The following is a 144,099-nucleotide window of genomic DNA, read 5'->3' on the forward strand; positions in this document are numbered from 1 at the left end:
GGAATATACCATTATTATGAGGTAGTTATATATAAACAGTTTCATATTTTCAGATGGAGAAGGTGAGGCAAGAAGTCAACGTATACAATGTAAGTTAGTGGCAGGTTTGGATGTAGAAATAGAACATAGTTTCTCTTCACACCCAAAACTTTGCTTCAGTAGGTGGCTTATTGGCATTTATAAGTTAAAAGCTTTCTTGTAAAAAACATTCAAATAAGAAAATCTGATTTAAGTTTCCCCCTTTGATATAGCAAAACAAAGTGCTAAACACAAACTTGCCTGATTTAATACGATTTCAGCCCAGAATCCAATTTGGGGTCTAGAATATCTTTTCCAAAGAGCATGGAAACCTAAAATAACTCTTGATTTTTAATGTTTAAGGAACCTTATTATTTTTAAAGTGTTTTATTTTTTCATTTCACATCATGACATCTTTTCTTTCACCAACTTAGAAATTTGAGAAAGGCAAAGGAAAGCCGTGAAGGTGAAGGCAAAGCCAACTTGTGGCTTAACTAGAATGGAACTTCTGTTTTTATTGGTAAACGTCAGTATATGCCCTTCACTCAGACCATAGTCTAGAAGAATACTTTGCCCTGAGTAAATGAACCAATTGTTCCAAACAGATCTAGTTAGTAATAGGAGAGAGAGATTTTGTATCAGATTATTATTAAAAAAAATTTTTTCTTAATGTTTATTTTTGAAAGGGAGAGAGACAGAGTGTGAGCAGGGAAGGGGCAGAGAGAGAGGGAGACACAATCTGAAGCAGGCTTCAGACTCTGAGCTGTCAGCACAGAACCTGATGTGGGGCTCGAACTCACGAACCATATCCTGACCTGCACTGAAGTTGGACACTTACCCAACTGAGTCACCCAGGCACCCCATATCAGATTATTATTTTTTTTATATTAAAAACATTTTAATATTTTTATTTATTTTTGAGACAGAGATAGACAGAGCATAAGCAGAGAAGGGGCAGAGAGAGAGGGAGACACAGAATCGGAAGCAGGCTCCAGGCTCTGAGCCGTCAGCCCAGAGCCCGACGTGTGGCTTGAACTCACAGACTGCAAGATCATGCCCTGAGCCGAAGTTGGATGCTCAACTGACTGAGCCACCCAGGCGCCCCTTGATTAATTTTTAATTGAAGTATAATTGACATACTATATCCTATTAGTTCCAGGTGTGCATCATAATGATTCAATATTATTATACATTATGAATGACCTACACCATAAGTCTTGTTACCATCTGTCACCATGCAGTTATTATAACATTACTATCTTCCCTATGCTATACATTACATCATCATGACTTCTTTGTATTATAATTGGAAGTTTGTACCTCTTAATTCCCTTCACCTATTTCTGCCATTCTCCAACCCCCAACTGCTCCCCACCCTGATAATAACAATTTGTTTCTCCCATCTATGAGTGTGTTTCTGTTTTGTTTTGTTTGTTCACTTATTTTTAGGTTTCACATATATGCGAAATAATATAGTATTTTTATTTCTCTGTATGGCTTATTTCACCTAGCATAATACCCTCTAGGTCCATTTATGTTGTTGCAAATGGTAAGATTCATTTTTTTCATGGCTGAGTAATATTCCATTACATCGATATATTACAACTTTTTTACCCATTCAGCTATTGATGGACATTTAGGTTGCTTCCATATCTTGGTTTTGTAAGTAATGCTTCATCACATAGGGATGCATATATCTTTTTGAATCGATGTTTTTGTTTTCTTTGGATAAATATTTAGAAGTGGAGTTGCTAGATTGTATGGTAGTTCTATTTTTAATTTTTTGAGGAATCTCTATACTGTTTTCCATAGTGGCTGTACAAATTTACGTTCTAACCAACAGTGTATGACGGTTCCCTTTTCTCCACATCGTTGCCAACACTTACTGTCTTTTTGATAATAGGCAGTCTGATAGATGTGAGGTGATATCTCATTGTGGTTTTGATTTGCATTTCCTTGATTAGTGATTAGTGATGTTGACCATCTTTTCATGTGTCTGTTGGCCACCTGTGTATCTTCACTGGAAAAATGTATATTCAAGTCCTCTGCCCATTTTTAAATTAGGTTATGTGTTTTTTTGGTATTAACTTGTACAAATTCTTTATATATTTTGGATATTAACTCCTTAGTGGATGTATGATTTACAAATGTCTTGTCCCACTCAGCAGGTTCCCTTTTCATTTTGTTGATGGTTTACTTCATTGTGCAAAAGGTTTTCAGTTTGATGTAACAATTTTATCTTTCTTTTTCTTTTTCATTTGAGAGAGAGAGAAAGAGTGTGGGAGAGGGGTAGAAGGAGAGAGAGAGAGAGAGAGAGAGAGAGAGAGAGAGAGAGAGAGAGAGAGAATCTTAAGCAGGCTCTATGCTCAGTGCAGAGCCCCACATGGGTTTTGATCCTGTGACTCTGGGATCATGACCTGAGCTGAAATCAAGAGCTGGATGCTCAACTGACTGAGCCACACAGTTGCCCCAGTTTGAGGTAATTCTATTTGTTTATTTTAGCTTTCGTTGCCCTGCCTGAGGAGATGGGTCCAAAATATATTGCTAAACTAATGTCAAAGAACTTATTGCCTACATTTTCTTCTAGGACTTTTATGATTTCAGGTCCTATACTTAGATCTTTAATCCACACTGAACTTATTTTTGTATATGGTGTAAGATAGGGTCCAGTTTTTTTCTTTTGTATGTAACTGTTCAGTTTTCCTAACACCATTTATTGAAGAGACTGTTTTTTCCCTATTGTATATTCTTGCCTCATTTGTCATAGATTAATTGAACTTTATGTGACTTTTCTGGGCTTTCTATTCTATTCTATTAATCTATGTGTCTGTTTTTGTGCCAGTATCCTACTGTTTTGATTACTATAGCTTTGTAGTATAGTTTGAAATGAGAGAGCTTTGTGCTTCTTTCTCATGATTGCTTTGGCTATTCAGCATGTTTTTGGTTCCATACAAATCTTAGGAGTATTTGTTCTAGTTCTATGAAAAATGCCATTGGTATTTTGATGGAGATTGCATTGAATCTGTAGATTGTTTGGGGTAGTATGTACATTTTAACAATATTCTTTCATTCTACGAGCATGGAATATCTTCCCATTTATTTGTGTTGTAGACTTTGTATTGGATTTTGTAAGGGGTGCATTTTGTGAGTTAAGGAAACAGTGAGTGGTGGAAAATAAATTTCTCTTTAAGGAATAGACAACATAATAGTTGAGGACAAGGATGTCTAAGCTCCTAAATTCAAATATTTTCATATTTTAATTTCCTAACCTGATATATTTGTGATTAAATAAAGGTTGTGTTTATAAAAATGTAAACATCCATTTAAATCGCTCGATTCCGAGTCCCTAGACAGAAACAATGATGTCATCAATAGTAATAATAATGGTAGTAACTGCTAACATTTCCTAAGAACTTGCTATGCACCAGTCACCATGCTAAGTGGTCTGTGGGCATTAACTTTTTAATCCCTTAAATCAGAGCTATTCCTAAATCAATCTGCATGAAAAATGTCAAACTTTAATCTGAAAATAAAGTACACTATATAATGCTTAGAAATAATGTTATAAATATGGTATGTGTAACAATTATATATAAAGTAAAACTTAAACTGTATCATATTTAATACATTGCTATGTACTCATGTACGTATTTTTACAAGAATGGGTTCATGATACATAAACTTTTAAAAAACTTTAGGGGTGCCTGGCTGGCTCAGCCGGTATAGCATATGACTCTTTTTTTTTTTCTTAATGTTTATTTATTTTTGAGACAGAGAGAGACAGAGCATGAATAGGGGAGGGTCAGAGAGAGAGGGAGACACAGAATCTGAAGCAGACTCCAGGCTCTGAGCTGTCAGCACAGAGCCCGACATGGGGCTTGAACTCACAGACCGTGAGATCATGACCTGAGCCGAAGTCGGACGCTTAACCAACTGAGCCACCCAGGCGCCCCTTTCTTTCTTTTTCTTTCCTTCTTTCTTTCTTTCTTTCTTTCTTTCTTTCTTTCTTTCTTTCTTTCTTTCTTTCTTTCTTTCTAGCATATGACTCTTGATCTCAGGGTCATGAATTCAAGCTCCACACTGAGCCTAGAGCTTAAAGATTTTTTTTTAAATACATTTTATATTTAGAAGTGTTTTAGATTTATAGAAAAATTGCAAAGATAGTACAGAGTTCCCATCCCTTTTCACCCTCTTCACCCATTTTCTCCTATTATTAACATCGTAATTCACATTCCACACTCATTACAATTAATAAGCCAATATTAATAATTAACTGAAGTCTGTATTTTATTCAGATTTCCTTATTTATTTATTTATTTATTTATTTATTTATTTATTTAGAGGGAGAGAGAACAAGGGCGCCTGAGTGGTGTAGGGGCAGAGGGAGAGGGAGAGAGAGAATCCCAAGCAGACTCTATGTGCAGCATGGAGCCAGATGTGGGGTGCAATCTCATGAATTGTGAGATCGTGACCTGAGGTGAAATCAAGAGTCGGACACTCAACCAACTGAGCCATCCTTCCCCTAGATTTCCTTAGTTTTTTCCTAATGTCCTTTTGCTGTTCCAGGATCCCATCTAGGATGCCACATTACATTTAGTTATTCAGCTGCCTTCAGTTCCTCTTGGATGTGACAGTTTCGCAGACTTTCCTTGTTTTTCATGACCTTAACAGTATTGACAAGTACTTGTCAGTTGTTTTATAGAATGTCCCTCAGTTGGGATTTGTTTAGTATTTAAAAATTTTTTTTTTTAAGTTTATTTATTTACTTTGAGAGAGACAGAGAGAGTGAGTGGGGGAGGGGCAGAGAGAGAAGGTGGGGCAGAGGATCTGAAGTAGGTTTTGCGCTGACAGCAGAGACCCAGGGTCTCAAATCAGGAATCATGACCTGAGCCACAGTCAGAATCTTCACTGACTGAGCCATCTAGGCACCGCTGTCTGTTTTTTTTTTTTTTTTTAATGATTAGACTGGGATTATGGGTCTTGAGAGGAAGACTTAATATACTTAATCATTTGCTTATATCGATATTGACTCATGGATATTTACTTTATATTTTGCATTCTAATCCATGCCTTTTTAAAAATGTACTTTCATGGCTAAGTAAAATGTGGATAGCTTTCGAAGTCAACAGAGGTGAACAACATTTAGAGGTTATGCAGTATGTATTTAATCAACCCGCCACTTTTTCCTTATTTCCAACAATGCTGGAATAATATCGTTGTGCGTTCATTTTTGTGCACTCGTGTGACTATTTTTAGTGTATTATTCTAACCCCATCTCTAAGACACATTCATTATACCTGAGCTATGTTCCCTTTCTTCAACTATACACTGCGTTCTGTAGCTTAGGCAGTTTTCTCTACCGAGAATGCTCTTCTGCTATCTTTGCCCACTCAATTTCCCTATTTGATTCAGGGCTCAGCTCCAAGGCATCTTGCTGTAGAAGCTCTTCTGTAGTGTTTTGAAGAGAATTTTATGGTTCCATCCCACTTCTCTTTGTTGTGTATGTATTATAATACTCACCATCTGAGCCTCCTGTTTTATCCCAGGACTTTTTCCTCGGTAGTTTATTAATGGGCAGAAGAAGAAGTGAGATCAATCACACTCATCTGTGTACTCCATTGCCGTGATGAGCCCATAAAATAACTAGTATATTTTGACTTTGAAGCGAAGAACCTGAGTAACTGACAAATTTAACTGTGCTCAATTTCATGGCTATTCTTCCTTTCTTTCACATATATTGTTGTTGCTACATGCTTCAGGGAGTTGAATATAGGTGCTAGTTTTTGTTTAAAGTGCAAATAACTGTGCTGTAGTTTAAATGTAATGTTTTCCAGCTGTCTGTCAAAAATGTTACTGGAAGGCTTTGGTATTACAGTGTCTTACAAAATGGGCATTTTAATGTGCCAAGTATTTATAGGAAATTGTATATGAAAGGAGAAATGAGACGATTACATAAGGCCCCTTATACTTCTGACTTTCTTTTAAGTAAGCAGGGGGCGTTATGTACCCTAAATATTATGGTTAGTAATAAGAGGTGCATGTCAAAAAGCAAAACAAAAACAAAGCAAAGAGACAATGTTAGTTTGGTTGTGACGCTGTCAGCTGAGGCTAAAGATCTCATACTGCTTTGTGATGACACACCCAGACTGTACTTAGGCAGATTCGCGCCCCTTCCTTTAATACTTGGAGACGAGGTAACCCACACATCCGTGACCCCCCAACTAGGTTGGAGGAGGCCTTGCCGCAGGCGCGCGCGCACAGACCGCCACCCGCGGACACCTGGCTCCGGGCTCAGCCAGGCGGGGGGCCCCGCCTCCGATCTACCGAAGCCCAATCATCTGGAGAGTCTGGGGTACGTCCCGCGCCGGCCACGCCCCCAGCCTGCGAGGCGGGGGGCGTCTTTAAGAGCCGGCCGGCGGGCCCCGACGCAGTAGGGGGTGCGGGGCTGTGGGCAGGAGGCCTGAGTGCTGTGCTCTGGGGTGCCGGCTCGCCTCCGCCTTCCTCCTCGCGGCAGCCTCCGTGCCCTGCGCCGCCGTCCCACCGGGGGCTCCACCGCCCTCTCCTCGGCCTCACCAGCCCGCCGGCCGGGCGCTCGGCGGCTCCTCCGTGAGCCCGCCGGGAACTCGCACCCCTCGAGCTCCCCTGGCTCCCGAGGGGGCCGCCTCGGGCCATGGTGCCCTTCCCCGAGGAGCCCGCCGCCGCGCGGGGGACGAGCGAGGCGCAGCCGCCGGGCCCCGCGCCCACCGGGGCAGCTCCGCTGCCGGGCCCGGGACCCTCGGACGGCCCCGAGGCGGTCGTCGAGAAGGTGGAGGTAGAGCTGGCGGGACCGGCGGGCGCTGAGCCCCCTCAGCCTCCCGAGGGCGGCTGGGGCTGGCTGGTGATGCTGGCGGCCATGTGGTGCAACGGGTCGGTGTTCGGCATCCAGAACGCCTGCGGGGTGCTCTTCGTGTCCATGCTGAAGACCTTTGGGTCCACGGACGATGACAAGATGGTCTTCAAGACAGGTGAGGCGCGGAGCAGGCCAGGGCCAGCCCCGGGTAGGGGGAGAACGGGCATGGGGCCCCTGAGCGCATCCCGCGTGCGGAGTGTGCCCGCGCCGGCTTGTGCGCCTCGGTGGGTCCCTGTGTGTGGGAGAGCGTGAGAGAGGTGGGTCTGTCCCATCGCAAATGCAGCCTATCGCTCCAGGGGCCTCGGTGTGCCTGGCTTTGTAGTGAATACAGATTTGGGTACAGTGTATTTGGAAACAAGCCGCAGAACTTATTTCCCAATAAGCAAGAGTAGGGTTTAAGAGTCTACGTATACTTTCCTCTTAATTGTCGAGAACAAACAGAACCTTCCAAACCCAACGACACCGCACTGTGATTTTTGCAGTCTCTTATGCGACCGTGACCGTTGGGTTTTCTCGTTCATGTGCCTCCGGGGCTGCAGAGGGGCGTGTGTGCTGAGGGGAGGCACGGTTGGCGAGTTTAAAGAGATTTATTCCAAGGTCAAGGGGAGTTCCCCAAGGGAGCTCTGCCAAGAGCCCTGGTTTCGTGGTTTGTTTGTTTGTTTGCTTGTTTTGGGGGGGGGGGTGCACTGTGTGCTAAATATAGAAAGCATAGGAGGCAGCCAGATCAGGGACTGGGAGGAGGAGGAAGGTGAAGGGTTGCCCTTTCCTGCTGTGTTGTCATATTTAACCATATACTAGACTAGATGAAAAAGTGCAGACTCAACATTTTTTTTTCCCCTGTAGAGACTTATAATGTGATCTCTTGACAGGCAAAAAACAAGTCCAAGACCTTTTGTATATAACTCTTTTACATACATTATTGTACTTCAACCTGCAAGGCAGGTGTTAGCAGCCTTATTTAGGAGAGAAAACTGAAGCTTGGTAAAATAGTGTCTTCGTGAGTAGCAGAATGGAGATAGAACACACATCTTATGACTTAAAGGGCTAAGGGATTTCCATGACTAAATAAGGCTCCTCCCTGCCATTTGAGGAACTTTATATGATTAATAGTCTTTTTTTAAACCTTAATTTTCTATTTTTAGAGTGACTGTTCCTTAGGACTTTAGTGTGCATACAAAGAACATGCAAGAGACTGTTCTAACAAATTCTAAGGCAGAGGTAATGTTGGGAGTTTTAAAATCTTTTATAAATACTATTATACTGTATGTATCATTCTGCAGTGTGCTTTTCTTCTACTCTGCAATGTTTGCAATTTATCCACATAATATCTCAACTTGAACTGGTAGCTTAAATTCTTTATATTTTAGCTCCAGGTTTTCCATTGTATGAATATATTATAATTTACTAATGCATTCTCCCTTTAATAAACATTTAGATTACTTCCAAACTTAATATAAACAATGCTGCAATGAATATTCTTGTACACTGTCTCTTTGCATATGTGATAATGTACCATATTTAATCTGGAATTTCTGTTCCTTAAACAGTAGCTCTTGAACTACTGTGTTACGCAGGTCACAGGGCTAGTAATAGGCTAATGTAATATCCTATACTTATTTTTATGGAAGGCAACTGTTGAAAGTCTCGCAGGATTGATATGCATGTGCAATATTGAACAAAAAATTTTTTTTTATATGAGCATGGATATCTGATAGGGAGAAGCTCAAGGAGGCAGATGGAACTGGTAGAGTCAACATTTTAAGACTGGTTCCTTTAGCATTTAGCATATTCTTGACTAGGATTACAGATTTTTAATGCAGTCAAGATAGCAAGACAACAGTCTTTTGTTTACCAGTGTTTCTGCCAACTCAGGTGAGTAGGTCCTTTCTATCTGTGGATTTTTTTCTCCTTCATTTTATGAGAGTGAGAGTGTGTGAGTGAGCAACTATGGGGGAAAAACCATAGGAGGGCCAGAGTTTTACTGTGTCGCAGCCTTGACCTATCTTCCATCCCCAAAGTTCCTGTTGGCTACAATGTTCCAACACAGGCCACCTGAGGGGGGACGGAGGGGACAGGAACCTGCTCTCTTGAGCTTTTTGAAGCTATTTTCAGTTTTGATGAATATCCTTCTCCATTTACTCAGTTGAATCCTTGACGATTTTCAGTCATGTTTGTGTATATGTGGGTGTATATTGTATAAATAGTTATACAAATATGCCAGCTAAATACTGAAAATTTTTTTACTTCTGCACATGACTCCCATGTATGGTTGTGCCCTTGCACAAAGGTGCCCAACTCAGGGTAAGTGGTGCCTGAAAACCAGCCTGTGCTCTGGGTGCCCGCCTATATACTTGTAATGGCCCTGTATGACATAGCAGCTATATTGAATCTTTACTTGGATAGTATGTGATACAGAGCTGATAACTGATAAAATTTAAGGTCTAAGGAAGAACAAAGATTTAACCTCATCTGTGAAAAAATGGTAACAAGATACTCTTTAAGCCAGTTAATACTGAGACCTACCCACCCCCTGCGCCAGCCCAACACACACACACACACACACACACACACACACACACACACACCCACACACACACACACACGCGCGCGCAGGTGTTTCATAGTCCATCCTTCACAGCAGGTATTAAGGTATTTGAGAATACCTGAAGTTTGACTGTTCAGGCTTCTTTATTTTGATATTCTAATGCTGAGTCATCTGTGATCAAACAGATGCAAGCTTCAAGTACAATACAAAAAATACCTGAATTGTTTAAGGCTTTTATTTTTCAAACTTTTGGTCCATTTTTTATTACTGTTATTCATGATTGATAATCTCAGCATTAGAGACCATTTAATTCTGTCTCCATGTTTTCATTGGTTTCTTCATAGTGATGAGCCCTAGGGCACATAGGGAGGTAGTGATGGAATGCAAATTGAGGTTTCTAAATGATAGTTCACTTTTCTTGAGAACTACCTATGTGCCAGGCCCAGTGCCTGCATTCCTATTTAAACATTATAACAAGTCCAGGATATTGGCTTAATTAAATATCTTTCTTTTCAGATGTGGAAACTCAGGCTTACAGAGTTTAAGTAAGCAGTGGAGCCAGGATTCAGCCTCAGGCTTATGTCTCTAGAAATGGGGTTTTTAATGATTGGTCATATTGCATTGAGTAGATAACTTGCTAATTCAGTGTTCTTAAAATTTTTTTAAACATTTATTTATTAAAAAAATTTTTTAAACATTTACTCATTTTTGAGAGTGAGAGAGACAGAGCATGAGGGGGGGGCAGAGAGAGGGGGGGACACAGAATCTGAAGCAGGCTCCAGGCTTTGAGCCATCAGCACAGGGCCCGATGTGGGCTTGAACTCACAGAGTGCGAGATCGTGACCTGAGTCGAAGTTGGATGCTTAACTTACTGAGCCACCCAGGCACCCCAACGTTTATTTATTTTTGAGAGAGAGAGAGAGAGAGAGAGAATGCAAGCAAGGGAGGGGCAGAGAGAGAGAGAGAGAGGGAGACACAAGATCTGAATGAAGCAGGCTCTGAGCTGTCAGCACAGAGCCCGATTCAGGGCTCGAACTTGTGAACCATGAGATTATGATCTGAGCAGAAGTCAGACGCTTAACTGACTGAGCCACCCAGGCGCCCCTGCTAATTCAGTATTCTTTATGTTGTATATCAATTCAAGCATTAATTGACTGAGCACTATTCCAGGCATTCTAGGGTTGTAAAAGAAGTCTGAAAGGTCATGATCTCACAGTTTGTGAGTTGGAGCCCCAAGTCGGGCTCCTTGCTGACAGCACAGGGCCTGCTTGGGATTCTGTCTGTCTCTACCCCTCTCCTGTGTGTGCACTGGAGCAATTTCTCACTCTCTGTCTCTTTCAAAATAAAGAAAAGGCTTAAAAAGTCTGAAAGATTAGGGTGCCTGTTTCTTGATCTTACTTTGCTATCAATAAACGATTGCCAATTGTTAATGTCTCATTGAAATAGATTTTTGTAGAGGGACTTCTATGGAGAAACAAGATAATTTCATATGGCATTTAAGCAAAAATCTGGTGTTTCCTTTGAAGAACCATGTTCCTTTAGATTGATCCACGGTAGGATGATGTTTCCAGACAGAACTGAAAAGGAGCCTTTCTCAGGCTTACTTCTTTTCAGGCTATCTTAACTCTTCCTATGCAAAACAAAAACAAAACAAAAAAAACCCAACAACAACAACAACAACAACAACAAAAAAAACAACCCAAAAACCTCTTCCTATGCAACTGATGATCCACCCAAAATTTCTCAGGAAAGGCCCTGAAGAAATTCATTCACACAAAGATATAGGTTAGTTTATACGTCTTCATGTTACTCCTTATTCATTCTACAACTGCTTACCAAGTTGCTGACACTCTGTGCTGGGCACTAGAGATGGTAATTGAGAGAAACAAGGTCAGCTGTTCCCAAGGATTTTTTGATCTTCTGTGGGATACAAATGAGTAAACAGAATACTTCCCTGAGGCATTTGCAATATATCCGTGCTCAATCTTATTTTAAAAAGCTGAAATTCTAAGGAAATTCCAGTGAATGGTGAGGGCTGAGAAAGGCATTTGATGGCCTCTTTCTCTATGGTAATAAATCTTACTTTATTAATTTGAGACTTTGGAAAGGGCAAGCAAGCTGAACTGCAAGTTAGGCAGTAGAACTAATGGAAAGTGTTGAGTGTATCCCGGCCCCGCTGTGTTATCCTGGCTGCTGATGACATGGTAATCAGAGGTCTGCCTCACACCTCCTGCTGTATCACAGGAAACAAGCTGGGCTCGAGTGGTCTCTTTTCAGTTGAACTTTTACCGGTTCACATGTGCACAGGTAAATCTGATGCTTTTGGGAACACGAAAATAATTACTACCACTAACTGCAACATTATTTTCCCTTAGAAATCACTACTTGGCTGGATATTGGAAAACCCATTTTTGGTTCCTTCATGGAATTGATAAAGAGTCAAGGGTACTTTTCATACGCAGTGCTGTGGACACTCTGGGATCTTACGAGGGTATTAATCTAGTTTATTTCCCTGCTTTCTTCCTGGAGAAAGAAATATTTTAATGGCATATTCACTTTTTAAATATATTTATTTAAAACAAGTATGTTTTCAGAATCAGTATTCAGAGTAGTTAATGATATTCTTTTGGAGATAGGATATCTTTGTGGTCCAGAGGCTTGGTTAAGTAAATTCCGAAGGCTTCTTTGGGAATTCCAGAGGCTTCTTTCAGTAATTCCCAAAATGTGTTCTTTAATAACCTTCTTCAAAGTGGAGGTCTGTGGTTAAACAAGTTTGGGAAACACGGCGCATTATCCTCCTTTCTTGGATATTTAAAGTAGAAATCAAGGTATTAAAAATTCAGTAGTTTTAAAGAGAAGTAGATTATTAAAAAGGTTCCAAAAGGGAGGCTCTTTGTCTACAATCTTTAATGCAACTCTGCCTTCTCTGTGTGGAGGTAGATCGCTTTTTAGACAGTTAAAAATCACAAAGTAGGATTTTCAATAGCACTTAAGGAGCAATACATCTTGTTAGATCTTTCAGTATAATCCTACTAGCACCTCTCAAACTTCAAGTCAGTTCATGTTCCTGAAGGTTTAAAAAAAAAAAAAGTTTTCCAGGCACCCGGGTGGCTCAGTCGGTTAAGCGACTGACTTCAGCTCAGGTCATGATATCTCAGGGTTTGTGAGTTTGAGCCACCCCCGTCCCCGCCACGCTCACCGCCCCCCCCCCCCAACTTGTGCGCACACTCTCTCTTTCTCTTTCAAAATAAGCAAACTTAAAAAAAAATTAACTGCTCAAAGAACAAAATCAATAAAAAATAAATGGATACCAGAATTATGTCAGGAGGGGTTTTGAGATATCTTTTTGAATAAATTATACTCTGTGCTCCTGATGTGATTTGCTATATCTTTTGGATGGGTTCTTGTTGAATCTGTGTTGCAGTTCCTTGAGGCTTCATCCTAGGCCATGTACTTCACTTTTCCTACCTTCCTGTGTGTCTCATACACCCAATGGCTCCAGGCACTGTCTTGGGGTTGTTATTTCCAAATTTCTTTTCTGTGTTCATGACCCGTATTCATTATATTGGGACAGTTCCATGTGGATACACAGGTATATCATACTCAACTAAAATGAACTCATTTTTTAGCCACCCCATAATATATATATATATCTCCACCAAAAAGAATAGCCCACTTGCAAATAGACATATCCTTCCTTCTGAATTCTCCGTGCATGACACCTCTGGTTGCTTGAGTCAGAAACCTGGAATTCATCTTAATTTCTTATTTCTGCCCTTTCCTTTCCTATTTTGTTAAATCAGACACAGTCCTTTTGCATTGACCTCCTTAATGCCTCATAAATCAATCCCCTTCTTTTCCTTTAGTACTGTCTTAATTCATGCCTTCATTAATTTTGGCCTCAATTATTGTCATAATGCTTTAACTGGTCCACCTGTCCTCAGTTATACACTTGAGTGACTTCTCTAAAACTTAGGGCCATGGCATCTTTCTGTTTAAAAGCCTGCAGTGAAACTCATTACTTCTAGGAAAATGTTGAGCTCCATACACCAAAGGACTCCAAGTTCTGGCCCTTGCCTGACCCGTTAGCCTTGTCTCTCACCTCTCTTCCTTCTTGTTCTTTGTGTTTTGGCCAAGCTGAAAGCCTTGTGCTTTTCCAAATTATCCTCCTATCTTTTGCCTCTATGCCTTTATGTGTGCCTCTCCTCTCTTCAATGTAGTTGTTAGTCCTTGTAAGATTCTGATGAAATGGTTAGCTATTTTATTCCTTTTGTCACAACCATGGGAGAAAACAATGATTTTATGCGAGTGTTGTTACATTTTTGATGCAATTGGAATGTTTTGGGAGTAACATGAATTCAAATGAGTTAGGAATTAAATTTAAAGTGGAAGACAGAGCGGGTGCCTGGCTGGCTCAGTCAGTAGAGTATGGGAAGGGAAGGGGAGGGGGAGCAGGAGGGGGAGGAGGATCTCTGGGTGGTGAGTTTGAGCCCCATGTTGAGGATAGAGATTATTCTTAAAAAAGACTTAAAGTGGAAGACAGAGAACGTAATTGCAGTCTATTCTAATCTAGCATTCTGTGAATGGTATTTTAAAGAGAATCCATATTTGAGTGATAATTTGCACAGTCCTTTATCATAAATAAAGAGCTTTCATACACATTAACATTATTTTTTTAGAGTAGCCTTGTAGCGTGCTGTTACCTCCATTCACAGATAAGAAAGTTTTAACTTGCACAGTTTTGGGTTGGGGCACATGATATCAGTGTTTATATTTTTCAAGTTGAATTTAAGAGCATCTTTTCAGCTGTGTAAAAATTTGTGCTTATGTTAAAGTTGTCCTGAAATGTAGAACCTTGCCTGTTTTCTTCCTTGAAACGATTTTCTGCTTATTTCCCTATATATTCTCTAGAACTTTAATAGTGTCTTGTACCCAAGATATCAGAAATCCTGGGAAGTTACTTTTGGAATAGAATTCTATTTAGAGTTATTACAATCCAATTAGAGATCTGATCTCATATTCAGATTAAACAAACAAACCTTGACAAAAACAAACTAAACCCCAAACACTACTTGAAAAGTTGGCTCACCATGGCTCTGAGCATTAGCCTAGCCTGGTGCCACCCATGAACCATGGTGTTTTTATTGGCAGTGATTCAGAATGAGCAACTCCAGCGTTCCTGGGAGCTGTACAAACCCACCACAACATAGCCAGTTCCTCTGAGACTGTAGTGATGGAGGAAAGCAGTGTTTTCAGATGTACATGTACATGTACCAAATGCTAAAGTAATGCTAAGGTATCTTCATTAACAGCAGAAATAATTCCCTACCTTGAATATAGGAACCAGAGCTAAAAGAACTAAGACAATGACATGCCTTATTTCCAAGTTGCAAGTATTTTTTCATTTCAATAATTTTTAATTATGGGGATACATATGAAATACAGATGTGAAATAATGTATATGGACCAAAGCAGTGTTTCTGCTTAAGTTAATTCCGGAAAGATATATGAGTCTGAGAAGGCAGCACAGATCCACACCCGCCCCCCCGCCCCCACCACGAGGAGCATATCAGAAGTTCCAGAGAAGCACATTTAATTTACAAAAGGATAGTCAAGATTATAATTCTGTATGTGAAAAACGAAAGAATCTAATTATTTCCATAATACAACCAAAAGTGACAAAATCTTAGCTGGTGGATAAATACAGAAGCATGGCTTTATCTTTTGAATATTATGGCTACTCATTCAAAAGGTAAACTACCCTTAGAGGTGTGCATCAAGGATTATGAGACTTCTGTGTTTATCAAGAGGGAACAAAGTTGGCCAGAAACACTGCTCCCCCATATGGAAGAGAATCACTGACTAGAGTTTATGCATTGGTATGCTGTTCAGCTATTACTTTTTTTTTCCTTTGCTAAAGTAAATTGCATCAGCAGTGTTCTGTGTGTATTCAGAAAGTCAAAATTTATTCTTGTGACAAACTTAGACTGGATTCAAAACCAATTCTCTGATATGCTTTATAAAAGCAGTAAACCACTATTCATTAAGTGGAGGTATTTCTTGACTCTTCTGGGTAGATCGGTATTAATGCCAAGTCGAGTGGGTTAGTCTGGTGGCCTTTTAATAGTAAAAACCTTTTCATCTTGCTTAATTATCCTTTTTATTAGTTTTGACTTCATGTTCCATTTTTTCAAATGGCAGCATCTCAAAGGATTCACATTTGTCAATAGTTGTTTAAACGACATTCCACAAAGTTAATTGATGTTTTAGTGCAGTCGGGGGCAGAAAGTTGCCATTGTTGCTCTATACTAATGCAACACTCAAACTTTGGCAGCAATATCCTTAACTTCATACTTCTCCCTCAGTGCCAGGATTTTGGATTTCTTACTTTCTATTAGTTTATCTGTGGCCTCTAAGTTTTCCATGTTGAATAAGTATTACTTTTATAATAATAAAAATATTAATATTAAAAATAATTCACCATTAGCATTAGAAATACTAACTTTCGGGGCGCCTGGGTGGCGCAGTCGGTTAAGCGTCCGACTTCAGCCAGGTCACGATCTCGCGGTCCGTGAGTTCGAGCCCCGCGTCGGGCTCTGGGCTAGTGGCTCGGAGCCTGGAGCCTGTTTCCGATTCTGTGTCTCCCTCTCTCTCTGCCCCTCCCCTGTTCATGCTCTGTCTCTCTCTGTTCCAAAAAAAATAAATAAACGTTGAAAAAAAAAAAAAAAAGAAATACTAACTTTCATGACTATAGTAGTAAACTTGCCCTAAGAATAAGATGTTCTATAGGAATAAATGATAGATGTATGAAGGTTTCTTTTTTAATTTTTGATTTTTAAAAATGTTTTTATTTAGTTTTGAGAGAGAGAGAGCATGAGCAGGGGAGGGACAGAGAGAGAGAGAGGGAGACGCAGAATCTGAAGCAGGCTCCAGGATCTGAGCTGTCAGCACAGAGCCTGACGTGGGGCTCAAACTCATGAACCACGAAATCATGGCCTTCACCAAAGCTGGACGCTCAACGACTGAGCTACCCAGGTGTCCCTGTTTTTTTGTTTTTTTTTTTAAGCTTATTTACGCATTTTGAGAGTGAGCGAGAGAGTAAGCAGGGGAGGGGCAGAGAGAGAGGGAGTAGAGGGAATCCTAAGCAGGCTCTGTACTGCCAGTGAGGAGCCCCACAAGAGGCTTGAACTCACAAACTGTGAGATCATGACCTGAGCCGAAACCAAGAGCCTGCTGCTTAACCAGCCGAGCCACCCAGGCGCCCCTATATGTGTGGAGTTTTAGTTTTAGGTGTTATGTTTTGTCTCCTACTCAAGAGAAAAATGTTAATTATGGAATAGTCTGGAAATGGAAAGCCAATGAATACTAAACTTTAACTCTTCAAATTTATAATGGATGCATATATACCAGTGTTCTTACATGTGTATAGATGTCATTAGTATGGAGCCACAATCCCTACAGGGGAGTTTGAGGCAGGGCCCCATAGTCAGATACCTTGATAGTTCTGCAGCAAAATCTATGAGTATTCAGAGCAAATGGGACAAATAAAGGCCATAGTTTCATGTCAGTTCAGTTTTTTTTTTTTTAAGTTTTCTTTTAGTGTTTATTTATTTTTGAGACAGAGAGAGACAGAGCATGAACGGCGGAGGGGCAGAGAGAGAGGGAGACAACAGAATCCAAAGCAGGATCCAGGCTCTGAGCTGTCAGCACAGAACCTGATGTGGGGCTTGAACTCACGAACTGAGAGATCATGACCTAGATGAATCGGACGCTTAACCAACTGAGCCACCCAGGCGCCCCCAGATTATATTTTGCTTCCAAGTGAAGTGTTGATATCATCTTATAAAAAACTTTGGGTTTGGGATTTCAGAATTGCTAATACGGAATTGTAGATTTACATGTAAATATTTACTTTTGTTGGGGCACCTGGGTGGCTCAGTCGGTTGGGTGATCGACTTCTGCTTTGGTCATGACCTCACGGTTCGTGAGTTCAAGTCCCCTGTCCAGCTCTGTGCTGACAGCTCAGAGCCTGGAACCTGCTTTGGATTCTGTGTCTGCCTCTCTCTCTGCCTGTCTCTCTTGCTCATGCTCTGTCTCTCTCTCTCTCAAAATTAAATAAACACTAAAAAATATTTACTTCTGTTTTTGGCTTCTCAGTAAACATTCTTTTTAAGGTACATTTTTCTGTATCACATAGTGTACCTACTTAAGGTTTTCAGTAAGCGTGTTCTTCTGCTGTACTGGTCTATCCTAGATTACTAACCAGCCCCTTTGGCTGGATGTTTGAATTGTAGGCAGTGTTATGCAGTGTAAGTATCATATCTATATACATCTTGGAACAAATTGTTTTTTCTCCTGTGGATTGCTTCCTTAGGGTATATGTAAAAGTAAGATTCCTGGTTCAAAGGGTATGAACAACTTTATAACACTTGTTACACATTGCCAGGTTGTTCTTTAGAGAACTTGAGCCAGTTTACTGTGTACTAGCAATATATTGGTTACCTGAAAATCCTACCAGTGTTTTATTTTTATTAATATTTGCTAATTTGATAAGTGCCAATGCTATTTTTAAAAAGCAGCTTTAGATTATATTTCATTGCTTTTAGGGCTATGTGTTTTCCCAGTTTTTGAGCTCTTTAGAAGCAGCAACATGGTTTGGCAGCTATATGTAATATCTGGAAATACAAGGGGGCATATAGCAATAAATATCTTAGAGTAAAACTTTGTTACCACGGGTGGGAATGCTAGGAAGGCCTGAGATTATTCTCGTTTTTATTCTCACCTGACACACCTTGGTAGGTGGGGCACACCCTTGTTCCCATTCATCTTTTCTCAGCACAGGTGTTGATCAGGACCTTCTTTGGGATTAGAAGTGGGGATGGAAACTAACCATCTGGAGACTCAGCCAGAAGTACTTCCTGACTCTTCCAGGTGACACCTAATCCTTCAGAGGATCAAGTCTCCATGAGCAGCCCTGTCTCCTTCTCTGTGCTATCGTCTTGCCTCACCTTCTCCAGACCCAGCCAGTTTGGTTAAAAATAGCTTTAGTTAATTAATTTGGGTGTATGTGTGTTACAGTTGTTGTCGTCATTGTTTTGCTTTTAGTTTTAAAAAGATCTAGAAATCCTTTATTGAATACAAACCATGTACTAGGGGTCATGCAAGAAACAAACAAATTTGACTTCTTGAAGCAAAATGCCATGTACATAAATAACTCTAATGCAATATGCTACACTTATTTGAGTGCAGTATACATAAGATCTAGGATTTTAAAGGAAGGCAAAATGTTTTCTAACTGAGCTGATCAGGGAAGGCTTCATGGCGATAGCTTTTGAGTTAGGCTTTAAAGTATTGGTAGAGTTTTCCTCAGCAGATCTAGCAGAAAAAGGTATTTCAGATGGAGTGCAAGGCCTAGGCAAGGGCTAGGAGGCAGCCTAATAAGGGATTTTTTTTGTGCTTTACTCTATATTTTATCTTGTTTTATCTATCCAATAATCATATGATATAACTGCTATTATGATTGTCCTGCTTTAGATGGGCAGCTAAGGCTAGTGAGCAGTGGGGCTGCATTTGAACTTAAGTCTCTTGCATTAGGACCCAGGCTCTTTATACCTGAGTACACACTGGACTTATTAAGTGAATGCACAGTGTTTGGTTTGCCTAGGGCCAGGGTATATATGTAAGGAAAGTCACAGAAGATAAGGCTGGAAAAGAATGAGGGAGCTGGGGAACAGGATGTTTGAATGCCAGGTTAAGAAGTTTGGATAGGGGCGCCTGGGTGGCTCAGTCGGTTAAGCGGCCGACTTTGGCTTGGGTCATGATCTCGCGGTCCGTGAGACGCGGCCCCGCGTCGGGCTCTGTGCTGACAGCTCAGAGCCTGGAGCCTGTTTCAGATTCTGTGTCTCCCTCTCTCTGACCCTCCCCCGTTCATGCTCTGTCTCTCTCTGTCTCAAAAATAAATAAACGTTAAAAAAAAAAATTAAAGAAAAAAAAAGAAGTTTGGATAATAGGCAATGGGGAGATATTGAAGGTGTCTGAAGTGTGCCTTAAAAAGATGTGACTGGGTTGCAGAGGGAAATAGTTAGGAGGAACGCCAATTACAAAATTGTTGGCTGAGAGCTGGGTGAGATTTGAGGCCACAGTTGTTGAAATGGGAAGGAAGGGACCGATGTGAAACATTTTAAAGGATAGACTGAGGGAACTTTAGCAAATGATGGGTGTAGACTGTGACATGGAAGCAGAGATGATGCCTATATCTGGAGTCTATGTCTTAATACTTTACATATATATATATATATATATATATATATATATATAATATGAATATGCATATATTTTGACAATATAATTTATTGTCAAATTGGTTTCCATAAAACACCTAGTGCTCATCACAAGTGCCCTCCTCAATGACCATCACACACTTTCCCCTCTCTCCCACCCCCCATCATCAACTTTCAGTTTGTTCTCAGTATTTAAGAGTATCTGATGGTTTGCCTCCCTCCCTCTCTGTAACTTTTTTCCCCCCTTCCCCTCCCCTGTGGTCTTCTGTTAAGTTTCTCAGGATCCACATATGAGTGAAAATATACAGTATCTTTTTCTGCCTAACTTATTTCACTTAGCATAATACCTTTCAATTCCATCCACGTTGCTGCAAATGGCCAGATTTCATTCTTTCTCATTGCCAAGTAGTACTCCATTGTATATATAAACCACATCTTTATCCATTTGTCAGTTGATGGACATTTAGGCTCTTTCCATAATTTGGCTATTGTTGAAAGTGCTGTTATAAACATTGGGGCACATGAACCCCTAGGCATCAGCACTCCTGTATCCCTTGGGTAAATTCCTAGCAGTGCTGTTGCTGGGTAGTTCTATTTTTAATTTTTTGAGGAACCTCCACACTGTTTTCCAGAGCGGCTGCACCAGTTTGCATTCCCACCAACAGTGCAAGAGGGTTCCCGTTTCTCCACATCCTCTCCAGCATCTATAGTCTCCTGATTTGTTCATTTTAGCCACTCTGACCGGCATGAGGTGGTATCTCAGTGTGGTTTTGATTTGTATTTCCCTATGAGGAGTGATGTTGAGCATCTTTTCATGTGCCTGTTGGCCACCTGGATGTCTTCTTTAGAGAAGTGTCTGTTCATGTCTTCTGCCCAATTCTTCACTGGATTGTTTGTTTTTTGGGTGTGGAGTTTGGTGAGTTCTTTATAGATTTTGGATACTATCTGATATGTCATTTGCAAATATCTTTTCCCATTCTGTTGGTTGCCTTTTAGTTTTGTTGATTGTTTCCTTTGCAGTGCAGAAGCTTTTTATCTTGATGAGATCCCAGTAGTTCATTTTTGCTTTTAATTCCCTTGCCCTTGGGGATGTGTCAACTAAGAAACTGCTGCGACTGAGGTCAGAGAGGTTTTTTCCTGTTTTCTCCTCCAGGGTTTTGATGGTTTCCTGTCTCATATTTGGGTCCTTCATCCATTTTGAGTCTATTTTTGTGAATGGTGTAAGAAAGTGGTCTAGTTTCATTCTTTTGCAGGTTGCCGTCCAGTTCTCCCAGCACCATTTGTTAACGAGTGTGTCTTAGTACTTTTTAAACTGGGAGCCCCACATTTTCATTCTGTACCAGTGCTACGTATTACGTAGACAGTTCTGGATGGTGCCATTGTCAGGACTTGAGGAGGAGTTGACAGGGAAAGATTGACTCAGATGTTAGACATTTGAATGTTAAATGCCAGCAGGACATGAGGGGATGGATATCAGATAACTGGAAATGTAAACCTGGAGCCTCAGAATGAAGCTGAAGCTAGAGGTGGAGCTTTGGAAAGACCATGCGTCTCTAAGAGGAACATGATGTTGATAATAGAAACCCAGAAATTCTGTCTCAAGCAGACCTGGGGGCTTCTCCGAGGTAGTTTAGTTAGTGTCCCTTGAAATCGTCTTATTTAAAATTAACAAAACTTCATTCCTTAAAGTCTTTCTAGCATTTAGATTTCTCTAATTCAGATCTGCAACTTCCCAAAGGTCAGAATTGTTTTTTTACTATCATTGTCTTAAGTATTTACAAAACGTAGTCCTGAGAATTATTTTTTCCCTGTAGTTTAGCATAATCTCTAAGGCTATTGATTTTACTCTTTCTTTCAAGCATGATGTAATTAAGCCAGTCTGTAAGCCTTATTTTCAAGATGTTTAGTTTTAATTCATTTATGTATTTCAAATTGAAATGTAAAGTATTGACAGTGGTGGAAAACCCGTTCTACAGGCAAATGTTATCTTGTAGATCAGTTTTCAGGGTGTAGTAACTGAGTCAGCTACTTCATTTACAATTCATAATGAAAATAGCTAACTCTTTAGTGTAGGCTGACTTTTTAAAAAATTATCTAGGAAAACTAGGAAATCAGAATAAATGAATTTAAGTTCTCTGACTAGCACTAGGGTGGAATATTGCACATTTGTTTAAGAAACATGATTGACTTTTCCAAGTTCGTCACACTAGATATCTGAGGTCTGGCAGTGGGAGGAGGAGGTGTCCTCATGTGCTTGCTGACTGGGAATGGAGTTGGTTGTAATTCAGATAATAACTGGACGTCTGGCTATGCTCAGGTATATTTTGCCTTAGTTTCCTGTCACGTAGTGTAACAGTGAGACTCAAGCAAGATAATAGAATGTCAAAGTGCTTTTGGATGCGTAAAACAGCACAGATATGTCAAACAATGTTGTTACTGAGCAGCTTGGCATAGTGCCTATATGCGGGGGGTGTGTGTTGACTCACATGCTGTGCGGTAATCTTTTAGAACTCAGGTCCTGAATTGCTCTCTTGTGATCGAAGCCCGGTTGAAGGTGTTGGAAGTGCAGTGACCCTGGAGGAAGAACCTGTAAAAGCAGGGGGTGGATGAAAGGGAATTGATAGTTGTGTAAGAAGAGGGTATCTGCCCTTTTTTTTTTTTTTTTGTAAGATACTCTTACCTTTGCAGTAACTGTTTTATCTTTTCATATCATTTGGCTTCATTTACAAGTTGTGTATTAAAGCACATGTCAGGATTTAAGGCAGTATTTTTTGACCATGCTTGTCTCCTGTTGTGCTTGCTGGGATGAATTGAAGTCCTGGCTTGCTGACAAGTAAATTTGATATCTAACAGTTATGGAGAGAGGAGGAAAAGGGAAGTCCAACTGAAGCATTTTTTCCTCCGAGTTTGATAAACAGAAGCCATGTAATCTTTTAAATCCCATGCCAACATTACAGGCAGAAAAAGACTTGCTAATAGCAAAGGTCAGGAATCACAAAAGAGCACTGTAAGTTTTTGGTATTGACTTCAAAACACACTGTTTTCTATAATTTAATGTTCATTTGTTATATGTATGCTGTTACAGTTTTGTGTGTATGTGGTAGTTGTTTTTTTAACTTTGATTAGGAAACAAATCATGAGCCACTTAAATCAAAAGGCAGACTATTACTCTTTTTGGGAAAAAATCTAGTAAAAGTAATGCTTAATCCAATTAATCTGTCTTCTTCCTCTGATTCATTGTGATGACTTCAGGTGTCTGGGAGCAACTGAGAATGGGTTATGGAAAAATGTCAAGGCAATGTAATCCTCATTATTTATGGTCACTTAAGAGGATAAATTAATCACTGGTCACTAATCTTTGGATAATTACTCTATTTAACTGGAAATATCCTTAGTTTTTTGGAAAGCAAGTCAGTGAGTTAGTAGAACTGTCAAAATCAATCAGCTTTTCTAAGTCTAATAATAAGTGAATAGAAACTAGTTGCCTGCAACCCTTTCTCCCCTGTATTGTAGCGTGATCCTTCTATAACTCCGGACATTGTATATGGACCAACAGGGAGAATATATTAATATACTACCTTGTGGTTTTCAGGTGGGCCTTCAAAGCCTGTTAGTTCAGGGTTAACAAAGTTGCCATAACAGGTAAAGGCTTGTGACCTGTGTATATGGTTTTGGTTTTTAGAATTAGGCAAGTTAATTATGTTATAAAATTGGCTTGACTATAGGTTGTTAAGAAGTAAGTCTTTTGGGGGCGCCTGGGTGGCGCAGTCGGTTAAGCGTACGACTTCAGCCAGGTCACGATCTCGCGGTCCGTGAGTTCGAGCCCTGTGTCAGGCTCTGGGCTGATGGCTCAGAGCCTGGAGCCTGTTTCTGATTTTGTGTCTCCCTCTCTCTCTGCCCCTCCCCCGTTCATGCTCTGTCTCTCTCTGTCCCCCCCCCCCCCCCAAAAAAAAGAAGTAAGTCTTTTGGGGACAGCAATTCCATTTACTTGTGCATTAAATAAATATTTTGAAGGAGTCAACATTGTTTAGGTACTGTACTTATTAGATGCTAGGGATGCGGATAGGAATAAAGAAAGGTATACATTTCAATTCCAAAAGAATAAAAAAGGAGGAAGTCCTAGCCTTGTGTTTTCAGCATGGGTACAGTGTCTCAAATGCAGACTAGTATTCACTTTTGGAGTTTGAGGTCCTCATTCATGAGGTTCCCAGTGAATCTTTATATTTAAGAGTAAATGAGATTGTTATGTAGGTGGAATCAGAGATATATTGCTTATTTATCACAATCAAAGTAATGCCATTTTGATAATAAAATTCACTTGTGTATGTTACAAATTATTGCTTTTCTAAGGTTTCTGGAAACAAAGCAGAATTATGCTAAGTATTGTTTCCAATCAATAGAGAAAGATTTGTGTCATTATGAGAAACCTAATACTGTATATGGGACTGACTTTAGAACTAAATATAAATTTGGACTTTAGAAAACAGTTGAAGGTTTAGAAATCTTAACTAGGACACATTTTAGAAAGCTCAATTTAATTTTTAAAATCCAACTCTATTGAGAGATAATTTCATATAAAATTCACCAATTTTAAGTCTACAATTTGATGAATTCTGACAAATGCACAGTCTTAAACCACCATCACAATCATGATAGAGCCTTTCCATCACCCCAAGATGTTCTTGTGTCTCTTCGCAGTTAATCTTCGCCTAGACCCTGGCCCCTGGCAACCACTGATCAGCATTGTCCCTATAGTTTGGCTTGCTTTAAAACTTTGTATAAATGGAATCATACAGTATTTTTCTCTTGTTTCTAGCTTTCACTCAGCTTGATCATTTTGAAGATTCACCCATGTTTCATATATTAGTAGTTCATTCCTTTTTATTGCTGAATAGTATTCCATTATTGCCTATACTACAATTTTTTATCCATTTACATGTTGATGGACATTTGAGTTGTTTCTAGTTTTTGCCTGTTACGAATTGTGCTGCTTTGAACATTTGTGTGTAGTTACCTATGTTTTCATGTCTCCTGTGCACCTTATTTTAATGTGAATTTTATTCTGTATGCTTATCTATATTTTTAAATTTCATAAGAAGATGATACTATGCATTTTTTTGTTAAGTAGGTTTCATGCCCAGTGTGGAGCCCAGTACAGGGTTTGAACTCACGACCCTGAGATCAAGACCTAAGGTGAGATTAAGAGTCGGATGCTTCACCGACTGAGCCACCCAGGTGCCCCTGTATTTTTTTTTTTTTTTTTTATTAAAAGAAATTGTGACTGAATGAGGAGGTGAAATAGTAAGTGGAGGACTCTGGAAAGATAGATTTTTCACTTGGGTGATTGAATGAATGGTACTCCCGATCAAGAGAGTCAAATATGGCTGAGTCAAATATTTCCTATTTTTAAAAAAGACTGAAGAGGGTCCATTGGAATGAGTCTGTGAGAAGTCACCTCATTGGTGTGGGTGGAGGTAAGTGGGGCCTGATTAGTTTGTGGAGCAGTGAATGGGGAGTAGAGATGGGGGTGTAGGCTGAGAAGTGAAGAAGTGACAAGAGGAGAAATATGGTGGTAGCTAGAGGAGGATCAGCATCAAGGGAGAGTAATCATTAATTTTCTAAAAGATGGGAGTAGCTTGAGGAGAGGGAGCCTGTAGTGAGGAAGAAGGTGAAGTCAGCAAGTGGCTAATTAATAGATAAGGTTCATGAGCAAGTCAGATAAGGAATCCAGAGCACTGCTGGTGGCAGGGGTGGGGTGAGGGGAGTTTGCCAGGGGTGCCATCTATTCAGGATCTGGAGAGAAGAAAGAACAGGAGCAAGGGGAGGTGGGATTGCTGAGGATCAGGAAGCGGAGGGGGCCTTTGTTTTGTCTGGGAAGGTATTTGTTAAGTGTACGTATTGGGGTGGAGTAGTAGATATGAAGAGAGTGGCAGAGGTTTGGGGGCTGAGTAGTGAGCAGGAGAAGGGTTGATAACAGCTCTGAGAACTCCACCAAAATTGGAAAACGTGAATTTGTGGTGAAATCAGTTTCCAAGATTGTGGCCCCCCCCCCCCCCCCCCACCGCCTCCAACTTACCGTCCTCTGCAGCCTGATAAGTGAACAGGGAAGGAGAACTGAACAATTGCTATAAGGTTGGAAGAGAATTGAAGCAAAATGATTTTACATTTTTTGTCTCTTTTCAGCTCTATGCTGTGTGGCTTCCTCTTCTCTTCACCTTTTATACACCTCATCTTTTTGGTAAAGTTGATTAAACATTTGACAACCAAATGCAGTTTTTTACGTTTTTTTAAATTGTGATAAAATCTGTATAATATAAAATTTACCATTTTAACCACTATTAAGTGTACACTTGAGTGGCATTAAGTACATTTACAATGTTGTGCACCCATCACTACCCTACAATTTTAATTTGAGGCATGACTCTGTCATCTCTTTTCTCCCTTTCTGTTACTCCTGACCTATAAATTCAACATAGTCCTTTACTGGGTACACGATTGGTATTTTTGAAATTGAGATATTAACAACAGTAGGTACTGAGCTTAATTTTGGCAGGTGCTGTGCAAGGCCCAAATTGTGGCATTAACTTTCTTGATATTTAGTTGTAATTATTTGTTAATGTCTATCTGCCTTACTAGGCTTGTAAGGTCTGTGAGTGCAGAGGCTATCTATGTCTGTCTTGTTCACAATGATATCTGTACTGTCTGGCATAGTGCTTGACACATAGTAGGCGTTCAGTGAAGTTTTTTTTGTTTTCACTTTTTCAATGTTTGTTTATTTTTGAGAGACAGAGCATGAGTGGGGGAGGGGCAGAGAGAAAGGAAGACACAGAATCTGAAGCGGGCTCCAGACTCTGAGCTGTCAGCACAGAGCCTGACGTGGGGCTCAAACCCACAAACTGAGAGATCATGACCTGAGCCAAAGTGGGATGCTTAACCGACTGAGCCACCCAGGCGCCCCATCAGTGAAGTTTTTAAACCCTTGGAAGTCCTTTGCTGAAAGAATTTACTTTAGTTTAATAAGTTCTTTCTACATGCTTCCTATAAAGTAAGTAAAACTTGTATTCACATTAATACAGATTATAGGGCATGCCACATTCCAATGTCTAGTTAATTAGTAGAAATCAAAAAGGGTTTATATTTGCAGTTTCACCTTGGAAGTATTAGAGTAGATTGTGCATTAAACAAATGGTTGTACAGAATTGGCAGCAATAATCCCAAAGCTTGAAGGCTGTAGGTTAATTAGGATAACTTGACAGAAAGTGAGTTAATCAAATTTGAGAGTTGAAAGAATGTTCCAATAATTTATGTTCACACACACTTCAAATATATCAGCAGGTTACAGGAACTTTAGTGGCAGAATACTCCAAAACGGCAAAATACCAGTGTGGATTTTATGGCTTATAGTAATGTTTTGGAGAAAGAAAAACCAATAAAATTGTTTGGGGCTATTTGGTACTATTACTTGGTATTAAATAAAATACACTAGGGTTTAAAATAATTCCCTTTGTTAAAGATAAAAATATATAGTTAATGTATTAATAAATTAGGAATTGTATTTTTTTACAGTTCCATTTATTAATAGATTCAGTAAAACTTTAAGAAATATGCGCAAATATAGACATTTCTGTGTTAACTGGTATTAAAGTCTTTTTTTCCAACTGGCTTATGTTTAAGTGTATATAAAGGGGCAAAATACACATATAAGAATTAATTAGCAATATAATGACATCCCTATAAGAATAATCACAGTATGTCCTCTGATTCCAAAAGGTAAGGGCTCTCTGTGTGTGTAGAAAAACCCACTGAGGCCCTTTTAAAAAAACAAAATCTGCCTTCAGCAAGATATTTTTTGGATCATAATGAAGGAGAATAGAAAAGCTATTAGGAGCTATAGTTCTAGAATTTTTTTACCCTTTTTAAACTCTCAGTGAGCTAAACTGGAGTTTGGTTTTAGAGACAATAATGGAAATTTTCTTATATATCATCTGCAAAATCTAGTTCTGAGTGATTACTATGGCTTTTTATTGTGGTATGTGTGCATGCAGATAGACAAGAGACCTAGGTATTTGAAATGGATTTCCTCCACTGAAGTAATAGAAAGGGCAGGAGTGAGGGAGGGGTGGGCGGGGAAGGAGGAGCAGAATCAGAGGAAACAAAGACTGAGGCTCCAGGTTTGGTTGTGTAAATGTCTTCGTCACTGAGGCCTGCCCCATCCTATTCTGGTGTTCTGCCCGCTTTGTGGGAGTGAGAGAAGTTTGCTGTGTGAAGGCGGGATCTGGGGTCTTAGTGCCTGCTAGGCTGACATAAGCAGGTTGCATCTCCAGCTGGGCTCTGGGGGCACAAATTTCCAGGAAACAAACTTTCCTGTCATCATTTTTATTTCTGAATCATCGTGTTTAGTTATTCAGATGTCTAGTATTGCCAGTTACTTAGGAATGAAGCAGGCAGCTTCTTCTGTTGCTCGCCTTTCCTTCCTTTTTTCTTATTTCTATCTTGTCTGCTACTCCTTTAATTTAGTTAAGCACAGGCATTTAAACATAGCGCTTCCCATTTCCACTAGCAAGCATAGGACTTCCTCCTTACCCGATTGACTCCTACTCCTGTGGTGTGCAATGGTGACCTAAGACATTTAAAGATGTTGCATACATGTAGTAACATTGGGAAATCTCCAGAAGATAGTATTGAGTGAAAATATGAAGTTGTAGAGTGTTTAATGTGATACTGTTTACATTTCATTTGAAAACATGTAAAACAATACATTTCCTAGAATCTAAAACGCTATTGATGCTAAGATGCACCATTATTTTACATACACTGAATTTATTGTAAGATGCATCCCAGTCTATAGATTTAAAAAAAATTTTTTTTTACATTTATTTATTTTTTGAGAGAACATAGAGTGTGAGCCGGCGGGGGGGGAGTGCAAAGAGAGAAAGAGACACAGAATCCGAAGCAGACTCCAGGCTCCAAGCCGTCAGCACAGAGCCCGATGCGGGGCTCAAACTCACAAACCACGATATCATGACCTGAGCCAAAGTCGGATGCTTAACTGACTGAGCCACCCAGGTGCCCCCAGTTTATAGATGGTTTCTTTTAAAAAAATTTTTTTTTAATGTTTATTCATTTCTGAATGACAGAAAGAGACAGAGCGCAAGCAGGAGTGGGGCAGAGAGAGAGGGGAGACACAGAATCTGAAGCAGGCTCCAGGCTCCAGGCTGTCAGCACAGAGCCCGACGAGGGGCTCAAACTAATGAACCACAAGATCATGACCTGAGCCGAAATCGGACGCTTAACTGACTGAGCCACCCAGGTGCCCCTTTATAGATGTTTTAATATGAAAAAAAAGCATCTTAGAATTGAAGAAGATAGATACACCTTATTGAAATGTATTTATATAATAAAAATATAAAAACATGCATAGAAATGATATATATAGCCAATTCAGGATCTCTAGTTTATCTCTATGAAGGGAGGGAGGAATGTAGAGGACAGGGCCACATAAGGGGCTTCAATGCTATAATTTCTTAAAAAATTTTTAAAAAATATTTATTTATTTTTGAGAGAGAGAGACACACACACAAAAGACAGAGCGCGAGTGGGGGAGGGGCAGAAAGAGAGGGAGACACAGAATCTGAAGCAGGCTCCAGGCTCTGAGCTGTCAGCACAGAGCCCAACGTGGGGCTCAGACTCACAAACCATGAGTATCATGACCTGAGCTGAAGTTGGATGCAACCAACTGAGCCACCCAGGTGTCCCAATAATTTATTTTTAAAAATCCAAATCGAATATTGCAAAAAGTTAAGATTAGACAAAGCTGGTTGGTGAATTTCTGTAATTTTCTGTATGCTATAGATATTTCATAATGAAAAATATGTACTTAAAAGCTACAAAAAAGCAAGTTGCAAAATTCTACATATAGTGGATCCTATTTTACCTTCTAGCAGTATTTGATTTTGTGTTTTTTCAGACTTTTTCCTACGTCTGTCACACCATAGCAGGTTTTGTTGTTGTTGCTGCTGTTGTGGTAAGGCTGGGCCTTTCTGCATTTTCATTTTTGTGTATGAATTAAAAGACATACCGTGTATTGCCTTAATAATGATAAAAAGGGCAAAATCTTAAAGATGTCACAGAATGAATAGGCTTGGCTGGCATTATTTCTTGGTTTTAATAAGGAGCAAGAAAATGTTTACATTTTTCATTTCTTTGAAACCATTTTTCTGGTTGCTCCCTTGTTCTTTCTTTGCGGTAAGGTGTCTGTCGAGGTCAGGTCCTAAGAATGAGAATTGTACAAGTTGAACAAAAGTTAGTACTCTCAGGGCATTTGGCTGAGTCAGTCTGTGGAGTGTGCCACTCTTGATCTTGGGGTTGTGAGTTCCAGCCCCACGTTGGATGTAGAGCTTACTTAACAAAAAAAATACTATCACGCCTAGAAATCTGATAAAGAGACTTCTAAAACAGGGCCTTGAAGCTCATGAACTCTTTATAATCCTTTTACTGAAACCTAAGAAGTATTTCGGTTTTGCCCTGCTGCCACCAGCTGAAAGGGCTGCAGTAGGGTGTTTGTTTATTTCCCCCAGTGGTGAGGAGAGTAGGGCCGAAAGGGGCATTGTGTTATCACACTACCCTTCGGGGTCCTTAACCTTCTACCTCCGTGAAGGACTGTTTTTCATATCCCATAATATTATTTTACTATCACACTTAGGTATTTAGTAGTCCTTACTGTTTGATTAAAATAAAATTTGGCAAAATCTATAAAAAAGTGCCAGATACCCAGAATCTCATTCCCTAAAATCTTGCCTAATGACTCACAAGATAGAAAAAACTACATGCAGAAGCTTTCCACTATACCATGAGTGTAAAAAAGTGAAACTTCAGAGTCCATTTAAATGTCCCCAATTCTAGAAATGGTAAATAAATGATGACAATCTTGTTTGATGGATTATATTGCAACCGTAAATGATAATGAGTGCTATGTAGCAACATAGAAAATGTTCGATGGTGAAAAGAGCAGATGTACCATGATGTGACTCTAGAAACGTATGTGAATGTGAACAAAGATGAAGGGAATATGGAAAAAGCAACAACGACAAAATAGTTGTATTAAAATGGTAGAATTTTGAGTGGATTTCTTCTCTCACCATTTGTAAAAATATTTGTACTTCTTTTTTGTGTGTGTGTGGGTCAGATCCTTTAAAGAAAAATTTAAATTTCTCTTTAAGAAAACGGCAGATGGTAGGTTTGAGGATACTAGGAAACTAAAAGTAGCAGCCCTTTTGAAGATAAAACTAAAACATTTTAAACCAGGTTTGCTTTCGCAAATATTGATTATTTAATTTTGTCTTTTCGAAGTAAGTTGGCCTAGTACAATTGTGTGGAAATCAGAATATTGCAGAAGATTGGCAAAAAGAAGTGGGAGGATCAAAGCCAATGTGACTGGCTTATTCTTTTGCACTACCAAATAAATTTTTGGACTGTGTCTGCTTTAGTCAATGTTTGGTTATTTGCTTTGAAGCTATTTGTTTGCAATAATGTCGTTAGCATCCTCACAAGAGCCATAGTCTGACCCTGAGATGGTAGAATTTTTTTTTTTTCAACGTTTATTTATTTTTGAGACAGAGAGAGACAGAGCATGAACGGGGGAGGGGCAGAGAGAGAGGGAGACACAGAATCGGAAGCAGGCTCCAGGCTCTGAGCCATCAGCCCAGAGCCCGACGCGGGGCTCGAACTCACGGACCGCGAGATCGTGACCTGAGCTAAAGTCGGACGCTTAACCGACTGAGCCACCCAGGCACCCCTGAGATGGTAGAATCTTAACTAATTTTATCATTTATATAGAAACTGAATCTTTTGAGGACACGATGGATCATTTCTTTTCTTTGTACTTCTTGTTTTTGATTTTTACATAACCACAGATTTAGAGTTACCAAAAAAAGTCCCATGATTAATGCATGGTTAAACCATCTTGCCATCATAGGTTGATTGGGGCTGTGGGACTGATGAGAGGATAGAATAGTACTAATAGACTGAAACAGTTTTAGACCTTTAGTGCCTTTTTAAGCAATTAATCCAGCATCCTCATTTACAGTTAAGTGAGTACCAGGGAATTGTCAATGAACCTATAGGTCTTAGGACTTCATATCTATCTAGTACCCTTTCTATTATCCAAGGAGGGAAAGGGAGAGCAGAGCCAAATTATTGACATTTTAGGGGCTACTTTTTCAGGAAGGAAAGAACATTGGACCTGATGTCATTATCATTTTAGTTATAGTTTTTACGAAAACACCCCAAAACAAAAATGGGTAAAAGACATGACTAGACAATTCATCAAAGAAGGAGTATAATAAAAATGAAAAAACACGCAGCCATAATTAAAAAGTGCAAATGATAAATGCATATTGCTACCTCAAGGTAAAACATTTACATACAAAAGTTATTATTAAGATCATTGGCAGGGTGCCTGGATGGCTCAGCGGGTTAAGCATCTGACTCTTGATTTCAGCTTGGGTCATGTCTCACAGTCTTGAGATTGAGCCCTGCATCACATGGACTCTGCATTGAGCATGGAGCCGGCTTGGGATTCTCTCTCTCTCTCCCTCTCCCTCTGCCCCTGCCCCACTTGCACTCTTGTGCTTTCTCTCTCTCAAATGAGAAAAAAAGACCATTGGCCTTACAGGGCTTTTTGTTGACAGTCTACTCTAATTTGAGGAAATAAATGGAAGAAAATGCAGTGCAAGTGGTAAAAGATGAAGACAACCTGGTCAATGAATTTCATGAAAAGTTGTGGTAGCTTTAAATTTCTTTTTACTCATTCATTCGATCCTATCTGGCATCTGTAGATGAATTACTCAGGTGGTGTTTGCAGACCATGAACCACTAGGAAGAAAGCTGTGAAGGGCTCAAAACAGTTGAGACTAGGTATCCGTACCTAATTTTCCTTTCCTTCCGTGCCCTATACAAATAGAGAAGCTGGCGCATATCTGACTAAATGGATGTCCTCATTCCTCTTCAGAAAATTACTGCAGAGCCCCAGGAAGACAAAGCCAAGGAAAGAGAATCATCAAAATAGGAAAGGGACCAAAGTCTAGTTATTGGAGGATGTCATACTGAAGACAGGGGTTGGACTGTGTTGTAACTGTGAAGCTGAGTGTGGTTTTCTGAAGCCAAGTAAGGGGGCTGAGTGGGTTATCTGTCCTTGGCAACCATGTGCCACATCTCTGAACAGACCTTATCATCTGGGCTAAACCAGCCCAGGAGTTCTGATAAGAGGATTGAACTTAATATTTTAATATTACTGACACAAAAATAGCTCCCCTCAAATCCCATTTGGAAGTGAGCAGGGTAAAAATAACATTCAATGTTGCTTTTTAACTAAATTATATATTTTAGAGGTGGGTCCAATCAGACCATATAGAAATGCCTCATCCTTTTTCATTCTGTAGCAAGAGTGGGCAAATGATCTCTGTAAAGGACCGTATGATACATGTTTTAGTGTAGGCCAAACAGTCTCTTTCACAGCTACTCAGCTGTGCTCCTGTTGTCGCACAAAAGCAGCTATACACAGCATGTAAATGAATGGGTATGACTGTGTTTCGGTAAAGCATTGTTGGATACTGACGTTTGAGTTTTATATAATAATTTGTTATGACATAGTCTTCTTTTCACTTTTTTCAACCATTTGAATATGTAAAAACCATCTTTAGCTTTAGGGCTGTGTAAAAACAGGCAGCCGGCCAAATCTGGCCCGCAGGCAGTAGTTTGTTTACCGCTGCTCTGTAGCAGCCCTGCCAGTGGAAATAGAACACAAGCCATATATGTAAATCAAGATCTTCTAGTAGCCATATTTTAAAAGGTAGAAACAGGGAATATTAATATTATATTTTAACATAGCTCAATGCTATTATTTTAATATGTAATCAATGTTAAAATTAGTGAGATATTTAGCATTCTTTTTTTCCATAATAAGCCTTTGAAATCCTTTGTGTTCTTTACATTTATAGCACGTTCCAATTTGGATGCTTGATACTGATTTTGTATTTAGGTTTCTTAAAATGTACAGTTGGGAGAAACAGATTCGCATACATAATTTGTTCCAAACATACTTAAAAGTTTTCCAGTAACTGAATTGAATATTAGGTTTAAGGGCTCAGTGGCTCCTTCTGTATGCTTCTCTGAAACGTTCCATTGTATGGATGTCCCATAATTAACTGATTCCCACTGATGGACCATAGGTGGTTTTCAGTCTTTTGCTTTTACAAACAATGTTATAATTAATATTTTTATACATACAAAGTATTAACCTATGTTAGTACATTTGTAGATACATTCCTAAAAGTGAAAGCTCTGGGTCAAAGTATGTGTGCAGTTTTTCACTTTTAAAAACTTTTTATTTAGCAATAAAGTTACAAGAATAAGAATAGTATCAAAATCCCTGTAAACCCTTTATCACCTCCTAATATTTTATTCCATTTGCTTTATCATTTGTGTATACCTGTACACTTTCTCTTTCTGGTGTTGTGTTTGTGTATATGTACGCACGTACATCCACATATATTTGAGAAAAAATTTTTTTTCTGAACCATTTAAGAATTAGCTGAAAAAATAAGTCGAATATCTTATGGCCTTTTCCTTCTAAATGCGTAAGTGTATATTTCCTCAAAATAAGGATACTCTCTTATATAACTACAATAAGTTATCAACTGCAGTAAGTTGAACATAGATACAATACATTTCTTCAGAATATATAACCCATATTCCAATTTTGTCATTTGACCCAATAATGTCCTTTTTGGTCTGTACTTCTAATTTTATTTTATTTTTTAATATTTTTTTTTTCAACATTTATTTATTTTTGGGACAGAGAGAGACAGAGCATGAACGGGGGAGGGGCAGAGAGAGAGGGAGACACAGGATCGGAAACAGACTCCAGGCTCCGAGCCATCAGCCCAGAGCCTGACGCGGGGCTCGAACTCCCGGACCGCGAGATCGTGACCTGGCTGAAGTCGGCCGCTTAACCGACTGCGCCACCCAGGCGCCCCTGTACTTCTAATTTTAATAACAATTACCAGATTGTCTCCATATTGCCACTTTTTTCCCTAAAGTAGTACATGAGAATGTGCCATGTACCCTCAACTTCACCAACACAATTATTTTAATGCATTTTGACTGTCTGTTAGGGAAAGAATGGTAGGTACTACGTCACAACTTGCATTTCTCTTATATAATGAGTAAAGTTGAGGATCTTCTCTTGTGTAAAAAGTGTGACTTATTTGTATTTCTTTTTTGTGAACTGTTACATCCTTTGTTTATTTTTCTACTGGGATGTTGGCTTTCTTTTATAGATTAGTAGGAATTCCTGATTTGTTCAGAACCTCAGCCATTTGTCGGTGATATGAGTTGCAAGTACTCTTGCCAGTTTGTCATTTGTTTTTTGTTTTTGTTTATGGTATTCGTTATTGTTCCTGATTGTTTGTATTTGGGGTATTTTGAAAGCGTGATGTACTGGTGGGATGAACTGTGACTATTTTGTATTATATTTAGATTTCATAATCAAATACACAAGTGTGTTTAGGGTATTGGGAAAGCAGTATAAGAAAGGAAGAGGCAGGTTTTCACCTCAGGATAAGGGGTGAGTAAACCAAATAAAATGGGACACATTTATTTCATACTGAAATAATTGTTACTAACCTCACTGTGCCATGGCTGTTAACTCTGGCTCTCACAAAAAACAAAAAACAAAAAAACAAAAAAACAAAAAAAAACCCAAAACACAAAAGTCAGTAATGGTGAATATATTTAATGTTGTCTGGAGCTTCATCATATCCAGGCCCTACCTAGGACTTGGAATTTTGGAAACCAACATTGCAGAGGAACACTATAACCCTACTGGTTTCGAAGCTGTGGTATTGGAAGGATTTCTATTCTTTACTTTTATCATTTTGGATGTTTCTTTCAAATATTTTATGTATCCAAATACATAATTTCTATGATAAAGGAATTTCTTTTAAAGCTGGTCAGGTGCAATCTTTAGATATGGAGTTGTTTTAAACAAACATTAAGTAGTAGTAATGGGGACATCCAACACAGATAATAATTTAGGATATTTAGAAATAGGAAAAATGTGGTCATAACTGTAAGGCCTGAATCTATTTCCATAAAACCTGATTTGCACATGTCTTCACATTGCAGAATCACATTGGTATTCAGACTGACATGCTGACATTGTTCTTCCAGCATCCCTAGTTTGGGTTCCGTGAAGCATTTTTTCCATTTCTCTTTTTTCCTGTGTGTAATACTTTCTCAGATTCTTGGATAAATAATCAAGACATTTTTTTCTGGATCTACTTATAAATCACAGGCATATGCCCAGTGTGAAAAGTGCTCATCCAATACTGTTTAAAAATAAACATAAACACACAAAAATGGGCCCCTAAATCAGAGGTTGAAGTTGATAAATGCCAGTTTTCCTATATGACATTGTTTTAGAGACTTACCTTAGTTTATAGACTAATATAGGGCCAGATAAACCTGGAAGCCTTTGCTTTTTCTAAATATCTTTTTCTTTTTTTTTTAAATTTTTTTTTTTTTTCAACGTTTATTTTATTTTTGGGACAGAGAGAGACAGAGCATGAACGGGGGAGGGGCAGAGAGAGAGGGAGACACAGAATCAGAAACAGGCTCCAGGCTCCGAGCCATCAGCCCAGAGCCCGACGCGGGGCTCGAACTCACGGACCGTGAGATCGTGACCTGGCTGAAGTCGGACGCTTAACCGACTGCGCCACCCAGGCGCCCCATCTAAATATCTTTTTCTATAGTTTGTACACAATATAAATTTCACGCTTTAAATAGAAGTAAAATGCCAGTTGGAATCTGTTATTGTATGCATATCTCCAGTCTAGAATTATTTATAAAGAAAAAGACAATGATTTTGGATTTGTATTTTATATTAGATTTATCAGACATAAAATAACCCTTTCTAATTGCTGTAGACATTTTTTATTTTTTATTAAAAAAACTTTTTAAATGTTTATTTATTTTTGAGAGAGAGAGAGAGACAGAGGGCAAACGGGGGAGGGGCAGAGAGAGGGGGAGACACAGAATCTGAAGCAGGCTCCAGGCTTCAAGCTGTCAGCACAACCCAATGTGGGGCTTGAACCCACAAACTGTGAGATCACGACCTGAGCCAAAGTTAGACGCTTAACCGACTGAGCCACCCAGGTGCCCCAAATTGCTGTAAACATTTTAAAACACTTTGTTACTTTAGTTGTCTTGTTGTGAACTGGTGACTAGTTTATGGACTGGCACCCATCCATGGGCCACTTAAGCATCAGTTTCAGTGACTTATGCTGTGTACTAATAGGTAATATAGATTATTTGACAGCCTTTAACAAAGAGGATGAACATCATGTTATAGTGCTGATTTTTAGTATTTGAACAAGAGATTAGGTTTGTCTCAGTCACTGCAGAGTGGTTAATGTGATTTTTTTAAAGAATTTATTTGATAGATGTCTGACAGGTGTCAGAGTTATTTTTACTCTTTAGAACTTCTGGTGTAAACTGAACTACTCTGAAATAAAGCTTGTTTTGTGGGGAATAATTTTTAAAATGTGGTGTGTGGATATGAGGGAGGTAGGAATTTTACTTCTCTGATGAAAAAATATAAAGTGTTCTGTGAAATATTTCTGTTCATCTGTTTTTTTAACTCATACATTCAAAGTATATTTGGAATGTTTATTGCCAAGCGATTTTGGAATATACAATGCAATCAGCTTCTTACATGGTTTAAATGAGTCATGGGTCAAAAAATGACATGTAAAGGGCGCCTTGGGTGGCTCAGTCAGTTAAGTGTCCGACTTCACCTCAGGTCATGATCTCACAGTTTGTGAGTTCGAGCCCCGCGTCGAGCTCTGTGCGGACAGCTCAGAGACTGCAGCCTGCTTCTGATTCTGTGTCTCCCTCACTCTCTGCCCCTCTCCTGCTCGGGTGCTGTCTCTCTCTCTCTCTCTCTACCTCTACCTCTACCTCTATCTCTCTGTCTCAAAAATGAATAAAAACATTAAAAAAATTTTTTTTTAATAAAAACAAAAAAAATAACATATAATATGGCACACATGCTTCCCACCCCCTGTTGGAGGATTTGAGGCAGCATGGTTACCCCATAGATCTGGATTAGTTTAGTTCTTTGACACCAGCATTATCAAGATTTCGTCGTATTTGGAAGAACATAGTTTTTAGAGAAATTCCATGTTATTCTATTTCCATTTAAAGCATAATTTCAAGAAGCTTTCCATTTGTAGAAAGCTACAGACTAACCTCCTTTACCTTTGATTTTCATGTTATAGTAGAGAACCAGGCAAGCAAGCCTCAGCTTCCTGGGCATGTAGCGTATGCAGTTGTACAGGGCTTTGTGCTCAGAAGGATCCCATGTTTGGTTTAACGCTTTGCTGTCAGCATCTTGTTGTATTTGATCTTGTTTGGTACATGAAGTCCAATGGGACAATGGAGCCTGTGCTGGGGGTTTGGGACCTTGGCTCTACAGTTTTGCCTTTCTACCTCCCCAGACCCTGTTATGCTTCCCCTTCCCAGCCACTGCCCCATGTCTGCCTCCACTCTTCATCTGGGGTGGTAAGTGGGTCGTGTTAGGGAGGAGGAGGCTGATGTTCTGCTGTTACTCTCCGGCTTCTGCTTGGCCTGGGTGCAGGCTTAGGGATGGTTGGGGTTGGTTACCTATATCTCATAGTGTTGTGGGGAGTGGTGGTGGCCAGCCCTGCCCCTGGCTGGCAGCACACTGGCGCGTTTAGCGGGTCAGTGTTTAGCTTACCTCCGGTCTAGGTATCGAGTATGTCCGGGTGCAGAGGTTTAAAAACTCGTGGGCATCACTTGCCATGGATTCTGGTGGCTGGCCAATAGGGGAGATGCCTGGCTCTCCTTCCCCTCAGTCTAGTGGGTGGTCAGAAGAGAAAACCCAACAGCCATCAGGCCTAAGCATATACTTGCAGTCCCCCTCCCCCCTTAAAGGTCTGTACTTTTCCCTTGAATATTTTTATGCTAGAAGGAGTGCTCCTTTGGGTAGCCTGAGGCACCCTTTCTTCCTCCTTCCAACCTTCTTGAGTCTGGCTTGAATTTGTCTCTTCTGCCTGGCTTGAGGTACCCTCTGGGAACAAGCCATGAAATATAAATTTTGGAATTTCAGTGATTCTGCATATGAGCTAAATGCTCTTGTATTTATATTTAAGACTAGCACTGCACGGTATAAAAATGATGAAATTCATGCTAATAATGGCACATTTTTTTTTCTTTACTGTGACTGCACAGCATCAGTGGCCTCTCTTAAAATGTTTCAGATAGAAAGATAAGCCCTCTTCAAGTTGGATTATACAAACATACATGAAATCTGATGTGTGATAAACTGGACCCGTGAGGCTTTTTGGTCAGAAGAGTAATCCTACTCAATTTACTGTATTTTTACTATATATGGTATGTTCTGACAGAACACATCTTTCATTAAGCATGTGGTTTTTATGTGAGCATGTAATGCCAAGGATCATTTCTGCTCTGAACTGAGTTTCTTTCCTGTCCCTGTGTCTGTCAGCTTCCTAGCCCGTGGGTTTTTTGACTATGGCTTGGCCTTATTTTTGCCTGTGAGTCCCCTGGCCTTGAAGATATGGCCCTTCATTCATTCCTTCCCCTCACTGACAGCCTCCTGTGTCTTGCTCTTTTGTGTCCTGAACTTGGACCTGACTCTGCCCTTTGGCTTTAGTCTAGTTTGCTTCTCAGCACGCCCTAGAAACTCGCTTTGGCTGCATAGACAAGGAGATGCTTTGGGATTTTATTTATTTATTTATTTATTTATTTATTTATTTATTTTAACGTTTATTTATTTTTGAGACAGGGAGAGACAGAGCATGAACTGGGGAGGGTCAGAGAGAGGGAGACACAGAATCCGAAACAGGCTCCAGGCTCTGAGCTGTCAGCACAGAGCCCGACGCAGGGCTCGAACTCATGGACCGTGAGATCATGACCTGGGCCGAAGTCGGACGTTTAACCGACTGAGCCACCCAGGCGCCCCGAGATTTTAAACATGGAACCCAATATGCTATCACAGAGGAGTTCAGATTCTGGCAGCACTGGGTCACTGATTTTCCAGGCAAGAGAAGCTTTAATTCTTGAACTGCCTACCATCGAGAACTTCTTCCTCCACAGGGGGCTGGCTAGGGAGGAAGTCCGGCATTTTTCTCACTGTTTTCTTTAAAGTGTCCAGGGCACAATTGAGATCAGTCATTTAGGCGCAGCTTTTCCATGCAGACTTAGCACCTGGTTTAGGCAAGGGCTCTTGTTACCCAGCTTTTATCAAGGTTCTTAGCACACTCAGTACGGCTCTTGCTTCCTGCTTCCTGCTTCCCTGGAGAGAACTGGTGGGTTCTGTTTCAGGCTGTTCTGTGTGGCTGGAGTTCACCCTCAGTTGCCGGCTGTCACCCATCTCCTGGGAGAGGGGCACTGAGTGTGATCACTAGATACTGCTGTTGGTATTTTATTTACTGCCAGTTCATCATTACTGACAATCATTCCATTTGGAAGATAAACGTTGCCTCACCTGTTCATGGCATAATATTTTTACACTTGCTTTTCACTCACATGTTGCATATTAACTTTCCTTCTGAGAAGATCAGCGTGATCTTGGAGACTGGTGTGATCTGGATCTTATTACTCCTCATGTATGTTTTTATCATCAGGTGCTTCTTTGGACTCTAGCCCATACCTCTTACTTGTCATCATCCTGTCAGGCTGATTCTGCCTGGTTCTTTAGTAACTTTGCTTTTGGGGTTTTTATCTCTTCATCCTACCTACTCTTACCTTCCCTGTCAAATACAATTCTCTCATGAGCAACTGTGCCTGATAATCCTGGTGTAAAGGCCACAGCCCAGGATGTTTTAATGCTTGCAAGGAAGTCTCTTCAGATTACTACAGCGTAAAAGAATCCTTTCCATTTCAGCCTCTCATAGCTTACTGGATCAATTATTTATTTACTTGTGTAATTCGTGTCCATGCTCAGGTATGTGTTAGTGTAGCTCCGAGACTGTGACTCCCTCTGGAGAAGGATCAGTGCCTGATATTAGCCTCCTCCTCAGTGTCTAATTTAGTGCCTAAAATAGGGAGACCTGCTGGCTGAGATGCACAGCTCCCTCAGTTAAATAGTGTTCCCTGTCTGAGCCCTAGAGCCAGGGAGTAATCGTTGTCTGATTCTGTTGTGTTCCAGTAGACTAATAACTGGTAAAAGATCCAGAATATTCTGCTATAGGTCTAAGGGGCAAATACAAGTCTGAATTGGAGCCCCTCATCAGAGATAGTTTCCCAGAGGGCCTGGATTTGAGTCTTTGTCCTTCATACTAACTTTCGTGACCCTCACTCAGCTCAAGGGGCCTTTTCTTACCTAAATGCCCTCCTGAAGTAGCACTGATATTCCTCAGTCAAAGGGCAGTAGGGTTTACGTAATGTTACCATTAGGGAGACACTGTCTTAAATCCCACCTTCTCCCCGTTTTTTCCCTTTCAAATCTCCAGGAAGTCCCAGAACTGGGGGGTCAGGACTGGATCAGAAGAAGCAGGAAAGTAGGCCACTCAGAGGTGGGAAGAGGCCACAGGCTCCAGTATCTACTCCAGGGTGTGTTCAGAGGCTACATTAAGAGCAAACCAAACACTCTGAGGTCCTAAGAGGAAATTGCCCTGAATCCAAGATAATTTCATTCTAAGACATAAGATGGAGGGGTTCTTTTCTTTTTCTTTTTTTATGTTTATTTTTTAGAGAGAGGGAGAGAGAGAGACAGAGCGTGAGGGGGGGAGGGGCAGAGAGAGAGAGGGAGACGCAGAATCTAAAGCAGGCTCCGGGCTCTGAGCTGTCAGCACAGAGCCCGATGGGGGGCTCGAACTCACCAACCTGAGATCATGACCTGAGCTGAAGTCAGATGCTTAACCGACTGAGCCACCTAGGGGCCCCAAGATGAAGGGGTTCTTGATTAGCAGTGGGCTTTTTAGTTGCCACAAAGTAAGTAAACTCTGGGTGATGAGATTGGCTATAGAATACAAACGACCCTATGCTTTCAACTCTTCTTAAGTTAGGGCCTTTTATCTGCTCATTCTGAACCTAATTATTTGGGTTTGGTTGATGGCTAAGAAGTGGACTTTTATTTTGTACTTACAGTTTGAAAAATATATTTTTTAAGTTTATTTATTTATTTTGAGACAGAGACAGAGAGAGTGAGCACGGGTAGGGGAGGGACAGAGAGAGGGAGAGAGAGAATCCCAGGCAGGCTCTGCACTGTCAGCACAGAGCCTGGCGCGGGACTCGATCTCACAGACCATGAGATCATGACCTGAGCCAAAATCAAGAGGCAGATGCTTAACTGATGGAGCCACCTAGCTGCCCCTGAAAAAATATTTTTAAGTGTTTTGTTTTCTCCAACAGAGTGCTTTTCCTTCACTGAATCCCTAAAATTTAATTCTGGCTTAGGTTATTGAGTGGGAATGCAAGAGTATAATAATTTTTAGTGTGATCTTTAGTATGATGTAAAAATAAATCTCTGGAAACATGAAGTAGAAAATGTTCTTTATAGACTCTCTGTGGGAAAAACAAATGTTTATAAACTCTGCTTATCAACTGTTTGTTTTTCCTACCTCTGTAATTTTATCCAGTAATGACTGTCAGAGTTCAAATTCAGTTCATTGCACAGTATATGGAAATTTTCCTCACTGTTAATTAGTAAGACTTTGAATCCTAAGTCCTGATGGCTAAATGGCACAATTCATTAAAGGTAGTCATCCTTTAACCTTAGTACTGTTATACTGGAAGGATAAATACAATTAGAAAAATATTTTATGAAAGTATCTTAAGTTTTGTTAGTAAATCTAATTTTACCCTTGGTTTCATTTGTGTTTCTAAATTCCTCAAGTAGATCGTGAAATCTGCAGACTTATTTTAGTTCAAAGATCTTTTTGCTTCTATAATTAACCACACTAAAGATCACATTATTGGCATTAAAAACAGTGTTATTAAATTAGAGATAATTTATTAGATCATCTTCAGGGCTAATGGGAGCAGTTTGGGGCAAATCTTTCTAGAAATGGTAGTATGTTTTGATAAATATATATGGGCATGGAGTGGTTATCACTTACCTCCCAAGAAATTTCTGGGAAACTGGGACACATTTACAGTAAGATGTTACGATTAAGACTTACTGAAAAACCATCTGACTTGAGTTCTCCAAAAACTACTCTTTCCATATCTCATCAAACTGTCCTTGAAATCCCTTTGCCTCTGTTAAGTTTTTCTAGACAGTCTGAATAAGAGAATGTAATTTCTTGAATATTTCTGTGGTCAAATTAATATTTCCTACAACTCTCTCTAACCTGAATATCAGTACAACTTTATATGTATACTGCATATATTTGCTATTAGAATTGCAGTCAATTGCCGTATAACAAATGTCAATCTGTTTACTGCTTTACACTTTCTAATATATTTTTACAAAAATAACATCCTTTATCCTAACACGACCAACATGTAGGATGGTGGTATTATTATTATCCTCATGGTTACAGATGAGGAAACAGAGGCTCAGATTAACTGGATCAAACAGGAGGTGTCTGAAACCTGGATCTCTGGACTCCAAACTCCGTGTTCCTTCTACTGTTCTATACTGGATACCGTTGTACACTGATTTACATTATAAATTCTTAGTGAAGACAGTCACGGAAATTAGTAACTTAAATCAATAGTGGCTTTGTTCAGACACAGGCACATGCATATTTTATGGTAGGTGTTTATATGTATGTAATATTTGTCATAAATGTCAGAATTATAATCAATAGTGCCTTATTTTTAGATTTATAGTTGAGAACCACTTACTATTTTAGTGGGAATTATGTGAAATCCTTAGAATAAAAGGTATTAAGATTTTGGAGACTGTTCAAAGCAGTGTTCCAAATTGGGTGTTATCTCTTTTTTTTTTTTTTTCGTGTGATGAATGAGGAGCTGGTGTGTTGGTGTTTGGTTATAAACATAAGTATTTTCTTGGTATTTGTATGTCCTCTTTCTGATGCCAGTCTTTTGGTTAGCTTCTTCCCGTATTTCATATTTATGCAGTTGCAGCTGAAGGATAAGTAGACAGAACATGAATCGACTTATATTAAAATATATCTAGGGGCACCTGGTGGCTCCGTCTGTTAAGCGTCTGACTCTTAATTTTGGCTCAGGTCATGATCTCAAGGTGTCTCCCTCTCTGTCTGCCCCTCCCCCACTTGTGTGTACTTTCTCTCTCTCTCTCTCTCTCTCTCTCTCTCTCAATAAATAAATAAATAAATAAACCTTTAAAAAAAGGTTAAAAAATATATCTAGAAGTGTCAGATTCACGCTACTACTGCCAGCTGCACCAGAGATGAAGTGTGAGATTAAAGAATTTTATTGCTTACTCATTTTTTTTTGACCTAGTTAGATTCATGTTAGGCAGTCTGTGATTATTTTAAGATGCTGTAATACATTGCATAGCACTTTATATACTTTTTAACCTGTTTTTATATATTTACTCCTCACAATAAATTTGAGTCAAGTGAGATGACATGGTTATTATCATATTACAAATGAAGAAATAGGACTTAAAGATAGTATAGCACCATGGTTAGGAGTATATATTTTTTATATATTCTTTTATGAATCAGACCAGAACCCTGGCTCTGCCAGTTACTACCTGCATGACCTTGTAGCACGTGACTCTTTCTAAGCCTTGGTTTTCTAATGTGTAAAATGGAGGACCTTGTGAGCTTGCTGGAGGGTTTAAAAGAGATAATGGGTAGACACTATTTAGAATCAATAAATATTAGGTAGCATTATCATCTTCAGAGGTTATTATTTATTTAACTCAACAAAAATTGAGAGTCCCTTTTCTGTGCCAATCGCTGGGCTAGGCATCATCAGGTACATTATGGTGAACTAGACAAATATAGTCCTTACTCCAATAGAATTTATGTTTTAGTAGTAGAAACGGTAAATGAGTCCATGAGAACTTCATGATGTGACACGAACTTTGAGGAAAGTAAAATGGACAATGCTTGAGAGGGCATTCTTAGTTGGACGGTCCTGTTGGAGAAAGTGGCATTTGATCTGAGACCCAAGTGGCCATAGCTGTGTGCAGATCCAGGGAAATAGCTTTCTAGGAGGAGAAAAACAGTGCAAACAGAGGCAGGGTAAGGGCATTACAGAACAGAGAGACATTGTCCAGCGTGGAGAGGTGGAGGGCTGGATTGTATAGGGTTTGTATGCCAGGGAAAAGAGCTTGGGTTTCTTCCAAGTGTTGGGTTTTTGAGCAGGGGAGGGATATGTTCAATTTTGAGCAAGCAGTAGGGAGGTGCCAAGAAATAGAGGTATAGATGAAACACTGCTATTGTCCTTTAGAGTCTTCTGTGTCATAAAACTAGCACGTGGCAGATTAGCAGTTAGAGCAGCACACACCCAGTATTCCTGCTGGTGTACTTCTAATCTGATAATGGATGCTATTTATTATCATGTGTTCTCACAGCAGTCATCTCTCAGGTGACATTATGGTTTGTGTTATCTGTCAGTGAATCTGTTTCTCTAAGTCTGAAGGGCATGGGGGGGTTGTGACAAAGTGGGGGGAAACGATAAAAAGACTATTTCTGAACAATGGATATGAAATAGAGATTAGGAAGTAGGGGAGTGAAGGAAAAAGCATGGAGGTGAGGGATGCTGTTTAACCTGTGGCTTCCTGAGGTAGCATGTGTGAGTCTGTACGGGCTGGGCCGTGTCTCTCCCAGGTTCATCATGAATCCAGGCAGTGCAGCCCAGATGCTGCTGCTTTGATTCTCTAGCCTGAGATTGTTAGTAGTTTTCCTCATCTCCACTGAGGCCAAAAGGGGCAGTGATACCCTTGTGTTTTCTTCTTACAACAAGGTACTCTTCCCTTGGGAGTTTATTTCTTTGAGTCATTCCATCAGTTTAGCTATGATAATCGATCACTTAACATAATGGTCATATGTAATTATTATATTGGCTAACATTTAGCCACTATACTTACTAAAAGTTAGTTATAGGCTCTTTTACCTACATTATTCTGCTAATCCTGAAACCCTCTGAGGTAGGTGCTACTAACCTTCCATTGTTACTGATGAGGAAAATGAAGCACAGAGAGGTTAATTATCTACGTGTGGTCCCAGAGCAGGTCATTGAAGCCCAGGGTTCAAACCTATGCTTAATTTTAGAGTAGACATGATACTCTTAGTTGCTTCTGCACACTGTTACATATTTAATAGTTACTTATTGATTATTAATGGTCTGAAAAGGGGGGGGTGATGTTCTTCTACTGGAAAATGTAGTCTACTTAATGAAGACAATACCAGTTGGTTTTAAGAAATATGGAAGTTAGTTCCATAGCACCATACTATAAGCCTTTCTATTCTGAAGAATTTCACCTGTATACCACCCACATGAAATGACATGCATTTAGGAAGGCTGTTTATTGAGGAGAGAACTGGTACCTCTGTTTCTTCAAGAGAGGATGTATTGTCCCTTAAAGAAGGGGCTTACCAGTGACAGATTGTGATTATTACCTCTTTAGTGGCTTTTAATTACACAAACAATATAATAAAAAATAATTTGTAAATGAAGAAAAATCTTTACCTCAACAGATTAACTGTTTTTATCTTTTCACATGCACTTCTAGTTCTTGTTTATTTGTATATAATTTGTACACAGTTCTACAATACTTTTCATTTAATTTTATATTATAATGTGTTATTAAGTTAGGCCCTAAGTCTCTCCAGTAAAAAGGAAAAGATTGGAACCGGAAAGGCTGCAAGTCATTAATGATTGATTGTGGTCATGCCTACCAAGCCAGCAACGTCAGTTTTGGAGCTGGCCTTGGAAGGAGCAACTGTGTGTTGGACCTTGGAAAGTCTTCATCTTTCCATGTAGTCTGTCAGGCTTCCAAGAAAGCCAGTCGGGGGGGATGGAAAAATACAGTGATTTGGAGCCCATGTGAAACTAACAAGCTGATTGAGTTCCGTGTTGGGAAAGAGGAAAAACAGTCCCTACCTGATACGGTACTTTAAATGACAGCCAAACCTTAGTGGATAGGGAATGCGTCATGGTTTGTCAAAATTATCAATATTTTGCTCTTTGCAGGGGCTTTAATAGTTACTTATTGGTCACAAATCTAGTTTCATCAGAGTGGAAGAACAGAGTTCTTGATAAATGCTATTTTAGTGATAAAGCTGTTATTCTGTAAATTCAGTTTAATTCAAAGTGGTTTTCAACTTTCAAATTTGTGTTAACTGTAGACCAGCTACATGCATTCAGAAGCCTCCATGTTCAAGCTCCAGATGTCCTGAAGGATGAAATCCCATATTCAGGATCTTTCCTGAAAGTTCCCCTATCCAAATTGGCCTTTTTCTCTTGTGCCTCCTGGATGTGACAAGAGGTAACTTGAGTGAAAGGCAATGGGACAAAGTAGAAATCCTGTTAAACCTGTTTGGACAAGGCCTGAGACAATTGGTAGAGATACTTGTTTCCACTTTTCTCCTTTATAAAACAAGTAAAATTCGAAGTATCATCATGATTTTTGGGCTTTGGCACATTTCGTTTGATCTGATTGAAGTCACCTCACACAGCAAATCCCTGGGAAAAAAATTTATACAAACGAGAATTCCAAAGTCAGGTTTTATGTTAAATTCATGCCCTTACAATGTAAGGATGCCTGTATTTGAGTTATGAACTGGAATATTTAATTATGGGACACATCATTATATCAGAATATATAGTTTGCTTTGAGACACTTCTTTGTATATTCTCTAAGACATCTCTCCCTTTCTGTCATAACAAGAATTTGAGGGAAGTGTGGGCACTGGAGCACTATATAGGTTGTCGGGGGGCGGGGGGGGGGCGCGGTGAGGAATGCGTTCTAAATAAATGCCACTACAGTGGAGTCAGCACAGTTTAATTTCTGGGGGAGTGGGTCTTTCTGTTAAATTCACATAAAGGCTTTCTTCTCTACTACAGAAACTTATTTATGCGACAGTCTTCAGTGAACCTGTTCACTGGCATATGGCCATTTCCTTTGTGTTTACATTTAAACGGTGTCTAGAAAAAAAGCATATTTTCATGAGCTGTTCTTTTTTTTGTTGTCTCTACCTGTTTTTGAGTGCTCTAGTTGAATGACCACTATTGTACTCTCAGCACTGGACATCCTGTTGTGTGGTTGTGTGTAGAGCTGCATTTTGGCTTGGTAAACATTACATCTGCCCTCAGGGAGGCTGCAGCCTTCACGGGCAGAAAGGCCTCTCACGTTTTGCTGTTGCTGTTTGCCAGGTACCTCTGTGTCTGTGAGTGCACACACTACCCGCTCCCTCCCTGGGCCCCAGACTTGGGTTCCATTTGGCCATCATCCATGCTCCCACCTGCCCATCTCTGCTCTGATGGAATTCATTAAGATAATAAAATAGCTTTTTCCTATACGAATAACCTGGGTTTTTTTAATAGGCAGAAATGTGTAGTAGTTAAGAGCACGATCCAAACTGTATTTGAATCCTGTCTGGGTTACTTACTAGCTATGTAATCTCAAATAAGTTACTTGGTTTCCTTAGGTAAAAAGGGTATACTAATAATGCTCTGCTCATGGGGTTGTTATGAGGATTAAATGAGTTAATATTTATAAAACAAGACTGTGTCTAGCATATGGTAAACATTATATGAACATAAAGTAAAAGAAATACTTTTTTTTTTTTTAATGTTTATTCTTGAGAGAGAGGGAGACAGAGCGAGCGGGGGAGTGTCAGAGAGAGGGAGACACAGAATTCGAAGCAGGCTCCAGGTTCTGAGCTGCCAGCACAGAGCCTGACAAAGGGCTCAAACTCATGAACTGTGAGATCATGACCTGAGCTAAAGTCAGACGCTTAACTGACTGAGCCATCCAGGTGCCCCAATACTTTTTTTTTTTTTAAGTTTATTTGAGAGAGAGCACATGAGTGTGCAAGGGTTTGGGGAGAGGCGGAGAGAGAGAATCCCAAGCAGCTCAGAGCTGGACTCGGGGCCTGATCTCATGAACTGTGCGATCATGACATGAGCTGAAGTCAAGAGTTGGGAGCCTAACTGACTGAACCACCCAGGCACCCCTATACTTTGTTTTCTAATTATAAAACTTGGAGAATTTTTTATTACTTAGTAAGAGTGGTAATAATAAATAAATGGGATAGTCAGGATGGCAGGAGTGTATATCAGGCAGGGAAGTGTAGATCTGGTCTTTGAACTCCTAGACCGGTTGTCTTATTATCATGATGGTGTTCTTGTTTCTCTCATTTCTAGATCTTTCTTCCACCTTTGATGAATTAATAAATTTGGTATATTTGATGAATGAATTTTCAGCAAAATGGCCTTGAGCCCATGCCTTACTAACTAGTTATATGACCTTTGGAGACTTACTTAATCTTTGTAAGCCTTAACTTTCCTATCAGTGAAATGGAGTCAGTACTCCCTGTCTGGCAGAGTTACTGCAAGGATTAAATAACATGAGTATGTAAAGCCCTTGGCCCTATGCCTGGCCTACCAGAGTACCATTTGGATTTTCTTTTCTCTTGATTCCTTCCCAGTTCTTCTGACCATATTGGAGGTGATGCATATCGAAAGTCCCTAGTTGCCTGAGGGAGCAAGGATCCTGGAGAGTTCTATGGCTTGACTCAGATCCTCCAAAAGCTGAATTCATATAAGAACAAAGTGAGCGAACTGACTCCACTTCACCCATACTTTATACCAAGTTGGTTGGAAGATTCATAGCATCTATCAGAGTCACATATAGTGACCTTCTGGGATGCTTTTTCCTGTTCTTTTTTCTCTTCCTTTCACTGTGAAATATAACCTATATATAGAATGGTGTAAAACATACCTATAAACGATAATTATGAACACCCTTATAAAGAAACAGAACATTACCAGCCCAGCCTGCTTCTAAAGTGCAAATGGAATCCTATATACCTTATGTCTAAAAACTGTTAAAATATTCTCTGTATCTTGAAAAATAAACCTTCCTAGTAAAAGATTTAAGAGATATTTTAAGTTATGGTTTTTTAAAGTTTATTTTTGAGAGAGAGAAAGTGCGCACGGGGGAGACGCGGGGGTGGTGGGCAGAGGCTCTGAGGCGGGCTCTGCACTGAACTCAAAAACCGTGAGATCATGACCTGAGCCGAAATTGGTTGCTTAACCAGCAGAACCACCCAGGTGCTCCTGTAAAGTTATGGTTTTAATTGAATGTTAGCAAAATACCAAAGATGGCTGAATTCCATTATTATTTCATATATTTTGTATACTTTGCTAGGCCTGTAATGTTTGGTTCAGTAATAAAACTAATAAAGTAAAATATATTCACAAATTACTATAATTCTATAAAATAACTTACCTTTTATTTCAGCAAAATTGCATGCTAATATAATCAAGATATTTTGGTGTATTGGCAACAAGATGTAGTCACAGTGATGATTTAAGGATTAAAAAATAAGGTGATTGTATTTGAACCACAATATTTGAATACTTTTCAACAAAGGTGTAAATTAAAGCAAATGTAAAAGTAAGAAACAAAACATATTGTATTATTCCATTTATGGAAAAGTCTAGAAAATGCAAACTAACCTATAGTGACAGAAAATGAATCAGCAGTTGTTTGGGAAGGGGCAGGACTGAGGAATTACACTGGGGAATGAGGAAACTTTTGAAGGAATAGAAATATTCATTGTCTTAATTGTAGCAGTCGTGGGTACAGCTGCCAAAGCTTCCCATTGAGCACTTTATGTGCAGTATATTGCATAACAATTCATCTGTAAAATTATAAAAAAATGAAAATTTTGTTTTGAAAATGTTATTTGTCTTCTCCTGCATAGTAAAAACTATTGAGATAAAAAAGCAAGCCAAAATAGTCTTTTTGACTAAAGATGTTGGGACAACTAGATAACTACATGAGGAAGAATGAAGTTGCATCTTTATCTCACATCCTATACAAAAATTAATTAAAAATGGATCAAAGACCTAAATGTAAGAGCTAAAATTGTAAAACTGTCAGAAAAAAGCATAGGCATACATCTTCATGACCTCAGATTAGGTAGTGGTTTTTTAGATATGACATCAGAAACACAAACAACAAAAAGAAAAAATAGATACATTGAGTTTCATCAGAATTAAAAACTTCTGTTTTGAAGGACACCATCAAGACAGTAAAAGAAAGAACCCACAGAATGGGAGGAAGTGTTCTGCAAATCATATGTTAAAGGACTAATGTCCAGAATATATCAAGAACTCTTACAAGTCAACGATGAAAAGGCAAGGAACACAATTTAATTTTTTTTTTAATGTTTACTATTTTTGAGCGCGTGCGAGAGAGCAAGCAGGGAAGGGGCAGAGAGAGAGGGAGACACAGAATCGGAAGCAGGCTCCAGGCTCTGAGCTGTCAGCACAGAGCCCGATGCGGGGCTCGAACTCACAGACCACGAGATCATCACCTGAGCCTTAGTTGGCCGCCCAACTGACTGAGCCACCCAGGCACCCTTGAGGAACACAATTTAAAAATGGGCAATGGGGGCACCTGGATAGTTCAGCTGGTTAAATGTCTGACTCTTGATTTTGGCTCAGGTCATGATCTCACGGTTCGTGGGACTGAGCCCTGCATTGGGCTCTGTGCTGACAGTGTGGAGCCTGCTTGGGATTCTCTCTCTCTCTGTCTGTCTTTCTGCCCCTCCCCTGCTCATGTGCACTCTCTCTCTCTCTTTCTCTCTCTGTCTCTCTTTGTCAAAATCAATAAATAAACATTAAAAAAAATAATAAAAGTGAGCAACAGATTTGAATGGGCATTTCTCCAGAGAAGATCTATAGATGGCCAATGAGCATATGAAAAGACACTCAACATCACTAATAATTAGGGACATGCAAATAGAAATCACAGTGAAATACTATTTCATTCCCATTAGGCTAACTATCATAAAAAAAGATGAATAATAACAAATGTTGGGAAGGATGTGGAAAAATTAGAACCTTCATTTATTACTGGTAAGAATGTAAAATGGTGCAGCCACCTAGGAAAACAGTCTGGCAGTTCCTTAAAAAGTTACTATATGACACAGCCATTCTACCCAGGAGAATTGAAAAGCTATGTGAATGCAGAACTTTGTGTAGAAACATTCAGCATAGCTTTATTCATAATAAGCAAAAAGTGGAAACGACCCAAATGTCCATCAGTGAATGAATGGGTAAACAAAATGTGGTTTATCCATAAGTGGAATATTACTTAAATGCAAAAAGGAACAAAGTACTCATGCATGCTACAAGGATGAGCTTTGAAAACATTATACTAAATGAAAGAAGCTGGACACAAAATGGAAGTGTATTTTGTACTTCCATTATACAAAATATCCAGAATAGGCAATTCCATGAAGATGGGCTGAGTAAAGAATAGAAGTGACTGCTAATGGCTACAGAGTTTCTTTTTAGGGTGAGGAAAATGTTCTGTAATAAGATAATGATGACTGCACAACTTTTTGAACATACTAAACACCACTGAGTTGTATATTTTAAAAGGTCAAGTTTTATGGTATGTGAATTATATCTCATTAAAATAGTTACATGAGAAAAATCAAGACAAAATACAGAATATAAATCAAGTTTTAATTTTCTTTTCATGTTTGTTTATTTTTGAGAGAGAGCATGAGTGGGAGAGGTGGCAGAGAGAGAGGAAACAGAGGGTCCAAAATGGGCTCTGTGCTGACAGCAGAGAGCCTGACATGGGGCTTGAACTCATGAGCTGTGAGATCACGACCTGAGCTGAAGTCAGACGCGCAACCAACTGTGAGCCACCTTGGCACCCCACGAGTTTTAATTTTAAATACAAAGTATTTATAGTTGAATTTGATTTATTTTTGAAATTTAATAAAGCCTTACTAAATAGTTTTGTAAAATCAAAATTGTTCTAACATTTAGTGTCTATTAATTCCCAATATAAATAATCAGGGTCATGTTTCACTCATATTAGATCCACTAACATATGTATGTATTTAGGAATAATAGGAATTGTTTAATGCTGCAAAATGTTTTTCTCCACGTGTAATAGCTGTGAATTTAGTGCTAATTAGTGAGTACTACCAGAACCATGAATTGGAATAGGAAGAAAAGCAAGAAAATGAACAGCTAGCTCTACTTGGAAGTGAAACTTTATTATGCAAGAATTCATTGCATTCATGTCCTCTTAGAAGATTTGATAAGTTAATTTGTTTTTCTCTTATCTAAGTGCTTTTGCAGTGGCACAGCTTCAACTTCATGGCATTTAGATGAGGTCCCCTTTGTTATGTGGGCATAGGACAACAGATATAGAGATGTGCTTCTCTGAGGCCCGGACAAGAGCACATGTTTAGAGTTACAAGTCTCACTGTGTCAGGATTGAGCATCTGTATTCTTTAATGAGATTTGTATGCACACAGGAGTGTGTGATCTGCAGGGGTCTAGGGCAGGGGTCCCTCTTGTGGGGCTCTAAGGGACTGCTTCTGATCTTATCATACCCCTCTTTAGGCCTTACTTGATCATGAGTCTGCTTTTTCACTGTTAATACTTTCAGCAGATGCTTATTATTTAAATTTGATTTTAAGATTAAACAGAATGGCAGAGATAATTTAGACTTGGCTAGGACTAATCTTTCCTTTTATGTTATGGCAAGATCAAGATTTCTAAACATAGTAGAACAGAGCAAAGGCTGAATGGTTTTGGTATCCTTCTAAGCTATTTTTTTTCTCAATCATTTATCAATTCAACGTGTCTTTATAAATCCTTTATGTAAAAGACGATCTAAGTCCTAAATCCAGTCAGGGAGGAATGTGAGAGTCTTGGCTTGCAACCCAGCGTCTATATGCAGTTTGTGGTTTATCTTGGCGGTTTAAGTTCTCTCTTAATTTCCTGCTCTTCAGTAGTAAATAACTCCCTGGCAGGATTACTTGTGGCTAGGAAGGCTCTTATCAGAGCATCTTTGTTTAGTTGGTACTTAGGGCAGGGCAAGGAGGCATTTGATTCACCAAGACAGAAATCTATCTATTAGGTACAAACTTACTCGTGTGGGTTGATGCTTTCTTAGAATATCAAGGCTTGTTTGTACATGACAGTTGTAGGAGGTGCTTCCCTGTGTTTTCAAAAGGTTTGTTATAGCTGTTTTTGGATTCTTAGTGTGTACTGTGGGGTGGCTAAGAACATGGCATCCAGACTGTCTGGGTTCCCTTCCTCCACTCTCTGTCTTTGTGGCCTTGGGCAAGTTTTTTAACCATTCTTTGCCTCAGTTTCCTCCATTATACAGGGATAGTATGACCTCAGTCAGTGTTGTTGTAAGGATAAAGCATGTACAAGTTCTTGGCACAGAGTAAGCACTTAATAAATGTTACTTAGTGCCAAACTCCATAGGAAATGTATACAAAGTTCTGGGCCACTGAAGTGGTGATGATGTGACATTAACTGGAAATTTTATCTTGGAGTTTGTCCCAGACTTACCTAAACTACTTGTACTCAGATAAACCCCTTTGAAAGGGGTAAACAGGTCTTTCTTCCCTCTTGCAGGGAATGGAGATACTGTAGCTGTCTAGAATGACCTTTGTTACTCAGCTCTGTGCGGTATAATATTCCTTTTTACCTTTAAAACAACACATGCTGCTATTAAGTATTAAATAGCAAAATAAAGCTTTATGATTTCAAATTCTCCCAAATCTCACAAGGGACTTTTTTTTCTTTTTTTAAATAATTGTCTCTACTATTACCTTCCTTTGAAGAATTGACGTTTCTGGGCAAGGCAGCCTATTCATAGTCAGGACTCTTCTCTGGTTTGCTTTGTGGCAATCATTTTCACCCTCCATTTCCCTTTCACATGACAAATATTCTTGTTGTTAAAGGAAGGATGGTTGACTTTATGCTTTCCAGGATTAGATGTTTTAGCAAGTTAGTGACTGAACTGGGTTTTTAGCTCAGATAAAACTAGTTACAAGCATAAGACAATTTCTTGTTACCCCTTCAACCTCCAATCAGGACAAGCTGTGTTTTCACTGGGCTTAGAGAATCTACCTTTATCTTTGTTATCTGACCCACAGATTTCATCTCTCCTTTGGAATTTGTCTTAGAGTTCTCAAATCGTGAGCCAGGCCACACCGCCATTATGACCCTCCTATTCCCAGTGGTATCTTCTCAGCTTAGGTTGTTTGCAGGGTAGTTTTGTGAAGTTATTCCATCATAATGGGGTCATACGATTTTTTTTTTAATTTTTTTCAACGTTTATTTATTTTTGGGACAGAGAGAGACAGAGCATGAACGGGGGAGGGGCAGAGAGAGAGGGAGACACAGAATCGGAAACAGGCTCCAGGCTCTGAGCCATCAGCCCAGAGCCTGACGCGGGGCTCGAACTCACGGACCGCGAGATCGTGACCTGGCTGAAGTCGGATGCTTAACCGACTGCGCCACCCAGGCGCCCCATGGGGTCATACGATTTTTAAAAGCAGGCTAGATATATGCCCTGATTAATTCTAACAAAGTTTGGTATCAGTTTTCTAAAATTAATTTTTATGATCAGGCATATATGTATATAGTATAAAAGACTTCTGTGAGTCTTATAATAGAAGGTAGCATTCCCCTGTCCCACTCCCCCTTATCCTGAGTACCCTGTTCCAAAGGCATTGCTTTAAAAAATTTTTTTTTAAATGTTTATTTTTGAGAGAGAGAGAGAGGGGGAGAGAGAGAGCGCGAGCTGGGGAGGGGCAGAGAGAGAGAGGGAGACACAGGATCTGAAGCAGGCTCCAGGCTCTGAGCTGTCAGCACAGAGCCCGACACCGGGCTCGGACCCACAAACTGTGAGATCATGACCTGAGCAGAAGTTGGACACTTAACCGACTGAGCCACCCAGGCGCCCCCAAAGGCATTGCTTTTAACTTGCTTAGCAGTGTCTTATGGTTATCTTCATATTTCTAAACAAAATGCCTACATGGCTATGTTTTGAATTTTCAAACTTACCTGCAGACTTCTTTCTGTGGAGGCTGAAGATACGACTCTTTTATACTACCCCTTTTTCTTATCCTCTTAATGTTATGAATTTTGGTTAAATCATTTCAGAGGCAATATAGCACAGTGACTAAGAGTGAGGGCTTTGGGCTCAAATTCTAGCCTTTCCACCTACTAGATTTATGTGATTTTTTTTTTTTTTTTTATTAAATTTTTTTTTTTTCAACGTTTATTTATTTTTGGGACAGAGAGAGACAGAGCATGAACGGGGGAGGGGCAGAGAGAGAGGGAGACACAGAATCGGAAACAGGCTCCAGGCTCCGAGCCATCAGCCCAGAGCCTGACGCGGGGCTCGAACTCACGGACCGCGAGATCGTGACCTGGCTGAAGTCGGACGCTTAACCGACTGCGCCACCCAGGCGCCCCTAGATTTATGTGATTTTTAACAAGTTTTTAAATCTCGGTGTCTCAGCTTTCTCAGGAATAACCTACCTCATGGGTTTGCTGTGGATATTAAATGACTTAATATATGTGAAGCATGTAGAGTGTCTGGCACATGGTGAATTTGAAGTAAATTCTAGTTGTCATCCTCATCAGTATTATTATGATCTATGGCCACCTAATATCTCCCCCTGCATTTAAAGAATAGGGCTGGCATTGTAGTTACAGGTCAGCTGTAAATCTTTCCTACAGGATTTGCCCTGTAAGCTCTGATCATGGATGATCAGAGAATTTGGACCTCTTGAGGACAGGCCAGGACTGAGGACTGAACCCCAGAAGGGGCTGACTGAGCATGCTCAGTTCCTCCCACTAAAGGCACCAAGCAAACAGTCCTCTTCCTCAGGAGAAGTTGCCGAGGAGGTGGAGACAGGCCTTGAGTTGTCTCCACTGGGAAGTCCCTGAATGGAAACAAGAGGCCAGGGAATGCGGAAGGTTTCCTGTGGCAAGTCTCTACTGGAGCTTTATTAGGACAGATGTTTTGTCCTGTGGGTGCGTATTTGTGATCTCTACAACATAACTGCTTACTCACTATGTTGCTTTTGGAAATTTGTAACTTCCAAACATGCAAGTGTGAAGTATGCTCCCAGGAAAATATATAAATGTGTGTGAATTTTTTTTATTCCTTTTTTTTTTTTTAAAGAGAGAGAATGTGAGTGGGGGAGAGGGGCAGAGGAAGAGAGAAAGAGAGAGAGAGAGAGAGAGAGAGAGAGAGAAAGAGAGAGAATCTCAAGCAGGCTCCATGCTTAGTGTGGAGCTCAGTTCAGATCCCACGACCTTGGGATCATGACCTGAGCTGAAATCAAGAGTCAGATGCTCAGCTGAGCCACCCAGGTACCCCTTTTTTATTTTTTAACCAGTTCTGTCCATCAGGTGACCCGTAGTAGTATCTAAAACCAACAACAGTAGGTAGTTGAGGTAGTTTGAGGCTTATTTGTAATTTCCCTAACAATAATTTGTTCAAAATAGAAATTGAGAAAGTGCCCCATGATACGGAAACTCCTGAAAGAATTTAGTATAAAGCAATTATTGCTTTAACGTAAGGCGATTATTTCAGTTATTTCCAAGGAACAATTTTGGAAGAAGAAACTTGCATATTGAGTTAGTTGCTGGCATTTTCAAACAAACTGCTCTTCTCCGTTCCCTGCTCCCCAAACCCGTTCATTTTCCTTATTCTTAGACTCTGCCTCTGTTTCCCCTTCATTTTGTCGCCTAGCCAGATCTCTTAAGAGTAGACCTTACTGCTACTCCCTTCATTTCTTTATAACTAATGAATCATAAGTTCTGTTGATTCTACCACTCACATCTCTGACCTGTCCCTGTGGCTACCTTGCCACTTCTGAGTTCAGACCATTGTCATTTGCTACGTGTAGCAGTGTTCAGCTGCCTCCCTCCCAATCTCCCCCATCAATAGTCCACTCTGTTCACAGAGTGGAGTTTCTAAAATATCATCTGATCATGTAATTCCCAGGTTAAAACCTAACAATGACTCCTTAACATCTAATGGATGGAGTCTGCATTTCTTAGAAGGGCAGACAAAGCCGTACACTGATTCTGGCTGTACCTTTAGACAACCACTTATAGATACTAATTTTGTATATGCCGTTCCTTCTGCATGGAGTGTTCCTGCCTCTTTTCCCCAATCCTTGTCTGGTTAAGACCTGTTCATCCTGTAAGACACTTTGGGTGTTACCCTGAGGAAAGAGTGCCTGACAGCTCCTTCCCTTCTGGGTGCGTACCTCTCTTACGTGGTCCCATAATACATGGTTCATACCTTGGTCAGTTATCACACTGCACACTGCTCAATCCTTGTCTGTCTGTCTCTCCTGATTATGAGCTTCTGGAGATTGGGACTTGAGGTCTTCAGGGCCTAGTATAAAGCTGTATATCCTCTTCCCATTCATATTTGTCCATTTAATTTCCTGGACTCTACATGTAAAGTACTATATATTTTTTCTCTATTAAACTTGATTTTGTTGCTTTTGGTCTTCTCTTTATATTGATTTCAAGTCCTCGTTTTGCCAACCAGTATATCAACTATTCTCCCTAGCTTCTTGTCCCCCCAGTGGAAGAGCAGCTCTGAGGACAGGGGTTTGTTTTGATCATTGCTCTATCTCCTCAGCACCTAAAACAGCAGCAATATATATGTGTTATAGGCATTCAATAAATATTGAATGAATGAATGTGTCACTTACAAATCTGATTAATGGAACTTATGTTTCCTTTCAGGTCTTGGCCCTTACCTCGATTATGTTCTTTTTAACGTTTTTATTAGAGATAACTAAAAAAAAATTCTTTCACTATTATGTAGGACTTAGTTTTGTGAATCTTACAGCAGAACAGACTTTTTCAAGAAAAGTGTTAATGAATCAGGACTGTTTCATCGTGGGAGAAGTAAAGTAGTATAGAAATTGTTGATACTAGGCTGTAAGTAGTTTCAGCTATACTTGTAAGAACTCTTTTCTGACTTCTCAGCATTCTGCTGCAGTAAGGGAGGAACATCTTAACTCTGGACAAAGGAGGTAGATTTGGATCCGGCCCTCTTTGAGATAACTAACATTGCATATCTAGCAATAACTTCCTTCTCAACGATTGAATGTTCCCATTCACTTATTTGATAACTATTTGATTGCCTACTATAATATGGAGAATGGAAGGGGAAAGCATATGTAAGGCATGGTGGTGGCTTTTTTTTAATGTTTATTTTCATTTTTGAGAGAGAGACAGAGGGCAAGCGGGGCAGGGGCAGAAAGAGAGGGAGACACAGAATCCGAAGCAAGCTCCAGGCTCTGCGCTGTCAGCACAGAGCCTGATGTGGGGCTCAAACCCATGAACCATGAGATCATGACCTGAGCTGAAGTTGGATGCTTAACTGACTAAGCCACCCAGCACCTCTGGTGGTGGCATTTAAGGAATTGAGACTTGGAGAGACGTGTGTGTGTGTGTGTGTGTGTGTGTGTGTGTGTGTGTAGACAATGCACAGACAAAGTAAATAATCTTGGGTCAGTGACAGTGAGTGGCACCAACTAGAAGCTGCTGCAGAAGAGCAGAGGAGGGAAAGAACACCAAAGGCCAATTGAAAGAGCTAGGTTCTGACCTATTCCTCTACAGAAGCATGCTAAGTAGCTTTTTTGGGTCCTTATCATCCTGTTGAAGGTTTCTAACTTGTTCTGCCACCTTAAAAATGTTCCCTGGCTTAGGTGCACTGACAAGAGTTTATAAAAGCAGTGTGGTTGTTTATAAGGGGTGAAAGAATGGACAGAGCAGAGCTTTAAACCAGGCAGTATGGGGTATAAATCTAGAGGCTTCCACTTAAAGAGCTGAGCACCCTTAGGCAAATCACTTAATCTCTGTGCTTTGGGCTATTTCAGACACTGTAATACAGGGATATTGTCCAAATCGTGGGGTTGCCTCAAAGATTGAATAAAGTGGTGTATATAAAGTGCCCCACATATTGTCTGCCACATGGTAGTGCTCACTGAATGTTAGTTTTCCTTTCTCCTTACAAAGATAAGATGCTTGCCGAGTAATTTTTTAGTGTTCCTACTGACAGTTATTAGGTATGATTATGATTTAATAGCTATGATCTATATGGTTCTTGCAGCTAAAAAAAGAGAAAAGTTCGCCATGGTGGAGAAGAGGAACACAGAAGTGGGTATAGAAAGAATGGATGTTTGAAGGGGATCTAATTAGAAAATTATTTTTCTTGATGGCCTAGAATTTAAAATTACATCATAGAGTCTTATAAGAAAATGATATTCAGGGAAAGAATAGTTGTTTGTTTTTTTTTGGAGAATATTTTTCAATATCTTCTATAAGAATGTTGTAAAAAATTCTCTTTAACTAAGTTGCCCACTATAGGCCATTAATCCTGTCATTACTGTAGAGTTTAAACAACCATAGTAACAATAGGATTAAATGTGTATTAACTTATGTTACCTCATTCCACAAAGGATTTGAGGTGGTTTTCAGAAGCATGGAATACTACACAAATAAAATGGTAAGATAGGAGCAGAAAATAAGAAATTAGAACATTGAAGAAATATGGTATGTGGTTAATAGTATGGGAAAATAGTACCTAATTAATACATAAACCATTAAGGGTCTGTATTGTTATAATACAATAACATAAATGACTCTAAGCTTCCTGGAAACCAAAGTGAAAAGGGAGGCATGATGGAGGTGGTTAAAGAGGAAATTTACTTATTACTCTAGGAAGTAAAGTGTAAAGTAAAGTGTTTCCTAACCCTTAGCTTCTTGTAGGGAGCACTGAGGAATGAATGAATGAACGAATGAATGTTAGCATTACCCTTATGGTAGATGTAATAATAGATTTCATTAGACAGTTTCTGTAAGTGTCTCTTGATGACAGTTGAGTTTATGACATCAAGAGACAACTCTGAAAGCAGTTCTATCAGGGGCCAGTGTGATCTGACCAAATTTACAGGTTCCAAGTCTAGCCTAATCCAAGGGTAATGTGGAGACTATAATACACAATTTCCCCATCTTTAGATATCATTGCTTTCAACAGGGTGTTTGATAAGGGCTGCCCAGGAGTTTAGGACTTGTATTGTGGGTATTTTATTGTAGAATTACACTGGATTTATCTCCCTTAGAGATCAAACTAGCAGACTGTCAGGTTGGCATCCTCTCATGGAAATTGAGAGGCCTAAGCAGACTCACATTTAGTGTATGAGTAGCACACTGCATTATGGATGTGGGCTGGGGGATTTTATCTTCTACTTTGAACAATGGCAAGATTAGAAAATGTTCATTACTCTTAGTGTGAGTTTCAATAAATTGGGGTGAGGACCTTTGTATTAGAGACTGGTACTGTGAATCTATGTTTAGGAGTAAAAAAAAAAAAAAATCACACAAACTCAGAACTACCTATATGCTACTTTGGATTTCTGAGAGCTATAAATTAAAGATGAACCCTGAAGACCCCAGCAATTGGTATGGGTATGATGTATTGTGAATTTTTAAACCTTGGACTTTGTTAATTTTCGTATTTTTGGAATAGTATGTGATACATGATTCCAGAAATCTCTGTAGCTGTTACTTCACTTTAGTGCTTCCCAAGTGAGGTGAATGGTTACAGGTGAGCATAAGTGTTGATCACCTCCTGAGTCCCAAGTTTCTGAGCCATTGTCTGCAGCCGTGAGCAACCTTGTCCATTTTACTTTAGTGAGCTGTACAAGTGTTAATATTTTCTATGTATGCCAGGACCTGGAGATACCGGGAAGTGAAGCTTTAGTTCACTTTACATTTGCATGAACTTAGTGTTGCTTTAAAGTTCTTTGTTTACATGGGCGCCTGGGTGGTTTGGTCAGTTAAGCATCTAACTTCAGCTCAGGTCATGATCTTGTGGTTCATAGGTTCAAGCCCCATGTTGGGCTCTGTGCAGATAGCTCAGAGGCTGGAGCCTGCTTCAGATTCTGTGTCTCCTCTCTTTCTCTCTCTGCCCCTCCCCTGCTCACGCTCTGTCTTTCTCTCAAAAATAAGATAACAAATGCATGGTTTATATAACTACCATATAAGTTACTACTATAACTACTATATATAAGTTACTGTATAACTACTACTCAGTACTCAGATTCTAAGATTTTCTTTCTAAAACACGGAATATTAGAGAATGCAGAGAAAGGGGAAGAACTCTTTTGCACTGCTGGTAGGAATGTAAACTGGTGCAGCCACACTGGAAAGCAGCATGAGGTTCCTCAAAAAATTAAAAATAGGACCACCCTATGATCCAGCAATTGCATTACTAGATATTTATCCAAAGGATACAGGAATGCTGATTCGAAGGGGCACATGCACCCCAATGTTTATAGCAACACTATCAACAATAGCCGAAATGTGGAAAGAGCTCAAATGTCCATCAACTAATGAATGGGTAAAGAAGATGTGGCATATATATATAATGGAATGTTACTCAGCCATGAAAAAGAATGAAATCTTGCCATTTGCAACACTGTGGATGCAACTAGAGTATATTATGTTAAGCAAAATAAGTTAGAGAAAGACATATCATATGACTTCACTCATATGTGGAATTTAAGATACAAAACAGATGATCATAAGGGAATGGAAGCAAAAATAATATAAAAACAGGGAGAAAAACTGTAAGAGACTCTGAAATACAGAGAACAAAATGAGGATTGCTGGTGGGGTGTTGGGTGGGTGAGGGGCGTTAAGGAGTGCACTTGTTGGGATGAGCATGGGGTGTTATATGTAATTGATGAATCACTAAATTATATTCCTGAAATTATTATTACACTATATGTTAGCTAACTTGAATTTGAATTAAAAATAAATAAATAAATAAATAAATAAAACACAAAACATTAGACTCAGTTGTAGTCACCTGTGTCCCCTTCTTCATCCATGCCTTCCTAGAGGTAATAACTATGCCTTACTGGCTTTTGTTATTCCCATCATGTTTTATTTTATTTTATTATTTTTTATATATAATTTATTGTATGATTGGTTTCCATACAACACCCAGTGTTCATCCCAACAGGTGCCCTCCTCAATGCCCATCACCCTCTTTCCTCTTTCCACCACCCCCATCAACCCTCAGTTTGTTCTCAGTATTTAAGAGTCTCCAATGGTTTGCCTCCCTCCCTCTCTGTAACTTTTTTCCCCCCTTCGCCTCCCCCATCGTCTCCTGTTAAGTTTCTCAGGATCCACATATGAGTCCCATCATGTTTTATACTATTACTACATATGTGTGAATCCATATTCCATTGGATGTTAATACCAACATTTCTTTTCAAATGCTGATGGATATTTAGGTTGTTGCTTTTTTTTTTTTAACCACTATTACAAACAATGCGTCAGTAAACATTCTTATTCATGTGTTCTTTTGCATAAAATTTCTCTGGAGTACATAACTGGGAGTGGAATTGCAAGAATATGGAGTATGCATATCCTTGGCTTTCCTAGATGTTGCCAAATGGCTACTCACAATGGTTATTTCTATTTATGCTGGTATGCATAGGAATTCCCATTTTCCCATTGTCTCACTAAAACTCAGACTTCTTATTTGTTGCCAAATTATGGTCATTTATTATTCTTTTAATTTGCATTTTTCTACTAATGAGCATCTGAGCCAAATGTCACTTGGCCATTGGGTTTTCTTTTCTGTGTATTTCCTCTGAACTCTTTTGTCCATTTTTCGGTTGGGTTGTCTTCTTTGTCCTGCTGATTTATAGCCTATCTTTACAAATGCAAGATGATAATAATTTACTGTTTATATGCCCTGCAGTGATCTCCCATTCTGTGGCTTGTCTCTTTTTGCTTTGGTTCTAGTGTCTTTTTTTGCCTAGGATTGTAAATTTTATCCATATTTTTCTTCATGGTTTGTGCTTATGTCTGGAAATAATTTTCTATCATGAGTTCAAGATATTCTTTTTTTAAGATGTGTAATTTTTTTTTTTATATTTTAGGTTTGTATTCTGGGGATAAAAAGTTTTCTCTATTGAATTTTTTTTATCTCAGTGACAATTTTTAATATCCAGGATTTCTAATTAATACTCTTTTTTAAACACACTTGCCCTTGTTTTATTTTTGCTTGTTTCATAGTTTTTTTTTTAAATGAAAATATTCTTTCATTTTATTTCTTTGAAAGTTCTAAATATATTCATTTTGGAGTGGTAGTTACACTGGTCTACAGAATTAATTTCATCTGGAGTGACTATATTTGCTAATTGGTGATTTGTTAGCTGTCTTTGTTAGCATTGGACTGACTTCAATTTTTTGGAATTTGAGTTTACAGAATCATTCTTAGTGGGAGGTATATTGTTTTGTTTTCTCCTTCTTCACCTTCCCTCCCTAACGGGTCTTCTGTTAGGCTCCCTGAATTCCCAGTTTCAGAATAAGGTCTTTTAAGCTTCTTGTTCCACAGTAGCACTAAAAATCTCACAGACCAGCCAGAGAGCCAGTGAGGACCTTATTTCAGGCCTAGTCATGAGGCTGAGTCTGTATTCTCCTTCCCCTAGAAGTTTGTAGAGTTCTAAATCTTTAATCTGGATAGAAATCACTAAAATACCTTAATAACTAGAATTTAAATAAAAACTTAAAAAGGAAACATTACTAAAATCCCATCTAGCTCACTCTTGCCTTCTCCAGTCTCCTTTTGCAGGTGTATGGGGGGAGTTCCAGCTCTGGGCTCAGTCAGTGAGCTTGGCTTTTTTCTGTTTCACAGGGAGTACTTTTAGTCCTCTTAACAATGCCTAGTATCTGCTTACAGACCTGGACTCCATTAGACAGGCCCAACTTAGTCCGTTCCTTTTTGCAGGTAGTCTGTAGCCCATGACCAGGTTTTTTTAGTATCTTTTGAAAAATCTATATGTATATTCTAATTCTACCATTATTTTGTGTTTGGAACAGAGGATGATACATGGAACTTGAATTCACTGTGCACCTTGATTGGGATTTGGATTTTGTCTTAATTTACCTAGATTGTGAGCTTCTCCAGGAAGGGATAACTTTTTAAATTATGTTTTTTTTTCTTTTTCTTTTCTTTTCTTTTCTTTTCTTTTCTTTTCTTTTCTTTTCTTTTTCTTTTTCTTTTTTCTTTTCTTTTCTTTCTTTTTTTTTTTTTTAGAGAGAGAGAGTGTGTGAATGCCCAAGCTGGGGAGGGACAGAGGAGGAGAGAGAGAATCCTAAGCAGGCTTCAAGCCCAGTGCAGAGCCCCACGTGGAGCCCAGTCTCACAACTGTGAGATCATGACCTAAGTTGAAATCATGATGACATCCGACTGACTGAGCCACCCAGGCACCCCAGGAAGGGCAAATTTTTTATCAACAACATCAAACATGGCACCTAGCTGTGGGTGCCCAGTGTCTGTTTTTTAATGAAGGACTCTTGGACATGTCTTCTTATTCCTGTTTCCACCCTGGATATTTAGTTCGAATCCCACCAATGTTGCATAACCTTGGCAAGTTACCTAGGACCTCTAATCTCTTCTTCCCCATCTTTAAAATGAAGATAATTCCTCACAAGATTGCCTGAGGAGCTAATGACAATTCTGTGCAGGTCCTTTCCAAGGATTAGGAGACATTCCAGAAATGTTCTCTTTCCCGTCTGTCCCCACCACACCCTCACCAGTGAGTAACATTTTTCCTGGCAGAGCAGACAATTCTTTGCAGTCATTGTTGGATATAGTGTTCTGTAATGTCATTAGGTTAAGATGGTTTATAGTGTCATCCAAACTTTTATATTTTAATGCTTTTTTTGGTCTTTTCATTTCTATTAATTACTAAGACAGATGTGCTAAATATACAGCTATGATTGTGGATTTGTCTAGTTTTGTTAGTTTTGTGTATTTGTTTTTTATGACCTCTGTTTTTTTTGTTGTTGTTGAAATCTTCCATATAAGTTCATTTCTTAATCAGTGTTATTGAGGTGTAATTGACATGTAATAAGCTGCATGTTTAAAGTATGTAATTTGATGAGTTTTGTCAGATGTATATGCCAATGAAGCCACTACTACAGTCAAACTAATGAACATAACCATCACCCTCAAAGGTTTCTTTGTCCCTTGGTAATCCCTCTTTCCAGCTCCTTCCCACCTTCTAGGTAAACACTGATGTGCCTCCTGTCACTATAGATTAATTTGTATTTTTTTTTTTAATTTTAAAGTGAGAGTGTGTGACTGGGGTGGCGGCGGGGGGAGAGAAAAAGAGAAAGAGAATATCTTAAGCAGCCTCCACATCAGAACAGAGTCCGATGTGGGGCTCGATCCCTTGACACTGGAATCATGACCTGAGCCAAAATCAAGAGTCTGATGTTCAACTGACTGAGCCACCCAGGTGCCCCTAATTTGTATTTTTCATAAATGGAATCATGCTTTATGCGCTCTGTTGATCTTCTTTCACTGATATAATTATTTTGCTATTCATCCATGATATATTTATCAGGAGTTCACTCCTGTATATATGACTGGGTTGTATTCCATTATATAAATACACCTTAATTTGTTTATATAGTCACTTATTTCTGGACACTTAGATTCTTTTTAGTTTTTGACTATTAGAAATAAAGCAGCTATAAGTGGCTGTTTACAAGTTTTTGTATGGACATATACTTGTTTCTCTTAGGTAAATACCTAGGAGTGGAATGGCTAGGTCATATGGTAGGGGTATGTTTAACTTAAAAAAAAAAAAAAATTCCTAAACTGTTTTCCAAAGTGGTTGAACAATTTTATATTCCCTGTAGCAGCGTGTGATGGTTCCAATTGCTCTATGACCTCATTAGCACTTGTATGATTAGTCCTTTTCCTTTTAGCCTTTCTAATAGATGTGTGGTTTTTTAATTATTATTTTAATTTACATTTCCCTTATGACTAATGATGTTGAGCACCTTTTCATATGCATATTTTCCATTTGCGTATCTTTTTTTGTGAAGTGATTTTTCAAATATTTTGACTGGTTTCTAATTGGGTTGCATGGTTTTCGTGGAGTTTTAAGAATTCTTTATATAATCTGGGTACAGGTTTTTTATTAGATACATCATTTGCAAATCTTTCTGCCTAGCGTGTGACTTTCTTTTTATCCTCTTAACAGTGTCTTTTATTTTTTGTTGTTGTTGTTGTTTTTTAAGTGGGCTCCATACTGGACTTGAACTCATGCCCCTGAGAACAAGACCTGAGCTGAGATCAAGAGTCGGATGCTTATGGGTGGATTTGAAATGTTTGGGTGGGTTAAGTGGGCATTTTAACAACATGGCTTCTCCTTTGGCGTGTTTAATTGTGATGTTTAATGGACATTCTTGAAGATGACACTTTTAAAATGAAATTCCCTCCTAATGATGACTACTTCCCTGCCACTCTATGGGACAATCAGCAGAATCTGTAGGTTCTTATTTAGAATGGACATTCTCTTGTAATTTTGTTCCTGTTTATTTTAAAATTTTCCTTTTGTTTCACTAGAAAGGAAAGATGATGCTTAGTTTCAAATGTTAAAAGTGTACAAGTTGCTTTGTTACAATAAAACTAAATGTGTAAAAAAAAAAACAAAAAAACAAAACTTGGATGCTTAACTCCCTGAGACACCCAGGTGCCCCTTAACAGTGTCTTTCAAGGAGAAATTCTTAGTTTTGTGAGGTTTACTTTATAGATTGCTTTTAGTATTGTATTTGAGAAATCTTTGCCTAATTTAAGGTTGCAAAGATTTCTCCAGTGTTCTCTTCCAGAAGTTTTAAAAGTTGTCAGTTTCACATTTAAGTTTTATGATCCTTTTTGAGGTAATTTTTAAAGATGGTGTAAGTAGGGATCAAATTTTAATGTTTCCTGTATCTGTGAACCTCTGTTATGAAATGTGTATAAAGTTATCATTGTTATATCTTCCTGATGCCATTGATACTTTTATCGTTATAAAATATCCCTCTGTGTTTCTAGTAATACTTTTTGTCTTCAGCCTGTTTTGTCTAAACTGAGTAGAGCCACTCCATTCTTCTTAGGGTTATTTATGTGGCATATCTTTTTCCATCTTTTTATTTTCAACTTGTGTATTTGTATTTAAAGTGCATCTTTTTAAACAGGATATAATTGGTTCTTGATTTTTTTTAATCTAGTCAGAAAATCTTTCTCATTTGATTAGAGTCTTTAGTCTACTTTTATTTAATGTAATTACTGATATGGTCATATTCAGGTCTGACATTTTGCTATTTGTTTTCTATTTGTCTCATCCATTTTTTGTTCTTCTGTTCCTCTCTTCTGCCTTCCTTTGCACTAGTCAAAGAATTTTAGTAATCAATTCTAGTTTCTCTGTTGACTTTTAATCTATATCTCTTTGCATTATTTTTTAATGCTTTCTCTAGGGTTTATAATATGCATCTTTAAGTTGTCCAAATGCATCTTAAATTAATATAGGATTGCTGCAGGTGAAATATAGGAAACTTGCAATAGTATGTAACATCTATCTCCATTTTTAGTTTTTTTTGTTATTATATACTAACTGTTATAATTTGCTTTAAATTGTCATATAAGTTCTTGTAAAGAAATTATAAAGAAAAAGCATGTGTATGTGTATTTCAGTCCTTCCTTTGCACCCATGTTGCCAGCTGGTATCATTTCCCTTTAGCCTGAAACACTTTCTTTAATATTTCTTGTAGTGGAAATCTCCCAGTGACAAATTCTCTGTTTTTATTATCTAAAAATGTTTTTATTTTGCCTTCATTTTTTGAAGGGTAGTTTAGCTGGATATAGAATCCACGGTAGACAGTTTTTTCCTCTTTCAGCCCATTAAATAACACTGGTCCAGTGTTTTCTATCCTTCATTATTTCTTATGAGCAGCCAACTGATAATGATATCATTGTTTTCCTTGTATGTAATAGGTTCTCTTTTTCTTTACTTTCAAATTTTTCTCTTTATCTTTGACATTCTGAAGTTTATGGTGTGTTTAGGAGTGGTTTGCTTAAGGAGGTTCTTTGAGCTTCTTAGATCTGTAAGTTAGTTTTTCACATAATATGTGACTTTGGTGTTTCATTATTTCTTCATATATATTTTCTGCCCCTGTTTTTCCTTTCTAGGACTTTAGTCATACACATGTTGGTCCTTTGGATTTTTGTCTCACAGACCTTTAACACTTTGTACCTTTTTAAAAAATATTTTTCTCTCTGTTCTTGAGGTTGGGTATTTCCTGTCTTCAAATTTCCATATACTTTTTTATCTTTTGTTATCAGTCTAGTGAGCCTATGAATGCATTCTTCAGTTATTGTACTTTTCATCACTATAGAGTTTCCATTTTTTTGTAGTTTGCATTTCACTGTTGAGATTCCCTATCTGCACACTGAATAAGATTATATTTACATTTAATTATTTCAAATGGTATCCTCTAATACTTCTTACATTTATAACAGGTTTTTGAAATCTTTGCTAAATGCAATATCTGAGCACATTCAGAGTCCATTAATATTATTATTTCTTTGAATGTCTGATAATCTTAGGTTGAAACATGGATATTATAGATACTATTTTGAAGTAACTCTGATTCTATTGTATTCTTCCAAGGTTATTGAGTTTTTGTTCCTAGTAGGCAGTTAGCTTGCCTGGACTCCTGCAAACTGTCACTCTGTGATGTGCAGCAGCTGATAATCTCTGCTCAGTTCTTACAGCCTTCAGCTGCTGCTTTTCTTTTTTCTCTAGCTGTTACTTGTCTTTAGTCTGGCCCCTAACTAGTCTATCCAGCACTTGTATTGTGTCTTGATCCTCAAAAAAGCCCAGAGACTTACAGTTTTTAGTTTCAGTTTCAGCTTTTCAAGGGTAAACTCTCCTCCACCTTCTATCTGCTTTAGACATTTTCCAGTGTGTTTAAATACTTTTTTTTTCCAGTGCACACATGCCATAATTGTTCTCTGCAGGAGGGTTTGCTTGACCATTTCACTCTGATGCTATTAACAGAAGTTGATAGCAAGTAATTAAAAAAAAAAAAAAACCCTCGTTAGTGGAAGTATAACTCCCAAATAACATTTCGGGTGGCAAGGAAATGGTCAAGTACAGTCTACTCATTCTTGAATTTTTGTGTAGTTGCCAGATAGCTCTATGCCCCAAGAGTCATGGGAACTTTGTTGAATGATATTTTGCATTCTAATCTCAGTTTTGTATTATTTCATTTTATTTGAAGCTATTAAAACAATGTTGAGATACTAGAAAGCAAAGATGTCTTGAAAAGAGGCCAAGATCAAGTGAAAATGAGGGTTGGAACTACCAAAAAAGGGTAAAAGAATATCAACCTTAAACTAACCACAGTAGTTCTCTCTTTGAGTATTTTCATTTGTAAACACTTTGCCCTTGCAATCATTTATGTCTGCATTATTATAACACCTTTATTATATTTAATATGCAGGAAAAACTTATATATTAAACCTAAACACTTCCTTTCAGTGATTTGCATTCTCCTTTGGCCATATACTGAAAGCTGAGGATTTGTTCTCCATATGGAGGAGGAAACAAAGGATCTGGATGGGGAAATTGGAAAGCTAGTTAGTATTTTTTGACAAAGATTCCCCAGCATGGCCTTTCTTGGATGTTTCCTTCTATAATATCACATACACATACATATATTCAAATAAGAGTATACAAACACATTTTAAAGAGTTTCTTTATTATACATTTAAAAAAATGCTTATTTTTGACAGAGAGAGAGAGAGAGACAGAGACAGCATGAGCGGGGGAGGAGCAGAGAGAGGGAGACACAGAATCAGAAACAGGCTCCAGGCTCTGAGCTGTCAGCACAGAGCCTGATGTGGGGCTCGAACTCACAGACCGCGAGATCATGACCTGAGCCGAAGTTGGATGCTCAACCAACTGAGCCACCAAGGCGTCCCTATTATGCATTTTTTGACATCTATATCTCTTAAGGCATTTATCACCTTCTATGTGGTGGTCTTGTTGGACCTCTATTTGCATATATGTTACTAGACTGAAAATTATTGAAAGGTAGAGAAATCTCTTAGTTGTTTTTGTATTCTCAGTAGCCTAGGATAGTGCCTAGAACATATAGGCACTTTTAAGCGGAAGGGAGAAAAATCTCCTTACCTTCCTTGTCCCAGCTTCCCTCTTTCCCATGCCTACTTTAGAGAATATGGCAGCTAGGGAAGTGGAGAAGAGGTCATGGAAAAGAGACAAAGCTGGAGCTGGAGAAAAAGATTTGGTAACCAAGTGAAGATTGGTTTGTTACCAAAAGCGAACTTAGGCCTTTCTGTTATTTAACATTGGCTAGAAGAATTATATGGACCTGCTGAAGTGGTCATCCAGTTGCAAGGTAACATTTTTCCCCCACATAAGTTTTAAGAGGATAGTTGGGACAAAAATAAAGTTGTATTTGATTATATCCTGCAGTTAGTGCTTGTTCAACGGACATCAAAATCTGTAAAATTTTTCATGTTTGGTATAGCATCCAAATCTAAACAATGATGCATTTTTTTTAAATGAGTAAAGACTTGTATTTTTTTTAAGTTTATTTATTTATTTTAAGTGAGAGAGTATGAGCAGGGGAGGGGCAGAGAGAGGGGGAGAGAGAATCTCAAGCAGGATCCATGCTGTCAGTGTGGAGCCACAGTGGAGCTCAATCTCATGAACTATGAGATCATGACCTAAGCCGAAATCAAGACACTTAACTGACTGAGCTACCCAGGTGCTCTAAGACTTGTTTTTATTCTTAAAAACACTTTGATTTATATGAACATTACACACAATGTAAGTGTATGCTTTTGGATTTTTTAATGTGGGATCCTATTTAGTGTTGATTTCTTAATGTGGGATCCTATTTAGTGTTGACATTTTACTTTGTTGTAAAAGTGCCTTTATCCAAAAATAAATGTCAGGATATTATTCTTCTATTTTGCCTAGATTGTTTAGATTATTTCATGAAAAAAACACGATAGATGACTGAACTTTTTAAGTTAGATTGAATTATTATTAATCAGTGACATTTTTATATAAGATAGTAGATTAAAAAATTCTTAGTTCTCCTGAAGTAGACCCATACTGAACAGCTCTGCCCACCTGGGCTGGGGTTGCACTAACTCTTTTTCCATAATTTTATCTTCTAATTCACCTATTATCTTCTAATCCACCTAGAGACCTAACCTGGCCAGTCTCTTCCTTGTACTCTCCACTTCTGAATCCCCCACTACCAACATCTAAGTCAAGATTGCATTATTTGAGATGGAAGCAACCCCAGTGTCCATCCGTAGATGAATGGATAGAGAAGATGTAGGTTATATGTGTAAACATATATACACATACATGTATACATACATATACAACATGTATACACACACAATGGAATATTAGCCCTAAAAAAGAATAAGATCTTGCCATTTGCAACAACACAAATGGAACTAGAGAGTATTATGCTAAGTGAAATAAGTCTGATAGAGAAAGACAAATACCATATGATTTTACTAATGTGTGGAATTTAAGAAAAAAAAAACAACAACAAATGAACAGATAGACGAAAACCCAGACTCTTAAATACAGAAAACAGAATGGTAGTTGCCAGAAAGGAGGTGGGTGGAGGGATAGGTGAAATAAAGGGCATTAAGAATACACTTATCATCTTTCTGGAGGAAGATGGCAGCGTAGGAGGATGCTGGGCTCACCGTGTCCTGCTGACCACTTAGATTCCACCCACATCTGCCTAAATAACCCAGAAAACCACCAGAAGACTAGCAGAATGGACACTCCGGAGCCAAGCATAGATGAGGGGCCCATGGAAGAGGGTAGGAAAGGCAGAGAGGTGGTGCGTGCTACACGGATTGGCGGGAGGGAGCTAGGGTGGTGGAGGGGCAGCCTGCCCATCAAGGCAGAGCCCCCAAGTCTGGCTTGCAAAAGTAGAGGGGCCAGACGGAGTGTGTTCTGACAGTCAGCGGGACTTAACATCTGGAATGTTAGAAGTCAACAGCTCTGCTCTGAGAGCGGGAGGGCTAGAGGACAACGGGAGGGAGAATTGTTGAGCCCTGGAGGACAGAGTTCAGCTTGGTGGGGAACAAAGGCGCTCGCCAGCGCCATCTCCCTTGCCCATCTCCCTCGCCCATCCCCAGCCCAAATCCCAAAGGGAACCAGTTCCCATCAGGGAACTTGCTTGCACTGCACAAACACCCAATGCTATGCTTCTGTGTATCCATCCCTCCGATGGGTCTGCCTCCCTCCCAGTGCCACAGGGCCCCTCCCGAAGTGGACCACCAAAGACAAAGCGAGCTGAGTCTGCCCCTCCTGCCCCTGTCCACCTTGCAGATCCACCCCGGCTAACACACCAGACCCCATCGAAGTAGCACCGCAAGCCTGGCAGTGTGCAAGTAGCCCAGACAGGGCCCACACCACTCCACAGTGAGTCCTGTCCCTGGGAGAGGGGACGATAAGGTACACACCAGTCTGACTGTAGCCCCAGAGGTGGGCTGGGGGTAGACATCAGGTCTGACTGCGCCCTGCCCACCAATGCAAGTTACTCCAGACAGCACAGGGGAAGTGCCCTGCAGTTCCGCGCCACTTCAGGGACTATCCAAAATGATGAAATGGAAGAATTCTCCTCAAAAGAAACTCCAGGAAGTAGCGACAGCTAACGAACTGATCAAAAACGATTTAAGCAATGTAACAGAAAATGAATTTAAAATAATAGTCATAAAATTAATCATTGGGCTTGAAAAAAGTATAGAGGACAGCAGAGAATCTATTACTACAGAGATCAAGGGACTAAGAAACAGTCAGGAGGAGCTAAAAAATGCTATAAATGAGCTGCAAAATAAAATGGAGGTGACCACAGCTCGGATTGAAGAGGCAGAGGAGAAAATAGGTGAATTAGGAGATAAAATTATGGAAAAAGAGGAAGCTGAGAAAAAGATAAAAAAAATCCAGGAGTATGAGGGGAGAATTAGAGAACTAAGTGACACAATTAAATGTAATAACATATGCATAATTGGGATCCAGAGGAGGAAGAGAGAGGGAAAGGTGCTGAAGGTGTACTTGAAGAAATCATAGCTGAGAACTTCCCTGATCTGGGGAAGGAAAAAGGCATTGCCTTCAGATGTTACTTGAATCGATCTTCTGGACGACATATCATAGTTAAACTGGCAAAATACAAGGATAAAGAGAAAATTCTGGAAGCAGCTAGGGATGAACATACTCTAACATATAAAGGGAGACTGATAAGACTAGTGACGGATCTACTGAGACTTGGCAGGCTAGAAAGGAATGGCAGGATATTGTCAATGTGGTAAACAGAAAAAATATGCAGCTGAGAATCCTTTATCTAGCAAGTCTGTCATTTAGAATAGAAGAAGAGATAAAGGTCTTCCCAAACAAACAAAAACTGAAGGAATTTGTCACCACTAAACCAGCCCTACAAGAGATCCTGTGAGACAAGGTACCAGAGACATCACTACAAGCATGAAACCTACAAACATCACAATGACTCTAAACCCATATCTTTCTATAATAACACTGAACATAAACGGACTAAATGCTCCAACCAAAAGACATAGGGTATCAGAATGGATAAAAAAAACAGGACCCATCTATTTGCTGTCTACAAGAGACTCATTTTAGACCTGAGGACACCTTCAGATTGAAAGTGAGGGGATGGAGAACTATCCATCATGCTACTAGAAGTCAAAAGAAAGCTGGAGTAGCCATACTTATATCAGACAAACTAGACTTAAAATTAAAATCTGTAACGAGATGAAGAAGGACATTATATAATAATTACAGGGTCTATCCATCAGGAAGAGCTAACAATTATAAATGTCTATGAGCCAAATACGGGAGCCCCCAAATATATAAAACAATTACAAACATAAGCAACCTTATTGATAAGAATGTGGTAATTGCAGGGGACTTTAATACTCCACTTACAACAATGGATAGATCATCTAGACACAGATCAATAAAGAAACAAGGGCCCTGAATGATACACTGGATCAGATGGACTTGACAGATATATTTAGAACTCTGCATACCAAAGCAACAGAATATACTTTCTTCTCCAGTGCACATGGAACATTCTCCAAGATAGGTCACATACTGGGTCACAAAACAGCCCTTCATAAGTATATAAGAATTGAGATCATACCATGCATACTTTCAGACCACAATGCTATGAAGCTTGAAATCAACCACAGGAAAAAGTCTGGAAAACCTCCAAAAGCATGGAGGTTAAAGAACACCCCACTAAAGAATGAATGGGTCAACCAGGCAATTAGAGAAGAAATTAAGAAATATATGGAAACAAACGAAAATGAAAATACAACAATCCAAACACTTTGGGATGCAGCGAAGGCAGTCCTGAGAGGAAAATACATTGCAATCCAGGCCTATCTCAAGAAACAAGAAAAATCCCAAATACAAAATCTAACAGCACACCTAAAGGAAATAGAAGCAGAACAGCAAAGACACCCCAAGCCCAGCAGAAGAGAAATAATAAAGATCAGAGCAGAAATAAACAATATAGAATCTAAAAAAAAAACTGTAGAGCAGATCAATGAAACCAAGAGTTGGTTTTTTGAAAAATTAAACAAAATTGATAAACCTCAGGCTTCTCAATAAGAAAAGGGAGATGACCCAAATAGATAAAATCATGAATGAAAATGGAATTATTACAACCAATCCCTCAGAGATACAAACAATTATCAGGGAATACTATGAAAAATTATATGCCAACAAATTGGACAACCTGGAAGAAATGGACAAATTCCTAAACACCCACACACTCCCAAAACTCAAACAGGAAGAAATAGAAAGCTTGAACAGACCCATAACCAGCTAAGAAATTGAATCAGTTATCAAAAATCTCCCAACAAATAAGAGTCCAGGACCAGATGGCTTCCCAGGAGAATTCTACCAGACATTTAAAGAAGAAATAATTCCTATCCTTCTCAAGCTATTCCAAAAATTAGAAAGGGAAGGAAAACCTCCAGACTCATTCTATGAAGTCAGCATTACTTTGATTCCTAAACCAGACAGAGACCCAGTAAAAAAAGAGAACTACAGGCCAATATCCCTGATGAATATGGATGCAAAAATTCTCAATAAGATACTAGCTAATCAAATTCAACAGCATATAAAAAGAATTATTCACCATGATCAAGTGGGATTCATTCCTGGGCTGCAGGGCTGGTTCAACATTCGCAAATCAATGTGATACATCACATTAATAAAATAAAATAAAAGAGCCACATGATCCTGTCAATCGATGCAGAAAAAGCATTTGACAAAATTCAGCATGCTTTCTTAATAAAAACCCTCGAGAAAGTCGGGATAGAAGGAACATACTTAAACATCATAAAAGCCATTTATGAAAAGCCCACAGCTAATATCATCCTCAATGGGGAAAAACTGAGAGCTTTCTCCCTGAGATCAGGAACACGACAGGGATGTCCACTCTCACCGCTGTTGTTTAACATAGTGTTGGAAGTTCTAGCATCAGCCATCAGACAACAAAAGGAAATCAAAGGCATCAAAATTGGCAAAGATGAAGTCAAGCTTTCACTTTTTGCAGATGACATGATATTATACATGGAAAATCTGATAGACTCCACCAAAAGTCTGCTAGGACTGATACATGAATTCAGCAAAGTTGCAGGCTACAGAAATCAGTTGCATTCTTATACACTAATAATGAAGCAACAGCAAGACAAATAAAGAAACTGATCCCATTCACAATTGCACCAAGAAGCATAAAATACCTAGGAATAAACCTAACCAAAGATGTAAAATATCTGTATGCTGAAAACTATAGAAATCTTATGAAGGAAATTGAAGAAGATATAAAGAAATGGAAAAACATTCCGTGCTCATGGATTGGAAGAATACATGTTGTAAAAATGTCAATACTACCCAAAGCTATCTGCACATTCAATGCAATCCCAATCAAAATTGCACCAGCATTCTTCTCGAAGCTAGAACAAACAATCCTAAAATTCATATGGAATCCAAAATTCATATGAATCCTAAAATTCATATGGAATAGCCAAAGTAATTTTGAAGAAGACCAAAGCAGGAGGCATCACAATCCCAGACTTTAGCCTCTACTACAAAGCTGTAATCATCAAGACAGCATGGTATTGGCACAAAAACAGACACATAGACTAATGGAATAGAATAGAAACCCCAGAACTAGACCCACAAAAGTATGGCCAACTAATCTTTGACAAAACAGGAAAGAATATCCAGTGGAAAAAAGACAGTCTCTTTAACAAATGGTGTTGGGAGAACTGGACAGCAACATGCAGAAGAATGAAAGTAGACCACTTGGTTATACCATTCACAAAAACAAACTCAAAATGGATGAAGGACCTTAATGTGAGACAGGAAACCATCAAAACCCTAGAGGAGAAAGCAGGAAAAAACCTCTCTGACCTCAGTAGCAGCAGTTTCTTACTTGACACATCCCCAAGGGCAAGGGAATTAAAAGCAAAAATGAACTATTGGGACCTCATGAAGATAAAAAGCTTCTGCACAGCAAAGGAAACAATCAGCAAAACTAAAAGGCAACCAACGGAACGGGAAAAGATATTTGCAAATGACATATCAGACAAAGGGCTAGTATCCAAAATCTATAAAGAACTCACCAAACTCCACACCCAAAAAACAAATAATCCAGTGAAGAAATGGGCAGAAAACATGAATAGACACTTCTCTAAAGAAGACATCCAGATGGCCAACAGGCACATGAAAAGATGCTCAATGTTGCTCCTCATCAGGGAAATACAAATCAAAACCACACTCAGATATGACCTCATGACAGTCAGAGTGGCTAAAATGAACAATTCAGGAGACTATAGATGCTGGAGAGGATGTGGAGAAACGGGAACCCTCTTGCACTGTTGGTGGGAATGCAAACTGGTGCAGCTGCTCTGGAAAACAGTGTGGAGGTTCCTCAAAAAATTAAAAATAGACCTACCCTATGACCCAGCAATAGCACTGCTAGGAATTTACCCAAGGGATACAGGAGTACTGATGCATAGGGGCACTTGTACCCCAATGTTTATAGCAGCACTCTCAACAATAGCCAAATTATGGAAAGAGCCTAAATGTCCATCAACTGATGAATGGATAAAGAAATTGTGGTTTATATACACAATGGAGTACTACAGGGCAATGAGAAAGAACGAAATATGGCCCTTTGTAGCAATGTGGATGGAACTGGAGAGTGTTAAGTGAAATAATTCAGGCAGAAAAAGGCAGATACCATACGTTTTCACTCTTATGTGGATCCTGAGAAACTTTTTTGTTTTTCAACGTTTATTTATTTTTGGGACAGAGAGAGACAGAGCATGAATGAGGGAGGGGCAGAGAGAGAGAGGGAGACACAGAATCGGAAACAGGCTCCAGGCTCCGAGCCATCAGCCCAGAGCCCGACGCGGGGCTCGAACTCACGGACCGCGAGATCGTGACCTGGCTGAAGTCGGACGGTCAACCGACTGCGCCACCCAGGCGCCCCTGGATCCTGAGAAACTTAACAGAAGTCTATGGGGGAGAGGAATTAAAAAAAAAAAAAAGAGGTTAGAGAGGGAGAGAGCCAAAGCATAAGAGACTCTTAAAATCTGAGAACAAACTGAGGGTTGATGGGGGGTGGGAGCAAGGGGGGGGTGGGTGATAGGTATTGAGGAGGGCACCTTTTGGGATGAGCACTGGGTGTTGTATGGAAACCAATTTGACAATAAATTTCATATTAAAAAAAAAAGAATACACATCAAAAAAAAAAGAATACACTTATCATGATGAATCCTGAGTAATGTATAAAATTATTGAATCATTATGTTGTGCACCTGAAATTAATAGAACACTGTATGTTAATTCTTAAATTTAAAAAAATATTGCTTTGTTTGTACAGTCTCTTCATTGTGTTTTAAGAACATAGTCTCCTTTCTGGTAAGGTTAGGAAGATCAAAATATGGCTGATTAAAATATGCATAATTTAAATGTAAGAAGGCAAAGCATTAAATTGTTAGCCTGATAAAATCTTCTTTTTGTACTCCATTATTAAGAAGTGATCATTTGCATAGGGTCTGGACTTACTTCCTTTGCTGAGGAAATATACTAACTAGTAAGCTTTCAGTTTAGAGGAGGGAGCTTTACAGATCATCTGTTCCAATGTATAAGACAGACAGTTTGTTGTTAAAACTCTAAATCATTAAGGTCTTCTGTGCTAGATATTGAGGTTTAGATACATTTTCCCTAATTCTTAATAATTCTGGAAAGGTATGTGTTAGATCCCCTTTCGAGATAAGAAAACAGACTAAGCAGAAGTGACTTGCCTAAGGATGTATTGTAGTTATAGGGCCAAGGGATTTGGACCCAAATCTGTCTGTTTTTTAGCCCATGCACTTAGGTCCCATTAGTTTATTATACTTTTTAATTAGAATTTATAGACTTAGTATCTTGTGAGATCACTTGTTTCTTTGGCACAAAATTATAATTTATATTCAGTATTTCTCTGTTATTGGTTCCCTTTTGTTTTGGCTTTTACAGAATCAGAACAGGAAATTATGACTTTTGATTCAAAATGTTTTATGTTTATTTATTTTGAGAGAGTGTGCACATGCAAGTGGGAGAAGGACAGAGGGAGAGAGAATCACAAGCAGGTTGCACACCATCAATGCAGAGCCCTATGCAGGGCTCAAACCCACAAACCGCGAGATCACGACCTGAGCCAAAATCAAAAGTCAGACGCCTAACTGACCGAGCCATTCAGGTGCCCCATGACTTCTGATTCTTAAGTTTTGTTTTTATTTTTAATTGTGAAAGATAACATACTTTCGGAAAAGAAGATAAAATGTGTGTGTGGTTTCATCAATAAAGGGTTACCCAGTAACTATTATCCAGGTCAACAGATAGTCTACTTGTGTATGACTTGATTGTCTTAGCACAAGAACTAAGCCCAGACTCCAGGCAGATGTTCAGTTCTTAACTATTGGTTCCAAATGATTATAATTCTGTTTCCTCCCCCTAAGCGTTAACCACTATCCTGACTTCCAGTGGTCATCATTTCTTCGCAGTTTGACCACCTAAGCATGCATTAGTAAATGTATCTAAAATTTTTTTAATGACTTTCTTTCCATAGACTAGAAGTTGCTTAAAACCATAGATACCAGGTTAGAGATTAATAGAGTTTGGGTCATAGAAGAGTGTTTGCTTTGATTACGGAAACAAACTAAGAATTCAGTTAAACACAAATAATTGCTGTGCTAGTTATAATTAGTATTGGCCAGTCCTTTGGGCTGTGATTCAGATCTGTTTCTAATTTATTCCAATTTCTTCCCATTCCAAAAAAGTAGTAGCTTTTTTGCACTAATGTTATTCTAAATATGTATTATATCCTATGGGATAACTGCAGATGCAGTTTGCCATAACATAATGTCCCTTTTGTCCCTCTTTTACAGCGTGGGTAAGTTCTCTGTCCATGGGGATGATTTTCTTTTGCTGCCCAATAGCCAGCGTCTTCACAGACATGTTTGGTTGTCAGAAGACAGCTGTCGTGGGTGCTGCTGTTGGATTCATTGGACTCCTGTCCAGTTCTTTTGTAAGGTAAGGACTTGGTTCTTCATGCTGCTTTTCAAGAACTGTTAGATACCATAAAGTTGTGCTTTCAGAAACTTTGCTGTTTACAAGGAAAAAATCCTCTTTTCATTGTGTAAGCTTTAAGCACTATGACTTACACAGTGTTATCCAAGGCAGCAAGTCAGAGCTTCATAATTTGAGTGCTTTTGTTTGCATCTCTCTCATATTTTTTATTCAGTTGCATTTTTTTAACCCACTGATCAAAAGCTATCAAGCTTTAAGGGGAGCAAGGGGTCACGTGGTATAAATTCCAGGTGTCGAACAGTGGACTCACTTTCCTATAGTTCAAGTTCAGCTTTCTTAGGAAAGCCTTCTCTAACAACTCCAGGTCACATCACATCCCTTCTCGGGATCCTCTTTACACACATGGTTGATATTTACTGATGTACACTGCACTTTTCCAGTTGTCAAACTTCAACGATTTGAACCAGCTGTTACTGAGGTGAAAATTGAGAAGTGAAAGATGCTGAGCAGCATTGAAAATGCCATCATTTGTGCTTATGTGCTTTACTCTGTAGGAGACATACAAAGCTTAATATCACGCAGCACTTAGTATTTAAAATAGTGCCCAAGAGAATGTTTCCAGTTTATATCCATGGCTCTCAGGTTTTCCAACTGACAGATTTACAGTACTGTGACATATTGTATAGATACAGGTGTCCATGATTGTACCGTGTTGTCAATACTGTTTTTAATATATGCTTTGAAAAAGGCAGAGAAATGTACAGTGGATTTAGATTTTTCCTTTAAAATTGTTAAATAAAAATAGCACCTTAAGTAGTAAGTTGCAGTTATCTTGAAAACTACTTATGTGGAAAAACTGAGGCACTGAGGCAGAATGAATGAAGTATTTTGTTCTATATTGTTTGGGTAGATGTCTTGTTTCACAAAGATTATGAGTAGGGTGCTTTTTACATGTTTAATATTTTTTTCGTCAAGTACCTGGAACCTATGGCTGCTGAATATATGTTTATGGAATAGAGTGGAGATTGAGTAGAGGGTGATCAGAGTGAAGTAAAATTAACCTGGGAAAACCTAGGAGTGACTCTTGAGCCTCATTTGGAGATTGTGCTCGCTGTGGACTAATAATGGGGGAAGGGCATCTCAGAGAAGATTGCCAACATGCCTTGATTTTATCAGATTCTAGAGTTCCTTATGATTACCTTAGCATATTGCTAGACTAGTGTTATTGTTCAAATTTTAATTATTAACCAACTTTATCTGTCTTAGTTTCTAATAAATAATTTGCCTTTGCTACTGAGATACAGCCTTTTGAATTGGGCTTTTCAAAAAGAAAAAAAATTAGTATTCTTTTACTCCTTACCTTAATTGTTTCAAAGAATGTAATAATATCCTTGATGTTCCTGAGAGATATGTAATTAAGCTATTTGGTTAAACTATACAATTCTTAATCCTTTATTATTGTTTTGAGGCATACATGGCCTTAAAACTTACAAGGTGGGATCACTAATAACACACTTCCCTTTGTCTTCCGGCAGTCAGAACATGGTCTTTTGCTGTCTTGCACAATGCTGAGAGCCGTGCAGTATAGGGGCGAAGGTTGGTCCACAGCCGTTAGGCCAGCAGAAATGAGACACAACTGCTTCTCTGTGCAAATGTTTCTGAAATAACCTTGGGGAGAAAATATCAAATGCAGCTTTTCCCTTGAATAGATTGCTTAGTAAGTGTCTGGGAAGTCTCAATAAAATAATGAGTTTTTGTACTAAAATTATAATTTTCAAAAGCTTTTATTGAGACTAGGTTTTTTTGTTCGTTAGTTTAATCACTGTCATTTTACTGAAGCCCTTCCTGGCACTGTCCTTTCTGAGTTGTGGAGAGCACAACAGTTCTGACTGAGTGCTGCACGGTTCACCTGAAATCCATGAAAAGAGGAAGAGGAACAAAATCACTGATGGCCTTAATGGTCATTTTTCACATAGTTGAGGCATTTTATTATCCATTGAGATGACGTGAAAATATTTTTAGTGTCATATTCTTAGTTTATTGGGTTTTCACCTCTTTCTGTTAAATTTTTATTTGTGTGGGGCGCCTGGGTGGCTCAGTGGGTTAAGCGTCCAACTTCGGCTCAGGTCGTGATCTCGCAGTCTGTGAGTTCGAGCTTCGCATCGGACTCTGTGCTTACAGCTCAGAGACTGGAGCCTGTTTCAGATTCTGTGTCTCCCTCTCTCTGATCCTCCCCCGTTCATGCTCTGTCTCTCTCTGTCTCAAAAATTAATAAACGTTAAAAAAAGTAAAAATAAAAAAAAATTTATTTGTGTAAAATCGGTTGAAGGTTTTATTCTACCAAGCACTTGATAAAAATAATGAAAGCTGCTTTCTCTCTGTTTCATCTCCCCACAGCTCCATCGAGCCTCTGTACCTTACCTATGGAATCATATTTGCTTGTGGCTGCTCCTTTGCATACCAGCCTTCGCTGGTCATTTTGGGACACTATTTCAAGAAGCGCCTTGGACTGGTGAATGGCATTGTCACCGCGGGCAGCAGCATCTTCACAATTTTGCTGCCTTTCCTTTTAAGGGTTCTGACCGACACCGTGGGCCTCTTTCACACACTGAGGGTCCTCTGCATCTTCATGTTTGTTCTCTTTCTGGCTAGCTTTACGTACCGACCTCTTGCTCCAAGTGCCAAAGATAAAGAGGGTGGAACCAAAGGAGGCAACAACAGATTCTCCCTCTTTTCCAGGAGGAAGTTTAGTCCTCCAAAAAAATTTTTCAATTTTGCCCTCTTCAAGGTGACAGCTTATGCGGTTTGGGCAGTTGGAATACCGCTTGCACTTTTCGGATACTTTGTGCCTTATGTTCACTTGGTGAGTATGCTTCTCCGGCTTTGCTGGTAACGGGTATTGTTATTTCATACAGGAAAATTTCTTAGAAGAGCAAGATAGATCACGTGGAGGTTGGTCTTAAACATTATCCTGGTTGTATTCAGGGACTCTTGAAATTCAAGGTCCCTTAAGACAAGGTCAACACATCCATCAGATCATTAAATAGAGGATAGGTTTCGTGGTGTGCTTTTGGAATTTAAAAAATTGCCAAACCGTAAAAAATGGAAAAAAAGACTTAAAAAAAAAAAAAAAGGAAGGCTAAAATACAGGAACAAATGTCATCAATACAAAAAACTTAGTTGGTCACTTTTTCTTTAAGTAGCTTACAAATCATAATCAGGGACAAAGATGGGGCAATGATTTTGCCCACATCAATAAATTATTTTTTGACAGAATGGTACAGAAATTAGGTAGGCTGTAAAAGCCAAATGGTCTTGACACGAAGAAGCATTACACCTACTTGTGGGATACTTCTGGGAAAGTGGGGATTTTATTCAGAGGATTACTTGAGAAATGTTAGTTAGCAATTTCAAATGAGGGGAGAGCAAGGATTTCACAGGAGATTTAGAATTCAAGTACTCAAGCAATTTATTTTGTTTATTTCTATCACAAAGGCAAATTTAAGCCTCTTTATACTGAAACAAGAATAGGCAGTGTCTAAAGTATCTGCCCCTGGCAAAATTTGCTCTAAAGTGCTTATTACGTCCCTTCCTTTTTTCTTGCTATTGTGGCTAAAAATATATTTATAGTTCAACATAGTTGATAAGTGACAAGCAAAATGATGCAAAGGTACATTCTTCTGTGGTATGCATACTGTGTAAGAACTTGGATCTTTTCTAGCTCTTAGTCTTCTTTTGGATATTTGTGTAACTTTTCATTAAAGTTTCGGCGGAAGTTGGTAACACAGCTCAAGGATTTTTGGGCTCAAGCGGTCAGCTTGTAAACTATGACGTCAGTCCTTTGTGGGTTCCTATGCTTAGTCCAGAAAAGAATTAAGTCAAGGAAACAGGAAGAGAAATGGTAAGCAGTCCTGGATCTAGAACTAATTTTGATTTCTCTATTCTCCTAATTCCTGTTTTGCCAGAGGTGTTGAAGAAGCACTGGGGTAACCAATGGGAGGCAGGGAAAAGGACTGGTTTTTAGTACTCTGAGTCACTCTGCATTTTGCAGAGACTGAGGTAGTAGATAAAATGACCTCATATGTGACACCTGTCACATATGTAGTGTGTGACTACATTTTTTTTTTTTTTTTAGTATGTGGCTACATTCTGACTTCACAGTCCATTTTTACCCTTTTAGGAAGGCATATCTGAACCATCTGAAGCTTTTTTGTTGTTGTTGGAATATAGATCTGTTGTGGGAGGATCTACTTTACCAACTATCTCTTCTATAGCTTCTAGAGTTAAAACATTTGTGGTGTCCTTTTCAAAGATGAATAGATTTTTTTAAAGAAATTCTCTTAGGGGGGTGCCTGGGTGGCTCAGTCAGTTAAGCATCCGACTTCAGCTCAGGTCATGACCTCATGGTTCATGAGTTCGAGCCCTGTGTCGGGCTCTGTGCTGACTTCTCAGAGCCTGGAGCCTGCTTTGGATTCTGTGGCTCCTTCTCTCTCTGCCTCTCCCCTGCTCACGCTCTTTCTCTCTCTCTCAAATAAATAAACATTAAAAAAACTTAAAAATTTTCTTAGGTACTACAAAGTGAGCGCACACAGAGAAATCACTATCTCAGTTTTTTTTTTTAAATAAAGGTTTTCTGCAACTTATGACTGATTTTTTTTTTTTTAATGTTTATTTTTGAGAGAGAGAGGCAGAGCGTGGGCAGGCAAGGGGCAGAGAAAGAGGGAGACACAGAATCTGAAGCAGGTTCCAGGCTCTGAGCTGTCAGCACAGAGCCTGATGCAGGGCTCCAACCCATGAGCTGTGAGATCATGACCTGAGCTGAAGTCAGATGTTTAACCAACTGAGCCACCCAGGCGGCCCTGTTTTGTTAATACCAGACATTTACCAAAGGACAAGTGGTGGGTGACTGTCTAGTTATTCTTGTAACATTTATAATTTGTAAATTAATTTTACATATGTTATTTCATCTGACCTTTACAAAAAACCTGTGACATAGGCAAAATAATATTAGTCCTTACTGTGTAGGTTGGAAAACAGATCCATCATTAGCAAAGATGTTAAGTGACTTCTTCTTCATATTCAAAGATGTTAAGTGAAGTGAGTATGCCTAAGGAAATTTAATAAATATATTATTGGTCTTTTTCTCTTTTTTTATATGAAATTTATTGTCAAATTGGTTTCCATACAACACCCAGTGCTCATCCCAACAGGTGCCCTCCTCAGAACCCATCACCTACCCTCCTTGCCCTCCCACCCCCCCATCAACCCTCAGTTTGTTCTCAGTTTTTAAGAGTCTCTTATGTTTTAGCTCCCTCCCTCTCTAACCTTAAAGTAAATCAAATTTCATAGTGAGTGATGAGTTAGATGGTATTCTAGATATTATTGTCATCAGGAGGCTGTAAATTAGATAGTACACAAAACAATAGGGTCTCTGTTAACTCCAATAACAAACCAGGTCTTTTTTCTGCTCTCCTTCCTTCCAGGCATGTTTTCTTAGAAAATGTATTGATATTTTTCATTTGTGATTTTTCGCATTGTCGAACAGTTATAACACTAAAAGCTATGTTGGAGAGGAAACACCAGACAGTTGCGGGCTGTTGCCATGCAGGCTGTTGAAGTCTCGCGTTTAATGGGTGCACCAAGTTGCTTGCTTGTGTTGTAAATTAAGGTTTGGATTGTGGACACTTGCTTAATCCAGGCTTCATGGATCCAGCCTTCCCCTTAGAGGAGGAAAAGGTGTCTTACATCTTTCCAAATACAAGTAGATGATATTCAATTCACATTAAACCCTTTGTTGTGTATTGAAGGGAATACACAGGAGGTATAAGAACCTGTCGAAGGAGGATAAAATCTAGTAAATATAATAATAAGAGCTGTTATATAGTTCACAACTTTTACATACATTATCTTATTTCATCTTCACAACAGGGAGTACTTGTGATGCAACATCTTCATTTCACTGATAAAAAGACTGAGGCACCAAGAGATTTAAAAACTTGTCTAGGGTCACAGAAATAGTTACTGGTAATTACTGGTGTGGCATTTCTATTCCAGAGGCAGTAGTGTGTATTGGGTCAAGGTAAGGGCTCTGCAGTAAGACAGATCTGGGTTTTGTCCCTAACTAGTTGCATGACCTTGAGGAATTCCTGTGAGCATCAGTTTCTTCATCTATAAAATAGGGATAAACCCAATTGTGTAGAGTTGTAAGGATTAGAAAAAAATGTATGTAAAGCATCTATCCAGTCCTGGTATAAAAATGAGAATTAATTTAAAGACAATGCGATTGCTGATTGAGTGGCTTTAAGTGAGGGCTATAGAAGAGTCAAAGGAGAGAGATGATACCCATTTGGAAAAGGGCTTAGTAAAAGCTTCCCAGGATTGGAGTTGGGCCTTGAGCTTGAGGTTGGTGTTAAATTCAGATCCCTAATCAAGCAGGGAATTAATTTATCTAGGTCTTCTTTGAAGATCCAGAAGTACAATGAAGTGGTTAGGTTAAAAACTCTAAGATTTTTACCTGCTAGGCTGTACATGAGACTTGAGAGAAAATATGCATGCTCTGTGTCAGTCTTGCTCTTGAAGCAGGGTTGGAGGTTTTCTCTTTTAGTAGTTGACTTTTATTTCTTTATTTTTTTAATGTTTATTTTTGACAGAGACAGAGCACAAGCGGGGGAGGGGCAGAGAGAGAGGGAGACACAGAATCTGAAACAGGCTCCAGGCTCCCAGCTGTCAGCACAGAGCCCGATGCAGGGCTTGAACTCACAGACAGCGAGATCATGACCTGAGCTGAAGTCAGACGCCCAACCGACTGAGCCACCCAGGTGCCCCAGTAGTTGACTTTTAAAGATGAAGAATCCTATTGTTTCCTGAAAGCTGTCAAATGATGTCTCTTTTAGGCCTACCCACTTACAGTCTCCACTGTGAGGGTACAAATCTTCTAGATCAGTTTAAGTGAGGCCTAACTTTCTAAATAAACATTCCTATTGGCAGCTGCTTCAGTTTTTATTATTTGCCCCTTTTGCCTGAGAGTTGTTTTAGGTTATTTTCTGGGCTACATATTTATGGTTTCTCCTTATCCAGTTCTTCGTTAGCTTCCAAAAGTATAACACTCTTAGTTTTCGTCCTACTTCTCCATCACTCTTTAGTTTCTTTGCTGGTTCCTTTTCCACCCTGACTCTTCATATCAGTGTGTTCCAGGGCCTGTCCCTGATCTTTTTATCTACTCATTCCATTGGTGGTTTCTTCCAGTCTCCAGAGTTCAAACATCTTATCTATGCCGGGGACTCTAAATTTGTATTTCTCACCCAGACCTCTTTCCTGAATACTCTGCCAGGCTTTGAGAACCAACTGCCTACTTAGTATCTCCACCTGAATGACTGCTACCTGTTTGAGATTTAATATGTCCAACCCTAAAGTCCTGATCTTACCCCCTCACAAAACTTCTCTGCCCCCCAGCGGTCTCCATCTCAGGAGATGGCAATTTCATCTTTCTAAGTGATAGGGCCCCAAACCTTGGAGTCATCCTTGGCTCTTCTTTCTTTCCTATTACACTCCTGATCCGGTCTGGAAATGCTGGTGGTTCTCCTTTCAAAATATATCCAGGATCTGGCCACCTTTCATTATTCTCACTACTACACCTTAGACCAGGCCATCATCCCCAGCCTGGATCACTGCGGTTGCCTCACAACTGGTTTCCCTGCTACCTTCCCTGCCTGCTGCAGTCTGTTCTCTACACAGAAGCCACCAGGGTTCCTTCAATACATAATTCACTCTGCTCAAAATCCTTCAATGGCTCTCCATTTCTTTGAGAGTAAAAACTAATGTCCTTATAGTGGCCTACAAGGTACTCCATGATCTGGCCCCTCCTGCCTCTCTGATCTCATCTTGTATCTTTGCCCCCCTTGCTCACTCTGCTCCTGCCACACTGTCCTTTTCGTTATTTACCCTTTTTTTTTTAAGATTTTATTTTTAAATAATTTCTATACCCATCATGGGGCTTGAACCCACAACCCTGAGATCAAGAGCCGCACGTTCCTCCAACTGAGCCAGCCAGCGTCCCACTCTTCACCTTTTAATGAGATATACCCTGACCACCTGGTTACAACTCCCTCCTTCCTTCTTCCCTCCACAGCATTTCCAAACACGCTCACACTGCTTTTCCTTTTTTCATAGCACCCAATACCTTCTAACATATTACATAATTTAATTATTATGATTATTTTTGGCTATCTGTATATATGTATCTGCTAGAATATAAACCTCATGAAGCCAAGGGTCTTTTTTTGTTTCGTTCAGCAATAGATCCTAGACACCTAGCACAAAGCACATTGGGTGCTTAAGTATTTGTCCAGTGACTGAATATATAAGTCTAAAGCGACATTATATAGGCAATTCATTTTCTCACCGTTTTGATCTTTAAAATTCCCTATTTGATGCCATAATGATTTTCCACATACGTTTATATATTTTTCTCATTTTATAGGACATGATAGTATTCATATTCATTAAACAGTTAATAACTCAAACTCAGCAAACTTCAGAATAATTAACACTCATGCCATCTTTTTTTAAAGTTTATTTATTTGAGAAAGAAAAAGAGAGAGAAAACAAGTGGGGGGAGGGGCAGAGAGAAGGGGAGAGACAGAATCCCAAGGAGGCTCCGCACTGTCAGCGCAGAGCCGAAAGCGGGGCTTGAACTTACAAACCATGAGATCATGACCTGAGCCAAAATCAAGATTTGGACGCTAAACTGACTGAGCCACTCAGGTACCCCAGTGCCATCTTTTATTTGGTTAAAAAAATTTTTTTTTGTAATGTTTTTTATTTATTTTTGAGAGAGAGACAGAATGCTAGAGGGGGAGGAGCAGAGAGAGAGGGAAGGAGACCCAGAATCGGAGGCAGGCTCCAGGCTCTGAGCTGTCAACACAGGGCCCGACACGGGGCTCGAACTCACGAACCGCGAGATCATGACCTGAGCCGAAATTGGACGCCCAACCAACTGAGCCACCCAGGCACCACTCCAAGTGCCATATTTTAATGGAGAAAGTAATTTATGTGTTTTGCCCTGACCCACATCTTTATATGCATTATGTTGAAATTATAACTTGATAAATAGGAGAAATTTCTGTGTCTTTGTCACTACTGTAAGTATGTGGAAGGAGAGAATAGGAACGCTTGGTAGCCATCCCCATTAACTAGGAAAGCTAGACAGTTGGTGTCTGCCCTACTGTGTAGCGACCGAAAATCTTAAAGAGCCTTGGGTGGTGCGTGTTGGAACAGGGTTGGATGCAGGAGCCATAGTCTGACCACAGGTCTACGTAGCTTTGGCAAGACACAGGGCCACGTCAGTCAGATGACTGATAAATGCCTAAGAATGACAATGATAACGTAACTTTTCTAGGTAACATGAAGTGCTCCATCCTCAATACGAGGATCATGATTTAGTTTTAATTACTTTCACATCTCTCCACCACTACTCATCTTGAAAAGCAGCTATTTAGTACCTGTGTTCTTTGACTCTAGAACATGGTAGTGGGGTTGAGTTTTAGTGTTTAAGCTTTCGACCCACATAGTTCTCTATCAGGGAGAAGATGACTGACTCGTGTCGTAATCTGCAATATATGTGTTGATTAGCCTGTTTTCAAAACTTCATGATAAGATAGGAATGTGTCAGTTTTGTGTCAGGCAGTAATTGTTCTCAAAAGAAACTTTGATCTGTAGAAAGACCCGTGTATCTGATACTGTGATCAAAGACACGGTCATTTGCATGCTGACAGGACAGTTAAGTGGACACCAAGTCCAGTGGTAATTGGGGACAAACAATTTATACTTTTAAACTAGGAGTGAAATTTTAAGACCAATATGCCAATAAACAGGGCATATAGTACCTCAAGAGACATTTTATAGCTTTGATTAATGCCAGATGTTCTCATGGGCCAATACAGAAATGTCACTGTTAGACCTCACTGGCCAGGGCCCTTCTCTTCATATTGTGAAAGCAGGAATTCTGTAAACCAGACCTCAGGGTGCTGAGCCATGCAAACAAGAACAGCATACATGCTTTCATCAGTTTGAGGCTTCCTCAGAGGGAGATTCAGGGAGAATCCATAATGTATCAGGCATTTTCACAAAATCTCACATAACCATCACAAGGATGAGTGTATCAAGTGTATCAAAGTTAGGGCTAAGGAAATGACTGTGCTGAGTTCAACGTCACTCACTGAGTTATGCTCAGAGCTGGGATTTGAACACAAGTGTTGGAGTCTAAGTCTCATGTTCTTTTTATGAAAGAGTCTGCTGTCCCTTCATCAAGTCACCCCACAGATGGAGTGCTGCCTGTTATCAGGCCAAGTTTCCTTTGCCTTGGAAGTTTCCCTTCCATTCTCAGAACTAAGAACAGAGGCGTTGCTGGGCCAGTGCAGCTCTCAGAGCCTGCTGTGCAGCCATGGACAGGACTGTGGAGGAAACAGGCTTCTGTTCTGATGTGATGTAAAGGAGAGGGTGTCATGTAACCGTATTTCCAGCCGTACGTCAACTCTTCTCATCTCTACTACATTGTCAATATGAGAAAACTGAATCGCTTTTCACAACCTGTGACAAGCAGAATAGGGAATTTACACAGTTTTGCATTAGGTTTTGAGTTCTACAATAAACATTAAGCATAGCAGAAGAAAAAAATGGACAAATGTAAAAATTTACAAGATCCGGCCTCTTTTGGTTAACATAAGTACTATTACAGGAAAATGGAAAAAAAGTAAATTGCTTATATTTTAGACTTATAAAGTATCCATCCATCACTGATCATTAGTGTCCTGAGAAGGCCCTAAAGAGTCCTGGTGTTGGAAAGCTGTTCCCTCTCTCTTGTTAATGTCTAGTGTCACCAGGGTTTTTGTTTTGTTTTTAAGTATCTCAGGTTTTATTTGTTAAAATATACTTTTGAATAATTTCAAAATTTAACCATTATGTGGATATTTGCTTATCCCTCAATTGCTTGGATTAGTATCAAATTAAAGTTTGTTGAAGTTTGAAGGACCTAAATTAGCTGGTGAGGGTCCTATTGTGGTTTTTATATCAATTAGAAGATGAATAGAAATAAAAATCTTATTTGAAGAATCTTCCCTTTGTGAGGCTATACTTGGACATTGGCTTTACCCCATATTTACTGGGTGATTCTGGCAGGTGGATAGAGTTGTCTGATCCATTGAGAGTACATTTCTGCTAATTTATCCTTATCTCCAAATTCTGGAGCATCTCTTTTGGAGAAGCCATTGTAGACACTAACTCCAGGATTACAGAGCAGAATAGGCCTTAGTTATATATTTGTCCTGAAGGGAAGAGTCTTTAGTGCCCAAAGCAAGTTTGAGGGATGCACATCCCTTATGTATTAGCCCCCAGACTGCCCATGCCACTGTCCATTTCCCCTTTGCTTTTCCTGCTTTCTGTCCCCGTTATCTGTATCTAGTTTTTTACAGCTCACTCATAATCAGGAAGTTTATATTCCTTTGTAACAAACTGGAGAAAAGCCCATTTACTGGTAGGCAGTGCCTGCCATGTGGAGGCAGAACTGCAAACATGGACAGCTGGTGTGCACGTCCGCAGGCCAGCTGCGTCTGCACCCATGTCTAGTTGAACGGATTCATTCTTGGAGTAACACGGCAGGAACAGCTGCCGCGTCCAGAGCTCCGGAGCATGTGGTTTAGGATTCAGCGTGTCCAGTCCTCACAGCCATGGAAGGATTTGCTTAAAACCACCAGTTTCTTAAACAAATGCAACATTTACTGATTTCCCACCTTTTTATTGACGTTTGACGTACAAGAAGTTCCCACAAACGTTATCTTTCACTGGAGTCTCAGGGCCACACTGTGAGATAGGCAATCATGCAAGGCTGGTAGCTGGTATGGCCAGGACTTGAGCCTGGCTCCTCTGAAGAGTGTGACTTTTAAATAAGATATTTATGTACCTGCAAAGATATAACAGTCATTTACGAGTTGAATGGCATCGTATGGGTGATTTAGTTGCACTTTTTTAATGAGTAAAAAAGGAAACTAAAAGGAAAAGGAACTAAAGCACAGAAAGGTTAAGTTGCTTGCCAAAAGTCACATTGTTATAAAGCTGCAGAACCACTGTAATAACATCCAGGAGTATCCATAGAAAATAAGTGGATGCCTATTATAGCCTAAAATATAAATGTGTATATAGTAGAAATAGAATTTTTATTTATTTATTTTTATTTATTAAAAAATTTTTTTTAGTTTTTTTTTTTTTAATGTTTATTTATTTTTGAGAGAGGGAGACAGAGTGTAAGCGGCGGGAGAGAGAGAGAGGGAGACACAGAATCTGAAGCAGGCTCCAGGCTCTGAGCTGTCAGCACAGAGCCCGACGCGGGGCTCGAACTCACGGACCGTGAGATCATGACCTGAGCCGAAGTCGGATGCTTAACCGACTGAGCCACCCAGGCGCCCCAGAAACAGAATTTTTAGAGGAATGACGTAGTTTTCTCACGAAATGTAACCCTAGTCAACTCATAGGATTCATTTCCTAGTCTAGGGTTCCTTTGCCATTTTGACACATTTCAGTTCTTCAAAGTTGCCAATGGCAGTTATCCTGGTTTTGTTTTATTTTTTCTTTTGCTGATCTATTTGGAGCTCAGGGTCGAGGTTGTTGAGCCCAGAGAGTTCAGAGAATGCAGACTTCACAGTAGGATCCTTATAAACCAAAGGTTATTGTGCTTTGGGCCAGGACTGGGCTGCTGAGCTGATCTCTCCTGCTGCATTGATCACTGATCACGGTAAGGTTCTGACAGGAGAAAAGCCTTGGGGCTCATTACAGCCATGTGGGTGACGGTTGCTGTGCTTTGGAAACATTTTAAAACTGATTTATGATGGAATTGTATAATCTGAAGAGTTTCCCTGTCAGTCTTGCTTGCACTATAATCAGATTGCTGATATGGAGTTAATATTTGAATTCTGTTTTTAGTCTAGAGGCTAAAACAATAGAGACTAAATACTAGGGGCTAACATTTTAATTTTCTTCCTTCTTTTATTCTTGGTTTTGGTTTATTCTAATTATCTTTATGTTGATTGTTACTTTGACATTTATTAGCTATGCAGAATGTTTTGGTACTTTGCAGAATAAAAAGTAATCACATTGTTTTTCCACCAAATTTTCCTTTAAAAAAATTTTTTTAATGTTTATTTTTTGTGAGAGAGAGTACACGCATGAGCGTGGGGGTTGGGTGGGGGGAGGTGGCAGACAGAGAGGGAGACACAGAATCAGAAGCAGGCTGCAGGCTCTGAGCTGTCGGCACAGAGCCCGATGTGGGGCTCGAACTCACTGACCACAAGATAATGACCTGAGCCGAAGTTGGACACTTAACTGACTGAGCCACCCAGGCAACCCCAAGTTTTCTAATTTAAGTACAGCTGACACTTGACCAATGCAGGGGTTAGGGGTACTGGACCCCCATGCGGTCAGAAATCTGCAGATAACTTTTGGCTTCTCCAAAACTTTACTACTAATAGCGCACCATTGACAGGAAGCTTTACTGATAATAAGCAGCCAGTTAAGACATATTATATGTTACATGTGTTATATAATGTATTCTTACAATAAAATAAGCTAGAGTAAATATTAAGAAAATTGTAAGAGAAGGGCCACATAACAGACCACACAACAAAAAAACTCACAAGAAATGTAAAGAGATATTCTTGTGTCAAATTTATAAGCCTGTTTTAAAATGAAAAATAAAATAAAAATTACATTTGACCCTTGAACAACATGGGTTTGAACTGTGTGGGTCCATTTATACACAGATGTTTTTCAATAAATACAGTATAGTACTGTAAATGTATTTTCACTTAAGAGGCTTTTTTAAAATTTCCATTTATTAAGCAATCTCTACAACCCAACATGGGGCTTGAACTCATGACCCTGAGATCAAGAGTCATAAGCTCTACCAACTGAGCCAGCCAGGTGCCCCACAAACATACGCTTTTTGATTCATTTCTCACAGCAACCTTTTGGGAGGAAAGCAGTACTGATGTTGAATAGATTGAGAACCTTGAGGATCAGAGGTTTTATTTGCTCAAGGTAGCACAGTAGTGGAAGGGGTGTTACTAGAATTAGAATGGGTTATTCCCATTATTCTGCCAGTTTTTTTTTTTCCCTTGCATGTGTGTGGCTTCCTCTAATTACAGCTCAGTTGAACAGATTCAAGCATTCATTAATTTGACAAATACTGGGTACCTGCTGGGTGTGGGGATGCAGTGGTGAGAACAGCTTGATAGATAAGTACACACATAAACACATAAACAAGGTAGTTTTCAAATAGTGATGTTTTCTTTGAGGAAAATAAAAAGAGATGAAAGGTAATGGTGGAAGGTCACTTCAGCGACAACTTTGAGGTGACAGTAAATGCCTTCTATGGATGAGGGACGGTATTAGCTATGTAGAGAATATAAAAGCAAGATTGCTTCCTATTGCCCTTGGGAAGCCTAGGACATAGAATCCCTCTAGTTTCTATCTTTAAGGCCAGCCAATGATTGATGATTTTTTTAGCCAACTTTTTATCTGGTGTATTATATTGAAATCTGCATGTTGAAAATTTTAAAATCTTGCATAGGGCCCAAGGATTGCTTTTTCTTCGGATACTTTACCCACTATGTATATTTTCTAAAAATACACTACTCTTCCTCAGTCCTTGTGGTTATTACATTAATGATGAGACATCTTCTCTCCTTCACTTTATCTCCTCTTCTTCCAGATTTTTTCCAATGGTGTCTCTGCTTTTCTTGCCCTTCTAACCTTGCACTTATTTCCCTGCAGATCTCAACATCTGCTGCAATTTGACCACTCAGGTTAGTGAAAATTTGCTCACTTATCAGTTTTGTGCCTTAGGCAGTATTCACCAGTATTCTCCTACTGAAGATGAATAAGGATCTTTACTTCGGGTGCTTCTACTTCATTAATGGCAGAAGTTAAAGAACTACAGAACACTCTCATCAAAACAAGCTAGTTGGGTTTGGTTTGTTTGTCTGCTTTTTAGTTGTTTTTTTTGTTTTGTTTTGTGTGTGTGTTTTTTTTCTCTTCCAAACTGTAATATACTAACATAGGAACTTGACAGGACAGAATACTGATCATTTACAAAGAAGTAAACTAAGGCAGAGCTGCTGCTTTTAGTAAGACAATAAGTTATCATGTATTCCAAATTATATTTAGACAAAGACAAGTGTGTACAGGTAATTCAATTAGTTTTTAGGAGTGATGCATAATTTATATTCAGTACGAAAATTATCCCTAGAATGTAGGTTCCAAACTGCTAAGAGCTTTTGAAATTGTGGGGGAGAAAAAAAAAATCCACAGACATTTTTAAATACCTAACTAAATAACTTTAACTGAAAACTAGCAATAGTGTATTTTTGTCAAGCCCTTATACTATACAACATATTTGATTTTATTGATGAAAACTGAGTTTTTCTACAAAATACACTGGGGAGTTCTGTGTGGGAATTGTCTTGATACCTCAGGAAATGGCAAAGAATAAACGGGTAAAGTAGACTGGATACTTCAAAGGGTAGGGACAGAGCCCCCTCTTTGCCGCTCCATCCCCAGCACCTAGCCTGTGCCTGGCACTCAAAATACTTTTTGACCATTTCCACCCTGAGCTTATAGATTGGTTGAATTGCTAAAGTATGAGTTCTCCTAATTTCTCTACTTATGCTTACTTCTTATTCTAATAGCACTTTATGTTCTTTAAGTTCTCTCTTTCTTTTGGTCTTCACTATATAAACCTTGAAGGTGACAACAGTTTTATCTCCATCTTACATGGAAAGGCATTAGCTGGTTTAGAGACTTTCTCTGATCATGCACATATAGTGACAGGGTGAGGTTTATAGAATAGAAAAGTATCCTTATCTAGTTTCAATGTGGAGTAATGGGAACATCTGGAAATGGGTGGTAAGAAGTACATAGTTAACCGTGTTGAGGCAAGACGTTACCTCCTATGCCTTGTAGCTTCTCCTAGCTGCTTCCAGAAGATTGGGATCACTGAGGGTAACCACAGCCCAGAAAGTAGGCTAACAGATGGCCGTGCCACTCTTGACCCCCACATACATCTGTGGAGTTTAAAATATCACCATATATTGATTATTGAATTTATGAGGCATTTTAATAGCCTCAACATAAATCAGGTGTTCCTGTCCCTACTTAACTGTATCTCTACTTACGTGAACACGTGGTTTTTTCTTTTATGTTTCTTAACTCAGGAGCTGCCGCAGGGATTTTTCACAGTTCTTGCCACATGTCTCTTGCTCATGCTCTTCAGCTTGCAGGACATTCTCAATCCTGGGATCAGGATTACTCTGTCCCTGTCCCACCTCTTCCTCGTAAGGTGCTTTCTAAGCTCGATATCACGTTTACCTTCACAACAACCCTGTCACATATCTAGAGTAATATGTCAAACCCAGGACCTCCTTTTGTCTTCTGAAATAAAATATCTAGTTCATAAAAACTACCCATACACATAATTTAAAAAAATAATACCTTACTTTTAACATAAAAAAAAAATAAAGGAAGTAATTTTTTAAAAAAATCATATGTATTTTAAAAGTTAATGTGGGTGCTCCAATTGGATGGGGGCGCACCAAATGTGGGGCATCCCAATTGGGTGGGGGGTCAGTGGCGCAGGCAGTGAAAGAATTTATCCAAGGCAGAACAAAAAAGATAGGAGTTTACTGAATACCCCACAAGGGAGCAGCAGGCAGGGCAGCAAAGGGAGAGACTGTCCGTGATGAGGTGGTGGTGAGGGGCCACAGTTCTAGGGCAGAGTGAGGAAGTATGGGGACTTCTGGATTTTTCCCTTTTTTGGTAATCTTAGGAGCTGTGCCTGGTTATTATTGGTCAGTTAGGGCCTATGGCTATTTCAGGGTTGGTTGCTTAATGAACCTGTTTGCATTCAGCTTGGTGGTCGCTGTGGGTCTTTTTGCCTTGCTCAATTTCCATTGCTCAAGCCTATTGCCTACTAGGAGCCTCTATTGTTAATGCTTGGGACACATGCTACAACATGGATGAAACCTGAAGACATTATGCTAAGTGAAATAAGCCATAGAAGGGCAAACACTGTATGATTCCACCTAGGTGAGGACCTAAAGTAGTCACATCCATAGAAATAAAGTAGAATGGTGGTTGCCAGAGCTTTAGCAAAATGGGGAATTAGTGTTTAATGGGTATAGTGTGTCAGCCTGGGAAAATGAGGAAGTTCTGGAAATGGATGGTGGTGATGGCTGCAGAGAGAGTGAATGTATTTAATGCCACTCAAGTGTATACTTAAAAAATAGTAAAAATGGTACTGTTTTTCAACACAGTCCTGGAAGTCCTAGCCTTAGCAATCAGACAACATAAAGAAATAAAAGGCATACAAATTGGCAAGGAAGAAGTCAAATTTCACATGACATGATGTTCTACGTAGAAAACTCAAAAGACTCCACCAAAAAACTGCTAGAACTGATCCATGAATTCAGCAAAGTCACAGGATATAAAATCAATGTATAGAAATTGGTTGCATTTCTATACACCAATAATGAAGCAACAGAAAGAGAAATCAAGGAATCAGTCCCATTTACAACTGCACCAAAAACCATAAGATACTATGAATAAACCTAACCAAAGAGGTAAAAGATCTGTACGCTGAAAACTATAGAAAGCTTATGAAAGAAATTGAAGAAGACACAAAGAAAAATGGAAAAGCATTCCATGCTTACGGATTGGAAGAACAAATATTGTTAAAATGTCTATACTACCCAAAGCAATCTACATATTCAGTGCAATCCCTACCAAAGTAACACTAGCATTCTTCACAGAGCTACAATAAGCAATTCTAAAATTTGTATGGAACCAGAAAAGACCCCGAGTAGCCAAAGCAATCCTGAAAAAGAAAACCAAAGCTGGAGGCATCACAATTGGACTTCGAGCTGTATTACAAAGCTGTAATCATCATGGCAGGATGGTACTGGCACAAAAACAGACACATAGATCAATGGAACAGACTAGAGAACGCAGAAATGGACCTATAAATGAATGGCCAACTAATCTTTGACAAAGCAGGAAAAAATACCCAATGGAAAAAAAGTCTCTTCAGCAAATGGTGTTGGGAAAACTGGACAGTGACATGCAGTGGAATGAACCTGGGCCACTTTCTTACACCATACACAAAAATAAACTCAAAATGAATGCAAGACCTAAATGTGAGACAGGAATCCATCAAAATCCTACAGGAGAAAACAGGCAGCAACCTCTTTGACCTCAGCCTCAGCAACTTCTTACTAAACATGTCTCTGGAGGCAAGGGAAACAAATGCAAAAATGAACTATTGGGACCTCATCAAGATAAAAAGCCTCTGCACAGCAAAGGAAACAATCAGCAAAACTAAAAGGCAACCGACGGAATGGGAGAAGATATTTGTAAATGACATATCAGATAAAGGGTTAGTATCCAAAATCTGTAAAGAACTTATCAAACTCAACACCCAAAAAACAAATAATCCAGTGAAGAAATGGGCAGAAGACATGAACAGACAGTTTTCCAAAGAAGACATCCAGATGGCTAACAGACACATGAAAAGATGCTGTGAGCCAATGTGCAGTATTTGTTTCAGATCAGGAAACTGATGCCAAGATCTTAAAATCAGTAAGGAGTAGTACTCATAATTCAACTCAGCCTTCCAATTCTCAGTCACACAAGTTTTCTCACTGCTATGCTGGCATCCTTAATCCAGACCACTCAGGGCCTCCATTTTCTTACCTATCCTCCTAAAGGGGTGTGCTTTTTTTCTTCCTGAAACTTTAAAATCACAAGACAGAGCTGAACATGTTTAAAATACTGTTAATCACACACCCCCTCCACCTACCCCAAAACTCTGAAATAGGCTTATTTCTTAAGAAAATTGAAAAAAAAAATGGGGGTAGACAATCTCAGAAATATGTATATGGAAATGACAACAGCGGGAAGAAAATTGACCTAGGCTCAATCCTAACAATTCAGATACTTTTTTTTTTTTTTACTTTGATGTGATACTAGGGAGAAGGCTAGCAATTAGATAACTCTTAGAATTGACAGAAGACTCATCCCTGTATGCCTTACAAAGACTGAAGGAGAGGAGACGTATCCCCTTTTCTAAAGAAATACAAACATGGAAACATGATGCCCCAAAAAAGAGCATTCATCACAAACAGGATCCACATCTGCAAAGCTTTTGTGGCCACAATGTATTTTCAGAGTGCTCTTTCAAGTATTGGTTATGCATGCAGACTGTGGACAGTGGCTAAGCCCTCTGGAACCATCTTACCAGAAGGGAGGGAGGTGGTAGTCTAACTCCTTCAAAGACAGATACTGTCTAAATTCACAGTTCATGGTGTTCATCCAAACTAGCCAGGAACCAAGGATCTGAGAGAGTGCTGAATCTATGCCAAGAATGAGACTCCAAGAAGGAAACTGTTCAGAATCAAATTTGGATTTAGGTAGAATGAATAAAAATTAAAATAAACCAACAGATTAAACATCTTTCATTGTTCAGGAAAGACTAGAACAATTTTTGGTAATTTGTGAAATATCTGGCATAGAAATTGTCAGGGTCACTAAATTTCAAGTTACCTCAAAATCCTAGAGATTTTTTTAAACAATTTTTTTTAAGTTTACTTATTTTTGAGAGAGAGACAGAGACACAGCATGAGTGGGAGAGGGACAGAGGGAGCAGGAGACACAGAATCTGAAGCAGGCTCCAGGGTCTGGGCTGTCAGCATGGAGCCCAACGTGGGGCTTGAACCCATGAACCACAAGATCATGACCTGAGTTGAAGTCCAATGCTTGACTGACTGAGCCATCCAAGTGCCCTTATTTTCTATTTTAAGTTGAAGTCCATCTTCTAAAATGCAGGATTATTTGAACTGTCATCTAAATCCAAATTGGTTTTGATAATTCCAATAGAACATGTTGCCAAATCTAGATCTGATCTAAATAATGCTATGTCAAGGGCGCCTGGGTGGCTCAGTTGGTTAAGCATCCAACTCTTTTAAAAAAAATTTTATGTTTAGTTTTGAGAGAGACACACGAGTGCGAACAGGGAAGGGGCAAAGAGAGAGGGAGACACAGAATCAGAAACAGGCTCTAGGATCTGAGCTATTAGCACAGAGCCCAACACGGGGCTCAAACCCATGAACTGTGAGATCATGACCTGAGCTGAAGTTCAATGCCTAACCGACTGAGCCACCCAGGCTCCCCAAGCATTCAACTCTTAATTTCAGCTCAGGTCGTGGTCTCACAGTTCGTGAGATGGAGCCCCGTGTTGAGCTCTGTACCGATAGCTCAGAGCCTGCTTGGGATTCACTCTCTCCCTCTCTCGCTGCCCCTTCCCTGTCTCAAAATAAATAAAATTAAAAAAAAATTGTTTTTAATTAAAAAAAAATAATGCTATGTCAAGAATGGACTTTTGTTTTGCCTTTTTTTTTTTAACCTAAGGGGAAAAATTTTTTTTTAATGTTTATTTTTGAGAGAGAGACAAAGTATGAGCAGGAGAGGGGCAGGGAGAGGAGACACAGAATCCTAAGCAGGCTCCAGGCTCTGAGCTGTCAGCACAGAGCCCAACACTGGGCTCAAGAACTATGAGATCTCAAGAACTATGAGATCATGACCTGAGCCAAAATTGGACGCTCACCTGACTGAACCACCCGGGCACCCCTAATGGAAATTTTTGAAAACATGTTTATTTTTAAGGGAGAGAGAGAGAGAGCGAGCGCACATGCACACATCGGGGAGGGGCAGAGGGAGAGGAAACAGAATTCAAAGCAGGCTCCAGGCTTTGAGCTGACAGCAGTGAGCCAGATGTAGAGGCTTGAACTTATCAACTGTGGGATCATGCCCTGAGTCAAATCAAGAGCCAGAGGATGCTCAACGAACTGAGCCACCCAGGTGCCCCAAGGGAAATCATTAAAAACAAACAAACAAACAAAAAAAACCCCAGAAAAATAACAAATTTTTTAAAGAAATCTTAGAAAATGTTTTTAAAATTAGACCAGGGTTTTTTGAGCCATCAGCCATCTTTCATCCTTCTGAACTTTTCTTTTTCTGTCCCTTAGTGGCCTTTAAGTAATCTTTACTCTGGAAACCCTTCCCTCTTTTTTCTGAGTCCCCACCTTTACGTGTCTTAACAGTGCCATGTGTGATTACCGACAACGTGGAAGCTCATCTTCATGAAATGGAAAGACTGGCCATTTAAGAAACCATGCAGAGTCAGCTCCTTGTACCTCTAATGGCCCTGTTAGGTCAAAGGTCTGCTCTGCTCTCTACCTGGTCAGCTGCTGGAGGCAGGGGGGCACCTGCTCCACAAGTTTAGTCATGATGGAGACATCTTATTAGTAGGTAGACACTGGGCTGCCTTAAGATGTTCTTAAAAATGTTAGTGGGCAAAGAATTTTATGTTTTCATTTCAAGCACATCTTAGAGCTTTATTCTGAAAGCACAGTTGATCAGATTTAACAAGCTAAAATGGCATTTGAGGCTGACCTAATCAAGGAATATCTATCTTAATAGCCATAAAGTCCTATTTCAATATTATATGGTGTAAAGGGCTTAATTTTTATGTACCCAAATCTAGGAGTTTAGTTTTCTTCCACATTTGATCGCCTCACTGGGTTTGCTGGTGTACAATGTACTTGTGAAAAAACTTTCTAAGTGAATGCCCCACTTGTTTTACTTTTTTTTTCTTAGCAAAAACAGAGGTAGAGAAAACATACTTGTTTAAAAAAGACAGGAAAAAAAAAAGGACCCAGACCAAACCCTCATTCCATTCAGAGTTCTGTTCATCTTACTTTGAAGTCAAAGGGTAGTGTAAAGTTTTGATTTGCAACAAATTCTAAGATTATCCATTAACTACTCTAGCAAGCTTTCTACTTCCTTTCAAATGTACATCTAATTTTTAAAGGGTCCAGGCTCTTTTCTTTGAGGTTATCTTTTAAAAAATGTATTTTAAGCAGAATGATCTTTTAGAGTTGATGGAATAGCTTTTCAAATGTTGAATGGATGTATCAGAAACCTACTCTAACCTGCAGGTGAATCAGAGGCAACAGGTTGAAGCTGCTAATGATCTTTGGAGTGAATAGCAAGTGAGTGAAACTGCTCTGAACTCCATATCCCTGCTGGGAAGTAGGGAGCTGCAGAAATCATTCTTTATTACAAAACCACTGAAAATACCGTGTCGCATTTGTTACTCCGTTTTTGGATATAGCAGGTAAACGTAGAAGTTACAGGTCCCCTGACCTGCCCAGCAGAGTTTATTCTTCTAGCGACAAAATGGGTGCTGATGTTTACCTGGTGTCCAGCTTGACGATGTGTATCTGAAGAGGAAGGGCAGGAGATCAGGAAATCAAAATCTTCACAGGCAAGGACAGTTGATGACTGCATTACGGGAATCTGTTTATCTCTCAGAGGGCACAGTAACTGCAACAGCCGTGGATGATAACTGTTGTTGATTTTTTCCTGCTCAGTTCTGCAAAGGTAGTTGAAATTCTACCAGTTCCAGAGCCTGCAATGCTCTGGTGAAGCTGTTTTTGTCTTGCTTTCCTGGCCTCCCGAAGTTACTGCCTTTTTTTTTTTTTTTTTTTAAGCACTCCATAGTGGAGTCAGCAGCTGTTACTTCAAGTCCACATCTTTAAGTAGCCTGTAGTCCCTCTTGTTTAATTAATTATTCCCCAAAGATACATAGTTTAACTTCTATGTACAAAAGTTTTATCATATTCTTTTTTTTTTTTAATGTTTATTTATTTTTGAGACAGAGAGAGACAGAGCATGAACGGGGGAGGGGCAGAGAGAGAGAGAGATACACACACAGAATCGGAAGCAGGCTCCAGGCTCTGGGCCATCAGCCCAGAGCCCGACGCGGGGCTCGAACTCACGGAATGTGAGATCGTGACCTGAGCTGAAGTCGGACGCTTAACCGACTGAGCCACCCAGGCGCCCCTATCATATTCTTTATGTAATAAATTATATACATGTTACATAAAAGACACTAAGCTAAAACCACCCATCCCCTTAAAACGCTGGAGGCAAGGGCAGTTGAGGCTGAAGACCATCATAGTAATGGCTAATACCACAATTTTATAAAATACTGTGATCATTATTGGACCTCTTTTGGCCAGTGACCTCCTTGTTTTGCTGGTGTGTGCCACCACTGGGTTTTAAGGGTTTCTGTAAGTAAAGTGATGTAGGGTTCCCTTCTGTTGGGTATTCTATCGTGCAACTATTTGTCAAGGAGAAACTTGAGTTTCTGCTGCACTTACATCAGTTTTATAGGAGCTGTTTTTATTCTGTGGTCACCCATTTAATTTTCTTCATGGTTGACTAAAAGCCAGAGGACTTGGGCTGGGTTCTCCATGGAAAAACACTGTCTGATGTCTCCCTGTGTCTGGCACTGTCACTCCTCTGAAGAGGAAGAGGTAGAGAGGGAAGAAGCCAACCCAGCAAGATGACTTTTTCTCTTTTTTAATGTTTGTTTTTGAGAGAGAGAGAGCGAGAGAGCGAGAGAGCAGGGAAAGGGCAGAGAGAGAGGGAAAAAGAAAGAATCCCAAGTGGGCTCTGTGCTGTCAGCACAGAGTCCAATGTGAGTCTTGAACCCATGAACCATAAGGTCATGACCTGAGCTGGAACCAAGAGTCGGATGCTTAGGACGCTTAACTGACTGAGCCACCCAGGCGTCCCACAAGATGACTTTGTCAGGCTCCTACCTCAACCTCTCAAAAGGGAATCCGCATCTAGGCTCTAGTGAGGGGAGAGGAACCTCTCCCTTTGGCTGGTCAGAAACATGTCATCCATAGATGAATGAACTGTTGAACCGCCGTTTACTTGGAAGTGGGGATGGTTGGGAGGAAGGGGAAACTGTGAACTGTTCTTTTTTTTTTTTCTTTCATGCATGATGTAGAATGAACAGATATTTTTGGATATGAGTTCTTGGATGACAAAACAATAAAAGGGTTTCACACAACCCACAAATGGCTTCTATGGGTAGCAAATGTTGCTTGAATGATAAAAAATGTTTTAGGAGCAGGCAGCATTCAAGTTGTCAGCAAGGTTTTGGTAATCCCTGAGAGTGCAGGCGTGCAGCCCTGGAGTAAACCAATGTTTGAGGACCTAAATAAAGGACTAATTCCTACCCTGAAAATACATTCAGATAAAGTCAACTTGAAACAACTGCTCTACAAAATGATGTTATTTTTTATGTAGATAGTGGCCTCTGTTGTAAGTTCTGTGTTCGTTTATAAAGTTAGGTTAAATAGGGAAACATCTACCCAACATTTTTACGTCCTTATCCATGTAACGCTTTTTGAGAGATACGAATTTGGCCTAATAGTCATGCTTTCCGCTAAATTAAAGTGCATGGCAGTCTCCAGAGGGTGAGACATTGGCAGAGATTCATCAAATAGCCTGCAGCAATCATGGGAGACCAGGCTGAAGTAGAACGCACCAGATCTCCAGGGAACTGCTACCTCAATTAAGGAAGGATCTCTAGGACCCAGAGATCTAGCATCCCTAGACTCTGTTCTCCGACCCCCCACACCCACCCCCTAGATTCCCATACTTACCCACTGTTTTTGAGCTTGCAGATTTGGGCCAAGAGTGAGGAGATGTATTGGAAGCTGAAGTTCTTGTTTTATTTCAACAGCAACAACAGCAACAGATTTCAATGAAATAACACCCCTTATAGTTGAAGAACTAAGTTTCCACTTAAGCATAATTTGGACTTAACAAACTCAGCCACTTTCAAAAGGCTGAAAACAATTCACCTTATTATCCATTTTAAGGATCTTAAAGTAGAGTAGGGGGAAAACTAAACTAAACCACTAATGAAAATAGCAGTTTGGCAGGCAAGTGTTCTTAGTTTCATCAAAAGAATGACTGGTAAGTTTAGTTTATTTTTTTTTTTTTTTTTTTTTTTTTTTGGTTTTTCGGGTTTTTTTGTTTTTAATACTGAACAATATCTTTTAAAAAGTTAGATCCTTTGGGTACTTACTGAAGTAGATTAATACATTAAGTCTGGATTCAAATTCTAAATAAGTTGATGAATACACATAATTATATTCTACGTGCCTTAAATCAGGTTATTCATTTTCTTCGGAATTGAGCTGGAATCCATCTTTCCACTTTGTCTAATTTCACTTACCGAGCGTGATAAAGGCCTGGAGGAATAAGCCAGTTTGAGGTCACCTTTATCAACGGCTACCTTATCTTTGCAGCCACAAGTGGATTTCTTTTTTTTTTTTTTCTTTTTTTTTTCAACGTTTATTTATTTTTGGGACAGAGAGAGACAGAGCATGAACGGGGGAGGGGCAGAGAGAGAGGGAGACACAGAATCGGAAACAGGCTCCAGGCTCCAAGCCGTCAGCCCAGAGCCTGACGCGGGGCTCGAACTCCCGGACCGCGAGATCGTGACCTGGCTGAAGTCGGACGCTTAACCGACTGCGCCACCCAGGCGCCCCACACAAGTGGATTTCTTAGACCAGCACTGTTCAATAGAAATGTAATGTAAGCCATATAATTTATAATGTTCTACTTTCCATAGTTAAAAAAAATTTTATGTCCATTTATTTTTGAGAGAGACAGAGTGTGAGTGGGGAGAGGGGCAGAGAGAGAGGGAGACACAGTATCCGAAGCAGGGCTTCCAGGCTCCGAGCTGTCAGCACAGAGCCCGATGCGGGCCTCAAACCCACCAACCGTGAGGTCATGACCTGAGCTGAAGTCGGACACCCAACCTACTGAGCCACGCAGGCGTCCCTCTACTTCCCATATTTAAAAGAATTAAAAACCGGGGCGTCCGGGCAGCTCATTCGGTTAAGCATTGACTTCAGCTCAGGTCATGATCTCACAGCTCATGAGCTCAAGCCCTACGTCGGGCTCTGTGCTGACAGCTCAGAGCCTGGAGCCTGCTTCAAATTCTGGGTCTCTGCCTCTCTCTGCCCCTACCCTGCTCATGCTGTTTCTCTCTCTCTCTCTCTCTCTCAAAACTAAATAAACATTAAGAAAATTAACAACAAATGAAACTAGTTTCATGATATATACAATATATTTTATTTAATGTAGCCAAAATATTATTTCAACATGGAATCAATTTTTAAATTATTGAGATATTTTGCATGTTTTTCCACTAAGTCTTCTAAATTTTCTGTATTTTGCACTTCGAGCACATCTCAGTTTGAACTAGCTACTTTTTAAGTGCTCAGTAGCCTCTGTGTGGCTAGTAGCTACCACATTGAACAGCACAGTGTTAACAGCGTGTGTGTAAGGAGGCAGCTGGAAGTGAGGCTGCAGTAGCAAAGCTTTTTTTTTTAAATTTTTTTTTTTCAACGTTTTATTTATTTTTGGGACAGAGAGAGACAGAGCATGAACGGGGGAGGGTCAGAGAGAGAGGGAGACACAGAATCTGAAACAGGCTCCAGGCTCTGAGCCATCAGCCCAGAGCCCGATGCGGGGCTCGAACTCACGGGCCGCGAGATCGTGACCTGGCTGAAGTCGGACGCTTAACCGACTGCGCCACCCAGGCGCCCCAGCAAAGCTTTTATCTATTAAAGCAGGAGCGGGAGCTTTATCCTGAAGGCTGTGGGAACCGTCAAAGGATCTCAGAGAAGTGTTTTTCGTTTTGAACTTAATCTGGTGGTCTCAGAGAATTTAAAGATGCAGGAGTGGGGGGCTCAAGCCAGAAGTATGCTAGGAGGCTGTCGTTGTCTAAGTGAGTGATGGGAGCCCGAACTGAAACACAGGGAACACAGACCAAAGGAAGTGTGTCTGAGAGGGGGAGGAGGTAAAATCATCAGAATTTGGCGGTGACTCCTGGATCTGCAATCTAGGATGCTTTTCAGGTTCCTCCCTTGGAGAGTTGGGCCAAAAGTAGTAGTGGAGGGAAGGCAGGTTGTGAGGGGGAGAGGAGTTCAGCATGAGTCATGTTCGCTTTGAGGTGTCTTTGGAACAGACGGGTAGATAGGCCTAGGGTGACGTGCAAGAGTTTATACAACAGAATGTGTAGCCTTAGAAGCTAGAAAGGCTGGGTAGGAACATTCAATACTTAAGGTGCCAATGAAAACTTTAGGCAATAACAAGAATGGGATATAAGGCAGAGGTCATCAAGGACAGCTTTATAGAAAAGGTGGGATTTGAGCAGAGTCTTAAAGAATGGGTAGGATTCAGAAAGTCAAAGAAGAGACAGCAGAAATGTAGAGAGGTAAGAAAGTATGAGATGTGTTTAAGCAACACTATTTGAATAAACCTGTCCTGCTGGGCCAGATGGGATTAGGGCTGAGATCAAAGCCAGCCTAATGCAGTTTGCAGACTGGCATGGGGTTGGATCCTGCTGTGTTGTAAATTTAAGGTAGGTGCCAACATTTCCACAAAAAATTTCTGACTTCCCTTTAAAATAAAAGGGGGCTTGGAGTATGTGTTCCCTCTCTCCAGGAAGTCTCTTTCACTCCTTTTTGCTACTTGCCTGAGTCCTGTAGATATTTGAGTTTTCTGCTTTTGAGTCAAGGATCAATAGGTAATAAAGGCACAAAGACGACTGGTGACAGGTTATGAAGGGCTTTTAATACCAAACCGAATATAAATGTCAGTGGTGGGTAACTAATGGATGAGGGATTGATCAGATTAAAGTCCTATTTAGAAGAATTATTCCTGAGCAGTGTGGAAATAGAGAAGTTAGGGAGGACAGTTACCAGTTTGGGAAGGGAAGAGACAGAGTGATGGTGTTGGCATATCCAAGTAGGCCTAAAAATGTGAAATGGAAGTCTCTTAAGAAGACGTCATCCCTACAGGCTACTAGGAACACTTGGGAATCAATGGGCCATTGAGTTTGCTGGGTAATTTGCTTTGCAGGCTTCTAGAATTCAGGCCAAAGTTTGGTATAGGGAACGGCAAGTCTGATTGTTTGAAACAACTGTTGGGGTTAGTTAAAACATCTCTGCGATTGCAGAGAAAACAGCGGGAGTAGAGACATGCTTTTTTTCCTTGTGAGCACAGATAAATGATCATTGAGAAAAGGGATAAGATAAGATAAGATCCCTAAGATAGGGATGAAACTTGGGGGCTGTGGGAGCAAAGCTTATGTTAGTGGGTGCTGAGTTGCTGTGTATTTTTCTTTCACCCAGTATAACAACTGCCTGGCCACACTTCCTTTTAAAACATAGTCAGGTTGTTGTTTTACAGTCATTAAGTACACTGCAAATAGAGGGAAAAGGTCCTTGAAAAAAGATAGGCTAAAATTGGGTGCCTGGTGCCTGGGTGGCTCAGTCATTTAACCAACTGATTCTTTTTTTTTTTTTTTTAATGTTTATTTATTTTTGAGAGAGACAGAGACAGAAAGAGGGAGACACAGAATCCAAAGCAGGCTCCAGGCTCTGAGCTGACAGCACAGAGCCTGATGTGGGGCTTGCACTCACGAACCGTGAGATCATGACCTGAGCTGAAGTCGGACACTTAACTGAGCCACCCAGGTCAGGTGCCCCAACCAACTGATTCTTGATTTCAGCCCAGGTCATGATCACATGGTCGGTTGGTTGGTCATGACATCAAGCCCTGCGTCGAGTTCTGCATTGAGCGTGGAGCCTGCCTGGAATTGTCTCTCTCCCTCCCTCACTGCCCCTCCCCTGCTCGCACATACACTCTCTCAAAATAAATAAACTTTAAAAGAAGGCTAAAATTAAAATTTTCAGTTATAAATAAGGTCTGAGGATCTAATTATATTCTTGATTATAGTTGGCAACAGTGTATTGTATAACTGAAATTTGCAAGAGAATAGAAAGTGTTCTCACCCCCCTCCCCCAAAAAAGGTAAATATGTTAGGTGATAGATGTATTAACTAATTTGATGGGGGGGGGATCTTTTTACAATGGATATGTGTATCAGTGATAGGTTGTATATTTTAAATACTTGAGGTACTATTGCTATCTCCATTTTACAGACAAGGCAACTGAGGACCTAGAGGTTAAGAAATTACTCAAGGTCACAAGGCTGATAAGGGATGGAACCAAGACTTGAACCCATGCAGTCTAAGAGGCTTTTCTCTTAACCGCTGTGTTAAACTGTGTATCTGTCTGTTCTGATGTCGCACAGATAGGCAAATTCACAGGTAGGGAACCTTACTTCTGCTTTATCCTGGAAGCTCCACTCCAGCTGTTTCAGGAGTGTCAGTTTGGTTCACGTCCTCCTACAAGAGATAAAACTGTCTTAAATAGCCTGTAAGGAGAACAGATAATTGGGTCCTGGGGTGACCTTGAGAGGAGAAGGCCATATGGTGTGTTCAAAGTATGTTCTCTTCCTTTAGCTAATGGCTCAAGGTTAACTTATAAAATGTACATTTGTCATTTTTTTGAAATAGGACCTCTCCTAACAATTCTTCTTTTGTGCAAGCTAAATCATGTTAGCTTTGTCTTCGTATGTTCTGACGAACAATTATCACAGAAGAAATTGTATAAATATTTGGAATTGGAAGGGGGTGAGAATCCATAACATTGTGGAGACACAAAGGCATTTTGTGTCAAAACTTGTCAGTTTTTCCTACCGTATTTAGTGTTGCTTCTTTCTTGATGGTCCACAGATGAAATATGTGAATGAAAGATTTCAAGATGGAAAAAATAAAGAGGTGGTTCTCATGTGCATTGGCATCACTTCAGGAGTCGGACGGCTGCTCTTTGGCCGGATCGCAGATTATATGCCTGGTGTGAAGAAGGTTTATCTTCAGGTACTTTCTTAAGCTGCTTTTCCCCCAGCAGAATTATCTTTGTCACCTCATGTCTCATTATACATATGTATGTGTTTGCTTAAATTCTTCCGTAAAAATTACAAATGTTTTCTAGAACCTAACTTCTACCAGCAGTTTTTCAAGGCCAAACTCAGTTATGAATTTTGGGTTTTCAACATGAGAAATTGGCGATCACACAACAAGCTTACTTGTTTTGTCACGGCACTCCACCAAATCAAGATGGTTTTTGCCCACTGCTTTTTCTAAGAAGAATGTTTTATTTCTGGCACAGTTCTCATAGTCATGTGCCTTTTGCACCACCTTGTGAAATTCAGGGGCCTGTTTCTTTTGAACTTTTTTACTGCAGATTGCCTCCTGGGTGTTGAGGGCTGTGCACTTTGCAAATGCTAATTCCAAGCTCACACGGACACTCACTTGACAAGCACTTAAATGACTCCTCCGTGCCAGACACTGTGCTAAATGCTGCGGATGAAGCATGAAACATGGTCTGTGCCCTCAGTTAGTCGCTAATGGTCTCATGGGGAGACAGTGTTGCAGCAAAGTGGAATAATGGCTATGCTAGATGGGTGCTAGAAACATAGGCACCAACTATCTGAATCACTAGTGAGCAGGCTTCCTGGGCTGGTGTGGTATTAAGAGGTGAGTGGCGGTCAGAAAGAGAAGGAAGATAGAGAAGTGTATTCCAAGCAGAGGAAACCACATGGGCAAAGAGGTGGAGGTGTGACATAGTATATTATGTCTGCGAAACTGAGTGTTTGAATGGAATAAAGGGAGAGCGATAAACTGACTGGCTGGGGGGGGGGAGGGGGGGGAGGAGAGGCAGGAGCCGGGTTAGGAGAAGGATGACACTATCCTGAAATCTACCAGGAGCCACTAGAGGGTTTTAACCGAGGGAGTGACATGACAGGAGTTGTATTTTATTAAGCTTAATTCAGTGGCTGTGAAGGGTGGATGACGTGGGAGGGCAGGAGCTCAGGCAGTCACAAAAGGCTACGTGTTGTGCAGCTCTGTTTTGGTGGAGTGGCCAGAATAGGCAGTGCCACAGAGACAGAGTGGATTCCTGGTGGCCCAGGGCTGGCGGGGGCGGGCTGTGGGGAGTAACTGCTACAGGCTATGGGGGTTCTTCCTGGGGTGATATATTCCAAGGTTAGGCAGTAGTGATAGTTGTACAACTTTGTAAATTCAGTAAAACGTACTGAATTATTTACTTTAAATGGGTGAATTTTATGGTATGTGAATTTATCTCTATCAAGCTGTTATTAAAAACAACAACAACAACAGAGTGGAAGCAGGGGTACTAGCTGGAGACCATTGAAGCAGTCTAGGCAGGAGGAACCAAGGCAGAAACACTGGAATCAAACAGCAGTAAAACAGGGATATGGGAGTAAGAGTTTGATGGAGCCACCAAAGCTGGGTCTGAGATTTGTGGCTCCGGTAACAGAATGGATGGTTGTGCTATTGCGTTTAAGATGAGTCATTTCAGTAAATCGGAGTAAGATGTGGAGTTCACTTTTGCCATGTTAAGTTTTTGGTGCTCATGGGAGAGCCATGTTGCGTCTGGAGCTCCTGAGAGAGCCCGAGGGACCTGTGGGACTTTGGCATTTGTGGGCTGTATGGGTAAGCGGAGGACGAGGGGTGTGCATGAAGACTGAAGGGAGTGGCCAGCTTACTGGGAAAGAAGCAGGGCACAGAGTGTTTCAGGGACAGCAGTGGTCAGCAGTGTCGGTAGCTAGTGACAGGGCAAGCACATTAAAGGCTAAAAGGTTTTCATTGCATTTAGCAACAGAGTTTCAGTGGCATGGCAGGTGCTAAAGACTGATCATGATTAGCTGAAAAAATGGAAATGTAGACTACTTTGCCCAACAGCTTGGCTGTGGGAGGAGAGTGTAGGGGAGCCCGGGGAAGGGGGCAATTTGGGATTGGGGAATTGAGCGTGCCAGCTCACTGTATAGATGGGAGGCAGTATTTGAGCTGGGCTTTGAAGTAGAGCTGGGATTTAGGTGCAGGAAAATGATTGGAAAAGGCATTCATTACAGATAAAGAAGCTTCCATTAGATGATTTGAAATCACCCAGCCGCCATTTATTGAGTACTTCCATGTGCCAGACAATGAACTAAGTGCCCCACATGCAATCTCCCTTGTTCCTTGCACCAGCCCTAAGAGGAAAGTATCGTTGTTATTTCCACTCAGAGGTACAAACCCTAAGGAACAGAGGCTGACTCACTGTGGGTGTCTGTGTGGAGGTCCCGGCAGCCAGCTGCAGAAAGGAGTCTGGTCACATAGCAGAAGGGAGAGTAGACAGCTGGTAGAGTGCTACTTTTACAAGTATTTACTGTATTATGATCGTTCCCCCCTTTTTTAGGACCTAACTGTGGGTATTCTTGTGGAACATTTGGTTTTGTTCTCAAGTGTCAAGAGAACCCTCTAATGGACATTCGATGCATTACAGACTTAAAAATACTTATTTTGAGAAAGAGAGCACACAAGCAGGGAGGGGAGGGGCAAAGAGAGAGAGGGAGAGAGAGAGAATCCTAAGTAGGCTCTACGCTGTCAGTGCAGCCACCCAGGCGCCCCTGTATTACAGACTTTCAGCTTCCTTTCATTCATGCAAAGGATTGTGTCTACTGTGCTCCAGCCTAGACCTTGGTGGGGTGATACAAACAAGACACACGTGGTCCCTGAGTTCCTGGAGCAATAGTGGAGGCAGGAAAAATGAAGAACTCAGGAAGACAGGGAGAGTGACAAGGGAAGAGGTTGGAAAGCTAGGAGGGGCCAGATTATACAGGGCCTTGAAAGTCAAACTGAAGAGATTTTGCTTTAAGTGTTGTGGGTCTTTGTTGGAGAATGAAGTGGTCTGATTTCACATTTTAAGTCACTGTGGTTGTTCTGTCTCTGGAGGATAGATTACTGGGGTGGAAGCAGTAATCCATTCTCCACAGCAGCATATGCTGAGTCACGAGTGACATGACTGCATTTCAGAGAGCCTGTGAAGGAGAAAAAAGGCCTTCAGTGTGTCCTGTGTGTCCTGTGGCTGCTGGGAGTGCGCTCCTCCTGTGAACACAGTGGCACAGGAGCCAACACAGGCCTTGCCCGTGTGGCTACTGGACTCACTCCTTTGTATCACTCCCCTCCTCTGTCTCTCCTTTTTCCTGGCTTCCCTGCCCACCTGCCAACCATTCGGTGTGGCTTTTGATTCTTGGCTGTTCTCTGCTGTTGCCAGCTCCAGCTCTGCCTGTTTGCTTCCTCCTCTTTCTCTTTCCCTCAATGGCTGGCTGCCTTTTGGCCTAGCCTTTAAAAGTTGGAATGCTCCCACTCCTTACCTTGCTGTCGTTGGTGGTGCAGACATGCCCACTGCCTGCTTTTGTCTGTTATAGCCCAACTCCTCCCTGTCTCCTAGCAGCTGGGCACAGATCACACCTCACAGCCTCCCACACGGTCTAATTTCTGGTCACAGGCATCTTGGGTTTGGGAGGCTGCGCAGCAGAAAAGCACACAGGCTCTGGAGACATGAGTTCAGCCCAGTCCTTGCACCAGCCGTGTTCAGAACTGGCAGAGGGCTGTGGTAAGGATTCATGGTGACAGCTCATGTAAAGTGCCAGCCCAGAGTGGAGGATTAATGCATCCTTCCTTTTATTGTGTGGTTGGCGAGGGGCAGACAGGGGGAGAATCCCAAGCAGGCTCCAAGCTGCCAGCACAGAGCCCAACGCAGGGCTTGAACTCACGAAACCGTGAGATCATGACCTGAGCCAAGATCAAGAGTCAGATGCTTAACCAACTAAGCAACCCAGGCGTCCCCTTTTTATTTCATCAAATACTGAAGCAAAACCTGATTTGGAACAGATCTTAAGAAAGGAGACTTTGGTTATCCTGAACTAGAGATCTTTGCTTATAGATCACTTAGCTTATAGATCACTCACATTTTGCTTAAGAGTTCTGAATTTAAACTCTGTCAAGGTCCTGGTTTCCAGGTATTTTCAGCTAACATTTTGTTTTTTAAGTTTATCATTTCTTTTGAGAGAGAGAGGGACAGAGAGAGAGCACAAGGCAGGGGGGAGGAACAGAGAGAGAGGGAGAGAGAGAGAATCCGCACTGTCAGCACAGAGCCCAATGTGGGGCTCAGACTGATGAACTGTGAGATCATGACCTGAGCCGAAATCAAGAGTCAGACACTTAACTGAGCCACCCAGGCACCCCCAGCCTAACAGTTTTAAATGCTGAAGAGATGACTGAATTGCATTATATGGAATTATAATGGTGAAAGGCTTTCTGCTCTGGGTTCCTAGCCAGAGGCCCTGAAAGTCTGGAAACTTTATATTGAATAAATTTGTAGGAGCAACACTTGAACCTAACTCTGGCCAGCTTTATGTCTGCCTCTGAAAATGCCTCCTGCTTATTCAGGTGCAGCTCATTTTTCCTCTTGAGCTATACTTAGATTCCTGAGCAGAACTTAAACTGACATTTCTCCAAGAATGTTCTCTTTGTGATAGAAATAGGGAAGGGTAATATAAAAAAAACAATTTTTTTTTGTTCTTAAAGTATGTAAACTAACTCAAGCAAGGGGTTATTCTTCTAAAGTCTATAATATTGTGACAGAAGATATTTCCTTGGATGGTTTTAAGAAAACAAAAGCAAGAAATACATCTCAACTGTCAATGCCTTATTAAATTAAATGTCATTGCCAGAGATTAGAAGAGAATTAGGAGCCTCTGAATACCTTATTTAAATCTAACCAGAGTTGCTGTGTTTGAGGAGAGGAAAACAGACTGTAGTAATACTAAATTTATTCATCTTTCAAAATGGTGCATCTACAAATCAATATTTGATGTATGGATCAATGTGTTTTTTAATAGGTTTAATTTATTTAGCAATCTCTACACCTAACATGGGGCTCAAACTCACGACCCTGAGATCAAGAGTTGCACCCTCTTCTGACTGGTCCAGGCAGGTACCCCGGGATCAGTACTTATTTGGGGGAAGTGATGAAGTATGGAACCTCTCATATGAACAGTTTGCAAGCTATTTTCCGAGAAATGCTAAAGAATAAATGTGTAAATTCCTGTGAACTCCATTCTTAAAGAAAAACCAAGAAATTTTACTTTTAAATAAAAATTTCTATTTAAGTTATTAAAATTTAACAGTTTCAAATAATAACTAACAATTACTGCCAAGTAATTAAAAAAGAAGATAATATAGTTTGGATTGAGGAGAACTTGTAGTCAGGTAAAGTATTAAGAAATGATATGGTTCAAATATATAGTAATAAATTCAAAACTCTTAAGTGAATGATTTTTTACAAAACTAACCAAAGAACAAAAATTGCAAGGGGCCAATGATGTATAGAAAAATCAGGATAACCACCAAAAGTAAAGCACCTGGGTCTCATGTTACATAAGTTTGTCCAAGAAAAACATTCATTTATTGAGCACAGTTGACTTTGTGCCAAGTAGTATGCTAGGATTTCACTAATTCACTCTGGTTCTCTTACCTTGGAAGAGATTTGTACTAAACAAAATAGTAAAAGAATAGGAAACATTCAAAGAAAAGAATATTCTTGAAAGCTAACACATAGCATAGTTACAGTGGCATGGTTGTGAATATTTGGTCTGTGGTAATGTGGCCCCACAGTGTCCTGAAGTTTTATTGTAGATCCTCTGGAGTTTGTGATAATAGAGATAAGTTTCTAAGATTCAAATGACTTTCCATGTTTATCTCCTTTTGTTTTGCAGGTAGAGTTAAAAAATGTATATACAATTAAGACTACTTAAAGTATGGTTATTTTATCAATAACTCCTGAAATCTTTACCTACTTATGAATTTCAACCCACTTTCTACATTTTGATTTATTTTTAGATATGTTTGTATAGATGGGAAGCATCAGGAAGCCTTTTTACTGGCTCAAGGTCACAGAATGCTGGAACCTGGTCTTGTTCCTCTGGGCCTTTAGTTCTTTCCAACCTATCAGGCTGCAAGCCCAATAATATCCATGCAAGAAATTCTGTATGTGGTTTCATTGAAGTTGGGGTAGAGACGAGGATGTTTAAGTAGAAAATAAAAAATCAGGAGAATGGGAGATTGTGTTCTTTGGAAAATGTGAGTGCCAGGCTTATTTTTCAACAACCAACTCGGAGTCTTATACTAATCATTATACCATAAAGCCATGTTTTAACCATGAAGAAAAATTTTCAGTTGCATGGTGTGATGGTGTCGAAAAGAGATCTAACCTGGAGTTTGAAACTTTTTTCAAGAGCATGTTTCTTATTGTGGGGTCAGTGGACCACTTGTATTAAAGTCATCTGGAGAGCTTGGCCAGACTGCTATTCCTGTATCCCTTCACTCAGTCTGCAGCTTCAGGAACTCCTCAGGTGATCCTGATGTGTACTAGGTTGTGAGGGGCTGCCCTGAGGTGAGCTACCGAGCTTGGTATGCTGTAGGTGTACCTAGTGGGTCCTAGGAAAAACAGAATAGGCAAAGATGGTGATCCAGATGGCTGCTTCATGGTATTTCCCTTCCCCCCACCCCCCTGTCATTGAAGGGTATCCTCTAGGAACAGTAGTTCCTTCTGCTCTCTACTACTACCTGTGTAGACCAAGGGTTCCAGGATGGGCACGTTTGGGCGCATTACTACCCCTCTTCCAGAATCACTATCTGCATCTGTAAAATGGGCACAATATTAGTATCCACTTCATAAAGTTGTTAGGAGATTATTAAAGTGCCTAGAACAGTGCCTGGCATTTAATAAACAATAAATGATAGCTGCTATTATATGCATATTTTTCAAAAGCTTGATGCATTTTGAAACATTTCTTCTGCTGCCTAGTGAATTGTCGAGTTTTAATTCATTCTTTGCCTAAAGAAAGTTATTGAATTGTTTGCTTCTTTTTTTGTATTCACCATACTTGGAGTATACAACTATGGCAACATCTAGAACACTTGATGTGCACTTGTTTCACGTGTTCATCTCCCCACAGCCCAAGGGTAGGGACCAGGTATTATTCACATAGCACACAGCACAGAGCTACCAAATGGCAGGCAAAATTAAATGTTCGGTTCTATTAACTACTCTAACGTTAAAATGAAAGTATTCCATGGCTCAAAGTATTTCCAAACCTTAACTCTGGAGGCTTAAATAGGATATACCTATGCTGTATCACCAGAAAACAGTGTTTGAAAGTATCATTTGTTAATCTTATTGATTTACACTATCAAGTAAAATAGGATTAGAAAATTTAGTTCTTCAATGTTATAGCAGAATAATTTGTTTTTCATTGCATATTATACATATTTCCTATGACCGTCAGAATTTAATTAGAATTTGAATAATCAAAATTCAGTACATATTTGTATAATACCTATCAAATCATAGTTACTTATTTTAATCTCTCACTTGGTCTGAATATCTGGAATATGTCTGGAATATTGGCAGGCAATGTATTCTAAATTATTTAAATATCTAAACCTTACATCATTGCATTCCCCGAACTGGAAGCTTTGTGATCTGATCTGATCTTGCTGGCATATTTTCCTTTTGCAAAGGACTAACACCAGTAGAGTATATATAATTTCAAAATCAGATGTTTGATGAATGCATTTGAGCCAATACTCAAAGAACAGATATTTATTGAGGGCTGACCAGGTGCAAGATTCTTAAACCTTAGAATATCTAGTCCAAAGAGGACTTGTACAGATTCTGACCTCAAAGAACTTACAGGCTGGAGGGGAACGTAAATATGTAAAAATACTTACTTTATTCTTAATGGAAATTTTAAGAAAGTGCTAGGGGAACTTAGGGGAGATGATTATGGGGATTGATTACATAAAATCAAGGTGAATTGGGCCAGGGAGGCAACTCTTCCAGGGAGGAGTCAGTTAATATTCCTAGGCATGCATGTTGCTCAGTAATTGCAACATCTACTTTTCCTGAGAGCAGAGTTGACATTGTGGTGGTGTCTTATTCTAGGTACTCTCCTTTTTCTTCATTGGTCTGATGTCCATGATGATTCCCCTGTGTGATGTCTTTGGGGCCCTCATTGCTGTCTGTCTCATCATGGGTCTCTTCGATGGATGCTTCATTTCCATTATGGCTCCCATTGCCTTTGAGTTAGTTGGTGCCCAGGATGTTTCTCAAGCAATTGGATTTCTACTTGGATTCATGTCTATACCCATGACTGTGGGCCCACCTATTGCAGGTAAATGTAATGGTTCTCCAGTAATTATATGTAAAATATATTATGATCTATTGGTTGGTGGTCTTTTGCTTTTGTATGTGCCTTATTGATAACATTTTTAATAAGACCAGCTGTAGATGGCATGTTGAAAAAGTTTGCTGAGGAGTCTCTCTTATCCTTATTGATAATCTGACACAGTAAAGTGTGTAATTGCAATCTTCTGGGCTTTAAGCTTTTACAATTCCTGTATTTCACTTAGTATGTGTTTTGGAGAAATGGGAACATAGTTTCTTTAAAAAAAGAGGTGAAGATTCTAAAAGATTTCTAAATATGTATGCTTTGGGCAAGAGATCGTATCCCCCCTAGAAATAATTAATGAAAAATACCATTTAGTGGAAACAACTCAAATGTCCATCAGTGGATGAATGGACAAACAAAATGTGGTGCAGCCATAAGGGGATATTATTTGGCCATAAAAAGGAATGAAGTATTGTACCAATACATGCTACCAGGTGATGAACCTTGAGAACATTATGCTAAGTAAAAGAAGCACAAATACAAAAGGTCACATAGTGTATGATTTTATTGATATGAAATATCCAGAGTAGGTAAATCCACAGAGGCAGAGAGCAGATTGGTGGTTTCCAGGGGCTGGAGGGAAGGGGGAGTAGGGAATAACTGCTTAACGGGTATGGCATTTCCTTCTGGTGTGATAAAAATATCTGGGGACTAGATAGAGGTGGCGGTTATACAACACTGTGAATGTGGTAAGTGCCACAGAAATGGTTAATTTATGTTATGATGCATTTCACCTTTAGAAATCTTCTCAATAGCATAAAATTGTCTCATGTTCAGTATCACTGGGGTGCCAGTAAATTATTAGATTAGAATCTGATAAAATTAGGATAAAATTCAAATGTATTTATTATCGTTGGTGTTTGGCATGTAAGGGGCTCAGAGAAAGTTCATTCTCGTGTCCAGAATCGCACATATCTAGCAACTTTTCCCGCTGGGAACCTAGTCACGAATCAAGCACACAGAGTCACTAAAGGTCACAGTCTCCCTGTAGGAGGAGAACCCTCCAGCCCTTCTTCCCCTGCCTGCAGGTAATAGACTATTCACACTATTTTTACACCTTACAAACGTAGATTTCTAGGGTTTCCAAGTCAAAAGCAGATAATAAGTAGCACTTTGGTAGGAATGGTGTTTGCAACTAGAAATGACTGATAACAGACCAAGAATAAGGAGATAACTGGAAACTTCCTAAGTTGGCAGAACAGCACCCAGCAACTGGCAGCAGAAAGCTCTTGACTCCTCAGGAGCTTCTGACGGATCATAGTATTACAGTCCAAACATGATGACTGGTGTTCATAAGGAAGGAAAGGGTCAGTATATACAGAATATTCTGACTCAGAAGATAAGAAAATTGTAGATTTAGATATATTGTATATTTTATGTTTCTATCTAGAATAAATGCACACTTCATGTGTCGGTACTTGACAGATTCTCAGCTGTTTATTTAGAAAAGTCAGATACTCCATACGGTTTGTTCCCTGGACATTTCTGATAACTTAGGTCTTATGGTAAAAGTTACAAAAGTTTAAAAACACTAAGATAGGGGCACCTGGGTGACTCATTTGCTTAAGTGTCCGACTCTTGGTTTTGGCTTGGGTCATGGTCTCGCGGTTTGTGGGTTCAAGCCCCACTGGGTTCTGCACTGACACTGAGGAGCCTGCTTGGGATTCTCTCTCTCTGCCCCTCCCCTGCGCGCGCGTGCACGCTCTCTCTCGAAAATAAATAAATAAACGTTAAAAAAAAAAACCACTAGGATAACTTTTAAAATCTGGATTTTGTGGGGTGTCTGGCTGGCTCAGTTGGTAGAGTATGTGACTCTTGATCTTGGGGTTATAAGTTCGAGCCCCATGTTGGGTGTAAAGGTTACTTAAAAAATAAAATCTTAAAAAAAATTTTTTTAATGTTTTTATTTATTTTTGACAGAGAGAGACAGAGCACATGTGGGAGAGGAGTAGGGAGAGAGGGAGGCAGAATCTGAAGCAGGCTCCAGGCTCTAAGCTGTCAGCACAGAGCCCGACGGGGGGCTGGAACTAATGAACTACGAGATCATGACCCGAGCTGAAGTCAGACATTTTACCAACTAAGCCACCCAGGCACCCCAAGAATAAAATCTTTTTAAAAAAACCTGGATTTTGTTAGAGAAATTAGAAATAAGGAGTATTCAAAATAACCGTTTTTAGAAGCAGAGCCCAAGGATCTATTAAAGTGCAAACATATATTCTTATGTTTTACTCCCACGTGCTGATAAATGTATGTAACAGTCTAACTTTTTCATCCTCTTAGATCTATAATTTTTGTTACGATTTCGGATCATAATTTTAAATATAGTTTCATGTTATTTCATAAACAAATAGGCCTAAGAAAGATGTGAAATGTAGATGTTGTAAGGACCATTACACCAAAGGTCAGAATACCCCAAATGGCCTTTGAATGGTTTTGAGAAAGCCAAAGCTTGGTTGCAAATATTTTTTTCCATGTAATAACTTGGTATGAAAACCCATAGGCTTGTAGTCTGTGACGAGATTAAAGATCTAAGATCTTTTCCTTCCTCCTATCAGGAAAGGTTTTTACCTCAGACCCATTTCCTAGGCAATGTCTGATATTTGAGATGGTTGAACTAGTCCTGCTGAGATGAAGTTGTTAGCTTAGGAGGAGGCCATCAGTGTGATTGATCTGAGACCCCTAAAAGCCACACTTGGTTCTCTCTTGGTGACAGTTTTTTCCCTTCCCAGGGTTACTTCGTGACAAGCTGGGCTCCTACGATGTGGCATTCTACCTCGCTGGAATCCCTCCCCTTATTGGAGGTGCTGTCCTTTGTTTTATCCCATGGATCCACAGTAAGAAGCAAAGAGAGATTGGTAAAACCACTGGAGGAGAAAAGATGGAGAAAATGTTGGAGAACCAGAACTCTCTGCTGTCAAGCTCACCTGGAATCTTTAAGAAAGAATCTGACTCTGTTATTTAATGTCTTATATACCTCCACCAGACTGGACTTGCTTTTGGAAGTTTAAGCAAGTTTCCCTTTTATATGAATTGCAAATTTCCTATTTTTTTAATTACATCTTAAGAATAGCACAATAATTGGGAAATAGAACCCTTATTACTACAAGAACCATTTCTGCCACAGAATAGCTAGCTGTTTGATATTTCCATGAGTTCGGGGGCAGAGACTATGGTATATGAAAACATGTCTGAAAGTCAAATATTAAGAGAATTGAAGCTATTCCAAAGCAACTTTGGAAACTGTGAATGCTAATAAGCTTATACAAATATTTAAAAATACCTCGGGGCGCCTGGGTGGCTCAGTTGGTTGAGCATCCGACTTCGTTCGGCTCAGGTCGTGTTCTTGCTGTTCGTGGGTTCAAGCCCCGCATCAGGCTCTGTGCTGACAGCTCGGAGCCTGGAGCCTGCTTCGGATTCTGTGTCTCCCTCTCTCTGCCCCTCCCCTGCTTGCACTCTGTCTCTCTCTCTGTCTCTCTCTCTCTCTGAAAAATAAATAAATGTTTTTAAAAAATTAAAAAAAAAATACCTCACGCTATACTGAAAGGGTTGCAATTTGGTTAGGACTGGAAATAACGTTTATCGTCTCACATGGTGTTTTTAGTTCTGGTATCTCCGTTTTAATTTCTTCTGCTATTTGGAAACTTTTTACCTTTAAGCCTGGATTCTAGATAATGTCAGACCTACCTAAACCTCAAGTCTATGTTAAAGTTGCTTGCCTGCTGTTAAGTAAGATATGAAATTAAGTTATCCTGACTTGCTTCAGTGTCAAGGGAACTTCTTGGTGCTGATGGTAGTAACACTGTGTTCAGATTCAGTATATGTGAGATGAAAAGGATCCTGTTCATTAGGGCAGAGCAATTTGGAAATCAGGCGCTTCTTCCACTTACTTTTTGTTCTCTTTTGGTTTGCAGTATGTTTTACTCAGGTAGCCAGAAACACCCCAAATTTCTGAAATTGTTTAAATTTTAACAATAAAGTAAAATTGAATGAAAGAGATTCTGGCAGTTTTAACATAGAATTTTTCTGGCTTCTGACTTTGTTGGCACTAGACTTGACATTTCAGCAGAGTCTTACCGAGCATGTTATCAAGTTGCAGTTTCAGGTGCAAATGGCGAAAAAAATCTTTTAATCATGCAGAAGGTATTTCTGATGGAAATAATTGCTCAAATTGGTTTATAAAATTAATGGGTCTTGGAAGGTTAAAAGCACTTATAAAGAGAAATAACTTCTGTATTTCTCAAACTTTCTGGCAAAAATTTGCACTCATCAGTATTTATCCTAGCATGCTCCCCATTAACATTCCCAATATTTTTTCTATTTATACAAAAACACTTGTATGAAAGCTATTAAAGTTTTAAGGACCTAAAAATTAAAACCGAAGTCATGCCATGACTTATACTCGTCTATAAAAAACTAAGAACAATTTCCTCATCCTGAAACTATACTTTAGTACTACATGTTTCTTATTTATGTCTTTGAAAATTAATAATATGCAAAGTATATTTAATTCCTAAGTATAAATGTGTATTAGAGCTTCCTCAAACGTAGCTTGTTCACTTGGGAAGAATGCTGTCTTTTTCTAAAGCACCTTCAGGATCCATAGGTTTCTAACTTCTCTGGATGGACAGAAACTTAATCTATTATCTCCCTGCTTTTCTTTTCAGCTTCTATTGTTTCTTTGCCTCTAGCTGAGGATATAGGTACCTGAAGAGCATATGAATTTGTAGTTGTTGACGGGGGTGGGGCAGGGCACACAGGGGGCTGGAGGGAAGCGAGGCAGTTAATTAAACAGCTAGAAAAACCCAAAAGTTCAAAGTAGGAATGCTGAATGCGGAATTTATTTTTAATAGGATTTTAAGTGGTTTTTTTATTGTGAAGACATCACTTAGCCATTTACTACATACACATGGTTGCAACTTCCAGTACTTCTATATTTCATATTTAGGAAACTTGGGTAGTTTGTTTTTTTGGAAGGTTCTGTTGCTTAAAAGAACAACTATATTTTGACCATACTGCCCTTTCATATTCTTATTTTAAAGCTTTTAGAAAATGACTTAGAAATGATAATGTAAGATATTATCGGATTCATTTATTCACACCCAATTACATAAAACATTATTTCCTGATTATTATCAGTACTTTAGAGAACATACAACTAAGATCAATCATCAAACTTGCCATTATAAAAAATTTTTTTTGATAGTTTTAGCATAGACTCCTAAGACTGCCTCACCCCCTTTTTACAGAAAGAATTCTAAAAGAGAAAATTTGCTCTGTAAAGACCTCCAAAATGTTTCCCTTTCAAAATTTGGCTGATTTTAGAAAGAAAAAAAAAGTAACAATCTGACTTGCTCTTGCTTGGTTAGTTTCCATAATAAAAGAGCAAAGTGACTGAAGTATTAATAGTATTTAGTATAGTATTTAGATCTCAGAATATTTTGTGTACAATATTACACATATGCAGCTTTCAGTCTAATGGAACGAATTAAATGGGATCTATGATACTGAAAGAGCTCCACTATAATAGACTGTTATGGGGAGGTCTGTGCTGTAATAATATAAAGTTAAAAAGTATAAACGATGCTGAATTCGATAAAATGCATATTTCATAACATATGTTGTTTGGTACAAAAAGTTCTAGAAGTCTGAAGTTTAAAGATAAAATGAAAAATACTAATATTCATAAGGATTTGTGTTTTAGACAAGAAATAGTACCATAATCTTTCAAAGTAAATCCTTTGTAATCTCTGAACAGAGTGTTACTATTGCAATAAAGTGACTCGATGGGCCTAAATTTTTTGGTTCAATCCAGACACTTTTTTGAGAGGAAAAGAATAGAGTCAGAACTCTGCTTTCTATCTCATCATCCTAATTCTGATAAAACTCAGCAAATTCTCAAATTCAAAGGTTCTGGTATTTGAGACCAACAACATAAAGGGAGCAACTATTTGCTCCCTTTGCAGAGACTCTGGATCAGGTACTATTGCCTATGGATCTTCCAGAAACATTGCAGTTAAATTTTACTGCAGTAGACATTATTAGGATCCATCCATTTCAGTAGTAATAAACCACTCAGATCGATACTTTATTCAAAATTTATAAATTTCTTTGATCCCAGTTAAAACCCTAGTCTACAGTCCTACGACAAGACTTGTAATATCCACTGGAAATTGCATCATGCTTGCATTAAGCTTCAAATTCTATCCGTAAATAGAAACAAGACTTCATTTGTACTTCCTGATCCATTGTATCTGTTTATACATGTTTGCAGAAGATCCCCTCCCAAGTATGAAGAAAACCTTAACTCTGTTGGCTTCAACTTTCCACACTTTTAAAGTAAATGTACACCTAATTGTAAATAAACATAGGTTTGTCTTTACTTATGGTAATTCTAATCCTTTCAACTGCATTTAAGAATATTTTAATTTGTACCATTGTTATTTACAAACCACTTTATGTCCAAATGACTTTTGTGCTTAAGTGAATAGAAAACTGAATAGAAAATGCGATTAGGGGTAGGCAACCTCCAGCATGGGTGGCATAAGGGAAGTTCCTGGCCATGCACTTTTCCACCTTTTTTTTTTTTTTTTTTTTTTTTTAATATTTATCCATTTTTGAGGTGGGGGGGGGGGACAGAGAATCTGAAGTGAGCTCCCTGCTGACAAGCAGAGAGCCTGATGTGGGGGTGGGGCTTGAACCCACAGACCTCAAGATCATGACCTGAGCTGAAGTCGGATGCTTAACCAACTGAGCCACCAAGGCACCCCCCCTACCCTTTCTTAGGCCTCATTTGTTTACTCTTCCTATTATCTTTATCCTTATCATTCTTTCCCCCTTTACTTCCCTCTGTCTTTCAAAAACCTGCTCAAGAGTCCATTGACATCCTTGCTTAGTTCCACTGGCTGTTTAGTTGCACTACTTACTGGTCCCTATGGCTTCACAGGATGAAATCGCATCCAGTTTCACGTCACCTGTCACCTGGTAGAATAGCTTGCTCTCAGCCTTCAACTTAGATATCTATTGGTCTCCATTGAAAAAATTGTTTAATTCTGTGATTAAAATTTGGGGAGGAAGTGATAGGTGTTATATATTTGGCATCTTTTGTGCTAATATATAAAACTTTATTTAAATGTTTAATGCTTTCAGAGAAAAGATCGTCAAGTTCTCAAATATTTTCAGAGAGCATAATTTTTTACTTTGATTTTCGTATTCCATTGAGAGCACATCGTGGAGGATGCTGTGGAATGTAGTGGCCTCTCAGAGACGGCTCCTAATGAAATCTGCTGCAGGCTGATACTTTATGGTAAAGGGTGTTAAATTCCCAGAGTCTAGAGGTACAAGTGGAAAGGATAAGTTAATTAGCTCTAATTAAAAAAATAGGTAAAAAGGGATGCCCTGTAAACAGGGTGGTTCAGTCAGTTAATCCGCCTCTTGGTTTCAGCTCAGGTCATGATCTTGCAGTTCATAGGATTGAGCCCAGCATCAGGTTCTGTGCTGACAGTGTAGAGCCTGCTTGGGATTCTCTCTCTCCCTCTGCCTGCCCCCCACCTCTTTCTCAAAATAAATAAAATAAACTTAAAAAAAAATGTAAACAATCAGGGGCGCCTGGGTGGCTCCGTTGGTTGAGCGTCCAACTTCAGCTCAGATCACGATCTCACAATTTGTGAGTTCGAGCTCTGTGCTGACAGCTCAGAGCCTGGAGCCTGCTTTGGATTCTGTGTCTCCCTCTCTCTCTCTGTTCCTCCCCCACTCACAATCTTTCTCTCTCTCTCTCAAAATAAAAACATTAAAACAAATTTTTTTAAATATGTAAACAATTTAAGTTTTAGACTCCTTAGGAAATTTCTAATTGAAAACTTCATCATTGCTGGCATAAACATTAAGGAGCATTTTTTGCATTAGGCTAAAAATTGTTGCTTTTTCCCATGTGTGAAAAGGAGAAGGAAGTGAAACATTATTTTACATTTATATTCTTTTAAAAAATTTTTTTTAAGTTTTTATTTATTTGAGAAAGAGAACACAAGCAGGGGAGGGGCCAGAGAGAGGTGAGAGAGAGAGAATCCCAAGCAGGCTCTGCACTGTCAGCACAGAGCCCCCCATGGGGCTCGAACCCATGAGCTGTGAGATCATGAACTGAGCCGAAATCAGGAGTTGGACACTTAAACGACTGAGCCACCCAGGCATCCGTATATATATATTCTTTAATTTGAAAGATAAGTGGTATCTTGGCTAAGAGAAAAATGTATCATCCATCATAATTTAATTAACTCTTAACAAAACTGTGCCTTGTTATTAAAACAGAAGAACAAGTTGGCCATTTGTTAACGGTGATGTGGTAATGTGAAATAAGGACACAGGAGACAAGGAAGGCTGACAATCATTAATTCTGCTCATATTATAGTAACTGAGTTTTGTTGATACTTTGGTGTAAAGGAACTAAAAAGACCATCTAGAGCTGAGTTTGAGACTGGTTCGCGGGGCAAAGAAGAACGAGGAGAGCAACAGAGAGCTCCTGGGCTCACTATAATCTTATAGTCACAGCCATTTTCATCAGTTGATTTGTTGGCAAACACTAACGCTTTGTTTTATAAATACACTATAGAGTGATAGGTTACAGTGTCAAAAATAAAGGGCCAAATGCCCATAGCTAAATGTGAAAACCGCATACAACTTAGAACCACAGTTACTGAACTTACATACATGTGGACTTGATCAGATGACTTTAGATGACTCCTGAGACAATAAAGACCCAGAAAACAATTTACGTCACATCTCTGAATCACTCAAAGAAACCTTGAAACTTGGGACATAGTTTACTTAGCGTGTCCTTTTTAAAATTGTCAGTTTTGAAAGAGTAAACATTAATCATCTTGACATCTATACACTCAAGGAAATCCTCATGGTTTCTTGACAGGATACAATATAGGAGGCTACCTCATTTACAAAACAGATGATTTCAAATTTTTGTTAGTATGTTAGAAAGACATTGGGAATGAAATCAAACCTTTCTAAGTACTTGATCCTGATGGTCCACCTACCTCAGCTTTCAGTGTCCAACTAAAAGCCCCGCTTAATCGATTCTTGCTTAATCAGAAGGGAGCTAGTGGTGATTCTGAGATCGAAAGGCAAGGGAGTCCAAGTAGTAAAGGGGGCCACGATATCAGTAAAATTTCTTAAGTGCTTTGTTCTGACAAGTGGCTATAAGAAGAACAAAAAAAGGAATATTAACTAATGTGCCCTGTGGATAATCTGAAACAGAAAAACTGGAGAAATTTATAATTGCTATATTATAATGAACACTTACTAAAATGCTTCACTAGTGGCTTTTCAAATTATAGTGGCAGCTTGACGATGAACTCTTGTTTTCATTTGTGTTTTCTTTGGCAGGAAAATGGATGATCACTGACAACAGATTATATGCTTGTGCCTTACTTAACCTTACAGCTTACATGTTAAACTCCTATCAGAGGCACCCCTTTCCTAGTGGAACAGGGACCACTGGAGTTTTTAAAAATGCTGTCATTGAGTGTGGCAACAGTGAAGGAGTTAACTCCCAAGTTCCTAATCTAATTAAAGATGTTTCTAGCCTTTCAGTATGCATGTTGTAAGAAAAGTATTTTGGAGTTGAATGTCACTAGCCATGCATATTGTAGGAACTATCAATATAAATTAACATTATAATTAATTCTGTGATAATATTTTGGAGCCTCTGATGTATAACTTTTATTCTTTACCAGATAATACTTTTCAATATCTGTCCATATTAGAAGAGTCATTCCGTTAAATATCTTAAATGTGGGTAAGCACAAAAACATTTTCTATTATGATATTCTCTAAATGTAGTCTTCTGTAGTATGTTCTAATATGCTAGAAAGTTAATGGGTCAAAGTATCTTTCATAATTCAGTCTATATTGGAAGAGTATGTCAGGGACTGAGAGTTTCATGAGTGCTGTTTTTGGATCCCATACAATGAGCACACTATATATTTGGTGCCTTTTTTTCCTACCAAAGAAAGATAAGGTCAAAACTGGTGCTAAATTTCATGTTCCTTTCAAAATTATTTTTTCTTTTTAAATATAACACAATAGGAGAGGTGTAGATCCAGCAGTATTATGCATGTTGTATTTTGTATATACATCTAAGGAAAAAAACCTCACCTAAAAACCAGTATCTACTTAGAGGTATATGATTTTTGTTAACACATAAGGCTTCCAAGTGTAAAACTGGTACGAAAATAATCACTAAATGAAAACTTAGTAATGAACATAGCCCCCCAAGGTAATAACTTTAAGGAAGAGGTCCCGTACAATGCTATATGTCAGTTATATCTCAGTTAAAAAATACAAAAGTCCCTTATCAATGTTTCTAGCACAAAGTTAGCTATTCAAAGTATTCTGTAACTCTGAGAGGGTACAGAGAAAATTTTATGTATGTTTCATCGTGTATCTATATTTACATATGTACAAAATAGCTTTCTAATAAGCTTATTTTAAGTAGATATTTTAAGCTATTTTTCAGGCTAAAATTCGAGTTTGGGGAGTCATCAATCTCAAAACTTGGACAATGAGTTACATTTAAAAAAATTCTCACTGAAAGTATCATTGTTTGTCTTTCAGATTTAACAAAGAATTGAGTGAGTAAGGACCACATCTGGGTGTCAGCAAACCTCAGATCTATGATTTATTAAGGGTTCTCAGCATTTCATGGTTGTAGCCAATTGTATGACACCCACCTAAAATTCCACATGGATCTCTGAGTTTTAATGTCTCGTAAGTAGGATTCAGATGAAGTGAGGACAACAGGTTTTTATTTAATCCTGCTGACTTTTGTAGACTGCCTTAACTATGAGGATTTTATAAATGTAAATTAGGAAAATGGTGCACTATAGAAAATTAGGAAGACCATACTAGAGTATACTGGATTCTCTGCTAACTAACGATAACTCCTTTCTACTGTTAACATGAGTTAAATGTGGAGGGGAGAATGGGGACTTGTTCATCAGAAGTCACTGTACAGTGAGATTAAATATCCCTTCAGTAACTTCTGATGTAACTTAATTTATTGTGATTGGAGAACTGTACGTTTTGCAAAGGCACTGCACAATGCTTGATAAATTTGCATTTTGTCAGTTCGTTCTCCGATCGGTTTATTTTAGCCTGAAAGTTGGAGCCACAACAAACAGAACCCTACAGTTTTAAGAGACAGCTTGGATATTTTAAGTATCTCCTCATATAATGTGACATTTTTCATGTCAACTTATTTTAATGTTTATCTCAAAAAGCAATTTTTAAATTATTTGCATGTTTTCAAAGTCAGAAAAACATGCTATATCTTAGACCTCAAAACCAAATTATTCCAAGTGCACACTGTGCACCAGAGCGTGGCTCTGCTTCTCTACCTACACAGGATGCCATTTTTGGCACAGTAGTTGTTTTAAGTGTAGATCACTATGTGAAACGATTATGCTGGATTTGATCAGTATGCAGTATTTTAGTATTTGCCTTTAAAAACTGTTTTTTTTCTTTTTAAGGAGTATAATTTATAATTGATTTTTTTTATAATGTGCAATTTCATATAGATAAGCAAATCCTTTTTAATGAAAAGAGCTTTGTAATCATTTGGAGAAGAAAATCATTTACTGTGGAACAATGTGATATTCTCAGTAAATACAATAAAAAAATTCTAGCAAATTTCTTTAAGGCTTTGTGATTATACTTACAGAGTTCCCCGGGGAGATGAGGGAAGGAAAAATTACTGAGGTGAAGGAAACTGTCTGTGTTGAATAAAAGAAAAATAAGCTGTGTGCTTTTTAAGCTGCATACACGTATTCCAAGTGTGTTTGGGTATTGTTATTTCTCCTTGGTAAGCGACACGGGTAGAAATAATCCCAAAGCACTGGCTAGTCCCAAAAGTAGTTCTCTTTGACACTCTTTTTTTGTAGTTTGAATTACATTACTGTTTTACTTAAACTGATGAAACGTATTACATTCAGCTGGTACTTGAGACCCCTGCCTCGCTGACACTTTCAAGGGATGATCCAGAACAGGCTGGCATTTTGGTGGAGACCCGTTTAGAGAAAAACCGACTCTGTAGTCAAGGGTTATTTATTGTTTGATGTGCCCTAACTACAAAGCCAATCATTATTTACATTTAACGGCGCTAAAGAGAATGTATACATTAAACTCGAGAATATGGGATCTGTGATGTATCACTTACTCCAAAATTATTTACATGCCTGCACATAGGTGCCAGAATGTGCAGGCCACCGGAAGCCTTTTGAGAGAACCGTGAGGGACTAGGTTTGACAGATTGGTACTGATCTTAAGTAGGATAAAATTCACTCTCCCGGGAAAATAATTTTTACAGAAAACAATTTCTAATGTATATAGAAAACTTCATTTTTCTAGAGGCATAGCTCAAATCAAATAATTACTGTATCCGACTTAGGCTAGAAAGTTCTCAAATCTCCTGCTAATGAACCTAAAACTTTAGATTGAAGAGTTCTTTTTTTAAACTCTGAGTCACCGGTGTCTTCTTGAACCCTTCCAGGGATAGGAAGCTCACTAACCCCACCCCAAATGGTGGTCTCTTCTGTAGCTGGGCCCTTTGCTTCCCACACTCACCCCATTCAGCTTAACCACCTGTCCTTGTCCCCTTGTCCCAGCTTAACCACCTCCCTTGCCACTCTTGTACTTCTGTCAGTTAGTGATTCCAGCAAACGGCCAGTATTTATGGGGAGCAACTTTATTTCCACTCACACCCAAAAGCAACACTTGAAACCTTGTCATCTCTGGAAGTGGCTTCATCTTTGAAGTCTTTTTTTTGTTTGTTTTTAATGTTTATTTATTTTTGAGAGAGAGAGAGAGAACAAGCAGGGAAGGGGCAGAGAGAGAGGGAGATACAGAATCCGGAGCAGGCTCCGTGCTGACAGCAGAGAGCCCGACGCGGAGCCTGAACTCACGAAACGTGAGATAGTGACCTGAGTCGGTCAGATGCTTAACCAACTAAGCCACCCAGGTGCCCCAAGTCTTTTTTTTTTAAGTTTATTTATTTATTTTGGGAGACAGAGACAGAGGGGAGAGAGAGAGAGAATCCCAATCAGTCTCCATACTGTCAGCATGGAGCCCAACGTGGGGCTTGAACTCATGAACTTCGAGATCATGACCTGAGCCGAAATCAAGAGTCGGATGCTCAACCAACTGAGCTACCCAGGTGCCCTTCATCTTTGAAATCTCAAATATCAACATCCCTCTCTCTTATCATGACTTAGTGTCACGTTATCCCCCCTTTCTCGCTTCCATTTGACCTGCTCTTCAACTCTGAGCTCATCTTCCCGTTGACTCCATTCTCTCCCAATCCCCACTCACTCTCAATTTACCAGATCTGTTCCCTCTGTCTATTCCCTACCCTTACTCCGGGGATCTAAAAACCGCCAAACAGCTCTCCGAATATTCAGCTCACTAGTTCCCCCTACACCCCCCACTCCTCACATTAAACACTTCTAGCTTCCTCAACTGTCTTGTATCAATTTTTCCTCTACTGGATCATTTCCATCATCATTATATACATGCTATTATTTCTCCCATCTTGAGGGAAAAAAGACTTCTTTTAAACTCGTGTGCCCCCTGCAGCTACTATCTCATTTCTTTCCATCCATTTAGAAAAGGCCAAAAAAAAAAGGCCAAAAACAAAACTTTGAAAAAATTTCTACTCACCCTCTTCGATTTTATCTCCTATTCGCTTTTAAGTCCTCTCCATTAGGATTTTGCCCCCACCACTCTGCTGAAACTGCCCTTCTCAAGGTTACCATTGGCCACCACGCCACTAAATGAAATCGTCATTTTTCAGTCCTCATTTTATTTGAATGACCAGCAGCACTCAGCACAGGATTCAATCCCTGATCCCTGAATCAGGCTCCCAGTGCAACACACATACCTGGTGTTCCTCCATTCTTTCTAGCCACTCCTTCCCAGTCTCCCACCTCTAAACACTGGGAGCACATCGTAGCTTAGTTTTGGAACCCCTTCTCTATTCTACCCACATGCTCTCCCTAGGTGACCACCCTGGCTCACAACTCGAGTTGTTACCTAGAGGCTGTTGGAGCACATACCTATCACCCTTGAACTTCAGACCTTAGATTCAACTGCCAACCTAACACCTCTAACTGGATGACTAAAAAGAATCTCGTAATTTAACATATCCCAAACTAAGCTCCTGATACTCCCTCCAGAATTTGCCTCTTTTGTAGCTCTCCTCATTCCAATAAATGGCAATTTTATTTTCCTGGTTATACAGACCAAAAACTTTGGAGTTATCCTCACCCCTCATGCTCACACCCACTTCTGGTCTGCCAGCAAGTCCTACTGGCTTTCCTTCCAGAATGCATCCAGAGTCAGCACTTCTGATTGCCACCCGCTGCCATGCTGGGCCAGGCCATCATGATCTCTTCCGTTCTTTGTTGCCATCCCGTGCTTCTCCTCTGGCTCTTCTCTATAGAACAGCCAGCACGACCCAGTCAAAATGTGTCAGGTGAAGTCAGTCCTCTGTTCAGAAGCCTCCCGTGGCTCCCTCTCTCTCTCAGAAAAAGCCAAAGTCCTTGCCATCACCGGCAAAGCTCCACGTGTTCTGGCACCTGTTATGTCTCTGACTGCATCTCCTGCTCTCTCCTCCTGAACCACCTGCCTCCTTCCACTTCCGCCCTTACCTTGCTGCCCCTTGCCCAGGCTGCTCTTCCTCTGGCTGGACTGTTCCTTCCACCTGCATTGTTCTGTCATGTCCTTTAAGGCTTTACTGAAAAGTCTTCTCCGCGAGGCCTTCCCTAACTATTTAAAATTTAATTCCCCCCACCCCCAGGGCACCTGGATGGCTCAGGTCATGATGTTGAGGTTTGAGAGTTCGGCCTGGCCTCAGGCCCTGTGCTGACAGCTTGGAGCCTGTTTCAGATTCTGTCTCTCCCTCTCTGCCCCTCCCCTGCTCGTGCTCTGTCTCTGTCTCTCTCTAAAGTAAATAAACATTAAACAAAAAATTTTTTTTAAATTCCCCCTCCCCGACACTTCCTTATCCTGCTTCCCAAGTTAATTTTTTTCTCCTTAGCTAGCAGTTATCACTAGTAATTTATGTTTTATTTATCTTCTTTATTGTCTGGCTTTTACACTAGACTGTAAGTTCCACAAGGGTAAGGTTGTTGTCTATTGTTTTATCTCTAGCACTTAGAAAAATGCCTGGCAGGGGTGACTGGCTCAGTCAGCTGAGTGTCCAACTCTTGATTTTGGCTTAGGTCATGACCCCAGGGTTGTGGGATCAAGCCCCATGTCAGGTTCTGTACTGAGTGTGGAGCCTGCTTGGGATTCTCTCTCTTTCTTCCTCCCTCTGCCCCTCTCCCCTGCTCTAAAATAAAAATAATAAAAAATAAAAATAAGATAAAAATAAAATCTTTAAAAAATTAAGACAATGAAAGAAAAACGCCTGGCATAGAGAAGGTGCTCAATAATTATTTGTTGACTGCATGGTTTCCAAACTTGTCAACACTGTAATATTGACTTTCTCCATCTTGGGAACATTCCCCTAGAGAACTCAGCCAGTGCAGCTGGAGTGAGTTGGCAAGATCAGGATCAGGACTGAGGATAGCTTGGCTGGCATGGCTGCCCCAAGGCCAAGGAGAGGGCCTACACAGTCAGGAGATTAATGCCATATGTCGGGCTTGAACAGATAAGTGAATAGATTGAGGTTTCCACTGTTGGAGAAGGGAGGCTTCCAACATGGTGCTGTGGTGATGGACTGGAACTGGAAAATGTGGTATGAATATGTGTGTTATGTGTGCACTTGTGCTGGGGGCAGGGATACACATGTGCTCATACGTCTACTTCCTACCTCTGCCCCTCCAGGCCCCTCTAGAGGGCCTAGAAGCAATGATATTCCAGGAGCCATGAGTATACCTCCATATTCGACCTTGTAACAGCAGGGACTCAGATGGTTGATACTCAGCTAAATAGACGTCCTTGTATTTAATGTAAAATGCAATGCTAGCATAATGGAGCTGAACGGGACACTCATGGAAATCTTACAGTACTTCCTAATTTTATAGGAAGAGAAAAGCTTGTTTTCAGACATTAAAGAAGAAGAAAATAAATACCCCAATCCGTCATCCAGAGATAATTAATTGCCTTTATAATTACAGAATGTATCCCTTAAGACTATATCTACAGAAATGTTTTGCAAAAGTGAAATACTAAACATGCAATTTTTTGCAAAATGTTTTTTTCACTTGGTATTTGTAAATATCTTCTCATGTTCTTGTTTTTGGTGGCAAAAAATGAAAACTGCTTCAAGCAAAAGAATGAAAAGTTCAGGTATCATCTGACATCAGATATGGCAGAATCTAGGGTCGAATCATGCCACTGCTGAGTTTGAGCCCCACCTGTGGCATGGAGTTTACTTAAAAAAAACAAACAACAAAAACCAGAATGCTGCTGTGACCACTTTAATGTAAATTTTCTTCTACATTCCTGGTAATTTTCTTAAACTGGGTTTCCCAGAATGGGATTACTAAGGTAAGATGAATGAATACTTACATTTTTTTATGCATATGTGGTTCCTGAGGTTTTCAATCTAAATTTTTTGTTTTAAATGTTTATTTTTGAGAGACAGAGCATGAGTGGGGAAGGGGCAGAGAGAGAGGGAGACACAGAATCCGAAGCAGGCTCCAGGCTCTGCACTGTGGACACAGAGCCTGACGTGGGGCTCCAACCCACGAGCCGTGAGATCATGACCTGAGCTGAAGTTGGACGCTGAACTGACTGAGCCACCCAGGAGCCCGAGGTTTTCGATCTAAATAATGGATACTAAACATGATGCAAATGCGTGCATTCTCATCACATGATAAAAAAAAAAAAAAAAAAAACTTCAGTGGATTTAAATATTTTTATAATTTAACTTACAGCTTCACTGATAAACCCAAGGGTAGGTGGACACAGAAGCCTTCAGGGGCGGCTTGCTGGCAGGCTGGTGTGGCCTGGGGGTAGACGAGGTCTATGTCAGGAGGGCAGCAGAAAACAATCTTCAGGGGACCAAATGAGCCGAGGCTGGCGGGTAGATGTGCAAACAGAGGTCGCAAGCTACTGCTAGCGTGAGGCCTGGGGTCTGCTTCTGGGAAGACCGGGAGAAGGTGGTCACTGGGCCCAGGCCGGGTCTGTGCCACTGCCGTAGCCAAGGGACTATGCACAGTGGCGGCAGAGCACCACTTGCGGGGCTACCCCCCAATCTCATGCTCACGGCTGTTAGACTGGGCAACAAGGGCAAGAGAAAGCAAAATTCAACAAAGAGGAACCAGGAGAAGACGCCCGCCCCCTTCCTCCTACAATGTCCCTCCAGCGCCCCCTCCAGAGAGGTTTAACAGTGTGCTTCACAGTAAAAGAGAAATGCCTGAGTCTAGTCTGTTAGTGCAGGGCAGGTCCTTGAGGGTGAATGTGGAGCTCAGAGGCAATCAGTTGATAACCAGTTGACATGATGCTGAAAGCTACCAATAACTGCTCATTTCAACCTTTTGACCTACCGGAGAATTAGTTTCCTTTTATGATTAAATATCGAGAAACTCAGATGGTCAGTACATGCTGTGGGATACCCTTGATCTGACAGCCACAAATGTAACCCATTCTAAGAATTTGTGGACCAAGTCAGGAAATCTCACCCCTAAAGTGGAAGGGGGGGGGAATTTATATTTTGAAACTAAAAAGAATCGACCTTAAATGGATAGGAGTAGCTATCTGCGGAAATCTTCTGTGAAAATAACATATCAGAGTAATGATTTATAAAGATGCTACTGATAAAAGTAGGGTACAATCTAAATCTCAGACAGGTCTAGGTCATCTCCCTGAAAGGAAAGATAGAAATCTAAAATCCTAACAATCAGGGCTAAACTGATAGGAAGACTCATAACTCAGAAGTCAAGGATATTGTTAAAAAGAGCTTTAGAGGGTAACAATTTGTTCCTACATCCCCAATACTTCTACGATTCTGATTTTGCTGATACAGCCAAAAAATTAGCCTGACAGTGGAAAAGGGCAATTTATCTGGTTCTAAAGTTCTAAGGACATATAGAAATTCCTTCTCCTCAATCTTTTGCTATAATAGAGAAACTTGAAATATAGCAGTCAGGGGGCACCTGGATGGCTCAGTCAGTTAAGCATCCGACTTTGGCTCAGTTCATGATCTCACACTCCACGAGTTTGAGCCCTGCGTCGGGCTCCGTGCTGACAGCTCAGAGCCTGGAGACTGCTTCAGATTCTGTATCTCCCTCTCTCTGACCCTCCCCCGTTCACACTCTTTCTCTGTCTCAAAAATAAATAAACATTAAAAAAAAAAAGAAATATAGCGGTCAGCAAACTTTCTCTGTAAAGGGCCAGATGGTAAATATTTTAGGCTTTTCGGGCCCTGGGGGTCTCTGTCAAAACTACTCAGTTTGGTCACTGTAGTGCAAATCCAGACCATACCTAATGGGTAAATAAATATATGTGGCTGTGTTCCAGTAAAACTTTATTTACAAAAACAGGATGTGGCCAGATATGGCCTGTGGGCTTCAGTTTGCTGACCTCTTACCTAACCTATCATTGATCTGACCAGACTGGTCCAACTAGTTGGGAAGGGGTGCCTTGGGAATACTAGATGCAGGGCATATTGCTCTGTTTACAGATTAGCATCTTTGGGTGTGGTCATATCAGTCAGTTTTCTGGGAACTGATCCATTCTGCATGAGCTAACAGTTTAGTTCTTAACCTTGAAAAGTTGATCTCTGAAGAGACTTGACCTTGGGGTCTGGCCTGAGTAGCTCACCTGTCTCATTCATTTACTATTCTCTCTCTCTCTCTCTCCCTCTCAATCTCTCTTCCTCTTTTCACCATCTCTAAATGACAGCACCAATATACTAATTTTTATTTTTATTATTAATAATATTTAATATGTACTACTAACCAAACAGGCTTTTCTTTAGGTTTAGTAATCAGTCTATATGTATAAGAGAAAATATTCAGTTTTAACAATTCAGCTATTATCATGAAGAGTTGTTATCTGCATTAAAAACACAAAGTATTATGAAAGATTATATTTTCGTCATCTTGGGCTGCCATAACTAAATACCACAGACTGGATGTCTTAACAGGTATTTATTCTTCATAGTTCCAAAGGCTGGGAAGTCCAAGATCAAGGTGCTAATTCAGTTCCTTGGGAAGGCATTCTTCCAGGATTTCAGAAGGTTGCCTTCTTTGTGTCCTCACAAGAGAGCTCACTGGCTCTGGTCTCTCTTCCTCTTCTTATAAGGACACTATCCCATCATGGGGCCCTACCATCATGACCTCATCTAAACCTACTTACCTCCCAAACAGCCTACCTCCAAATACTAGCACAGAGGGGTTAGGTTATCAACATAACTTTGCAGGGAAGGAATACAATTTAGTCCATAGCAGATTATTTTTGTTTCTTTATGAAATTGTCATCGAAGAGGCCCTGAAAGAGTTGAAAACCTAACCGAGGAGCTCCAATAAATTATTACTCAGTAATGGTTTTGAGTGTGTAATTAATGTTCCCTAATTGTCAAGGAAGATAGTAAAATGATAAACTATTGGTGGTAACTGATGTACAAACCAGACAGAAGCTGGGCTTTAGGAATATGCTATTTCGGCATGCCTTAACTCATTCTTATGGCTTCACAAGCCCCTTGTTTTGGCTTATCAGTTTAGCTCCTATTCTACACTAGACCCTTTTGCTTAATGACTCAGTTTGACTCATTCTCATGGATTTTGACTATTTTGGCTCCCTTCCCTGGGTTCCCAAAAGGTCTAACCCACTGAAATAATAGATAAGAAGCATTTCCGTCTCAAGTTAATGGTCAGAGCTGACCCTGACTCAGCTTGGGTTGGATGAACATTTTCCACTATGCATAATTTCTCTCTTTGAAGAGCCCTCAAAGCTAGACCTAGGATCTTAGGGCCATATTTTTTACATCATTTGAACCTTCCCTGTATTACGATTAGTAGCAAAGGGTGGCTTGGAGTGTGACAGGGAACAGTTTAGCTCACTTAAAATTTCCTTTAGTTCCTTACCTTCAGCCGCTCTAAATAAAGCTACAATTGAGGTGAAAATGTTTTATATGTATATCTTTTTAATTTTAGAGTGAGAGAGAGCAAGTGGGGAGAATGGCAGAGGGAGAGAAAGACAGAATGCCAAGCAGGCTTCGCACTCAGCACAGAGCTGAGGCGGGGCTCCATCCCACGATCACGGGACCACCACCTGAGCTGAAGTCAAGGGTCACGTGCTCAACCAACTGAGCCACCCAGGGCCCCAAAAAATGGTTTATCTTGAATACAAGTCCCCAAACTCTCCCCACCTTCCAATCGGATTGTTACCTTACGCCTTCTTTTTTAAAAAATTTTATCTATCTATCTTATCATTTTAGAGAGACAGGGGCACATGAGTGGGGCAGAGGGAGAGAGAGAGAGAATCAGGCAGAGGGAGGGAGGGAAAAGGGGGGGAAGGAGAGAAGGAGAGAAGGGGAGAAGGGGAGAGGGGGAGGGAGGGAGGGAGGGAGGGAAAGGGAGAGGGAGAGGGAGAGAGAGAGAGAGAGAGAGAGAGAATGAGAATACATCTTAAGTTCCACCCTGAGCACAGAGCCTGACTCGGAGCTAGATCTTAAGATCCTGGGACCATGACCTGAGCCAAAATCAAGAGTCAGATGCTGAACTGACTGAACCTCTCAGGAGCCCTACCTCACACCTTCTTCTATAGAAATTCTGGAGCCACCACTGAGCATGTACGTGCAGAGGAAAATACACACTTTCACATGGGCACACATGTGCACACACACGCACACACACACACACACAGACACACACACAAGGTCATGGGAAGCGTTGCCCCCATACCCACCTTTCCATCCTCACCAAACCACTCTGGTGCAAATATAATGATCACCTTGCTAATCTATGTAATAAAACCACTAAAGCTATTTCCCCTTCTCTAGATTCTTCCTACTCCAGTTCAACTGGCCAATACTGCCTGCTCATGTTCTTAGTCCTCCGCATTCACGTGATTTCTTACTACTCAGAAACCTTTTACAGCTTTCTGGAGTCAAACCATGATCAAAAGATTATGTCTTCAGTTGGTTTTCAAAGTTCTTCACAATCTAGCCCCCAAATGCCTTTCCAGACTTACCTATTACTCTCAAAGAACTTTCCACTTAGTAAAGGTGGTCAACTCATTATTTTTAAACTCACTTTAGACGGTCCTCACCTTTGGGCCTCTCTTAATGCTGTTTCCGAGCTCAATCCTGACTCAAATCTCACATGTCTCCTGAACCCCTGCCACATGGCCTGGTGCACACAATGCTTGCTTTTCTCTTGGCCCTTCAGCTACTCCACCATGATTCCTCTGTCCAAATTCCCAAGCCTTTTCTGCCTCAACTCTTTACTTTGACATACTTTGAATAATTTGTTTACCTCAGACTTCATTGAATCCTTCCTTCACCGCTGTAGGATTCACACTCAATTAATTCTTCCTAGATGTCTACAATGGAAGTTTTCAGTGACTCTCTTTATACTGTAGTTTTGGTTACAACAATTTTGTTAAAGAATTATCAAAACACAGCACCTATGACAATCCCTTTTTATAATTACCTACAGTAAAACTTTGAAGGACAACCCCAGTCTGAAGGTTTGAAGAAGGGAGTACCAATACTACTGGTATACCAGTTTCAAGCTGCTTTCTTACTATTGGGACAAAAATGAGTAAGAAATGGTTTTAAACGGATTAAGTTATTTGCTGCTCTTCTCAAAGTCAGAATTACAAGGGACCTCAGAGATATCTACTTGAACCCATGCATTTGGAAAGGGAGGCTGAGGAAAATTACATAATTATCCAACATGACTGTGATTCTTTAAATCCAGTGTATTCTCCACAGGAATTACAGGTGATCACTTGGGTTTTAAAACCACACACTCTCCTAATTTTCCTCTTCTCTTAGTCTCCTTTGTGGGAAGCTCCTCACCTTCCCTACCTTTACACGTGGCGTGGCCTCAGGGATTACTGAGTCCCTGGCCCTCTTTGGTCTATACTCACAACTGAGGCAATCTTACCCAGTTACATAGGATTAAATGCCATCTACGTGCTAACTCCCAGTTTATATCTAGTGTCTCCTCCTTCTATTGAGGGGAATATCTGGCTGCCCACTTGATGCCTTCATTTATTTATACAATATAATCTTAACACATTCAGCCAGAATTCTTGATTTTCTTCCATGTCCCAGGAGAATTTGTGCTCCTTCCACAATCTTCTCCATCTGAATAAAGAGGACTATTATTCACCAGTAGCTTAGTGAACAGTCTCTTGACCAAATTTTAGTCAGGCTCTTCTGAATTCTCTTCCCAATAAGGCCTGGACTTTGGACTTCTGTGTCCATCTTTGAATTGCCCAACTTTAGCCAGAATCCTGTTGGCATCTGATTGGGTCCGTCAACCTCTACTGTTCCCCTGGTGATGTCTGATTACCCTGGCCTGCCTTCAGCAAGAATCCTGTTAGGTTGGTTTAGCCAGAATCCCCCCTTACCCCTGATGTTTCCTCCTAGTAATTTTCTAACCTCCTCCTGCACCCAGCCCCTTGGCTATAGATTCCCACTTTTCCTTGTATTTAAAATTGAGCCCAGTTCTGGGTGCCTGGGTGGCACAGTTGGTTAAGCATCTGACTTCGGCTCAGGTCATGATCTCACAGTTCGTGAGTTTGAGCCCCGCATCAGGCTCTGTGCTGACAGCTCAGAGCCTGGAGCTTGCTTTGGATTCTGTGTCTCCCTCTCTCTCTGCCCTTCTCCGCCCCCTCACGTTCTGTCTTTCTGTCTCTGTCTTTCTCTCTCAAAGATAAACATTAAAAATAATAAATAAATAAATAAAATTGAGCCCAGTTCTATACTTTCTCCCTATTGCAATAGTCCCTGAGTAAAATCTGTTTTTATGGCTTCAACTACTATTCAGCTCTAGTTTTTCTTTGACATAAGTAAAAATCCTTGAAGTCATTTTTTTATACTTTATATATTCTTTGTCTCACATACCCAGTCCATTAGTGTGAGAAGTAAGGCAGATGATTCATTCTCAGACATACTAAATAAAAGCTGTGCTAATTAACAGTAGGTTTACACCCTATTGGAAATATGTACAAACCCCCACAATGGAGTCCCAAACCCTTAGACACTTCCCTTCCTGGTTCTTCTTCCCCTCTCCATTTTGCAGGCTTATTTTCATGGGCTTTGCAATGAGCATGCTCCAAAGAACAAAGGAGGGACTGAAAGTCTCTGCATCATCTCAGGGAAGGTACACTTGTTCCAGTCAGACTACTTTTTGTCTTATATGGGCATAGGTGACTTCTGGATAAGGCTGTAACCTCTGTAGTACTCAGCCAATGAGGAACCAGGGGAGGGATTTGCATGCTAGGAGATAAATTGTCTGCTGTGACTGCCCGAGTGTGCCTGTCCATCAGACACCCACTCTTGCAAGAACATTAATTAAAGCCTCGCTTCTCTGTGCTCCAAGTCTCCGCATCCCTCCTTTGATGGGTCGATGGGCTTATTTCTCACAATTAGCAAATACTACTGTTTTTAGCTTCAGTAACTTCCCAAATCTGACCACTCTCACAAATACAAGTATCTGCACCTAACCAAATAACCTCTCAATTAGACCTCCATTCTCTCGGCTCTCTATCCTGCTCCTTTCTAGTGTATTCTTTCAACACATCCAGAAAGTCCTTAACATAAGGCTTGGGTGTGTACCCAGGAACCCTGCTTGCTCTCTGTCCTCATTTTCTACCAACTCTCCCTTCATTCATACGGCTCCAGCCACACCAGACTTTTTACTTCTCAAACACACCAAGCTGGCTCCTGCTCCCGGAGGCTTGTCCCTGCTGTTCTCTCTGGCATGCTCTTCTGCATGGCTGGTTCTCTCACTCCAGTTAGGGTTCTGTCCAAATGTCACTCCCAGGAGCCTTCTGCAACACTACCTTAGTTAAAAATACCCCCTTCTCAATCACTCTCTATCCCCTTTATTCTTTGTTCTTCGGTAGGTTACTATCACTATCAACACATTACAAATGCCTTTGTTCATTTTCTACCTGTCCACGAGGGCGAGAATTTTTGTCTGTTTTTTCACTGTTAGATCAATGCCTGGCACGGACTAGCTATTTAATAACTAATGACTAAATCAATGATGACGAGGTGGGCTTTTATTTAGTTTGCTTATAAATTTAAAAAAAAAAAAAAAGGGGCGCCTGGGTGGCGCAGTCGGTTAAGCGTCCGACTTCAGCCAGGTCACGATCTCGCGGTCCGGGAGTTCGAGCCCCGCGTCAGGCTCTGGGCTGATGGCTCAGAGCCTGGAGCCTGTTTCCAATTCTGTGTCTCCCTCTCTCTCTGCCCCTCCCCCGTTCATGCTCTGTCTCTCTCTGTCCCAAAAATAAATAAAAAACGTTGAAAAAAAATTAAAAAAAAAAATACCGTTACTGGTGTTTGTTCCTAGTTTAGCAACACAATAGTCCCTGTCATTGTAGGGATTTCTGCAAAGGAGCTGGACTTTTTCCAAGCAGGTAGTAGCTAGTGTGATATTAGATGGCAGAGATTGAACAAGAATGGCTTTGCTCTGGAGCAGAGTAGTATCCAGCTCTGGATAAGAGGCTGCCTCTGTGTACAGACACAGGGAAGATCATATTTCTTACAGAGCACTTAAAGCCCTAAAGCAGTTTCCTTTTTTATGCAGACAACTCTAATTGCTCCTGAAACACTTAGTACATTAAGAAATGTTAGTCTGTTTCTATTTGAGCCTATAGTAGGCAAGCTCTCAACTTTGGGTTGCTTTTATTCTCCTGATAAGCTGAGTTTGGCTAATAACAGTACAGTATGCCGAAGATTTTATCTGATCTAAACGGCAGAGGAGACCATTATGATGGTAGGTCAAAGAGTTCTATAGTCTTGAATGTTACAATGAATCCAACTAAAGGAAATTCTAAGTTTTGATTTTTAAAAAAAAAAGGAAATGTAAAAATCAGTAAGTTTTTATTTTTAATGAGATACAAAATTCCAGACACCAAAGTCAGATCCTTTCAGTATTATTTTTCTTTTTTTTTTTTTTTTAATTTTTTTTCAACGTTTATTTATTTTTGGGACAGAGAGAGACAGAGCATGAACGGGGGAGGGTCAGAGAGAGAGGGAGACACAGAATCGGAAACAGGCTCCAGGCTCTGAGCCATCAGCCCAGAGCCTGACGCGGGGCTCGAACTCACGGACCGCGAGATCGTGACCTGGCTGAAGCCGGACGCTTAACCGACTGCGCCACCCAGGCGCCCCTTTTCAGTATTATTTTAAACTTTTCAAAGTATATAGTACAAACAAAAGTTATTTTGCTGAAATTAAATCTTTCTGAGAGTTGGCTGTAACAGACTTTTTTTTTTAATGTTTGTTTATTTTTAAGAGGGGGGGAGGGGCAGAGAGAGAGGGAGACAGAATCTGAAGCAGGCTCCAGGATCTGAGATGTCAGCACAGAGCCTGACGTGGGGCTCAAACTTACAAACTGCAAGATCATGACCTGAGCCAAAGTCAGACACTTAACCAACTGAGCCACTCAGGCAACCCTAGACTGGGTTTTTAATGCTAAAGTTAAAGAGTGATCATTTACATAGAGGCTGCTTTTAGGCAACAGGCTCGAGCAATGAATGGAATGTAGAAAGGGCCCACAGTGACCCCGT

The 144,099-nt window shown here is 39.8% G+C and overlaps 1 protein-coding gene across 1 annotated transcript; it reads left to right on the forward strand.

The window, feature by feature from the left end:
• Positions 1-6,688: 6,688 nt before the first annotated feature.
• On the forward strand, positions 6,689-121,645 carry SLC16A10 (solute carrier family 16 member 10). Its single transcript, XM_030316168.1, has 6 exons — positions 6,689-7,022; positions 80,172-80,316; positions 82,711-83,176; positions 109,931-110,074; positions 118,053-118,281; positions 121,068-121,645. The coding sequence occupies exons 1-6, from the start codon at positions 6,689-6,691 to the stop codon at positions 121,298-121,300; spliced, it is 1,551 nt and encodes a 516-aa protein (XP_030172028.1). The 3' UTR covers positions 121,301-121,645.
• The last annotated feature ends 22,454 nt before the right edge of the window (positions 121,646-144,099 follow it).

Source organism: Lynx canadensis, chromosome B2 (genome assembly GCF_007474595.2).
Source record: "Lynx canadensis isolate LIC74 chromosome B2, mLynCan4.pri.v2, whole genome shotgun sequence".
Classification (NCBI taxonomy): domain Eukaryota; kingdom Metazoa; phylum Chordata; class Mammalia; order Carnivora; family Felidae; genus Lynx; species Lynx canadensis.

Coding starts and splice junctions, on each gene's coding strand:
- SLC16A10 (XM_030316168.1), top strand. CDS start 6,689: ATGGTGCCCTTCCCCGAGGAGCCCGCCGCCGCGCGGGGGACGAGCGAG. Junction 7,023..80,171: donor CAAGATGGTCTTCAAGACAG/GTGAGGCGCGGA, acceptor CCTCTTTTACAG/CGTGGGTAAGTTCTCTGTCC. Junction 83,177..109,930: donor TTGTGCCTTATGTTCACTTG/GTGAGTATGCTT, acceptor GATGGTCCACAG/ATGAAATATGTGAATGAAAG.